General features: G+C 39.3%; 5 protein-coding genes and 1 long non-coding RNA gene across 7 annotated transcripts in view; 2 read left to right on the top strand and 4 right to left on the bottom strand.

Annotated features, from left to right (window-relative positions):
* eif3eb (eukaryotic translation initiation factor 3, subunit E, b) overlaps positions 1 to 6,412 on the bottom strand; it is a 9,955-nt gene extending 3,543 nt beyond the window's left edge. The window contains exons 1-9 of the mRNA XM_003447204.5: positions 6,255 to 6,412; positions 5,661 to 5,778; positions 4,851 to 4,968; positions 4,663 to 4,705; positions 3,534 to 3,638; positions 3,280 to 3,405; positions 1,903 to 2,027; positions 1,449 to 1,575; positions 1,257 to 1,358 (exon numbers count right to left, since the gene is read on the bottom strand). Of these exons, the coding sequence (XP_003447252.1) occupies positions 1,257 to 1,358; positions 1,449 to 1,575; positions 1,903 to 2,027; positions 3,280 to 3,405; positions 3,534 to 3,638; positions 4,663 to 4,705; positions 4,851 to 4,968; positions 5,661 to 5,778; positions 6,255 to 6,344 (954 nt within the window). The 5' untranslated portion in view covers positions 6,345 to 6,412. The remainder of the gene's footprint in view (positions 1 to 1,256; positions 1,359 to 1,448; positions 1,576 to 1,902; positions 2,028 to 3,279; positions 3,406 to 3,533; positions 3,639 to 4,662; positions 4,706 to 4,850; positions 4,969 to 5,660; positions 5,779 to 6,254) is intronic.
* Positions 6,413 to 16,491: 10,079 nt separating this feature from the next.
* Positions 16,492 to 20,926, bottom strand: LOC109196470 (uncharacterized). The gene is made up of 3 exons (XR_003215760.1): positions 20,870 to 20,926; positions 16,774 to 17,002; positions 16,492 to 16,662 (listed from the first exon to the last, which is right to left on the bottom strand). It is a non-coding gene; the product is annotated as an uncharacterized LOC109196470 (long non-coding RNA).
* Positions 20,927 to 29,196: 8,270 nt separating this feature from the next.
* Positions 29,197 to 33,488, bottom strand: LOC100690024 (transmembrane protein 74). 2 transcript variants are annotated; one of them, XM_005452826.3, is made up of 2 exons: positions 32,814 to 33,488; positions 29,197 to 32,603 (listed from the first exon to the last, which is right to left on the bottom strand). In XM_005452826.3, the coding sequence occupies exon 2, from the start codon at positions 32,555 to 32,557 to the stop codon at positions 31,772 to 31,774; it is 786 nt and encodes a 261-aa protein (XP_005452883.1). In that variant the 5' UTR covers positions 32,558 to 32,603; positions 32,814 to 33,488; the 3' UTR covers positions 29,197 to 31,771. The 2 variants fall into 2 exon arrangements, with proteins under 2 accessions (XP_005452883.1, XP_005452882.1); XM_005452825.3 differs by having other exon boundaries at positions 32,958 to 33,486.
* Positions 33,489 to 52,394: 18,906 nt separating this feature from the next.
* trhrb (thyrotropin-releasing hormone receptor b) lies at positions 52,395 to 59,897 on the top strand. The gene is made up of 2 exons (XM_003447272.5): positions 52,395 to 53,974; positions 56,499 to 59,897. The coding sequence occupies exons 1-2, from the start codon at positions 53,192 to 53,194 to the stop codon at positions 56,922 to 56,924; spliced, it is 1,209 nt and encodes a 402-aa protein (XP_003447320.1). The 5' UTR covers positions 52,395 to 53,191; the 3' UTR covers positions 56,925 to 59,897.
* A 14,278-nt stretch (positions 59,898 to 74,175) lies between these two features.
* Positions 74,176 to 127,752, bottom strand: nudcd1 (NudC domain containing 1). Its single transcript, XM_003447273.5, has 10 exons — positions 127,504 to 127,752; positions 126,208 to 126,362; positions 123,163 to 123,348; positions 118,610 to 118,793; positions 116,600 to 116,788; positions 105,233 to 105,440; positions 96,679 to 96,823; positions 93,802 to 93,927; positions 82,496 to 82,655; positions 74,176 to 75,303 (listed from the first exon to the last, which is right to left on the bottom strand). Exons 1-10 carry the CDS (start codon positions 127,616 to 127,618, stop codon positions 75,014 to 75,016), a joined length of 1,758 nt encoding a protein of 585 aa, XP_003447321.1. The 5' UTR covers positions 127,619 to 127,752; the 3' UTR covers positions 74,176 to 75,013.
* A 159-nt stretch (positions 127,753 to 127,911) lies between these two features.
* Positions 127,912 to 129,584, top strand: LOC100694417 (transcription and mRNA export factor ENY2-2). The gene is made up of 5 exons (XM_005452827.4): positions 127,912 to 128,042; positions 128,146 to 128,220; positions 128,324 to 128,394; positions 128,489 to 128,563; positions 129,319 to 129,584. Exons 2-5 carry the CDS (start codon positions 128,153 to 128,155, stop codon positions 129,393 to 129,395), a joined length of 291 nt encoding a protein of 96 aa, XP_005452884.1. The 5' UTR covers positions 127,912 to 128,042; positions 128,146 to 128,152; the 3' UTR covers positions 129,396 to 129,584.
* The last annotated feature ends 1,502 nt before the right edge of the window (positions 129,585 to 131,086 follow it).

Below are 131,086 nucleotides of genomic sequence, written 5' to 3'. Positions count from 1 at the left end.
TTTGGGAAATTCTGTCAAGCATTTCTTTGACTTGAGGTTACGACAGCAATGCATCAGAGCTGGTAAAGCAGCGTCTTTACTAAAAACTAACCACTCACAACAACACCGGTTAAGATTTATAGACTCTCATACTTGCAGCTACGTATGGTACACAGTATTTAACTCCATCGTCATGACTAAATTTAACCCACATGGACATTCAGCCCTTTTAACCATCACTGGAGAGCACAAAACTGTTTTTTAAAACCTACCAACATCACTCAAATCCCTAATGATTAGAAATCTGTCACTAAACACAGAGTACTACTAGGCTGATACGGGTCTGCATTTCTACAAAAATAAAAGCGGCAGCGCAGAAGAAGGATGTTTGAGCGATCCCAAACCTCCAAGAGTTTAGATTTATGAACACACCGATGACAGGAAGATGAGATTGTGGTTTCATTTCGCAAACAGCTGTTGTGTAAGACATTAAGTCACTCACCACTTCAGCCTTCAGTTTATTTACCAAACTGAAGCAGCTTGCTAGCTCACTGATTGTTTTCATATGTCATAGAGGACACAAAGCAGGGCCGTACAGACATAAACTACTTCCTGTCAATCAAAAAAAGTTCTCAACAAGACTTTAATCCTCAAACTGCACACCGCAAAACAAAAGCAATCATGTTTATACAGCAATTAAGACAAGTTTTTGATCTCTAGAGAAAGAAAAATTAAAAATGTAAATTTATATCCTCCTGAGTGTTACAAACCAACAGAATCCATGACAACAGACTTTCTTAATGAACTATCTTCATTCTTCCATCATTGCGCTCACTCTGCGTATCTGACAGGATAGTTGAAGGCTTTGCGAGCGCTGCATAATTTATACAAGAGGGGTTAAAAGCGAATTGATGAGAGTGCTTCGAGAACGTGCAAAGTGGTCCCCGAGCACAACTGCAAAATAGAAGTCAAGGGTTTTTAAAGAGAAGGCAACCGAGTCCGAAATCTGACAGCTGTTCCGCTTTGAAAATCAAACTGAATAAAAGTAAGAGCCAGCAAATCAGGCCAGACATGGATTTGCTTGGGTTGAATAGCTGCAAAGTTAAATGCCTGGGACTCAGGAGATCACAGCACCAAGGCTGAGGGGGGCTTCATATCACCCCTCAGTCCCAGCTGACAGCCAACTTTTGTGGGGCGATTTAGGCCTGTGCACAATGACAAAAGCGCACCGTCAAAGACGAAAAACCGAACGAGGACGTTCAGGATGCTTTTCTTACCGACTCACACTCCCTCAGCTTCTTCTGTGCGCTGTCGAAGTCGAAGTTAACGTAGAGACACTCCACAAACTCCGTGATTGGGTCCTTGTATGTGTATGACTCCTTCAGGCGTGAGAGAGAAGCCATCATGTTGATTAAGTCCTCAAGGCACATTTGAAATAATTACTATAATCAACAGTTTCTTGGTCTTACCTGTTGGATGACTTTCACCAAGTCCTTGAGCACTTGCCTGCGCTTTCGTACATCTTTGTTGGTGATGACTGCGGTTGTAAGATATCGCAGGATATGCGGGCACATTGTCTGGATGGCATTCAGGTATCTGAAAAGCACAGAGCCGGACAAAAGTTATTCTTCAAAATTAATTTGGTAGTATCAGCAGTCATTTTATTTCAAAGAAAGAACCAAGAAAACACATTCACATAAAGAGAAACTGATAATACAACAGTAAGGTGGCCGTCAAACAGTAATATCTTCAATAATGTTCAAAGGTTTAAAAAGTAAAAAGCCAAACGTTCCTCAGCCATATGTCCTTGAGGATGGAAAATCCAACATAAGCAGATGACCGCATCAGTGGCCTGAGCACAAGCCTGGTGTTATATTAGAAAGATGACTGTTCTGTGATATAACTGATTATACAGTGACTCACTGAGGCTGGTAGAGGAAGAGCTCGATAATGTTGTCCCTGCCTTTGGGATGGTTGAAGAACACAAAGAGGGACCAGTGAATGAGCCAGGTCCTCTGCTGGAGTGACTGGAGAGGAGAGCTCACAGACTGAAAGGAAACACAAGGAAAAACATGAGAAAATGTGACATCAGGCCGGGGTTTCCCGCAGCATACGGCAAACACAACCACACGCCAGGCATCAGCATCAGCTAAAGCACAGCTTGGTCTGTATACCAGGGATTATTTCTTACTTTTTGCCACTATAAACCTAAAAACAACTACATAGGAGTTTAAAAAGAAGAAGATGAAAGAACCTCCTAGAAGATGCACATATGGTATACACGTGAAAATCCCTGGGGACTTCCTTCTGGAGTTATCAAATTTACAAGATTTTCAGAAAGGTTGACCTCTGACCCCAACCTTGAGGTCTAGGTCACTGAAATTCGACTCTTCTAAGATTAGTAGATGCACCTACGGTATCAATTTTAAAATCCCGCATGGCCTTATTGTCAAGTTATCGCATTCACAAACTTCTCCCATCTGCGTTTTACGGCTGAGAGATAAAAAGCTGAAAACAGGCAAATGCTCCGACTTCACACGGTTTTATCTGTCTGCCAATACCCATCAAGTAGTGTGCACTAATGAATGTGGGAAAAAGCATTCATTGCTGCCTGCGACCAGCATTAAATGTGACTCAGTAGGTTAGTTTCTATTCATGTTGAAAGTGAGAAATCAGGTGTACTGTCCTTCCTTCTAAAGCTGGGCTACAGTAGGCAAAGGCCTGGATTTTACTCTGTTGTGGACACGAAAAGCTGGAGACCCGACGGCTGAGTAGTCATTCCTGTTATACTTCTTTAAAGTTGCCTGCCTGGCCACATGCATGGTTGGTGTACTGTAATATGAACAAGTTGGGCCAGTCACAAATAACAGGCAGACACACAGACATCCGTGTGGACCCTCACGCTCACTGTCAGATGCTGAAATTTACGTCACAGGGACCCAAGCAAAACCTAGCAGACTCTGAAAGTGTAAAACACACTTTAATCATGCTTAACTTGGATTTGGTGCTTTCTTATTTTGTATTCACATAAAAATGGAAAATAAGCCACCATTGAACTCTTTCTATGGTCTCTCATGAACAGCAGGGTTGGCCAAAGCTTTTAAGCTTTGCTGCCAGTGAGACTCAAGATTTACAAAACTGAGGCCTCGATCACACTACAGCCCCTTTTCCATTAGTACCTACTTGGATCGACTCACCACGGTTCGCCATCGTTTTCAGGGTTTTCCATTATGCAACTTGTTTGAGCACACCACAGAAGTGGATGTGCACCTCAAACAATCTTTTTAATTATTTTCTTACATTGTTGTCGATAGTTTCCCTTAGACGAGTGAGATCCTCCATGGCTGCTTCCCAGTTCTGCATCAGGATCTCAGAAGCTAATTTTCCCCACAGGGAGCTCAGTGCATTCCTGTCTGTTGAGGGGACCTGAGCAGATAGCAACAAGTTATCAAAATCAAACCACACCAAGTGCTGTTTAAGAAAAATTAAAGGCATCTAACTTCATATTGACTACACAGTGTATATTTTTTCTGTTCATATGTGGCGTTTCTTACCAAGACGCGGAAGAAGTAGAGGTACTCTGCAGCCCCAGAGTAGTTACCGCATTCATACTGGAATTTGGCGTACTTGTAAAGAGTATCCAGGTATTCTTGACGAAACTAGGAAGTAAAATATAGACGATTAGCTTCTGTTAACCTGCGTTTTCACTCATTTCAAACTAACGTCTTCAGTCTCAGATGACTGCAGATTTCCAACAGCCTTATAAACAATGTTGCTGAATAATGACAGAAACCAGCACCACTGCTCGTTAGCGGAGACCAAAGAAGTCTCTTGCATGAGCGATGAAATCCAAATGAACAAAATCAACTTTTTGGGATAAAACTGTCATTTTTAAAAAGGTATAACATATCAAGTGGGGATGTGCACAAGTAGTCAATTAAATACTTTAATGCTGAGTAATGGTTCAAATTGCCCTTAAATACAGACACAATATTCATAATGTTTAACATTGTCTCATTTATACTGACTGTTTTCAGACTACTAGAGCTATCATCTGTTCTTGTTTATCTCCTGTTTAGTCGATTATACATCCTCTTGATTCAGGCTAAAATGAAAATTATATTAAGTCTACAGCTGTGCAGTACAGTGAAATCAATGCTGCATGTTTAAAACTGCTACCATCAATTTCCTCTCTAAGAAATCTAACAGGGAGAGGCTGGAAAGCTGACAGCAAGTGGCTGATTAGTGAATGTGCCAGCATCTTTCATCTTTTTTACTAAAACAAAGCCCTCCCCTCCCTGCTTTCCCCCCCACACTGACAACAAGCCCCTTTTCTAATGCACACGATGTGGACAATGCTGGCATGCACTGACTAGTCGGCAATAAGAACTGTAATTTATCTGTACATTAGATTAAAAGACTAAAATTAAGGAAAGAAAATAATTAAAAAGCAACAAGTATTTGCTCTGATTTTTGAATTAGTAATGAGCACACTGGTGCATCATGTTTGATGTTTAAGGATTCACAGATTTGGATAACAGTCCTGCTGGCTCACCGTGACAGCTGGTTGTTATGGAAACTAAAGCACACATCTAGCTCCCAACTTCCAAGATTAAAATGCAGTGCACCTTTTACCAAATATGAAACACATTGTGCATACACAGCTAACATTTAAATACTCACATTGTGCTTTTCTGACAGATAGTCAAACAGCATCCTCCCATCCCTGGTGAAGATTAAACAAACAGATGAGATGATGTCAAACAGCCAGACGACTTTCACAGATCACATAAATAAAATCACAAGAGTAATCTGATCAGAGCTGCAGTGAAGAATGAACAAGGCTTCTGAGAGAGATGAATTTTTCTGACCTCGTGGACTGCATCTGTCGAGTGGTCTCCGGGTCTTCAAACATCTTGACGATTGGCTCCGTCTCTGACTGGAGCTGCTTCAGCTGGGCCACTACAGTACTTCTCTTCTCCCTCAAGGCTGAAGCAGAGCAGTAAAACACATCAAAGACAAGTCAGCAGCAGGTCAACAGATTTACTTTGGCTGAAAACAAATAAATGAATGCAGGACACTACAAAACCAAAGCAAAACGCTCCCTTTAAACGTAACTTAAAAATAACTTTAACCACCTAAGTTTATATTATGTTACTAATATTTCATGATCTCTTAACTCTAAACTGTCCAAGTACGATTTATCAGTAGTTGGACAGTAATTAAAGTTACAATACGAAGGTCTGGCTTCTATTTGGCTTTCTATGCTAAATTTTGCTTAACTTAAAGATTAAGGAAACAATACATAAGATAAGAGGGTTTTCTCCTAGATCAAAAGGGGCCTTTGGGGTTAACCAAACACATAACAATGGTTGGTTCCCATATAATTAAGGTAAAGAGTTTGTGTTACCATAAAGCACATTACTGTGACCCATTTAAATAACTAAAATGCATTTAAGCTTTACTAAATTAAACCCAACTCAATTATTTAAGTGGATGATCAAGATCTCTTCGTTTTTAATCACAAGAAAACCCTGTAAACTCAGAAAAACCATTGCTAGCTTAAAGAGTCTGTAACGCATCTGTGGTGAGAGGCATTGTGAACAAATCAAATGTGTATGTGGTACAACATTTCTTACTGTGTTGCAACAACAAAGCAAACTGTTGAGCTGTTTTCTTACAGTGTGGGATTTCCTTGTCCGGATACAGATTTTTGTACACATCCATGGCGAAATCCACCATGTTTGTGTCGCTGAGTAGGTCCAGCTTTCCCTGGAGGAGTTCCTTCTCATTGTAGATCTGTTACAACAACACATATATTCACAGGACTGGTTCTCTTTGAAACGCGAATTCAAATAATGAAACACCGGCATGAACGCTATTTGATTGCGCCAGGATTATCACAGTAAACACGTGAATGGGGTTCCTCCCATTCAGTCAGCTGTGTGTTCACTATAGTCGCTAAGCTATAAGCTCACACGCGGGTTAACAATCATAAGCTAGTTACCTACTGCATGCCTGTTTTACACGTTTTCTAACCACTTATGCTGTCTACAACTAGCATTAAAACAATAATCTGGTTATAAAGGACTGACGTGTATACCCAGTTGCAAACTAGCTGTTAGCTGCTAGATGACCGGCTATCTAACGTGACTGTTAGCCAGTTAGCTGGCTAGGATGCATCGCTGCCGGCCACAATCATATTTTACCCTATAAACCTCGCCAATAAACACCTGCATTTTACTTTTACACATATCATGCAAAAACCTCCATACCTCTTTCACAGACAAGAACTCCAGCAAAGGGAAAACCAAATGCCGGTCCAGAAAATGTGCTATCTTGGTGGTGAGATCGTACTCTGCCATCTTGACTGGCTTCAAAAGGAAACTTTATTGACAAAAGAGGGACAACAAGGATCTGCTACAGAAACTCAGAGCCCCGCCCCGACCTAGAGACCGCTAAAGCGACGTCATCACATTTCCGGTGAGCGCTTCATTCATTTTGGCTCCTGAGTCCAGCTATCTATCTATCCATCTATCCTAGCTTGTCTTCATTTAGTTAACCATTAATTAAATAGCCATTAATTAATTTATATAAAAATAATTTAATGTTGACTTTTAAGCCCGCTCTGTGCTCGCAACAAAATATATTTGAGATTTTCTGCCACTGTGCGTCCCCGGTTGTGGCCTGAGGTCCACGGCAAAGCCTCTGCTGGTCATCCCACAGTCTGGGCTGAGAACCAAGCAGGCTTTTCCTGTCAGGACACCCACTCTCTGCAACAACATCCCTGAGGAGATCAACAAGCTCACTATCAACTTTTAAATCCATAACCCGACTTACTCTTCTGCTAGTGAGCTTTTAAAATTTCTTAATTTTATTTGTTTTTAATTTTTGTCTTTGTTTCCCACCTTTATTTCCTTCTGTTTCAGCATTTCCAGTCCTAATGTTGTTTAACTTTTATCTCTTATTAAATATTTTATTTTGTTGTTTGCTTAAGCACTTTATAACTTTGTTTAGATTTTTTTTTATTTTAATTGGCAAGAGAAATGCATGAAAGACATTAGCAAAGTTGTAAGTGCACATACTGTAAAAATTAGGTAAAAGGGAGATTAGAGGTTAAAAAATAAAAGAAGTAAAAAATAAACTCTTTATCCATACACAAATGGCAACAGGTAAAAACAAACAAACAAAATTGGTCTACTCTTCCTTTTCATTATCTAACTAAGATCAAATTATTCTCATATTTGGCTAATTAATACTCCAAATCAGCCTAAGCAGTGAAACCATTGGCAGGTCAAAAGATAATTCCAGTCAGTGATAATTAGATGTTCTGCTTAAGATCATTGGGCGCTTGCATTCTTAAATCTGAAACATATTACCTACCTAAATATTGCTGTACACCAAATGCTCCCTAGTGAGATGTAATATGCAGTCAAATATTTAATCAGTAGTCTTCCCAGCGGCTCACAGTTTATTACAAGATAGATATCTAGAGTCCCTGCTGATCCTGTCTACTCAGTTCAGTTTTTAGTTTGTATTCTGAGGTTGCATAATGTTTTCTGGAGAAAGAAATATCAAAGAATCCACCTCATATAGCTCTGATAATGTCACCGTGTCTCTGAAAGTAATCCAACCACATGAATGCACGATTGGTTTCAGAGCTCAAGCTGTGTGCTGGTCTATGTTATTACAGATTCAGATGGTTATCCCCTGTAGCTGTTAGGCAAACTCCAGACAACCTGAAACATGATGCACTAAATGTTTCTGACTTGGAACAAGGTAAAGAGACCTTTCAAATAAGTAAAACTACAAGAAAAAACCCAACTTTTTTATTGTTGAATTGTTGAGTGTGTTTTTCACATTTTTAGAGAAGCACCGGGCTTAATCTGAAAGGGTGTTCATTTATTGTATAATAAAACATTGTGGAGTCTTTGTGCTCCGTGTACATGCAGCCAACCAGAATGAGTCTCTGCTGTTTTACTGACCCCCCCGAGGTCAGAAAAGGGGCCGGTTAGGCAGGTAGCAGCTGTCACCACAGCCGGGACTGTGATATCAGAAATGTGGGTCATTGAGTTCATCAGCATCAGTTAATGAGCAGGAAAAAAAAGCACTCCTCAGCCCGCCGGGGTTGTTACCAGCTCGAACCAGCTCTCATCAAGTCAATACTCATGGAGGAAGATCCGTTCTCTTTAGGGAGGAAGTATTGGTTGTATCCTGAGTCAGATGTTTTGTAGGAGCAGAGGAGGTTTGATTGCACACCTCTGAGCCTCTGAGGCTGCCAGAAAACCAATGATGAGGGAAAGATGGCTTAGTCTGAAGCCAACTTGAGTTCATTTACCTCAATACAAGAGATCAAAGAGCATAAAAAAGGTCTTAGAAATCAAAAATGCTGAAATCCAGCTATTACTATGTCATGATCCCTGGCAGGACAATAAGGCAACCTATAGAGGATGTATATAAATAGTAGAAAAACTATAGCTGATGACAGAAAATGCGCAAATCGAACAAAATAAAACTCAAATCAAATCAGAGGAAAGAGTGTGTTTTTTGGTCTGTCTTTGTTAGCATGTGATGGACTGGCGGCCTGTTGCTGCTGATAAGATAACACTTCTGACACACCTACCAAAGAAGAGCAAATGTACTTTAAGTCTTGTTGCCCTCCAGAGCACCGTTTCAAGAAAATGTGTCCTTCAACCCATAAAATAGAGACAAAATGTTGTGCATCATCAGGTTTTCAGGTTTAAACTTCCTCCCACCTGGGCTTGACTACTCGCACACTCACAATAACAGTAAAAACATCTTCACGTTTATGTGTTTAATTATCGCTGTTTAATATCTGGTAGTAAACCAAACAGTAGGCTGGACATGTTTTACTTTCTGGTGCAATAGAAGAAAAATCAGATAATCATAATCAAGTCTGAACTCATCAACTGTAAAGCAGGGACATCCTTAACAATTTTTATGAAAATTCATAGAGCATTTATTCCAGTATGGCATCTAAGCCTCAGAGGAGGAGGGTTCTGGGCTTAAACCCAGGCAGGGCTCACCTGTGTGTCCATGTTTGCCACTGAAACGTATGCTTTACTAATGCTGCCTTGGTCCAGGACTCCTGTGAAAGACAGAGATTAAAATCTTAATTTCAAGAGATTCACTTCCTGGTAACAAATTTATTGAGCCATTTTATCCTCGACTGAAGTGCTGAAATGATCAACAGACTAAAACCAGCAAACATATTTTTTTTATGTTGGAGGCAAACATTCACAGTTTGGCTTTTGGAGCTTCTTGGAGAGCCTCACTTTTTTCTGTTATATGCTATCTAAAGCTCATTTTGCTATTCGAGGTAGTGAAACTCTTTTCTTGGTGTGTCTGCACAGATACAGTTAAGAGTTAAATGGAGACAGAAAAAGCTGCATATGTAGAACTTTCAAAAAGTGCTCTCTCATCACTTTGCAGCTCTGTCTATTTTCTCAGAGGCCACAGTTCAGCAAAGACATTTTCATTGGTTTTTGACTACCAAGGCAATGAATTCCCACATGAGATCTTCATGGAAGAGGCTATGCATGCCTTACTGGCATACATAAAAAGCCTAGACTAAAGGAAACCACTTTCTTGATGGCAAGCATCCCCACCCCTCAATGCTGTCCCCCCCCTTCTTTCTCTCTGTCCGTCTTAGAGGCCAAGACATATCCCAGATTCGATCTCAGTGGCTGGCTGCCTTCCACTTCCACTTCTTTTTATGAGAACAAGAGCCAGCTGGCTGTGGTGCACTTCGCAGAAGAAGCCAAGGATTTAATAAAGACATAAGAGACACAAATTAAACTGATTAATGAGAGACAAAAGTAGCTTTCTATAAAAGATGTAATATTGCATGTCATATCCGCCCTTGGATGGCAATTCAAATTCAGTGGTGCCCTCCTATGAGATTTACTGTGTCCTCTACCAGGTGGCACACTGCATCACTGCTCTAAGGAGCCCCTCAGGTCCACAAGCATTACAGAATAGAATAGAATTTCCATGCTCTGATATCAAAGTAGTGGAAATAAAATAGCAGGATGAACAGTCTGTCACGGGGATGCCTGCCTCCCCCTGAACATCAACTTCCAATTCAGTTTCCACACAGTTTCACTGCTAACACAGTCTGCTGGGTGATGTTTACTCGTGCATTGGTAAGAAACAAGCCCAGTGATGGCTTGTGGCTTGTTAGGTGCACTTGCTGTGCTGCAGTCACCAGGCAACAGTGGTGAGACACTTCCTCACACTGCCCAGCCCTGTAAATACAAGATTTAAGTGACACTAAAGACAAAATGGAGAGAGCTGCTTGATTATTATCATTTAAAATCACGCTACTCCCTCATTTTAAGCAATTCTACCAAGAAAAACAAGCTAATATGTGGTTAGGGTCCCTCAGTTTTTTCCCCCCTGTGCCTTTGTTGCTGGAAGTCGACAATAATAGAAGAAAATGAGCAGTTATCTCTGAAAAGTGGCCTGAAAGACAACAACCCGATGCTCAACAAACTGTGCAATAAATATGAATATGTCATTTTAAACTATCAAAAATTCAAGGGGCACATACAAGCCAGCTTAGAACCTCGTGAAGCATCTATCGGCTGTAGACGACGCTTATAGTTTCGAGTGAGGGAGTCTATAGCTACAGCTTTAAATGACGCATTGATTAGCAAAACAGTGACGGGGGTGGTAACTCTCTACTTACAAAAAAAAAAGCAATTTAAATCTAAAAGCTCACTTTAATGGTGGCACATGTTCCAGCTGGTGGGCTGGAACATGTGCCTCTCTGGTTACAGGAGTGCACACACAGGAAAAAGTCCCGCAGACTTCTAACACACTAAAAATAATTTACTATTAGCTTCTCCCCTCTGGAAGGAGTCATAGAGCCCAGCTCAGTGTGCCAAAATGTTCCATATACAGGCAAACTTATGAAGATTTTAATCAGCAAAGAGACGGTGCGGAGCAATTTCAGTAAAATAACACTGCAACAATTATTGATGTCTGGTGTATTGGAGGTGGGTAAAAGTCACTTTTATTATTCCTTACAAAATAATAACAATGATTACGATACATTTCAGTCTACGCTTGTATGTTGTGTTACATTTTGAAACGATTAGGCTCGCCTTGGTACGCTTGGCTTCTTACAATCTCTTGGCACAGCAAAACACGTCTCCGTTCTTCATACAGAGTGCAGCTGGTAGTTGTTGATATCACACTATATCTGTTCAGAAAATGTTAAGCTGATTTTAAATTTAGAGGTTTGGACAAATATCAATTCACCTCAATTTAAAATATTAAAGTTAAGAAGAAAAATCAGGTTGAATGTGACTCATGTTAAATCATATATTTAGTTTTGAAACATAGTGTAAGTGCTGTACAGTCCTCCCAGTGTGGTCTAAGGGCTGGTAGGCAATCAACTCATATTAGATGAGAACCTTTAATTTAACGTGCTCTATTCTCCAAAACAGAAGGTTAGGGTTAACATAGCTAGGGTTATACCTCAAAAATTTTTAAATACAGGCACATAAAAGCAGCTCTGTATATATCGAAGACACTCTCATACAATATTAATTCCAGTATTCTTGGCAGTGTCATGGATACAGCCTTTGCTCTCTGTGTCTGAGTTCACTTCCAGCTATGTATCTCTATCCATCCTGTCAGTCTGTCCTCTTCAGTGTTTGTTTATAGAAAGCTTTTAAGATCTAGAGTCAAATATCTCATGTCAGCATCTATAGGCGATGCAGTTTATTGTCCTATATGTGTTATATGGGTTACATTAAATCTTCATGTTATCAAGTTAAATCTAATATGGATGTAAGGCACACAAGGTAAACCCATTCCACAAAAGTAAGACCCATTTTTGCTTTTTTCACCTGTCATGAAGATGCTTTTGTTAGTTGTTGTCAACGCTTGTCATCCCAAACAAAGAGCTGTTGTTTTCTCCTTTTCTTTATTTTTTCACTGAAGAAGAAAACAGTGGTGAAAGTGAATCCTCCTCCAAGAACCTCACAAACTCTGAAAGCTTCGCCTCCAATTGTGTTGGGAGAAAAATTTTAATCTCTTTTAGTTCTTGCAAAATGTCACTCAGACAAAGTAGACAAAGCAGACCAGAGGCCTTGAAAGGGTGCCAGTGATGGGCTGTTCGTTAATTACTTTGATATGTAACCTCAGTATAGTAATGCTAATTTACTGCATGAAGACATTTGCTGCAGGTCCTGCAGGAATTCTTTCATTACCATTCAGCTTACATGAATATTGTATGTTTAAAAAGGTGGGATCAAGGACATTAAACCGTAGATGGCTGGTGCACTCAGCCATAGTGATACATTCTCACCAGCAGAGCAAAAAAGACAGAACGAGCACAACGGGGATCAGAAAGTGGCAAATGTGTGGCAAGAACACACACACACACAAAGACAAAGTAAGGCAAACAAAATCTAAAACCATTACTCTGTCTGACTCTGCCCGAATGGGGTGCAGTTAGGAATTTATGAAGTTATAAAATGGCAAGACATTCAAGTTAGTCTGGAAGCTTGTTTTTAAGAGCAAACACAAATAGGTCACAATTGTACAAAGTGAATATTGCATATTTGTTTCACATAAGCAGCTCAGTAATGTATTTACAGTTATGCAGTAAACTAAATCTTTCACATTAAAATGCTCACATGCACAATTTTTACATGTTACATGTTAGCAGTGTTGGGGAGTAACGGAATACATGCATGCATACATACATACATACCGGTGTTAGGTATTTAAAGTGCAAAATGTGAGTAGCTGTATTCTGTTACAGTTACAGTTTAAAAAGGTGATAATTAGAATACAGTTACTTTGTTGAAATAAATGGATTACACGGCGGTCCTTTCCTGTTTCATATGTTAGGCTGTCCCCTCTTTATCCCCTCTTTAATTTTGGTAATTAAAGGCATTGCCGGAAACCCAAACAAAACACAAAAGAGAATAAGAGGCTCTAATGTAAGCGCCCTGTTAATGTTGGTGGTGTCAGTTACACAATGGACCCGGAGCCAGCACAACAGAGCCAGCAGTGCATGGGCAAGAATGCATTTCTTACTTTGCAGTTTCTCAAGCGGCCACTTGAGACTGACTGCAATGAGAGAGTTAAGTGGCCAGATAAACAGCAATAAAGGAAAAAATTGCCTTAAAGGTATGTTTTTACAGCAACTTTATATAAATAATTTCCCACTTCATAAAAATATATACGGTGGCTGAATGTGTTTGTAATATATCCATTCGAAGACACATTGTGATTGACAGGTATGCTAACAAGCAGAGCTCACTTTGACTCATTACATACGCTTAACTGGACATCTTGCACTCTCTCTATAAGGCTTCACAAACCAATGGGTAGCATGGTCACTATGTCCATCTTTTATTTACAGTTTATTCCTATGCATTGGATTTAGAGCATGCTGTGCATATTGTGACAGTGAGTCAGATTTAAGGACATAAAAACCAAAACAACAAAAGTATTGATTTAAAAAAGGGCAAAAACAGGGGGTGACGTTATAGTGGCTGCTTCCATCTTTTATATACAGTCTATTTTTTCACCATAAAGGTATATTTAGTTAAATTTAATTTATCCTGAGAGAAATCTTTAAAAAAAAATTTCATAGCACCACTTAAAAAAATGTGAAGCTATTTCAGGCGGAATGAGAGGGCCACGGCTGGAGTGGACTGAGATCTGAACACTGGTTTTGTCTGTGTTGCTGTGTTAAGTGCAGGATTCATGTTGCATGCATTGCTTTTTCAGGTTTTATAAGGAAAACTGTCCAGAATCAGCAAACAGCCGCTCAGGAAGAAGCAAAGAAGATGACATGTTTTTATTTGCCTCCAACTGAGACATTTCACCCTCACATATTGTAAGCTGAATAAAATGAACTGAGCTCCTTGAGCTGTCTGCACAGCACACGCTCACAGTGTGAAGTGAGACCGGAGGTCAGACATTTTGTCGTCTTCTTAGTAATTTATCTGTAATATTGAGAGTTTCTGGAGAGGGAAAGTAAGCGCTCAGCGCTTTGATCCTACCAGCCTGATGACTTTGCCCCCCCACTGTCAGAACACATACATACACAACTGTAGACTACCATGTGTGCTGTCTGATCAAAAAAAGAGCAAGCTGTAAGGTAAGGCTGTGTTTAAGTAGAAGAAAAAGAAAAAGAACAAAGAAAATTCAGTTAGAATGGAAAAACGCATTGATCTTGTCTGTGAATGAACTGCACTCACTAAAAGTAGCAGCTCTGCAATATACTGCAGTGCAGAAACAGCACACCAGCTATAAAAAGATTTGCTTGATAGTAATTTCGTTCTTGCAAATACAGTTTAGAAAAACATTCCCCATTTTTATTCATCGGCCTATTGTGCTGTCAGTCGCGCCACAGTTTTCTGCAGGATGTGAACATGGCAGGTGTATTGTGGTAGCCTGAGGGCCATTTTGTGCTAGACCCAAGAATGGGAATGGAATTGTTTCTGCTTTATGTCTTTGATAGTAAACACATAGCTCAACTCAGCAGGAAGAATAACAGTGGTACTTTTATTTAGACCACAGCTACATGCTCAGAGTACTATTTGGCTTTGATGGCTTTAAAGCAGCATTAACTGATTATTTTCTGCATATAAAGCTGTGAATACCTTGGCAGATGATATAGCAAGCCTGTTCACAAATATACTTACTCTGAGAACATAGCAGCATTAGCATTCATTTATACTCAGTCAGCAATGTAACTATGTGTCGGTTTGTGCAATGTGCTCCTAAAAGCCACGGGTGCAGCTTGCTAACCAAACTTACTGGTGTTAGCTGATAACTTAGCACCCCCAACAGCTTGTCTAGACACAGTCAGTTATCTAGAATGTTAACTTTAAGGACACCATTATCACTGCCATACAGGTGATGTCACCCACTCCCGCAAGTTGCCATGTCTGCAGGGCAAGCACCTCGTGATTTCTGCAACCTGGCGCTGCAGCTGGGATGAAGACATGAGTGTATTATCATGTCAGCTTTTACTGCCATGCCAGTGATATATCAGAAGCTCAGAGATTCGCAGATTATACAGAGGGAGATGATGCAACAGTTTGTAAAGATAAGATATGTTAAAAAAAAAAAAAACCCTTGACAATTTCTTTGCTTTCATTTTTTTCACTTACAAAGTCACTAAATTTTTTTGGTCTATTCATTTTAAAGGAGAGACACAGAATATCAACCAAAAACCCAGAAAAAAAAATCCAAACAGATTACACAAAGGTTGTAGATTGATTTCCATGTCATTGAGTGAAAAAGTAGTTAAATAATTAATACATTTTATATAATGTAGTTTTTATCTGGATTTTTCTTTTTAACATTTTGTCTTTCTTCATTAAAATGAAACTACCGTAAAACATTGAAGTTATCGATCTTAAAATCAAAACAACAAAACACTGTAATATGTTATGTAACCCATTTTTAATAAATAAACATTTTGGACACATTTGTTTGCAAAAATCTCTGATCCAAGTTATTATTTCAAGTTTGGAAAGAACAGATGTGTCTGGATCCAAGCATTTAATGAAGCTTTAAATGAAGGTATCAGTAAATGTTTTCTTCAGTGCTTTTAAGCGTAAATGCTTACATATCAAATTCCACGCCTGCAGTGTGATACAGGACTTTTGCCCAAATCTCAAAGCCACCTGGGGTTTTCAGAATTATCACTCATTATCACTCGCCTTTGTATGAATCCATCAAACCACACAGGGCTTTACACTCATTATTGAAATGACGTCAGTATACGGACATAAATTTAAAGCCCCTATGAGTTGTTTTTTCGGCCTGCAATTTTACAAAAGCAAAGACGGTTTTCTGACTCACTTTACAGCATTTACTGGAAAAACTGGCCGTGCTATTGTCAGTGAAGAGGAAAAAATAACAACCTAAAATTAATCTTTCACTGAGATTTTCTATTTCTCCTTTTGAGCAAGACCAGGAGGCTGCAAGACTCAAAATACAGCTCAACATCCCTAAAATAAAATAGTTTCTCTAATCAGCTAATAGCTAATTATGCAGATAAACTTGAAAGAAACCATCATGGAGAGTGCTTAATGAATCCAGAAACTGCTAAAATTAAATATCAAATCTTGGGCCAACATAGTAAACACTTTAGGTAAAACGAGGTAGTCTTCAACACAAAGCCCATTGCTTACTTTATATAAAGAGAGAAAATCCAAACCAGTAGCACACCACGATGGCACGGTACTGTATATATCGCAGTTATGCTGCCAGAGGATAAAAATCAGACAGAAGAGGAGCTCAGTGTTGTTATCTGCATTACAAGAGATTTGAAGGAGGGAACCTGGGATTGAATGAAGTCTGTGAAGTTTCCCGCTCGGTATGCAGGCTCATTATTTTCCTGCGTAAGGAACCAGAAACAAAGTGCTTGTAAGTACATGCATTGTTTTGCATCAGTTGCCTCGTGTTTGTTCAAGATGCAGATGTGAATCACCTCAGTTTGATCTGGTTTGAATGACAGACGGCATAATTCACCCTGGAGAACAGATGGGGTCTGGTGTTCAAGCCGACCGAGAACAAAGAGATGTTGTTTTTGTGTTTCTAGATTTGAAACCTGAAATGTTTCATCAGGACTTCTTTTCAAACGCACAAGTTGACATTAAGGAGCACTGCCATCTCCTCCTGCATATAACCACAGTAAAGCAAAAAATATATTTTCAAAGACGAGCAGTATTTTAGGTATTGCATTACATTGTGTAATTAATCTTTTTTTTATTCGCTTCAGGTTATTACCTTTGCAGCACCAGAGAGATTACTGTGTGTGTTTCCTGTGCAATGAAACCATTTACATTTCGCATGCTTTATTTTGGCTCGGGCACAGTGATGGATATGTTGTCACGACGAGTCACTCACATGCTCGTGAGTCAGCTGGCACATCTTGAACTCTACAGATCTGCACTGTTCAGCAAACATCTGCCAGCCTGTGAAGGAATATTTTGGGAGTACTGCTCGTTAGGTTCACCTGAATAGCAACCAAAAAAAGAGAGAGAGGAAGAGAGAGAATGCATATTTTTCTCCGACTTCTGCAGATTCAGTTTCAGTTTTACAAGGTGGGTGAAAGGAATTTCATTTGCATTAATCACAGCCCTGAAAAATCATGTTGGAAAAACTCAACCTCTTCTTTCAGCATCAAAGTTTTACCTGTATGAAAATTGTTCACACTGAGGTTTGCAGCTGGGAAAAAAACAGGATGTTGGTGGCAAATCACCATTATTTATTTATTTATTTATTTATTTATTTATGTATTTGTGTCACTGATAAAATGGAAAATTCCCTGTTTGGAAGAGGGCTTTTTCCTGATACGACTGTGATGTCCTGAAGTCTCTGCTTGTTGCCTTTCAGTGGCTCCAAATAAAGAAATAGTGAATTTTGCTGTGAAGCTCAAGCTCAGTTGGATTATGCAGTAAGAAACATCTGAAACATGCCTGTACGTCCACCTCTAAAGGGCTGAACCCCCCCAAGAAAACAAAATGAAGATTATGGAGAGGCCTGAATTGAGATGCTCCTCATGACCTTAAACGTTCGTGCCGTTTATGCTCGAAAACCCTCCAATGTGGCTGAATTAAAAGAACAAAAGTGGGCCAAAATTCGTCCACAGTGATGTGAAAGACTTATCATAATTACTTGTTTGTGGTTCTTGCAGCCAAGAGTGGCACAACCAGTTATTAGTTTTAGGGGTCAATTAATTGTAATTAAAATTTGCAGTTTAATTGGAATGACTTAAATGATCATCTAAAAACGGGCTTTTCGAGATACTCGGGTTATCTTTGTCTAGTATTAACATTTGTTTGATGAAACATATAAATGTGACAAATATAAAAAAAAGCGGGGGGGGATTCTTTTTCACGGCACTGAATGTAATCCCATTTCCCAGCACACAGAGTAAAGCAGGCTGTAGTCACTATAGGGGAAATATTTTTATTCGAAATATGAGAATCACTCATCCAAGCAACATCAAATTCAACACTGCACTTACTTGGATCCCCAGAAATACACCTAACAAATATGAAACCAGTCAAATGAGCACTTAATATCAATGAGACTTTGTGGTCTGGGTGTAAAAATTGTAGTATTAGCTTAATGTCTTCCTAAGCCCAACCACACTCTTCCTCAAGGGCTGAAGCCCCAATATGTCCCCTGTGCCAGGGAATATTCAGGGAATAACATCCTTGGAACACATCTTCAGCTGCCGCCCAAAGGCCCTGGGAGATGGGCGTTATTGGTGGCATCACAACCAGGTTCTGGGGATTATCGCAGAGGCCATCTGTGCAGCGATCTCTTTCATCAGACAGCAAAACAAACAGCAAAGTGCTTTATTGCTTTTGTCAAAGCTGGAGAGAAGCAGCAACAGCTCACAAACTCAACAGGGTAGTTTCTGGCAGTAACCTGGGACTGGCAGCTGAAGGTCAACCTGGAGAGATGGCTCAAATTCCCAGACACCATAGCCGTGACTACACCCAGACCTGACATGGTTCCAGTGTCAGAATCGTTGAAGCAATTGGTCCTGCTGGAACTGACTGTGCCTCGAGAAGACCGGCTGGAAGAGGCATTCAAAAGGAAGAGAGCCAAGTACAAGGAGCTCATAAAAATTTGCCAAAACAGGGTGTTGAGGGGCCATTGCTTGGCCAAGTGCCAAGGTTTAGCCAGACATTCACTCCATGGGGCCACCGAGCTGCTCAAGAGAGTCATCGGGAACATGTTGCTGCTGCTGAGAAGCACTGAAAGTACTAAAATTGCTGTGGAGCAAAAGGAACAACTCGATGGACAGCAAGAGTTCTCAAGACACAACCTGAGGACTGATCACCCAGGGGAGGGTGTATGATGTTGAAAATCCTGAAACACCCACTGATGTTCCCCAGTAAGGTGTGTTAAAACCATAAAAGCCATCCTTGGTCTAGTAGGTATCTTCATCATGCCCAAACTTAGAGTCTGCTCACAGGCACCTAGGTTTATGTGTGTTGAGCTAATGCTAACCATAGTTTGTCTTTTCAACCAAGCCTAACATGTTCTCTGGCACAATTAACAGTACGTGCTGGCATTCATAATGAAGCTAAAAAGTATACGTTTTCCAGGATAAATGAGTTGCTATAAATGAGAGTTGGTGGCTGGTTGTTTTCCCCTGAGGAATATTAATGAAAGCTGAAGTGTAAATGAAATGCTCTTTAATTCATTGTTGATTTTTTTTCTATTATGGAGACTCACATCTGTGTATTCAAGGCATAGACCTACAGCCCTGCAGCTGCTCATGCTATGTAGACTTAAATTTCAGGTGTTTACAGAACAGATGTGACATTTCTTTATCGTTATAGTGTATTTACTCTATGTCCTCTTTGTTCTTTGAATTCCAGTCAACCAGTGATTATTTTCCACTTGGGTTTTAGCTTTTTATAATTATAATGTTTCTGTCCTGTGGTGCTGTAGATACTGGAACATTAACACATTAACAGTTTTCCCGCGGGGCTTATTGGTGGGGTCAATTTGGGCAGTCTGGTTTGTGGCAGCACCTGGCTGCTAGAGGAGAGCTGTGCAGGAGTGCGATTGCTAATTGTGACTGCAAAATCTATTATATTGTCTCACACTGCAAACTTTGACTGTCTCCTCATTTCTTACCCTGTTGTTTTGTGTTATAACCACTGAGTTAATTTTATTGCAGTCATTTAGCAGCAAAGATTTACAGTTATGTAAATATATGTTCACTTGCACTGGACGTCTTTGCTGCTGTGTTTACTTAAATGAAATATTGCGTTTTTCTTGAGTTGTAGCACTTGTACACATATTATAGTAGGTGCCATGCAGAACTTTGCAGACTTACACCTAAATAAGTTGAGTTTTGTCGCTTAGAGGGAGTGTGAAGAAAAGGTGGAATGTTAGTGCTGCTGTTGGTCCTTTAGCTCAGCCCGTGCCATGGTGATTACAGTCAGACAAAGATTATTTGTAGTGAAGTGATGAAAAACAATGAATAGTCTCCACTGCTGCTATTGTCTGTTTCATATGCAAGCTTTCTGATTTTTTATCCTTCCTTTCTTAAGTGTACTCAGCTGTTACTCCCTTTCATATTCAAGCCAACCGTTCAAACAATCAGCATTCTTTTGGAGGACTCCACACAAGTGTGTCTCAGTAGCCTCTGCGGAGGATGAATTCCCCATTATCCCACTCTGAGTGTGGTCAGCGAGTGCAGTGCAGGACCATAAAACCCACATTAGGCTGCATTAAATTAAGATGACCAACTGCTCGCTTTAGCTTTAGCTTACCATAGAAGGGAGCATGAACCTTCTCTCCTTGAGAAAGCAATTAAGCTTCGTTTATGAAATGCCAAGGTCTTCCTAAAAGTAGAGCCATAATACTTTTCCTTACTTTCTCTTATGCATATATTGTTACAGGGGTATGGGGTATGTGAAAGTAATCCCTGAGACAGTTTTTGTAGTCATGGATCTGCATGATGTCACAGAGAGGATTTCTCTAACATGGTCATCTCTTGCACACAACTCTGGCTTTGTAAGTCCTACCACTCTTGTGGTTCAAACCTTCTGTTTAGGAGGGACTGCCAATCAGTTCCCTTTAAGTTTGTTTAAAGGTAAAGTAGTGTTAAAGGGGGAGGAGCTAAAGAGACTTCATTCAAACAGGATGTCAAGTCTGCCATGGAGAGAGCGTGGTCCCAAATGTAGACTTTTTTTAAACTGAAATGTGCCTTAATAAAAGGCACATTTCACATTAGGCTGCATTAAACTAAGATGAACAAAACACAAACAAAAGCGCAGGAAGAAAATGACTAAACTGACAAAACTTAAACAGGAAGGAAACTACAAACAAGTATAAAGAAACTAAAAACCTGAGACCTGGAACATGGAAACCTGAGACGTGGGAAAAACAGTGAGTGAAGCACAAACGATCCAGCAACAAACAGAGGAAGGCAAAGTGCTTAAATACACAGAGGGATAACGAGGAAATGAGACACAGGAGGAGAGCACAGCTGGGAGAAATCCCACACAACGAGACCGGGGAAGCAAAACTGACAACACTAACATAGCACACGAGACTGTCAAAGTAAAACAGGAAAGACAAGACAGGCACAGAGACACGGAAAGTAGGAGAAGCACAGACATGAAAACATAACTAGATCAGACATGACATAAGGAACACAGGGGAAGCACTGAGACAGAAATCAAGAGACTAGAAACTAAATAACAATGAAATCAAAGACTATTAATAATTCAAAAACACAAAACGCTGGACAGACCCAGGACCACCAAGTCCAAGTATAAAATAAATGAGGGTTAGGCTAAACTGTAAATGATGCAAAGTGAGTCCAAAAACAAAAACATCAAGTTGCATTTCAATATTGCCTTTCAGCATCATGATTACAGTTTCTTTTCACTCCCACTGGTGTTTGGAGGAGGTAAAAACTCAGAGATGGATATCAAATTCTGGACAAATACAACCAAAACAATACCAACAACACGTGGGTGAAGTGACATTTAAAATTTCGGTGTGCATCTTGTTACAAGATATTTCTGCAACAAAATAAACTCTTCCGGGCACAAACTTAAACTGTCAAATAACAAAAACATTCCAGTAGATTATTTATTTTAGCTATGTAGCTTCCTGACACTTAAAAGTAAATAAAGAACTCCACTGAAATAGTTTTCTTTCACACTTCCCGGATATTCTACATAGTTGCGGTGGATGACAAGAAAAGCCACAGCTCGGAGACTGTAGCCTTCCTCAGTCGCAAATATAAAATATTGATTTGGATAGAGCAGCACAAAAAGAATAGACATAATCAATGTTACAAAAAACCCCACTCTTGCAGTGTTTGATACTGTAAGATTGCACTCAATTGATTTCTCCAAATAAAGCCCTCTAAGGCTTTTGTCTGTGGTTCTTTCTCAGCAAACCTCCACTGAGTCAGTAAACATCTGGGATAAGGACGTCAGATGCACTTAAAGATTTAGATTCACCCTAAATAGCAACTTAAAAGGAATTAGTATTCTGTAGAAATCCTTTATGTTCTTGCTCAGGTATGCTCTGTGTGTTCGGATTTGAAAACCTGGCAAGTGGGATAAATTGCAACATAAATCAAAGACAAGGTAAGCAAAACTGTCCTGCTGTGAGTTTAATTTACCCTCCTCCCTTCACTCCACCACCACCCAAAGTGTTGAAATATCTGTTCAGTGAAATTGCAGACAGAGTTTACATAATTTATTTCTTAGACAGAGATGCTTCCAATGCTCCCATGTTGATGCATATGGATTTGATAGATCAGATTTTTTTCTTAAGACCAAAACATCCAGCGTAAACTGTGGCTGGAAACCTCAGAAACATGTGAATTATAATCGTCCCTGCACAAACATTCACAACTGACGCTTTCAGTCATTTTGATAACTTATTTTAGTACTGCAATCAAGCATTTTATACTTTTTATAGCACATTTATTTCACAGTCATGAATAGTCCATCAGCTGCACCCCTGAGGATCTATAGACATTTCTGAGGTTTTTATATGTGGCGCCTTTAAGAAAAAAAGCACACTCTGGCTAATAGATGTAATTTTAAGACTATAAAAAGCCATCACCTAGGAAATTTGTCACGGGTTTCATGAATGCTGTAGCACTGTACTGTGTATGTAATGCAGGGGTGACTGTGCCATTTATCTCTGCAATGTATAAAATCACCTTTAAATGTAAAACTAAGATAACAAACTTCTTACATTATAAATATGTCATTTCTCAACTCTGTGAAAACACTACAGAGATAGGATGTCGTGTCCGTATATCAATTGTTTTTAAATGCTTATGAATATATTATGACCACACCTACGAACCAGTGTGAATAAAGGAAGGAAAAAAAAGAAAAGAGTTTAATACATGATTTTTTTTTACTACTTTTAAGGCTAATCTATCTCCCAGCCTTGACCAGGAAAAAGGTTGGGAGTTGCAAGAGACGTACAGCAATACAGGTGTGTATATTTTTATAATGCAGAGTATAATGTTTAGTGTATTCCTAATAGAAATACTACAATAGCACCTTTCATACTCTGACTGCTTTCAGATCTCCCAAAATACTAAATTAAAACAGCTAACAGACATGAGGTTCAGTGTGAGGTCTGATGTTACAGTGTTATATCTAAAGAAAAAAAGAAGTGAAGCATGGGATAAGATTTTGTCTGCTATACACAAACATACATCTATACACATACATCTTTATGAATATAATTGTTTGTATTATTTGAACATTTTTTTTTAACAAATTATTATTTCGTCTCACTACACACATGTATTTGTGTGTCAGAGACAAGCAGTAACTGTTACAAGTAACGTGTTACTTTTTTTAAGTAACAAGTACAGCAACGAATAACTATTGCAAAAAAGTAATTAGATTACTGTGACTTTTGCGTAAGCATGCTGCGTTACTGCATTACTAAACCGTGATTTTGTTTGTGAGAGTGTCTCATGGCAGTGATGTAAGTGCGTGCGACATCCGTGGTAACAGATGTGTGTAGATCAACAGTGGATAATATGGAGTGCGGGAGAGAGTTTGACCATGAAGCGTTTAAAGTGTGGAAGTACTGACATCACTTTGAGTTTGATTCCATAAAAAGTGACAAAAACATTAGTGTCAGCTGTTCACTCTGCATGGGAAGAAAACGTCTTTTTACAGCAAAAAATTAAACTTCAGATCTAAGCAACCACTTAGCACGCTGCCACGGGAATGTGAAATTCACAGAGAAACCCCCGGATCCCCCCACTGACATGACCGCTGTGGCACCGGGCAAACCTCCACCCGCCCCACTCCTGCTAAACAGGTGACAATAGATTTAAGAGCGACAGGACTTGGTGCTGCTGAATCTTTGATTTTATTCATTGTTTGCTGTGTTTTACTTGCATCTATTTGAAAGAGTGAGTCTAAACACAAAACATTTTATTTTATATGCTGGAATATGCAGAAAATAGGTTTAAATGTTAAAAAAAATTCTTCCAGTCAGAGAATGTTCCATGTAGTTTAATTTTTGCTTGATGCAATGTGCATAAAATTAAAAGATTAAAAATAATGAAACAATTTTTAAAAAGAGACTTTCTTATTTGATTCAATTTTAAATGATGGATTATGCAGAACAAAATGGAATTGGGCTGAACGGTCTTTTGCTTTATTACCTATTCAGGTTGTTTATCATGTTTTTAAAAAGTAACTAAGTAATTAAGTAATTACTTTTGAAATTAAGTAATCAGCAAAGTAATTGGGATTACTTTCTTTGGGAAGTAATCAGTAATTAATAACTAATTACTATTTTCAAGTAACTTGACCAACACTGGTGGCTGTTATTTGTGTCTCCCACAGTTAAGTTCCATGCAACATATAACAAATAGCTCAAAAAGGTCAGTAAAATTAAGTACAATGTAACAACATCTTAAAAAGGTAACAAGTAATTTGAAATAAAAACAATTACAAATATTAAGTAATAATATTTAACAAAGTTTCAGAATCAACAAAATTATGATGTAATTTACAATGTGTCATTATTATTGTAAAAAAAAAAAATTCACTAATCAAATAAAGCTTGGGCTAATTGTTTGGCTCCATGGTGACAAACCTGAAAAAAATGTATACACACCCATATGTAATAATATAACACAAGGACAGGCAGTAATTCTTCTGTACAGCCTAGAAATTTGGTTCAGATGAGACCGACACAACTGAGCGACTTAACTGTAAAAGCTCTCAATGAGCACAGAAAAAACTGAACTAGATTAGTCTTGATCAAAGGTGTGTTATATGTGTGATCAGATATCTATATGTAAGGTACCCTACTTCAGTAAGAACCAGCTGTAACCCCAGCTCTATGTTTGATCTGTTCAGGTTTGCAGACAGAAGAAGTATTTTTGGTCTTTTTCTTGCATTCGTGCAGAGGTGGATGTTCAACAGGAGACGTATGATGACAGCACCTGACACGTCTCCTCAAATGAAGTTTGCAGTTCAAAAAGTGTCTTTATACCAGGCATAATAGAGGAAATGTGCCAGTTTTCACACATGCCACAGCTGCCATTAGAAGTGGAAAATCAAGAGAAGAGCATCTTTAGCTCTCTTACACTGAGCCATCGTGGCACACAGGCATTTCTCCGTAGCAACAGGCTGACCTCGTTTCTATGGTTATGGTGTCCCTTCTGCATTTCTTCCAGGACAACGATAAGCAAAAGAAAAAAAAAAGGGACATGAGTATGTGGGCGCTGCTCAACCTACAGCAGGTGGTTCACTTAATCACCACAAACAAAGGAAAGGAAGATGCAGCCAGTTTATAAATGTAAGTTTGGAGTGAGATCAGTAGATGTCTTTCAGAGCTGTCAGACTGCTTAAATTGCAATAGTTATCCTTTAACTAAAAAAACATAAATATGAGCACTCATTAGTGATGCAACTGATATATTTTCATTCATATCTAATAATGTTACTACATTTTTATTAAATGATTTAAGCTCTTTTAGGCATTTATTTCTCTCCATCACCTCTGACCTAACTTCATAAAATGTGCTTTTTAGAAGTCAGGAAGTGCAAGAAACTTTTCTTTTTCATATAACAAATGAATTATTTTACACAGAAAGATATTTATGAACCCCCATGTTTTTTTAAGTGCAATTTTAATTATATATTTAGTGAACCATGTCTATTTTGGGTGGCACAGCTGTGCACTGTTTGAAGGATAAATAGTAAGTTTCTTAGTTTAAACCTGTTGGGTCATTCTGTGCATAGTTTGCATGTTCTCACTGCGCATGGATGGGTTTTTGTTGTCCAATTTTCTGACTGAATGCAAAAACATTCAGTGCAATCACCGGGAAACCACTGATTTTTTTTTCCCTTGTAGCAAGCAAGTTGCTGCCTTATTGCCACCTAAGTTGCCAGTGTAGTCTACCTAAAAACGCTAGTTATAGCAACAGCTATACTTACTTAAGTTGTTTCTTCTCATTTTTTAGCAATAACCTAAAGAAAAACCTGGTATAAATTTAAGGTTATGGAATACTTTATAGAACATTATAATCCCATTTGAGGTTGCATGGGGAAGGTCACCCAGCAAAAATGTCTGGCAAATCCTCTTGTGGTGACTTCTTGTGGCAAGGAAGCAGCAAAAAGTAGCACACACAATGCTTCACAATATTTCATTGGTTCAAAATTTTGGTTGAGATGAAACACGAGTAAAAGAGTTGCAGCAAGTTCAGAGAAAGCTGATTCAGCCTTTAAAGTGAAACTGATCAGTAAATACTTGCAGATAGCTGACGCTTCCCTGCGTCCCCGCAGAATGCCAAGTTAAGATGCAGCCTACAGGTATATATCCGCCTCAATGGCTTTCAGCTCTGAAAACCTCCTGAAAGACAGCTTGAAAGAGGAGGCTGTCAGTTTGTGCAGGATTTGGTTTTTAAAGCCTCTGAGTTGACTGAATAAAGCAGATAAATGATGTGGACGCTGATTTTATTTCCAACTTGTTATTTTTACTCCTTTTTTTTTTTTAAGAATTTCCTCCTTTGTCCCTTCTTCACTCTCTGAGCTGCGACTGAGGCTGCCTGCCGTTGCTATGCAACAATGGGAGTAACGAGAATCATTATTGAATAAGTCATTAAGTTAAGGCAATAGTTCAAGAGAAGCATTTCAGACCAGGAGACATGATCTTACTCCTAATTTATCACATCAGCAGAACAAAGTAGGTGAGACTGTGCGATGTCCAGCGAGATTTCCTGCGCAGTGCAGTCGGTGCTCTGTCACTCACTGAGATGAGTGGCTGTGACAGCTGATGATAAGTGACTGCCAGACGCTGATGTAAAGCACAGCCACAAAGGCTTTCCTTCCTCCTGATCCCCAGTGTCCAACAGCCACGCCCAAGCTCTTGACCCCGAGTGACCTCCTCAGCAATCCAATTCCATTTCCTGCTGCCAGCTGCCCTGAATGATTACTCTGACTAACTCCATTCATGAAAAATAGGGGGACGAGGACCAGGGGCTATGAATGTGCGTGCATGAATGTGCATGCACTGCATGAGAGTGTTTGTCCGTCCATCTGCTGGGGAGTCCTTAGGGGTGCACGTTTTACACGCAAGCCCAGCTCCTGGTGGTGTTTGCGGGATCCTTTCCAGTGTGTGTGTGAATACGTGTGATGTTTTTTGTTTGCTTTTTTTATTGCAGGTTTGATTTTGTGTCTGGAGAGTCCCCTGGCAAAAAAAAAGAGAGCGAGAGAAATAAATAAATAAACAAACACAGACACCAATTAAAGCTGTTGCAGTGTCCCAGCTCCTTTACATCAGTAATAATGTGCCTGTGGAAGAAACAAGGCGCTTTAACCCTTCTCGTGCACACCTCAGCTATTTTCAACATGAGCAGGCTGTAATTTCATATGAGCCTGAGTTAAAACCAGAGTGGTTATTTCACACGAGAGACGTCTGTGTTTGTGTTTTCTCTCAGCCTTTCTTGATGGCTTGAAATGAGCTGGAAAAATTAAAACGCCAATACGAATTCACAAGTGCAGCTTGCGTCATAGTTAACAAATATTTAGATATTTATCTGTTGATTAAAATGATTCATTATCCAACGTAAGAGTAATTTGCTATAAATGCCGTGTAAAATAAGCTGGCTGACCCAACACCCACATCAAACCGATCAGCTCCCATCACCTCAGGTTAGACTTGTCTGCTTGAAAGTTTTGACAGTTAAAAGAAAGTTTCACTGGAAAGGTCTGGTGAAGAGTAACCCCTCTTCCTCCCCCTATTCACCCCCATGAAAGAACGAAATAGATCAAAGTCAGTTGGGGGTTGCTGCATCCGAAAAAAATCCTCTCTTATTGCCAGTCTTACAAAACAAAGCCATGCACATTTTCCACAGAGACTGTAAATAAAGATGTCTGCATCCATCAAAAAATATTCTTTGCCTTCAACAGAACAAAGTAGGTGACACTTGCACCCAGGCCCCTGCGGCCCTTCAGCATAAGGTTCACCAACTCAAGCAGCACAAATTGAGACATTTTAATATGGGAGTCTATTGTGAGCGTCTGAGTTGAGCCAGCTTCAAGTGGCCGTTAGAGGAACTGCAGTTTTTGGCACTTATTTGGATGTTACTTGGCTGTAAGTTAGCCTGGACTGCTCACAACAGCTCAAACATGAAACAAAGCTTTCATTTGGGACAGTTACATAAACACATGTGAAATTATGCAAGTTCACATGGATGCATATAGAGGTCAGTAAGTGACTGCAAGAACAGAAAAAAAAATTTGCATAATGCTCTGTGGTGAACGCCTAATACAACAGACGATCAGAAATGCAGGATAGCATTATCGTCTGCACACAGTTTACAGGGTATTTGAGTTGTAGTTAATGCAATTTTTTATGATTCTCACTCAGCTTTCTGCTTTAGTGGTGGTGCGCTGTGTGTAACTTAAGTCATTTGGGTTGAACTAAACTTTATTAAATCGGGTGTTACCAGTTGACATAATATAATTAAATTGTTTCAGCAGTTATTAAGAAATGTAACTTTTATATGACTGTAAAATATGATAAAAATGAGGAGGAGGACTTGGAGAAAAGTAGGTAAAATAAAAGGTCTTCTGGATCAGTTCTGAAAATATGTTGCTGTAAGTTTGTTCCAGCTCCCGGTTGTACTCCCGTTAGTTATTGGGGGTAAACTCTGGGTTGTGAAATAATTGTCTTTGCTTGACTGAACATATCATAACCTTATAAACGCCTCTACAATGTCATGAAATCCTTAACAATCACTAGATTGTTGTGTTATCTAGAAAACACCAATGGCAGTCACACCCCGATCAAACCACGTCCACGCAGCTGTACATAAGTGTTCACTAAGTGTTGTGCGTTTGCATGTCATCATTGCATTACACAAATGAGTTCTTTCATGGAAGCAGTTAATTGTGAAGGTGGGTGTGGATGACCAGGAGTGGAATTTAGCTGAATGACTATAATTATGTCTTTCTCAGGAAATGCAAACATGCTGGAAATGACACAACGTTTCATGGATTTATGAATAGTTTGTGGGTTTCCATTAACAATGAATTTGACTGTTTTTGTTGCACTTAGAGTCACAAATATTACACAGTGTATTAAAGACTTTTTAAAGGTAAGCGCGAGTCTTTAGTCTTGGCCTTGGAGGCAGTGGAATTAAATAAACTATGACTAATGTGGACCTTCTATTACCAGGTTTTCAAATACTTTAAAGGAAAAAAAATAACTCAAAGCTACTTAAAGCTGGAAAAAAACATAACTTTATTACTGGTGGGACATTTTATTGTCTCTAATTCCCACATACATAGATAATTTGATGTTAAAATTAGACATTTTCTGCATGCTCGTAGACAAATCTCAAAATAAGTATACCAACTGGGAGAATTTCTAATGAACAAGGGCTGGAAAGACTAATATCTCTGCAGACGCCAGCCCCAATAGGGCTGAGTGCTTTGCAGGTTGCGTTGTTGATTTAGGAGCCTGACTTTCATGTTTCCACAGCTGTGAATACTGACTCTCTTACTATGCAATACCACTCTCTCCCACACACTTAATGCAACAAGCTCACAGCTGTTCTATGAAGGCTATGGAAAAAGGCAATCCGGGGAAAACGTAAGAAATAGTCAGCTGCTGCAGATAAGAGAAGCTTGGGAAGAGTAAGAGATTCTCAACACTTCATCCCAAAATAAAAGCATCTAAGAAAAGCATTTCTCTCCCTTCTAAATACAAGAAAGCTTCATCCAACTGTAAAAACTACTCCTCGGGATGTTACATTAAATAAGGGCAGATTAGCATCAGAAATCGACTTAATATTTCATACAGAGGTCAGCGAACTATTTAACTACATTAACGAGGTGAGAAAATGAAGGTCATGTGGAGGATAATGTAATCCTGCCAGCCATAAGCACTTCCAATTATTGCACAGCACACATGTCTGCACACCCCAAGCAGGGGATAAAACTGTTTGTTCGCAGCTTCTTTTGTGAGAGCGGGCGATTCTTCGCTTCCTCCCCTTTCAATGCAATGTGACATTTCACTCTAATATTGCAGCTGGAATGGTTTGGTTCTTTTGATAAGCGGCTTGATTGAGATAGCTGTTGAAATGCTCTGGGGTTGTTTTATTTTTCACTGATTCACAGGCCTCCCATGAGCAATTAAGTAACTCCAATTACCAGGAGAGCTTTTCCCCAGGGGTTTGTTGATTCTCTTTCTGTCTTTTTGTGTCAGCGTTTGAACATCTGCAGTCAAAACCCCCAAGTGTATCCGGCGTACACTGAGCTTCCCCGACATCGGTGCTCAACCACAAAATCTAATTACACCTCCTGTGGTATTACTATTTGCGTCTCAACAAATCTGAGCAAATACAAGCATCGCTTCACCAAGCCACATTTATGTCAAACAGAATTTCCAACATGGACTCGTGCTATTGTTATTTTTCTAAGCCTGCTCTGCACAGCTTTGTTAGTTGTAATTCAGCGGGGTTCTGTTGCTGACAAGGTGGAAACTGAAGGCTACAGATCTTTACGGCACGGCACCACTCCTGGTTCAGGTTTGCAGCTACAGCATAGAGGCCTTTCAACACACAAGTCTGTGCTGGCATTTAAAGTGTTTCCTGAAGTTGCAGCATCATTAGCAGGAGAGGATGCAGTGGTAAACAACAAGTTAGGTCAGAGATCCTCACAAGGAAAACCACCTATGGTACCTCCAATGTAAACAAAATATTTATTTCAGGAAAGAATACATCGTGGTTTTAGCCTCAGAAGTCTCAGTGTTTATATGGCACATCACCATCTATGCATACCCAAAGAATAGATTGACATTTGCTCGAGTCTATCTTAACACAACACTAGCATGCACACACAGTGGGTGCAAGAAAAGATGTCTTTGTTTGCTGTAACTGTTCCTAATCTGAGTGATGGTGGACTAAAACCACAATCCCTTTTCACACATGAGTAATGGAAGCTGACATCAGGCTTCAGCAGTCTAAACTGGCCATAACAAAAATCAAGTTTCCCTCATTGTGTTTTCGCTTCAGTGGATGGATAAAAACACAAAGAGCGATGCTTGTTTTGACTGGGGTAACATATTAGTGTTCACAGTAGCATTCAAGAAAACTGAGCAGGCCCATTTCATTAAATCGAATGCTCACTTGTGATGTGACCACTTATTTTTTTGGTATTTCCTCCACAACTGAAAACACAAATGAGAAAATGATAGCCACCATTATAGCTTTCCAGCTTTCAGTGTTTTAGAAACCTGCTGTGCAGTGTTTTGGCACATTCAGTGCATCTGTTGCACAGCCTGGGCTTCCTGACTGTATTTCATGCTTCACCGTACCTAAAGCAACACACTGCTATCAAATAGCCCTGTGAGTTCTTGAATAGCTCTGTGCTTTTGCACTATATTCATGCAAATCAAACTACTATATTTAGCCTTATTTTTATATATATATTTCTGCAACTACCCAGAAAGAGGATTGTGGATTTTGGCCCCTATCACCTCTACTGAGATTGGATGAGCTGAAGGGACAATAACAGCAACCAATAACTCCCATATGGGGAGGACTGTATTACAACAGACATGAAAAAATGCGAGCCTATCCTTTCAAAAGAAGTCTATCTATTAACCGAAATACTAGCATTAGCTGTTAGAAATGAAAAAGGCATTAAACCTGCCGATTATAGGACAGCTCTGACAGGATTTTCTAAGCACTTTCTGAGTCTTTTCTGCTTGTCCTGTCCATAATTTCAGCTGAGCACTTCTAAATCCTCATCAGCCACTGACAAATGTGAGCAGGATTCCCGAGTGGGGCTGGAGCCAGCTCTCAAACTGATGGAGCCGTACAACTTTGCTGCGTGTTTGGAATAGGCGAAGGCTTTCCTCCTCATCATCTCCCCTTTCCACATGGAGATCATGAGCAGCGTGGACAGCAGCACGCCCCCGAGGGTGAGCAGACACAGTCCCGCTATGACACACCGGTCCAGATGGGCTCCCACTCTGGCTTTCTCCCTCTCTAGACGCTCCATCTCCCGGGCGGTCACAGTGTCCGGGTCCACCCGGACGTCCCTGGGGACCGTGTAAGCTATGGCGACCAGAGAGATGCCAGTTACCAGACAAGTCACGGCGATGATGAAGCCGTAATCCACAGACTTCCCCGAGTCCTCAGAGGAGAGGTCGTCGTCGGACAGCAAGTAAAGTTCCGGGATGTCCTCCTCCTCTTCCTCCATTACCTCCTCCTCCTCCTCGTATAGTTCACTCGAGGAGCGCCGACTCAGTCTGCAGGTTTGTGGACTCGCACCTATCAGCTGGACATCATCAGCATCTTCATCATGTTGGTGTTTGCAAGTAAAAGATGTTTCCGTTTCCTCCTCCGGACGCGGAGCTCCCCTGATCTCTGTCCATGGTGCTGAACACTCTCCTCCGCCGGGATGAAGTGACTTTTCACCGCTGTCGCCGATACTTTCTTCATCTAAAACCAGGGAGACGTCTCTGGGATCCGGCTGATCAAAGTAAAACAGTTCCAGATCAGCCATTTGGGCATGGGCTGGGTTTCCCGTTTTATCGAGCCCATGCGTCCGTCTGTGGAAGTGAAACACACACGCACACGCAAAAGAAAACAGTAAGATGTTTAAACTCGCTGAACTTTCATTCTTTACGAGGAAAATCTATAGGTTTCGCTTCTCTCACCCGTGCGCATGCACACATTTTAAAGTGCAGCGAAGCAAGTCTAAAGAATAATTCAGCGCCAGACAGTAAAATTACAGGCAATAAAATAGCTACACTGCTTACCAACACTTAAGCTTTTGCTTTTTTCTGGCTTTCAAATCGCTTTTCCAAAACACTTAGTAACCATGCGACGCCTAATAAATCTAATTCCAGGTAATGTGTTCCAATTATACGCTATTAAGCACCAACATGCGGTCTGCTGAGTACCTCTCTCTCCGTCTGTGGCCGCTCGCTTCCCCCGACTGATTCTGCTCCCTGGTCAATTAGAGGGAAAGGTTTGGCAGACCCCTCCCACAGCCAGACTGGGCTCCGGCAGACCGCCTTATAATGCTTATTACCGAGCCAACTTCAGTGTTCCCCGACACATACAGACCACTAATCAGATGAGAGGCAGGAGGCGGCGGACTGTGCGCTGTGGGCAAGTAAAGAGCTGAAACACTTCAAATTAAGGTACGCTTTCTCCAGGCGCTTGTCAAAGTTGCTAAAATTTTTCATCCATGAATGTCAGAAGCAGATTTTAATGCAATCCGGTTAACAGCTGAGAGACATTTTAATCCAAAACACACAGGGTGGCGCTGGAGGAAAAGAGAGAGAATCACCAGCCGGAGATCACGAATGTTTACGCTTCATTACAATTCATCCAGCAGTTGAGATGTGACCAACAACTCCGTGATACTTGGCCTTTACTGCGATCCATGGGGTCTGCAGTAAATGCAATACATCGATAGTGGTTGAGATGTCCTGCAACCCTTTATTGGAGGTCAGAGGTCAAATAGCCTTGTTCTGCTGTAAGGTTTCTACAGTCATATAAAAAACCCCCACTAAAAATGAATAACGAAGATTGTTACATGCTGTAAGCGCTTTATAAAGGCTGCCTTGTGTGTGTGGCTTTTTTTCTTTTCTTTTTTTTTGCAAAGCAGAAATCTTGGGTGAGTGATAGATGCTATATTGACTGCTGAAGAGAAAGTGGTTTTCCAGGTTTGGCCCCTTTTTAGGTAGTTGGAGGGTCATGTGGAGGGCAGAGATCCTGCAGCTGATGGAACAAGCCCTCTAAACAAAAATAGTCTTGGACAATCAGGGCTGAGGTTGAGTTTTCAGAAATAATAAAGTCATGGGCCCGAGTTCCCCCTCTTTTATATATAAAACTCATTTTATTTCAGTTTTTTTTTTTTTAAATCCTATTTAACAACCTAAGGGTAGCTGCAGCTTCAAAGCCCTGCCGAGGAGTCTGGAATAAACTCTTGAATTTTTTTCTTCCTAGTTTTCTTTCTTTTGAAGGTTAAAAAAAAAAGGCTCATCACAAACCTTGGAAACAGGCAGAGCCTGGCTATGTCACAAAAATTCACAAATCAGGACCTCTAAAACTTTCAAATGAATAAAGTCTTAATTTATTCAAACAAAACAGACAGAAAGCTGGAGATGGAAATTCAGCTGTGAAGGTGAGAGCTAAAAGCTGCAGTACCCCTAATGACCACTTGAGGCTGGCTCAAAAAAACGAGTCAGTGACGACTGACGTTAAAATGTCCAACTGCACGGCAGGAATAAACATTTTTACAGTCTGCTATAAGAACAATAGCAGAGAAGTGTGATTTCTTTAGGAAAGGGTGGAGACTAGAAGGACCTACTCAAATTGCATTAAGATTTGCACAGGTGTTATTTTAATGTCCACTTTTGTGACCATTGCACACTTAACTACAGTGCAACAGCTACACATACACTCTTCAGGTGACCTAGAGAGAGAGAAAAAAGTATAACAGGAAAAGCTACTTGGCCATGTTTTTTTTGTAGCTGTCCTTATCCATAGCTAAGTATAAAGTTATCCATCCACAGGGTCAGGACAACTTTAGTACATGCATGCGGACTAGGTGACCAGGCATAATCTCTGTTAGTCACTGAAATGGACCTCTCTACTGTGTTTGTGTTGTTAGTGTGTTCTGGAACATTTTAATGAAATTATCTGCTTGCTGTGCAGAAAGAAATCCATGATAAACACACTTTGGTGCTTCGCCCTGAACATCTTCAACAGCAGCTACAGTCTTGTCCTCCATAGAAGTCTTGAGCGTGTCTGATTTATTGCTCCAGCATCCAACATATATAACATCATTATCTGTATTAGGAGTTCCCACAATATAACTGTGACAAAGGCACATATAAAAATATCAATGAGTAATTTAAAAAAAAGATTCAGATAGTTACCAATAATTTGAAATGCTTTTCCTTTTTTGAGAAGCCACAAGATGACTTTGATTTTCAGTGTAAACTGTGTCAGATCCCTTATAGTCAATGCTGGGTGATGACCTCCAAACTGGCAGCTTTTCAGGAACTAATAAGCTTCCCTATCACATCATGTGTTTAAAAGTTAGCATGCCATTCCCAATATATTTAAATGACAGCTGGATTAAGGATACTCCCTTAGGGGAACTTGTCCAAATAAACAGAACAGTCTTTTCTGCACTGAAGCATATATAGGTTATACTGAAGGCATCCAGAGGTCCTGATTAGAAAATGCTCCATTGCTCTGCTATTGAAGTTCATTTACTAGGATCCACCATGTTGATGCTTCTGGATACTCATTGTATGCTGTATCACTATACATACAGAAGTTACAGCCTTTTACAGGGAGAGGGAGCAAAAGTAACACCCAAGGGTGGGTTTAACATTCCTGACATTTAAAAGAGGAACTGTGTTTAAAGCAAAAATATTTCACAGTTTTGCAACAGAGAATACAGAGTAGATGTGTAGTCTGCAGGCACGCTGGAAATGTTCAACCTCTGCACTACAACCTCCTGTGGAACTGTAGCCCCTTTAATCATTTAATCCCTTTGTGATATGTGCTTTAAACCAAATTAGCTCTTCATTGCAGAGAATTAAAGTGACTCCCGTGGTTGCAATAAAAGGATATTTGGCTACCTCAAAGCCTCACTCAAAACAACATTAATAAACTAATAGGAGATTATGAAAAGTCATCTCACAAGTGACAAAAACAGAAGAAAATGATTAAGAATGAAGTGCAACATTTGTATTTACACATATATCGAATGTAGTCTGTGCCAAAATGATAAACTACAAAAAACTAAATATGTAAGTGAGCAAATAAAAAGAGAAAAGAGGAATAATAATCAATAAGAGAGTAGTAATGGAGTGACTTAGATCAGTGGGTGTGATTAAAGTGAGAAGAAGATCTCAACAAAGGCATGTGGACATCACTGCACTTGTTGGTTTCTCTAAAAGCAAATGCTGCACCCTACAGTAAAATGTGAAACAGCAGCTGTGGTGTAAGAATCAACAACTCGTGGCTTCAGCACAGAAAACCCAAAACTGCTTTTCAGGTTCAGACTTTGTTTACATCTGTCCACATGTAACATTTTTAAGACAGCCATCCTGCTGCTGAGCCCAGCTCGGGGGACGCTCTCTGTTCTCTACTCACTCCGGCTTTTCCCAGTCAGTTCTCCATGTGTGAAACTGCTTGGAAAAATGTCTCCAGCCATTCACACAACTGAAATGGAGATACAGTGATTAGACAGACACAACAGATGTGTGGGTTAGCACTGTTGCCTCACAGCAAGAGGGTCCTGTGTTTGAATCCACCATCTGGAGTGTGGAGTTTACATGTTCGTGTGGGGTCTCTCTGTCTTCTCCGGCTTCCTCCCTCAGTTCAGATTCTGCAGTTAGTGGGGTTCGGTTACTTGGTGACTCTAAATTGCCTGTAGGTTTGAACGTGAGTGCCACTGGTTGTCGATCTCTATGTGTTATCCATAGGTGTAATTTTCAGGGTGTCCATTACAGTGCTTAGCAAATTTATTAGACCAGCTGTCACACAATGAAAGAAAACACAAATATTTAAAAAAAATCTTCCAAGACCTTGTTTAAAGCTAAAAATTATGTTTTTATTTTACAATCAAATTACAAACTGATTTCACATTTTTATATCCAAATTTGGGGGAAAAGTAATCAAGTATAACATTTAGCTACAAAACTATTTTTTTCTGTTTGGAGATGCAAGTAAGTAACTGTAATTTAGCATCTTTATCAAGAAATAATTATGTCATTTATCATTTTTCTTGTTTGTTTTTTTTTTGAAAACTAATGGAAATTAATGGATAACAACAATATTTCAGCATTAAAAACATAATTTGGAATAAAGCGCTTGCATGTGCTGGTGAATTAACCACTGTAGAAACATAAAAATGATTTTGACAATTACCAATACTATTAATTTGTGGCAACATAAACCTGAGCTCATAAATTTATTAAGCACTGCACTTTTGCACATATTCATTTATATATTTAAGCACGTAAGTAATGTTTGGGATACTTATTATTTTATACTTACACAGTACAGTTCGATGTCTTACTCTCCCATGTTTAGTAGTTAAAGTTTTATTTAAACAGTGTATGAGTATATTATTATGAATATTATGTTTTATAGTGAATTTCAAGCATTTTGCATTATTTGATTAGAGTATTCTTCATTTCCATTTACCATGTATTTTATATTTATTTTTAATTTGTTAATTTACATCTACAGCATTCATTTAATCTTCTTTAACTGAATTATTTAATTAATTATTGTTAAATTATTTTCTGTATCATTTTTATTTAGTAATTAAACAGAGTTTTATTTATTTATTTACTTGTTTATTGATCTATTTATTGTTACTTCCACAGTAAGATGTCCTGTTTTTTATTCCACAAAAGGAAATATTTTCATTTTAAACTTTTGAGGCATTTAGACAACACTCTGACACTCAGTAAGAAAGATCACTTTAGTATTTCAGCAACAAGCAATGACTTTATGAAATCACCTATAGCAGCTTCACACAGCTTGTGACCCTTCAGATTTATCTTGTTGCACTTTCAGGGTCAGAATTTACAGTTCTTTATCTCCGGCTCCACTTACCAAAGGACAGATCGTTTCAGCACAGTGATGGAAAGTGTACGACCAGCATCTTCATGCACTCTTGTCTCTTCCTCTGGCAATTAAGTAGAGGTGGCCGAGCTGATGTGGGCGATAACCAAGGTTAGATATGTTACTTTAGGCAATATTTGATTGATGCAAAGTTTCTCTCTTTCTTTGCTTTACTGTACACGCTGCCCACAGTCTGTTAGTTTTGTGTTTGTGCACTTTTGTCCTACAGCTCTATTTTCTACAGTATGTGAAGCAAAGTACACAACTTGGAAAAATAAACTCTGTTTTACAACTTTCAGCAGTAAAACATCAATATTTTTAGCAAAGTTTTCTGCATACTGGAAAGTGTGGTGTGTGTGTATATATATATATATATACACTTTAATAGTACTGGGTAGGAACCTCTTTTGCTGTCAGAACTGCCTTACTTAGTGGCATAGATTCAACAAGGTGCTGGAAGCATTGCTCAGTGATTTTGGTCCATGTTGACATGACAGCATTGCACACTTGCTGCAGATTTTTCGGCTGCACATACGACTGTCATTTTCAGTTTGAGAAGATTTGAGCTTTGTGCCATGGTGGGTACACTGTGGTCATGGTCAGCAACAATACTTAGGCAGACTTTGGCATTTAAATGATGCTCAGTTGGTACTAAAAGTGTGCCAAGAAAATATCCCCCATACCATTATACCACCAGCAGCAGCCGGCACTGTTGATCTGAGGCAGGGTGGATCTCCGCCTCCATGCCATATTTGTCTAATTCTGATCCAAATGTTGCAGCAGAAATTGAGGATCATCAGACAAACTAAGATTTTTTATTTAATCTTGAGTTGTCTAATTATGGTGAGCCTGTGCCAATTGCAGCCTTACTTTCATTTTCTCACCTGACAGGAGCGGCACCCAGTGTGCTCTTCTGCTGCTCTGCTTCAAGGTTTGACATATTGTGCATTCAGAGATGTTCTTCTGCCTGCCTTGGTTGTAACAAGTGGCTATTTGAGTTTCTGTTGCCATCGTATCAGTGCAAAACACTGTGGCTTACAAGAAACTTTCTTTTGTTTTTTGGACCATTCTCTGTAAATCATAGAAACAGTTGTTTTGGAAAATCCCAGTAGATCAGCTGTTTCTGAAAAACTCAGACGAGCCTCTGTAGTACCAACAGCCATGACGCATTCAAAGCCACTTAAATCACCTTTCTTACCCATTCTGATGTTCACTTTGAACTTCAGAGGCTGCTGACCCACCTATGGCAGCAGAAATACATAACCATGACTGTGTTATGTCACGAGGAGTCATGCATAGTTTTATAACACATGCACACACAAACACACACAAACACACACACACACACGGCCTGAGGGGGCAGCTGGCATCGGTCCAGCATGGAACGTGCCACACGGCATGGTTCACATACCAAAATGCAACTGGAGGATGCTGATGAATTTTGTGTAACCAAAAAATTTCATGAATTTAAATATTGAGCTGTGTGAAAAGACACATCTTTGAATATTTTTCAAAAATGTTATAGTTATCTTTTTAAAAAAGACAAACAGGAAATGAAGACGTAGCTCTTCACCACCACCTCCCCCCTCCACCTGCAATGCAATCAGTTCCTTTGAGCAAAGCATCAAACGGTTATTCAGCTGCAGCCTCTCGGTGTCTGACAGCACGGTGCTTTAGTAGTGATGTGTTCTCCTGGGGTTTTAGTGTGTCTAACCTAATCTCCCCCTGCAACCACATCCCCTCGGCAGTAAACAGAAAAAGGGAAAATTCATCTGTCTAAATACGACTTTAAGTGCAGAGCTGCAGCAAAAGGAAAGCCAACCGCTGAGAGATGTATTGAGAGGACGGCCTGCAAATATTTTGCTCCATCACAGCCAGACAGAAAACCACCAGACTATTCCCCATGAGATGTTTTTCTAGTAACACCGCTGCTCTGTTGTTTATGATCTAAAGTGATTTGTCATTTCCTCCAGAGATGCTCCCAACCAGCAGGCCCATTTTATTTACACCATCCGGTGAAGTGTGGCATTTTACACTGACGGATCTGCTGTGAAGCCAGAGCACAAGTGAAGCTAAGAATAGCTGATGGGAAGCCAGCAGCAGCAGAGGCAAAGACGCTGGTCCAAGGTTAGGCTAGGACACAAAAGAAGTCAGATGGCCTTGCAGCAGGGCTGGGAGGATGACTGACTGGACAGAGCGGTGATGGTGGATGCACAGAGACTCACACTGTATGTCTGCAGACTGATTTGTGTGCTGTGGTCACCACTCAGAGGCAGGGTGCATACAGTAAGAGCTGAGCAAAGCTGCGATTTAAAGCTGAGCTCTCTTTGCTCTCACTCAGCACTACTTAAAGGATGTTTTCATTGAAGTTCATATAGGGAAATGATAAAAAGAAAAAAAATCCCGCAGATATCAAAGCACATTTGCCCCGAGATCAGGAGTGCAGCAGAACTGCCAGCAGCAGTGCATAAGCTGGGAGTTTGAGCCCTTTTCTATTCCATCTGTGTTTCCGCACCCACAAACAAACATGTGAGTTTACACATGAGTTATTGGACGTGATCCTGACTGAAAGTCTGGTTTTTGAGGCTGATGTAGATGAACTTTCAGCTGAACCCGCTTCTGTCTCGGGAGGACCGTTTTTTGTTGTTGTTTTGCAGCAGATTGTCTGAACAGTTGCTGCGTCATATTTCTGAGACTTTTTTCCCCCTGTTGTAGATTTCACGCAAACCCAGAACAGTGTGAACATAAACTGCAGGTACAGATTAACGATCATGACTACAGAACACACAAAAACATGAAAAATTTGCAAAATTGTTAGGAGAACACACTTTTACTATTTACAAGTGAGTTTTATGTTAGCAAAAACACGTTTTAAACTGCACACAACATCAGCTTTGGGCCATCTGTTTATTTCCAGACAGAAAATATTCAGGCCTGTTTCCAGGATAACACGACAGAAGAATCTGAAATGAGTCCAAATACATAAAATATGTCAGCAGATGCTTTAATCATTATCAAACAAAGTGCCTTATCTTTATGCTAACTGCATAAGTATGTCTCTGGGAAACTAACACTTCGTGTACCTGAATTCTCAAAACCAAAGGCAGGTTTATGATGTAATGAACGAGGAATTTAATGTATGTTTCCCATGTACATTTAGGGCACTTGTATTTTGATATGCATAACATAATATACATGTTGATTTATTATTTTATTTATTTACTTTCTTTAAACAATAAAGGAATGCAACATATTCAGAATAATGACATAGACTTACAAGAACAACAAGATGAGCAATCACTGGGATAGTAGGGACATAATAATGTTTGTAGTGCATATGAGTAGGTTTCACTATATTCTGTCATCTATCAAATAAAACGGGACAAAATAAATGATAATAAGAACAATAATAACAGTAATAATAATGCTATAAAGTAATAATAATAATAATAATAATAATAATAATAATAATAATAGAGTAAAAAAGTAAAAGAGAAGATATATACATACACTGATGTAATAAAATTGATAACAAGTAGAAGTACACAGGCAAAAAAGGCGGGCGTTTGTCAGAGTGAGACAATCCAGAGCACGGCCACCACCAAAAATAACAAAAAAACTCAACAAAAAAAGGCCCTGAGGGTAAAGCCTATTAATTAAATGGCCATCGGTCAATTACTTTTCAGTGTTTTATATAACAAAGATAACTGTTCCCCATATATAACTCTTCCCCAGTTACACTCACTTGTGGAATACCTCAGGGCTCTATTCTGGGCCCGGTCTTATTCTCCTTGTACATGCTCCCATTAGGCTCCATTTTTCAGAAACACCAGATCTCTTACCACTCTTATGCAGACGATACACAGTTCTACCTCTCTCTAAAACCAGGTGCTGATAGTACACTGCAGAAAGTCTCAGAGTGTCTTAGCGACATATATTGTTGGATGTCTCTGAGCCGTCTTAAGCTAAATCATGACAAAACCGATATTATAATCTTCGGTAAGCAGGACTCTATTAGTCTCATAAGAAACAATTTGGGTCCATTATCAGCTAATGTACATCCCCATGTAAAAAATCTTGGTTTCATTTTTGATTCCACTCTCAAGCTGGACAAACAAATAAATTCAGTCGTTCGTGGCAGTTTTTTCCAACTCAGGAGCATTTCTAAGCTCAAAAATATCCTGTCATCCAAAGACCTGGAAACTGTGATCCATGCTTTTATATCATCACGCCTCGACTATTGTAACTCTCTCTATTTAGGCATTTGTCACTCAAGCCTGTCACGCCTGCAACTTGTTCAAAATGCAGCCGCAAGGCTTCTGACGGGTACTAGAAAGAGAGAGAACATTACTCCAGTACTCGCATCTCTACATTGGCTACCGGTTAAACATAGAATCGATTTTAAGGTTTTACTATTTGTTTTTAAAGCTCTCCATGGTTTGGCTCCAGGGTACATTTCAGATCTTCTTAGCTTGCACTTACCCACTCGATCTCTGCGCTCCTCTAGTCAGTTGGTTTTATCAGTTCCACGCTCACAGCTCAAATCTAGAGGTGACAGGGCTTTCTCCATTGCCGCCCCGAGACTCTGGAATAGTCTTCCCCCCTTTATAAAATTCTCTTCATCCTTGGAAGTCTTTAAATCGAATCTTAAGACCTACTTATTTTCCAAGGCTTTCGGATCTCTTTAATATCCTTTTTAATTTGTCTACCTGGTTTCTTAGTTTACTGGATGGTGGTGTATGTGTATATATGCTTGTTCACATATGTGTGCCTGTGTGTGAATGCGTACAGTTTTGTATATGTATGTGCATATTTGCACTTACATTATATGCTATATACCTTTACATGTTTTACAATTCTTTTTTAAAAAATGTTTTCTTTCTATTTTAATTCTTTCATTATATTATTCCCTGTTCAGCACTTTGGCCGACACATGATGTCCTTTAAATGTGCTATATAAATAAAGATGACTTGACTTGACTTGACAAAGATAAAGTCAGTAGTCTGTCGACCTGCCCATGGTGCCTAATCCTGCCTCTCCACCTACGGGGTATTCACTAATCTAATCTGAATATGGTCCTCATCAAGGTTAACGAGTTACATTTAATGTACATGTGAAATGAAATAAAACTGGCAGTGTTGCAAGTTGCACCTGAGTATATAATACATACATTAGCAATAATTTAGAACAGGAGCTGAAGTTGTGGACATCCATGGCACTCAAATGATGTAAAATGATGAACCAGAAACTGTTGCTTTGTCTGTCTTTGTTTATGACAAAGAATAGTGACCATCAAGCTTAGCTGCACTTAATGCTAGTTAGCAAATGATAGCATGCTGACCTCAGACAGAAAACAATTTTTATGCCTGCTGAGAATTAGCATGATGTCACTGTTATTGTGAGCTTGTTAGCATATCTAAAGTTGGGATTATCAAAGGATGTAGACTCACCTTATTCAGTTCAGGTTTAATTACGCAGTGTCAGATTACAACAATGGCCATCTTACAGTGTTAAAGAGAAAAGACTAACAATCCACATACTCAGTGTAGAGGACAAAAATAGTCTGCAAGGCACCTTAGCTTGCAAACTGCAAATATGATGAAATGCAGGAGGACATCCAGGGATTTTTGGCATAATGCATTTGGTACTGAGAGATATTATACTTTTCTGACATACTAAATGCAGCAGTATAAGTACTGGATCATTCCTTTGCTCTCTTGCTGCACTAGAGATAGTGGAGCAATCATTTCTATAAGACACTGTCAATCAAACAGGTAAATTAAATGTCAGGACAGTCTATTATTGTGTTTTCTTCGCTGAAAATGACAACCAGGACAGATTTAATCTGATAACTTGACCCACTTTTGTCACCAGCAGAGTGCAGAGAGTGTCTCAGACATCTCAGACATCAGACATGTGCCAGAAATCCAGAAATGTTTTGCTGTTTTTGACCATCCCAGAGGAATAAAAGAACCACAGTAAAATGGATTTCAGCTGAACTGTCCTTTCAGGAGACTATTCTGATTTTTAAAAATTCACCTGTTTGGAACAACTAACTGCAAAGGAAAGGTCTTTCTTTTCACAGGACATAAAAAGAAAACCAAATTTTGTTTAAGCTTTGGAAATTGGGAAAAAGAAGAAGACCAAATTTTGCTGTGAATAATGTTTTTTAAACTGAGAAATGTAGCCCTGGCCACAGAATGTACTCAAATATCATGGTTCACCCAAATGCAGACCTATACACTCAAACCAAAAGGTGAGCTTTATTTAAAAGCTGTTTCATTATTTGTGGTGTGCAGGATCCAGGAAACATACTGATGTTAACAAAAGGCAAGCCAGTTATTAGACTAATGCAGTAGTCCAAAATACAAATCTAAAGAATCACAGGAGTACATGGAGGGAAAGACATCGGTAAGATTAATACAAAGAGACATCATGACAGAGAGTGATGGGAAGACAGGACTAATTATACACAAATGGTGATTGTGGAAGAAGGAAAGAGAAAAGAAGAAGAAACAGGTGCAGTCGAACTAAAGACAAGATAAGAGTTACTGACAAAGTAACACAAAAAGATAACTAAGCACAAAATCACTCTGAACAAGACACAAAAAGAAACATTAGGGAGGCCGAAAAATAAGAAAACAAAATGAATAAAAACACAAAACACAAAGATCTGAACTATTATTACTGGAAAGCTAAACTAATAAAGAACTCCAAATAGAAAACAAGGATTGACTTAATGGATCCAGCTGATAGCCAAAGCCCAAATAAACAACAAAAGGTTGGAGAAAATGGGACTATGTATACACTGAGGCCTAACCGGTGATTAGAAACAAGAGAGGAATGAAACACAGGTTAAATTAAGCAAGTGACACAGTCACACAGTCAGGAATAAAACAAACACTCAATCTTACTATAATGCTCATAATATAGGTACATATGTCTGCTGCCTAACTCCTCCTACGCATTAATCAATTAACTGTTACACTACAAGTACTTAGGATATTGGGACTATATCTATATAGCTTTTGGGAACTACTTTTACAACACTCATATCCTCACAGATTATATATATTATGTACAGTAGCTGATCTTGAAGCAAACGGCAACATTAGAGCTGCATTGTTGACATTATGTATACGCTGCAAAACAATTTTTAGTGCAGTGGCACTGTGAGGTCACTGGGTGTCATGCATATCTATATTAGTGATGCTAATAGTGTATGCACTTAATTATTTGGTCTATACTGTGAATATGTAACCTGCAAAGAACAATAAATATGAGTGAAATGAACAAGCACAGCAAGGCCTGGTTTTTGCTAGTAATATTAAACAAGAAGTACCAGGAAGCCCTAGGATCATGACACCACATGCTGTTCAAGTTTGTTTCATTTGTGTGTTTGTTCTTTCATTTTTAATTCCAAATTAAAGATATTTAAATCAAGCATCCCACGTCCTTAGGCATATCATTTTCTCTCAGTTCTATCCCTGTTCTAACACATGTACAAAAACCCAGGAGTATCGTTGGGAATTAGCTGGCTGATTGCCGCTTGAGGTATGTGATGAAAGCTGCTCGTTTGATTTTTTTGTCAGCAAAATTACACAAAAACTACAAAAATTAATTTCATGAAAGTTTATGGAAAGTGGGCAAAGAAAAAACCTCAAATTAAGTGTGAATACAACACGTCTTTAATATAGAGCTGTGAAATACAGCCCTGGCTTCGGTGGTGGATCCACTCTCGAAATGTCCATGTAGCCCATTATTTTTACTTATGTAATGTCTTGAGCTAACATAAAAAATATCTGTCTTTTAAGTGTCTTTATTACTATACTACATATTACCATATCTAGCAAATAAAATGTTTAATCTTTCTGAAAAGCACCATTAAGACGTGATGGTGAACTTGATTCTTGTTCTGTAACAGTGCGCTGAGAGTGTGATGGGAAAAAAGAATAACATTCACATCTTTGAGTTTAACGCTGTGTTTGGAGACCTTGGGTTACATCTCAATGAGCACATTCATAACTTAATGAATTATGAATGTGATTTTTTTCACACCCACATACCTCCACACTGTCACACCTGAATGCTGCCCAGAACAAATGCAGCCTTCTGCTGTTGTGATGAGCACAATCAGGCTCCCTCTGTGTTTATCGTGCAGCTGTGTGTGTGTGTGTGTGTGTGTGTGTGTGTATGTGTGTGTGTGTGTGTGTGTCGTACTGAGGAACGGACTATCAGGGCGATGAAGAAAACAAGAGAGCTGCCTTAGTAGGAGTGAAGCTTTCTGTCAGTGGACGTTATAGACTGGACCCCACAGTGTACTTACCATTAATTGAAGGAGGTCAGGGTCAGAGCGGCGGGTAGCTTGTTTATGACTAGACGTGAGTCATGAGTCTTTAGCGTGTGTGTGCGTGCAAAGTTGACAGCCATATGGGTCTCGGCTGGCTTGGACTAAGTTCCTTTAAAATGACCTGCCAGCGTCTCGGTAAATCAGAGTGGTCAAAGGTCATTTTACATTTTAAAATGCTCTTATGCACTGAGGGATTTATGGAATATGCAGTGTATGTGTGATGAATTACAAAAGCAAGCCTGATACCCCACCCAGCCCCGCCCCCAAACACACACACAGCCGACAAATGCACATTTTTTTATTTACTGTGCACTATATGAGTGAGCCTGTGTTGGATTGCTGCGCACATTGTGAAGCTGTAATATAACTCAAGCAGAACGGCCACTTTTATGTTTATAGCGCTTTGAGAAGAGACACAGACACACTGATAAATACATATGTTACAGGCTTACGATACATCCATATTCATCAGACTCCTGCAGAGGATGCAATCTTTCTCTCGCTGTCATCTTTTATAGTATTTTGTCAAACCTAAGCAGCACTTGTGTTTGTAGTTAGTGATTCACTTACTGTGGGAAATACGCTAGCTAAATGTTTTCGAGCTCAGACGCCATCAAGCCCTCCAGCTCGGCTTAATCTGTTGAATTTCTGCAGATTTGTCTCCTTTGCTTCTTTTTTCTTTCTATACACCTTTCTAAATATAAATGGGACAAAAATAAAATTATGCGGCTCCTGTTACTTCCTGGGTGACGTACAGAAGTTCAGCAGGTTTTACTCTACGCGTTTTCTTTCAAGGAACACTTCAGTGGTTTCACACAGGAGATCTCGTTTTCTCATCTTTGCGGCTGCAGTTGGCCCATGAAGACAGTTTTATGTCCTCTGAGGTTTTTTAGGAGCTTCGTGAAGCGAGAGAAATTAACCACATTGGGGTTTTTTGTTTTGACATGAGTTTCTACTTCTGTTTAATCTTTAAATTGTTCGCACTGTTTCATCATTTAGCTTTACTTCCAGCCTGGGAGTATCCATCCATCTTCTTAAACACATATCAAGCTTACAGTCATGCATGTTATATTATAACATATATCTCAGTAGCAAGGAAGGACAAACATTTATTGATAATGAAGCAAAAAGCTAAGCCAGAGGCTGCAATTTTGAGGAAGGCATCAGAGGATCGCTGGCAGCTCCGGGCTTCACAGATCCTCCTGATAACTTTGAGAGAGGCTGACAGCCAGAAATGAAACCAAATGGGTGTGTGGCGTAAGCAGGCATTTACAGATGTATGCCAGAGAGAGGAGGTTTTTCAGGAGTGGCCTAGCTCTTGAAATCGTCTGTACTTCCAGACAGTATTTGAACTTTTGGAAGTTTTCTCATGTTTCCCACTAATTCCTTTGTAATCTCTTTGACCTTATTAATTTTCTTAGTTTTTGTTTTCTAGTGTACTCGTTGGTCACTTCATTGTCTACCTTTATATATTTAATTCTGGCATTGAAGATTTGAAGATTCAGAGTTTGGATTTTACGCTGCCTCTGGTGTTATGCGTCTCTTCCTGTAAACATGGGTAAGCGCTGTCGTGTCATCATGAAATCATCGTCAAATTTAACACTGAAAATCTGGAATTTGACATTTTTATCTCACAAAAATGCTCCTGGTTTAAGCCTCCTCTCCGGCTGGGGCCTTTCTGTGTAGAGTTTCCATGTTCTCCCTCTGCCAGTTTGGGTATTCTCTGCCTTTCTCCCACAGTCCAAACACGTGCATGTTAGGTGATTAACTGCTGATTCACAAGTGACATAGATGTAAATATGTCAACCAGTCCAGGATGCACCTGAAATCTCTCCCCATGACAGCTGGAATACAGCAATCCCACCTGGACAAGCAGTTAGGAAAACGGTTGGGAATGCTGTGATTAATCTCTGCTGTATCAGTTGTGGCCAGTCTTTTATAAGCAGTGGCCTGAGCTTCCCCCAGCAGTACAATAACTTATTGGAATATGTTTTTAAAATCATTGTTTAATAGCTTTGCAGCAGTAGACAGCAGGGAGCAGCAGAAGTTTTATCTGCAAAGCACATAATACAATAAAAGCTGGCCAAAGTGCTCCACAGAGTTGAACTAATGGTTGGATAAGAATACAGGAGTTGCGAATAAATCATGAACAAAACAGCACTGCACCGAGAACAAGTAAACATAAAGCAAAGAGGGTAAACAATGACTATTAAAATGCTACAGAAAGGATACAGCTCATAAATACATTAATTAAAGAGAAATATTTGATTATTTAACCTAGAATTTTCTACTTAATTACAGACAGAGTCACTGGATTTTGCATTAGAAGTTCTCAAAATATCTGTAGAGAAACATATTGTTAATGGCGTTAATTCTGTTGGGAGTGGACTACAGAGAGCACTGAAATGCAACTTGTGCAAACAAAGTAACAAAAAAATGAAACTTTGATTAGACCAGTGCAAAAGTCCAAAACAAGTAGAAATTCCAGGAGATCAGAGACAAACAAAGATCATTAGAAGGGGAAAGACAACATGTGCGCAGAGGAGAAATAGACAGGAAAAAGATACATGTGAACGCAATCAAACACAGGTGAGACTAATGAACGCAAAGCAGATAATCACACTGAAGGAGAAAAGGAAGTAAAACTGCAACAGGACACAACCATCAAAACAAAACAGGCCAAGAGACAAATAACAGTGAGACATGAAGATTAACTTGAACATGACAAAGGCAGAATAACACATGACAAAGGTTTTGTTACTCTGAGGGTGTAATTCAGGCTTCTCTGAACAGACAGGCCCCATCATACCTTAAAAACCTCATCAGAGCTTCCAAAGGTAGAATGGGAGGCAGTGGAGTCTCCTCCACTGCCAATGGATTCAGGAGACAGAAACCCTCTCAGCTTTTAGACTTGTGATAATCTGAGTGAACTATCCCTAAGTTAGTCAAACAAATTTGTTTACAAGGACACTTAAACACATGAGATGTGGAACAAAGTACTATACAACTAAAATAATAAAATCAACATTTGAAAACATGGAATAAATCATAAAATAAACAATTAAACAGTAACAAGAAAAAGCCATTAGAATTGAGTCTGAAAATGGGTTTTCAGATCATTTACAGTAGCCACTCCTACTGCGAGATCTCCGCTGTGTTTTAAACTGAAGCATCTGTTAAGCAGACTTCTAGTGGGAGTAAGTTCAAGTTCAGAGCAGTAAGAAGATGCCAACCTGTGCATTAATTTGAAAGTAAACAATAAAAAGGTGGGCTGCTGCAGAATGAGGCTGCCTCTGTGTAATACCAATGTGCTTGTATGCCAGTACTGCAGGTCTGTAGTTTATGTTTTGTCCTGTTTGTTTGTGTTTTTCTCTTCTCTTTCCTCTCACACGCCAAACCGAGCAGCTGCCCCACCCTGAGCCTGATTCTCCTGGAAATCTCTCTTCATTAGAAAGTCTTCCTTCCCAACATCACCAAGTGTTCGGGTTCTTTCTCTATTATTTTTTGGTCTTCATATCACAATATAACATCCCTTGAGAAATGTGTAGGGCTCTATATGCTCCTTGAGCTAAATTCAGCACTACAGCTAAAATAAATGGTGCAACTTTAAATGTACAAACATTTTTTTAAATTTTATTAAAGCCAGTGCAGATGGGTTAAACCTGCTAAAATGACTTAAGAGCACCACAGTGCCTGCAGAGCAGCTCTACAATGCTACAGAATGGCAATCAAACACTTCTTCTGACTGAGAGAAAGGAACGATCGTGTGTCACTTGTGATGAACTGTTTGCTCTTGCCACACATTTGGTACTGCCCAGCTATGTCCTTTAGGGGGCAGTAAAACTCTTTCCTTTAATTTCTACGTATTACTTTTCTCTGTGGCACGAGCTCCTGTGATTTGAATAATGTAATCAAGTGAAGATGTTTAAACAGGAACTGAATACAAAGCAATGATATCTCTCAGATAATCAAGTTAATTTATGTATGAATATATAAAGTAATTCGGAGACAGGAGAGGTTGCTGCAATGATAAGGCAGAGGTTTTTCTTGTAACTGATTAAAGGCTCAAAAATTCTTATTTTAGTATTTATTAATTAGCAGATAAATCATTTTAAATCTATTTTAATATCCTTTCAATGTAGACTTGGCTTCCACTCTAAAGTAAAGACAGTTAACTCTTAATTTAGGAAAAAAGATAAAGAAACTAGTTTACAGTCTTGGAAACTGAGTCACTGACAGCAGGTTAGTTTCTACTAATATCATCCAAAACCAAGAAGGAGAAGGAGGAAAAAAAGCTGAGCTAAAGATGACGGGAATCATGGGAGAAAAGGGGGCGTCATCATTATGTAATTCCCACCCGTCCCGGTCCACCTGTTGCTCGGGATGGACGGCTGGCAGCTTCAGGCCTCGAAGCACAATCGTGTGAAAAGTGTGAGTGTTGGCGTGATCGTCACCATTTTCCGCTCAGTTCCTGGAGAATATGCACAGTTGGTGTGGAGGAGAGTTTGCCACCTCCACAGTATTGTGCTGAGAACAGGCAGCCACAGATTGTTGGACAGCATGGCAGTTAATACAGGTCACTGCTGATCTGTCTTTTTGTGCATTTCACATCTTCTTCCAACTTTAATCGTTTTCTATAATGAAATTTACCGCATCAGCACGAAGTGAGCTGATTAAATCTGCAGGGTGGAACGTGGTGCTGATAAATCACTGCACTACATGATACGTTCATTGACCAAAAATATTAGTATTATACTCTTAAACTATGATGTATGGGCTCAGATTTCAGTAGCAGATGTTTAATCCACTGTGGGAATATACAGAAAGAAATATACGAACATTTCCTCTATGAAAACAAATCAAATTTGCCATTTTAGAATAAATAGACGTAGCTTTTGGTACGGTAGCAAAATTTGGACACAAGCTGATTATCCATCTTTATAAGATAGAGTATATATGCATGAACTTCTTGCACTGACTATAAATTACCATTAAAAGGCTTCTTCAAAAGCAACTGGAATTATAAAGATAAGTGCAGGAAAGATTGCACTCCTCTTTAATTGGTTTTGTAGTTTAAACATAACAATGACAAAAAATACAAGATTTGTAACTGAGTGCAAGCAGAACCAGAAACACTTGATGCATATTGGACTGTAAAATATGACTAAAATAAAGAAAAACAGACAAGAGTGATTAACTTGAATTGACTCAGAGATCAATGAACGTTTCTATAATACAGCACAGTTCATAAGTCATCTGAAATACAATCAGCTCAAGAGGGAGAGCTATATGGTGGAAAGCATTCATAAGAATAAGACAGCAAGGACTATTTCTGTGAAAGAACAAGCGCAGAAGGACTGAAGCTTCAGAAGATTTTTTTCTGAATAAGAAAATTAAAGGTTTAATTAAACAAATTAAATCTTTGTGAATCTGATAGCAAAAGGTTTGAGATGCACTGAAGCTACAATAAGCACAGAGGTAGGAACGGTAAAGTGATGTATTTATGCTGGAAATCATGCAGAAGACACAGAGTAGGATAATCCAAAGCAAAGAGGCTACCTGTCGAATGAAAATAAAAAGGGGAAAATAAAAGTTGTAGTGTGACCCTCCCAGAGCAAAATCCACTGGAGCCCTGGTGGAGGACCTGAGGAGCACCAGTGTGTGGGGAGGTTAAAAGAAGCATGTCTGCGGAAGGGTACAGAAAAAGCGGGGTGTACTTTAACAGAAGTGTTCATCTCTTAAATCTTTCCATTACAATTCATTCACTGATCCATCCATCTTCAGCTACTTCACTTCAGAGCTCCTCTGGCGCCTATCCAATCTGTGATAGGACAAAAAGCAAGCTACACCCTGAACAGGTCACCAATCTGTTGTAGGGCTGAGAGACAGACAACCATTCACGCCTACAGCCAATTTAGTGTCACCAATTAACCCAGCATGGATGCCTTTGGACTGAGGGAGGAAGAGATCCCTAAGAGAACCCATGATCAAACAGGGAGAATATGCAAACTTCACATGGAGAGGTCGAAGGATTCAATACCAGGACAACTGTGATGACCACTGCACAAACATATGTCCATTATAAACAGACAACAATGGATATAATTTATATATTTTTCTGCTCAGCTGACTTGACATTTATTTTTGAGTAACTGTAAACCTGGTCACACCCATATTTATATACCACAAAAGATTTCACGCACAGAGTTTTCAGGCTGCAGCTGTGATATTGCTGATAAAACAAGTGGAGTTTTGTTTAACGATTAAAATTAATTAAAATTAATTAAAAGAAAATATATATATATATATATATAAAAAATAGGGCTGAATAATTTACCACGACCAGAGATTTGGTGTCAAAGCAAAACATTTTAAGATGGAAGTTAAAGGGGCTTTCATGGGGACTCAAACGAAGGACTCATTTTTCAATGACGCCTTCTTTTTGCACATGAATCACGGGAATTGTTTTCTGAATATGTTCGGCCATACTCCAAAACAGCATGCACTTTTGCTACCTCCGCCTTCAGCTTCACCTGGAAGCGTGTACATGCTGATTAGCGCTATCGTAAAAAAGAGCGCCGTTCCTTAAGTTTAAGTGGCAGGCTGTTGCGCAAGACAGCAAATCAACGAACTGTGACAAATTAGTACATGTTTTATTCATCTTTATGAGCAGCACCACTAACACTGATTCATGCAGTGGTAATAATAAAATATCTGATAAACAGGAAAACATTTATGTTCTAACACTTTGCCGCTTGGCCAGCTGGTTTTGTTGATGGGGGAGGTCTGGTTTGGAAAATGTAATCATGGGCTAATCCCTCGCATGCGTATGAGAACTCGTGCCAAAAGGAAGGCTCAAAAAGCAAACCTCCATCTGTCCGCCAGGCACAGTTGTTCCGACGAGAATAAGGTAGCGCGTCGCCTTTTACGCACAGCACTGCGGCGGAATTAAAGCAGAGTCCGAGCAGCTCTTTGTCACTTCGTCGTTTTTCAACCTGCACCGCAAGCTTTCGTTTGTCCTTTACTTTTTTGTGTGCGTTTCATATTGACTTTCCAGACCTGTAAAGTTTTTGGACTTCTAACTTCTATCGCGCGTAAAACCAGGCTGGTGCGCGAGAACACTGCAAAGCCTCTTTTTTAAAAAAAACAAATTCCTTATTTATTTGAGCCTTTTAAACGAGATGGAAAACTTCACATCAGCTCCATTGGAGAACAATACTTTACCGACATGGGTGGACCACAGCATTCAGTACAAAGTGATAAGCAGTTGTCTGCTCTTCATGATTTGTGCTCTAGGAATTGTTGGCAATGTTATGGTGATCCTGGTGGTGCTCACTACCAAACACATGAGGACTCCCACCAACTGCTACCTGGTGAGTCTGGCTGTGGCTGACCTGATGGTGCTCACAACGGCTGGTTTGCCAGCTATACCGGAAAGTATCTTTGTATCTTGGGTGTTTGGCCGCTATGGGTGCCTTTGCATCACCTACTTTCAGTACCTCGGGATCAACGCCTCCTCTTGCTCCATAACAGCTTTCACTATCGAGAGATACATCGCCATCTGCCACCCGATTAAAGCCCAGTTTCTGTGCACGCTGTCCAGAGCAAAAAAGATCATTTTGTTCGTCTGGGCTTTCACTTCCATTTACTGCTTGATGTGGTTTTACCTGTCAAACATCCAGGAAACGGTGTACAAAAACATCACTATCGTCACCTGCGCCTACAGAGTTGCCAGGAAGTTTTATTTACCCATTTACTTTTTTGATTTCGGCGTCTTTTTCGTGCTGCCGCTGCTGCTCTCCGCGGTTCTGTACGGCCTCATCGCCAGGATCCTCTTCCTCAACCCGCTCCCCTCCGACCCTAAAGACAAGAAGAAGAACGGACACAACAACCACGCCATCAACAAGAGCACCAGTTGTAAAAACTCTCGACACTCCAGCTCCACCGCGACCTCCCGCAGACAGGTGGGTGGTGTGTGAGAGCGTGGGGAGGATGAGAGCCAGGATGTTTTTACTCTGCTCATTCAGCGAGAAGTTGCAATTTATTCGCACGGGGTCGTAAAATTATTAAATTATAAATGAATGAATAAACCTAGTCACATTCTACAATCATTTTAATGCCACTTATTAAAAGACAAAGTGAATATTTTAAAGTAATTAGGAGTGGAATTAGTTGTCATTGTCAGTATAAAAAAGCGTTTTTAACATTTCTTCATTAAAAATAACTATAATTATAGTGATTGTTTTGTCAGTTCATTTGATATAAGCTCTACAACATGTCAAAACTGAAGGTTTCTTGGGAGTGCAATCAAAAACCCAAAGATGGACTTCTTATTCTAGGATTGCAAAGAAATAAAATGAAACAACTTAACGTTCTCATGAAAAATAGCAAAAGATAAAAACAATGACCTCATCACAATTACAAATTTTGAATGTTTTCCACACCATAAAGATAGCCTCTCGTGTGTTAGAAGTACCTCTGCAACATCATTTAGTATGCACAGGAAATGAATATGCAAATTGAACCACACCTCCCACCTTAGCCTCTGCTGCTGCAAGCCTCACTCAGAAGTGCTCTGGAGAGAATAGAAAAGCACCGTCCCTCATGGAAGTGTGTGTCAAGTGTGAGAGGAAAACCCAGCCCTTCATTTAAAAATCAGTAGGTTAGGAACACAGAGTGGGTACTCGTTCCACGAGTGACAAGAAAAAAAACAAAAACTGAATAAATAAAATCCACAAAGAATGAAGGAAAGCATTTAAACTGATTAACACTTGCAACAAAGCTTTTATTTCACTCACTGAGTTCTCACCAAGTGATGTTACCTTCACTTCACCTGTGTCGTCTCTCGTCTTCTCCCTGTTTGACAGTTTCACTGAGACACACACACACAAATTATGAAACAACGGGCAGCAAAACAGCAGTAGAGACTCCCACAGTGAGCTGAAATGAACCAAGTGCACATGCACAACATGAACTTTTGGCTTGTTACATAAATCTTATTCTGTACTGCCAGCTTTCATAAGCCAGCTCCATCCCACAATCTAAAGGGACTGGTTGGTTGTCTGAATCTGTTATTTTGAAGCTGTTATTCATATACTGTAATTACAATGTGATTTAAAACTTGTTTTATATATTTATTATAATGTGTATATTAAAGAGGTATTGAACGCTGGGGTCAGATTACACAATTTTTGCCTAATTCTGGACAACATGTCTGTAATGGGGTTACCACAAAGGAAGAGATTGGCAATGATTCAACAATCAGAAACCCTGCAAAGTCAATAAAAATCAGCAAATGTATTGACAACAGAGGGAACAGCCAATAGCAACAAATACTGGGCATATTGGTCAACTTAAAAGCAAGCGATTGAAGCGACTACCCACTGGACTGAAGGATACTGTTGAATGACATATGGCAGGGTTTACCTGTGCAGCAGGAGCCTAGAATGACTTAGGACAGAGCCAGCTACAAAGTGATGCATTTTAGATCATGTTATATATGAACAGGGTGATTATAGACATTGCACATATCAAAATGTTATCTTGTATCGGGTGTCATAACGGATGAAAACTGATGCCCTGTCGCATCGCCCTAGCTGAGAAAGGCTAGCTCATTTTTGATGATGGGGCGGGAAAATGAAAAAGCCAGTAATGTATAGTCTGCTTCGGAATTTTGTGTTCATTTTCTTTTCTGGAAATCACTCACTCGGCCCAGAGCGTATTGAAGGGAGCCAATCCACTTCCCACAAATTCCTTTCTACAGAATCTGACTACAGTTCAGCCACAGGTGCAGCAGAGGGCGCTTATTCAATAAACATGAGTGGAGAGGAGCTGAGATTTTAAAAAAAAAGCCTAAATAATATTTTAGTTGTTGCAAAATAAAATAATACAATTACAGTTAACAAGTCAGACTCATAATCATTGTGCTAATGCAGTTCTGGTCCGTGATGATTTAGGAAAGGATACGCTCCCTTGGCTTTGCTCACTTACAAGCATTTCTCAGTACATGTTAGAAATGTAGTTAAACCGTGTGTGTATATGAAGTGTCATGTTGTGGTGGTTGAAGGTTATGTTACCAGGAGGCTGCTGCTAGAAATACTCTACTTCTGCTGCTGGCTTCATGCCTGAAATCAACAAAGCGTAGGCTGAAAGTAGCTCCCAGAGTGTGACAGGCAAAAGGCTCGTGGAAAGGTTTTTAATTAAAATCAAAATGGAGCTACATTTATTATCACAACCTCTTCTATCTCAAGCAGAAGTTCAGAGAGTGGGAGTTCTTGAGTGCTTAGAAGTTTTCTTTCCTTTCACATCATCCTCAATGTTAAAGACAGCAAGCACGACGGGTTGGTTACCAATGAGTAGTCCGTCATATCCCTTGGTTGAGGTGACACTGAACATCATAACACACAAGAAATATTGTGTGATCACAAGCCAGCATTAATAAATAAAAGCAGGAGCAGTTCTCATATTTCTCCTTCTTCCCCACTGCAGGTGACGAAGATGCTGGCAGTGGTGGTAATCCTCTTCGCCCTGCTCTGGATGCCGTACCGCACTCTGGTGGTGGTCAACTCCTTCCTGGACAAGGCCTACTTGGACACCTGGTTCGTACTTTTCTGCAAAATCTGCATCTACCTCAACAGCGCCATCAACCCAGTCATCTACAATGCCATGTCTCAGAAGTTTCGTGCCGCTTTCCGCAAGATCTGCCGCTGTGGGAGGAAAGGCTCGGATAAACCCGCCACCTACAGCGTGGCCCTCACCTACAGCGCTGTCAAGGATACATCAATGGTGGAAAGCACTGATCACTTCACGACCGAGCTGGAGGAGCTCACTGTCACTGACGAACTGCTGTCTGATCAGAAAATGATGTTTCCAGACCCCTGTGTCTACGGAAAGGTGAACTTCAGTGACAAGTGAGGTTTTCTTTGAGGCCAGAGAGAGTTTTTTTGGGGGGGGGGAAAGGGTCAATTGAGAATTAAAGACTTTGAAAATGTTGCTTAATGGAGTCTGTCAAGTGGAAGTATTGTTTTCTGAGTGCTTGCTTACCTTTCAAAGCGAGGCTGCTGAAGCTAGAGATGTAAACACAGATTGCAGCCAGTGATGCGTAACAGCAGGCTTTGGAGCGCAAAGCCAAACATACTCTTCATGAGGCGTGATCCCGGACATTGTAAAGCCACCAACACTGACAGATAAGCACTCTCATCACTCAGCTGTTATCTTATCTTTCCCACATAATATCAGGTATATGAGTCAACAACCCATGAATGCGAACGACAACACTGTTCCCACTTCAAATACACAGTGTTGCGTTATAGCTCCGATCAGCACCGACTCAATTCTGATCTTTAAGCCTGAATGACGCAACAAGGCACGTCAAGAGGAAATAAACTGAACTTGAATGCTCAGAGATCCTGTGAAGAGGTGCTGTCAATAAACTGGCCTTGACGCATTTATTTTCACCCACAAAGCCGGCGATCGGTACGTTGTACCAAAGAATACCAAAGGCAGAACAGAATTCTTCGAGCGGAATTTAGTCTTTATCATTTGATTCCCCCCACTGTTTTTTTTTAAACTCATTGTGCTACTGAACATAAAATTTAGGATGAGTTATTATTATCAGCTTCACTCACACTTTCAGTTATTCTGAGAAATAAGGTGAATTATCATACCTGCCCACCCTCCAAAAAAATCTTCACCCTATGGAGCTTTAATAACTGCATGCCTGCCTCCCTGATGTTTTCAAGGCAGGTGGTCCATTAAAGGGTGAGTCACACATGAACCTTCACTGACAAAACAGGCCCTATTTTTGCTGTGAAGGACACGTACAGTGTGCAGCCTCGAGCACAATGTAAAACCAAGACAGATTTGGCTGTGAGTGCTCTGCAGGAAGGGAATTTGCTGGGAGTTTTTTTTTTCTCCAAGGACAAGCATTCACCGACAGACAGGGGCTGCAGAACTATATAAAGCACTTAGTAACTTGAATTCAAAAAGTGCCATAATGCCATTTATGTGTTATCATGTTTCTAAAAAGGCATATATCATAAAGAGTTTATAAGTTCTAACTAAAGACTTTACTTAGAGGCAAGACGTTTTTATACAGCTTTTAATTTTAAGAACTTTTGGGCTACCTTATCTATAGCTCTAAAGTCTTGTTAGTTTTTTTTTTTTTTAAATTAAACCCCATGTTTGATTCTACTGATGGTCAGCATTTATGTTTGCTTTCTGTTATTATTGTTCTTTGACATATTTTTGCTTTTTGGTGGTAGTCTAGCATCGCTGTGGAAGATTTCAGATGGGTGCAGGAAAGAAAGCATTGCAGGTAACTTTACAGTTCGGATTGTAATTACATTATATGGACAAAAGAAATGGAGTACACACCTCTTGATCTTTGAATTCAGGTGTTTTCAGTCTCATTGCCACAAGTGTCGAGATCAAGCACCTAGTCATGTAATGTGCCTTTACAAACACCTGTGAAAGAAGGTTGTTCTACAGTGTGCCACCATTGCAGCATGTCAGTATGTGAAAGAAAGCACAGAAACCTGGCCATGAAGTGTCAGACCAGTTACAGAGCAGGCTTTCTTAGTACCAAGGTTCATAGTTTTTAAATGGGATCGTGAGATTGGTTTCCATGGCCTAGCTGTTGGTGGAGGTGTAATGTGTAAGTGGTCCGGTACTTTTGTTCATATAATGTATATCTGCAATCTTAGCCTAAAAAACTAACCAGGCAAAATCAAAGCACTTCTAAGAATGGAAAGTATTTTGATCAGTGAGCCAAGCATACCTGGGACAAAGTTGTGAACCACCGACAGGCTGAATATTTGATATTACAGAAGCCAGCAAACATATAACTGCATAACATTAGTGACAGTTATAATGGTGATAAATATACTGAAAATAAAAGTGGGCCCAGGATACAGCCTTGAGGAACACCACAATTAAAATGTATAAATGTTCATTTTCTATGGCCAAACAGAAGGTTCTGTGGAAGAGAAGGAAACTTCAAAGATGAATTCCCTGAAAATGTAACACACACTTAACATACCCTTTTTATATGCCTTACGGACTTTTCCTAAATGATTACTTTATTTTACTTTTTCCATGCATTAGAAACTGCTTTGAATTTTTCTTTGAGCAGCAGCAGTGGTGGTTCTAAACCTCAGTGTTAGATACTGTATATGTACAGTGCCACAGAGATTTGGTGTAACATATACGATGTGGTGATATAGTTTAGCTGCAGCATGGTGATTTCAGGCTGAGGCAAAGTGAATTCAGTGTTTTGTTCTGTGTTATGTATCCTGTGAACTGTGGATTTAACAAACCGTCGCTTTGCTCATCCCGCTTCTGGTTGTGAGAGCCGTCAGTGAGCCGGTGAACACTGCTGGATGGACGTACTGAATACTGAAGATGTGCTGATGTTGTGTGGCATTTTCTGCCAGATCAGTGACTGTTGACTATTTTCAGTCTGAGCACTGTCTGCCACACAGGGAAATATAATTGGGTAGACACAGCAGAGGAAGAGCGGGTTTCATCACTGCTGAATGTGGAAGATAGCAGCTAGTTTTAATATTGCATATGCATCATGTATCAGTGGATTAATGCATTTGTGTGTGTTTATGTCCCACGTGTTTTTAAAGTGCTTGTTATTTAGGGCAACTCGTTTGCATATCTTTATGATACTCTTGCGTTCACTATTGCACATTCAAAGTTTATTAATATTACTTTGTGATGTACTATTTGGAAGCTGCTGCTTTGATCTTGCTTCTAATATTATTGTGGTCCTGTGAATATGTTTGATGGCTCTCTAGAAATAGTTCATTTGTAATTTTTTTTTCCTTGTGTCAAAATAAAGTTATTTCTGGAAATAAAGTAGTGTATTTTCCATGTGTCAAAGAGGCATTCTAGCTTTATTTTCCCCAGAGAAATTGTGCAGGTTTCTGAGAAAATCCTAAACAGAAGGTGAACAGAGGACGATTTAATTTTGGGGGGGCGGGGGTCACATAATGGGTTGTTTGTTTCTGTGTCATGTATAGCAATATATAATACACACATATATATATATCTATATATATATATAGATATATATATAGATATGTATATAATATAAATTTAGATAACTCTATAAAAGTAGAACAAAAAAAATCGTGATTTCAAATGAAATGATGAGAAATTAATTCAAACATCTCCATTAGTGTAGCTAAAACTGATTAATTTTAGTTCTCTTTAGCTGATTTAGGCCACTGAGTCAGTTTGTTAGCTTTGTGACTGATCAGCATTTGCACATTTATTTCACAGGCACTGGCCATTGATGACAAAAAAATACATCAGTGTCCAGTGGTTCTGTTTTAAAAAAAAAAAAAAAGAAGTAAAGTAAATTATTAATAAATATTCCCATGTTACCAGCAAGCTAGTAAATGTCCACTGTGAAAGTAACAGAAAATAATCCCCTTACCTTTTCAGACTATTTTAGCTCCTATTTTTCAGCCCACAATTTTACTATTTTGGTCTCTAATATCATCAGCCTCATTTCTAGCTAATGAACATAGTGGTTTGTGTAGCAGCTAATGATCCGAAATTAGGGTCAATATTGAGCTTACATTTAGAAAGTGCCCCAAAAAAACAACTTCTAATGAGTGCTATTATCTGCTAGATGTGTACCCGTGATACCGCGACCCATGAATACATTAAGAAAAAACTGATACCAAAAATCACAGTCATTTCATTCAAAGCTGCTAAGCTGCACATACACTGCTTACAAAAGGTACACAGATGTTCCACATGCTTCCCAGTTTTGGGCCCATTCAGCATGCTTGTATTTTTCCAAGTCAAACCTATAGAAAGCAAGCAAAAGATTCCTAACTGACAACGTCCTTTTGGCTCCCTGCACACATGAATTAACTTCAATAAAGCAACAGTGCAACCTTAGACTACTTACAAAAGTAGCCATAGTCACATCATTAGTTTCTTTCCACTTTAAAGCTTTAAACGTAACATTTTAATCACCTCTATGTTGGTTTTTTGGAGCCAAAAGTTACCATATTTGGACAAGAAGCTGGAGTGCTATGTTAACAGCTAAAGCTAGCATTTTTTGTTAGCAAGATGAATTCATTCATTGTGTGGCTGCAGCACAAAGACACAACTGTAACAGTCACAATGGTGTGGTGTCTCTTTAAGACAATGTAAGGTAAGGGTTAGTGATGTCAGTATGCACCACTGCCCTCTTTGGAGTAAGAGAGCAACGAGCTTGCACATGAGTGTATAGACAGAGACGGGCCTTACATCTTTTACGTCTCTAACAATTTGCAACGTTATGGGTTGTAGGAACACTGTGCTTCATGTATGGTAAGCAGCAGCCGTTCAACCGGGCCTTGTAAGGTTGATGAAGAGAGTGTGCATTAAAGGACAAGCACTGTGGGATTCCCAGTACCAGTGTAGTCATGAGTTTTTCTGACTGTCCTCCTAAGTGTTTCTACTGCTCCTCTCAACCACTGAGCACGACCCACATTACAACTTGCTAACCAGTGACAAGTTCAAGCTCAAGTTTTACTCACCAAAATGAAGCAAATAGTTCCTGGACTGTCCGTATGGTACACTACTCCACATTATTATTTTTCAAACTACAGACATCACAAACACAGTCAAGAAATCTCAGCCAGCAACTCAAATTACTGGTTGTGAAAGGTTGTCAAAGTCAATATTGAAATTGCCGACATTACTCTAGTCTAATATTTTTTTTTCCTGGCTTCTGTCAACCAATCAGTTTTCATCACTGACCTTTTTTTTCTGATGAAAACAAGACAATAGCTAAATAAAAACTAAAAAACATTAATGTACAAAGACAAAAACTATGATGAAACTATGATGACATGTACTGATACTTTCATCAACACATACAAATCAGATAAAATATTCTTGATAGATGAGATCCAATCAGAACTAATTAGGCTGTGCAAAAAGGCGGAACAAGTTTAGAGGTGGTCAGTACAGAAGTAAACTCTGCAGTGAGGTTTTGTTTTGTTTTTCTCAAAAATGCTATAACTTGCTCCCATGCTCCCTGTTTCCCATGAAAACATGACAAAATATCAGCATCCTGGGAGAGAAGAGTAGATATGGGCACATTTCTCATTTTATGTCAAGGAAAACAAGATGCTATGTAAACTCTCATCGGTAAAAATACGATAAACTTTAACATTTTATATTTCAGAAAAATTTGATACCTAAATTGTGGCTAAAACTAAGTGATGTTTTAGTCAAAAGACTATGACTGCAGCCTATCAGCCTCTCTTCTGTGTGCTTTAAATCTCAGGGCTCTTCTGTCATTATGAAGTCATCAGTCATCTGTCTGCTTTCCTCAGTGTTAGTCTGCTTTTCTGTTCTCTACATCACTACCGCTTTCCCACGCTGTCAGTCTCGATACTGTCATCATTATTGTAGTCCAATCATTTTCTTGCCCGCCTTCTTTGGGCCAATCAGCTTGCTCTTTGTGTATTTTAAATACGTGGTCCCCATCATTTTGCCTTTCAGACTCTCATTCATGCAACCCACCTCCTCCCCATTTTCACCTCTCAGGCACCTCGGTTAGAGCTCCATCCAAGCATCAGTTTTTATCTTCACCACCAGCATCTAGACTCCCGACGGTCCTGTCCTAAATCCTATCCCAACTGGGATTCCACTCTGCCATGATGGGTCATCGGAGCCTAATCGCCAAATACATTAATTTCTCTATCTTAATAAATCATGTTAAATTGTTCCAAGTGATCTCTCCTTATTGAACTACCTTTCAGACTTTCAATCCTGCATCCTGCTTCACACTATTCATTCAGAGCTCCACCACTAACATCTTGACTCAGACGCTCATGCTCTAATTCCAGTCGTCGCTTTGACTCTGTTCTGCTGTGATATTTTATTGGAGTCTAATTGCCAAATAGCATCAATCAAATTCTGTATCTGAATAAATCACATTCATTTCTTCTAAATGGTCTCTCCTTATTTAAATATAGAGCAGACTGTACATTTTTTATTTCTACTGTAAGTTCATTTAACATGTTAGTGTATGGGCACTGACTGCAGTTTTCAGCACTTTGCATTTGCATCATTTTTCAGGCTCTACAGTATAAATTGTCAAGGCTTTCCAGAAGTTATTGGACTAGATGAATCAAGTTCTGATCAATCCATCTCATTTGCTGAGTTTTAATGCACAGAAAAAAATGTACAGACAGTTATTTTCCGGTGATTGCATATGTAGAATAAATAGTTTTTGGCCAGTGGGCTGTAATAACACCGTTTCGTAAATACACTGATACATATGCTGTTCCTGGATGCTGGTTTCTTCCAGGTTATCTACAACAACTTTTGAAAGTCAGTGTTGAGATTACAGCTTTTTGTGACGTGCCCAAGTGTATACATAAAAAGGCGCTACATATATTCCTGCTGTATTAAAGGTGCTTGTGAATAGTGCACATGATTTATTTCACATAGTGTTTTGACTTTCACACACAGCTCAATCAATAGTAGAAATAAATGAGCTGCTCAGTATGTTAATGTGTCAAACCACAGCGCTTACCCAACTCATCATACAACAGACATCATAACGACACTAATTTACATTCTCTTTGGCAGCATTTGGACATGAGATATACCTCGAGAGCATACATGAGAAGATAAACACAGCACTTCTCTCCAGTAAATTTAGGGTCTGTCATCATGTCAAGCATCTCCGCAGTCTGGGAGACATTTCACGTACACGCTAATTTAACGCCATTGCCAAGAATAAACTGCATGAGGCGAATTTCAAAAAGGCTCCATACAGTTTCTCTGGAGTGTAAATAATGTTTTGATGTGAGCCTAGCCTCCTGTGATCAGATGATCCAGATCTGCCATCAGCTCCAGACTCGGAGGTGAGAATGGCTATAAAACACCTCAGAAAGAAGACATTAACCTTTGGCCAGTTCCCTGATGAAGCCCTGTCTACAACCACGAAGGTACAATGGCTTTTTCCCAGGATGACTCATTTTAAGGATTAGTTCACCAAACTCACAAAAAAAATGAACCTCAGTATTTACCACTAATAGATCTATGTACTTTTATACTTCAGACAGCCTTAGCTCTCACGTGTTTTACTAGATATACAATAGAAACTGTCATCACCCCATCACAATGGAGGTACACCAATCAGCTCCTGTGGCCCCTTTATTGAGCTCTGGGGAGTTTGGATGACAGGTCGACACCTTTGGCTTTTTCTCATATTTCTTGAGATGTTGCTGAGCAGTTATTGAGGTGTGACAGGGCCAACTGTCCAACTGCCATGGAGACTGTTATCATAGGTGGGTGTTACGTGTCAAAGAAACAGCAGAAAACTTCCCTGCAAGAAGGTGATCATTTCATTTTACCTGTCAGTCAACCAAATTTGTGTGTCGTGCTTAAAGCATTGCAGGTTGATTTTAATAAGTCCTGCTAACTTCAAAGCAAACATTAGCAGTGCTAAATCTGGCATTTCTGTTGAGAGGCTGGTTTAGCTTTCAGTCACACAGACCTAGTGATCAGTTGGTGATCCCCGCCCCAAGGCTTGGCCGGTGGCTGCTGCAGGTTCGTGGCTGTTTCCAAGTGACAACACTCACAAAAACATCCGACTTTTAAAATTTGAATCAAACTGCTGCAACCAATATGTTTCCAAAACGTACGACTGGAATTTTAAAAGAAAATCGTCTCTGTTTACTGGTTTTTGGCTTTGCACTTTTAACAGTTTCACTACCACTCCACAGGAAATTAGCAAGTGCTCGCAGACAAATTGGCATCTTGGGTAACCATGAAAATCACGCTAGAGGAAAGGACAAAGGATTAACCATTAAGTCTCATTATCCCACTATCTCATACTTTAAAAAAAAAATTCATGGAGGAAACATTGAACATTACTGGTTCCCAAAAGAAATGTTGTTAGAAGCAAGACTGCAGGGTAGATACTGACAGCAGTAGATGAAAAATATCCTAGAATTTGGATTTTCTGACCTTCTAAGGAACCAGACCAGCACATAAATAAGATCTTGTGTACATACATCCACTGGATTCAGAAATCTGAGACATGGTAAGCCGACTGTAAGGACTGACCTGCACGAAACAGGTTTTCTGTTTTTTCCTGTAACCTGGCTCAAAGTAAAAGCCCCCATCTGTGCATCTGCAATCAATATCAGTGTGTTTACCAAGTAGCTTTTACATCACCTGTAATGATCTGACATGTTTTGTGCGACTGTGGAATTGATCGGTATGCTGCGTAGGGTTAGAAGGAAAACCATACTGCAATTTACTTGAAGTAGAAAAGAAAAAACGAGCAGTCTTTACCCTCTACATTTAAACAAAAGCGACAGAAGCCAATGTTTCCTCCAGTGTGAGCATTCTTACAATAGACGTTTTCCACGTCACTATCATCCTGTGCTTTCAGCCACTAACTGTGTGCAGCCATTTTTGAGATGTAAACTTTACCTCAAGAAGTAAATTTTTTTGAAACTTCATCCTGTAATCAGTCAAAAAGACATTACTTTGCCACCAACTGACAGGTGATTTCTGAGAACCGCAGAGGCAAATCTCCACAGCAATTACCCATTAGCAACAAGGACACAATCAAAAACTGTAGATTACCACTTAAATCACGCTCCTTGTGTGACAGGATATAATTATCAGGCAGGCAGCGGGATGCAGGCCGGGAATTAGATGAATCACATTAGTGTCCCTCTGGAAGCTACATAGCAGCGTATAGGCTGGATTTAGCTTAATCAAGAGTCAAAACAGACAAGGTGCTGGGAGAGTAAAGTTATTAGACAGAATGATACAAAAAAAATGCACTGAAATACATGATACAGTTAGAGCAAATGAAAATAAGAAAAAACGGGCAGTGAAGGAACATATGCAGGTAAATGCAGTGATAAGAAACTTTATGGCTCATTAACTCTGAAATGAATGTGTTTATGCACAATAAAACGAGGTCGTTCTGTGATAATGGGACTGTAAGGTACATTATAACACCGCGGACTGAGACAGCAACAAAGACAAGGGGTGGTGTAATTGCAGCTCTCTTGCTGCAAGCGTGCAGCCTTCAGCTTTTATGAATAATTGCATGTAGAAGAAAACGAACTTCACAGAACGCCTGTTCAAAGAGAAATCGCTTATTTTCTGAAAAGACTGAAAAGACAAAAATATTTTGTGTTAAACAGCTTCGGTGTTGAAACCATGCGTTGTAAAAACTGGACAGTGAAAGGACCGAAACCTTTAATGAATTTGCCACCAAGTATTGCTTACTGGTCAACCATCCAAAGCAACAGACAGTAAATAAGGGAGGTGAGGAAGAGAGTGTGGGCTGGGTGGAGACAGGTAACGAGGGTGATTTGTGACAGGAGTGAAGGTGAAGGTTTAAAATATTGCAGTGAGACCTTCAGTGGGATTGACTGAGATGGACACGATTAGAAATGAGTACATCAGAGGTACAGCTCAGGCTGAGCAGTTTGGAGACGAAGGTAGAGAAGCATGGCTGAGGTGGTTTGGACATGTGCAGAGGAGGGACAGACTGGATATACTGGAGAGATGATGTTGAATATGAAGCTGCAAGGCAGGAGGAAAAGAGGAAAATCACAGAGGAGATAGTGGATTTTTATTCAATAATGTGAAATAAGACCTGCAGAGGGTTGGTGTGAAGCACATGATAGCAACAGTGTGAGATGGAGGCAGATGATCCAATGTAAAAATCCCTAAAGGGAGCAACTACAAGAAGAAGAATACTAATATACTGTGTACACATCAGTGAGTCACAAAAAAGACATATTTCTTTATTACAATAAGTGTGAGCTCCCAGTCATGGAAACAAACACCATCTGGAAGCCTGAAAAAACATAAAGAGATGTATTTAAATGATGGATGTAGCCATCACAACATCACCCAGTGGTTTCGGGAATCTGCATTTTGATGCCTCGGTGTCAGTTTTTTGGCTGCCACCATGTTGTTATTGTTTTATTGTTTTGATTATTTTTTTGTTTCTTGCTTTTTTTTGTTTAGTTTGAACTAGAAGTTACTACATTTGAACACAAATGTTATGCAGGCTCAGAAATACACATACCTACTAATTAGTAACAGATTAATAAAATACCATAATTCCACTCACAAAAACTGAAGCACAAACCTCATGCATGATCTATATGCACACTGCAAGCCATAGTATATGTCTGACAATTACACTAAAACAGCACAAACACAGTTCAGTGACTCAAATTAGTGCAGATGCGGACTTGCAGATAGCAATCAGCTACACAGCCTTTTTTTTTAGCACACTTGCCATGTCTAAGGATTTTGGGACTGAAGAGTAAAGAAGACATAAAGCTGTCCTTGCATCTTGTTTTCTGTTCTTTTTTGATATGTTGTCTTTAAAGATGCTTTAGTCAGCACTGTGGAACAATCAAATTACTATGCAACCCCCATACGTCTGCATATGAGTATGCAACTCTGCAAGCAAGATCTTAGCTATCAGAAGCTTTCCCTTTTCTGTTTGTAGTCTGTGTTACATTGCTCAATCGCATTTGAGCAGGCTTTATATTGTAGATTAAAAAAGTTCCCTTGAAAAGCAAAAGGATGAGAGTATTTGAAGAAATTCAATCTCAAAGCCTTCAGTTCTCATCTGAAGACAATTTCCCTTTTTATTTCCTGTTTGTAAATTTATCTACATTCACAAACACTGACGGGAACAGAAAACAGGAAGTCTTAGCCTGGATATCTACCGGCTTCACTGACAGATTATCAAGATGGTAGTTGGAGAATTTCCAGATTGATTATTTTGTGCAGTGTCAACGAGGCAGAAAATCATCACTTTACTGTGCAGCTCTCTTAACCTCCTAAGACTCTTTATCCCCATATAGGTTTTTCTCCATCTTATATTTCTACTTTGTTGAGCAGTGCTGGCTTTATTGTGTTATTCTGTAAAACAAACCCATTGTCTCCATATGCAAACACACTGTTAAAAAAAGAAGTGCGTAACAACATAATGAAGTAAAACCTTCCTGTTCAAAGATGAAGCAGAGGTTTTCATGTAGCAGGTTCAGCTAATCTCACACAGCTTGGAGAGATTGAAACTGCGCCCCAAACATGAGGTCAGGTCACAGGAGGGTCAAGCTTTACAGAGCTCCAAACAATCAGTCAGCTGTCATTCATTTACAGCTAGCTCATAAACACATCAATTGCTGGTGGAGAATGAATACTGAAATGTCCTTAGATGGCCAGAGAGATAGATAGAAATGACTGTTAATGCTGCTCTGTAAATACTGGACTTGTAAATAAGTAACATTTGATCCTGATAAGTTGGTATGTTATTGCTGTCTTTACAGTCTATTCCAACCAGCAGTGGAAATAGCTCCAGGTACAAAAACCTACTGTGAACATGCATTTCAACTCAAAATGCACTCAGAAATGATTTGCAATGACAAACTAACAATACTCAGTTTTTCCTGTCCATTCCAGTCTATGTGTGAGAAACTGGCAAAAGGTCAAAAATACAGCCTTTTTTTCTCAACACAAAACATAAGTTCATTCAGCGTACATGATTATTACATTTTTATCCAGGATCCTCTAAAACTCTGACTGTTGACCACAGAGGCTATGCCATTACAAGAAGAAGCATTTGGCTCCCTAAATATATTTGTAAAATATAAAATACTAAAAACAGAGAGCTAACGGGGTTAGCTTGGCTTAAAAAACAAAAACATTTTAAGGCGTTGCTTCCAGTTGTTATGCTAAATTAAGCTTGCTGACCTCTGCATTTCAGTGCTATTGACCTTCTCATTCACTTTTTTTTTAGACTGCATTGTTGTATGTAATGAGCATCCATGCTCTCCTGGTCATCGGGGCAGAAGTCCAAGTAGAGATGCCCAGACTGTCGCCTCCTTGGCCGCTTCCTGCAGCTTTTCTCTGGGGACAGCAAGATGTTCACAAGCCAACCCAAGACGCTGAACAAACCACTGAACTACTTCTTAAATGTTAGTCTGCAAAATGATTACAATGAAACTGATTGGGTCTTTGATAGAGTCTACAGGCTATAATTTTCTGTGATTAAATCAATAATTTCACTTAGAAAAACTGGTTTGTAAAAACTCTTTCAATGAAATTTGAGATCCATTAATTAAAAACCGAGTAATCTGCCTCATTTCAAGTTGATGGCACTTTCTGTGGTGATGTAGCATTCACCGTCCGTAGACAGACGATCATGCAGGTATGACATCAGCGACTCCCTAATTATTTTCATCCATGGATTGATGCCATCCGGGTGGAGCTCCATTCATTACCAAAGAATGTGCAATCAACTCAGGACTAATTTACCTACACAAATCTCCTGCCGGGGAAGTATGTGGGTTTGTTTGTTTTAATTGTTTAATCATTTAAAAAGGTGCCAATTACACCTGCAGAGAAGTGCGTTTCCATCACGAGGAGCTGAGCTTTAATCACAACCCAATTGTTTTTGTTTTTTCAAAACCTCTCAGATCTAAAACTGACAAATTAATGCTGTTACCATATACACCAGCGCTCTATTTGAAAGAGATAAGCCTGTATTTAACTGAAACTTGATCTTTTTAACTTACTTTAATCTACAGGGATTAGAGTAAGTCACTAACACGCTGAATGTATTTTATGTATTGTATGTTGTGTATCCACCCTCTGCAAATCGCTACCTTACCATGGTGGAGTAGTTTGTGTATCCCTGGGATCCCAGGGGCTATGTTCTCTGGGGGCTTTTGCCCCCCAGTAGGGACTCCCATGGCAAACTGGTCCTGGGGGAGGGACCAGACAAAGAGTGATTCAGAAGACCCCTATGAGCAGGGGTCCACATAAGTGGTCCGCAGGTGCGCATTCGCTGTCAAAATAAAAGACGCGCATAAGAAGTTGCAACTTCTTATCTGGTGCACGTCTTTTATTTTGACAGCGAATGCGCACCTGCGGACCAGTTATGTGCACCCCTGGCTATGATTATAAAAACAAGGGAACAGTTCAGCCTGCCCGGGAAATGTTTTGCCTTTGTTCTGCAAGAAGCTGATCGTTATACAAGGGCACAAAACCCTAAAAAGGATAAGGGGCTAAGCTGCTGGGTGATTACCTGTCTGTACAATAAAGATGGATGTAGCTTCTTGGAATGGAGAGTATAAAACATGGACGTGACCACCATTTTCATTTCTTGGAGCCAGAACATACCTTATATGGGTGAAGAGCTGGTACATCAAATTGCCAGCTAAAGCTAGCAGGCTTGGTTTGCACGAAACATTCATAAACTGTACTGTTACACATGTTGGTCAACTAGAACTAACATATGCTCTAAAAGCCATCAAAAGAAAGAACACATCAAAGTCCCTGATTTTGACATGGGAGTCTCAGTTTGAGGCGTCATGACCAGTGGGTTATGTCACACTGGCTATGTCCATCTTTTATATACAGTTCGTGACGATAGACCATAACGCATAGACACAGCCACTGTGACGCCATTGGCCAAAGCCATCTTGGTTTTCTGGAGTCTAATGTCATATTTGAATGAGTTTTTCATCATATTTAGATGAGAGAGGGAGCACTAAGACTAAGACACAGACACAGATATTGGCTAATTAAACTTCAACACACAGCACACCATATTATTTGGCTGATCACTGCATTAATAAGTTTTCTGTCACGCCAATGTGATGCTGTGTATTGTTTAGTACCTCTGTTTCTGCATTTTTGCTGTGATGTGCTATACTGTACGTCTTGGTCATCCACAATAAAAAAATACAGCTCTCATAATGCAGTGTGTTAATGTGCCAACATATTTCTGCACTGCAGAGCAAAGCACAGATTCATCTAATTGTGCAAACTCCTCACAATGACCCTGTATCTACTTCTTGTGCTTTTCTTCTGCAGTGAGTTACATTTTAATCAGTTAACCTTGAAGAGCAATTTCATAAAGCAAATTATTTTAACCGAGCGTTATAAAAAGTTATTTGAACTGAAACGCTATACGTCTCTGTAGCCTGCCACCACTGCACCCCCCTTATTGTCTTTCCTATTTCATTATGATTGTATCCGTCTCTATATATGAATGAGTGTGCTCTGGTGGCGAAATATGAGTCAGATGCATGTCGCCGTCTCAGGAAACTTGATTTTAATTTAGAGCCAGACTGACCCTGCAGCGAGTGAAACTCATTCAGAGGAACTGATTAGATTTTTACCAAATTTATTGCTGTTAGTCACGGAAATGCTCTTTTAATAACACTCCCCAAAATCTCAGTTTATAAACTCAGGTGGTGTTTACCTGAAGACGGCAATATTAAGGTTTGGGAAATGTAGACTTTGAGCAGTTACAGTTTCTCATTCTCTAATTCTCTGCGGCTAGATGGCTTGACAACATGTTTTTTTTCTTTCTTTGTGTCTGAGTAAACACACAGCCCATCCTCAGAGACATTAGCAGCTTTGACAGGCTGCCTTCAAGTAATCTCGGGATGCTGGTACAGCTAATAAAAACAAGCGGTGCGTCCTAATGCAATTGCACACAAATAATTAAATAAAAACAGAGTGAAACTGGATTTTCCGGAGCAAAACAATTATATAGAAACGAGAAAAAGTTGATTACCCACAGCCTATTGTGAGTCTTTGTAGAGTCAAGGCAAATGGCTCAAAAGCGTCAGAACTCAAGGGAACCGAGGGCAGAAATTGTGGATAGTCTTTATAAAACTGCCCATTGTGAGAAACAAGCTAAATTGCTCAGGCAAACTGCTTTAACTCTGTAGCTTCATTAAGACGTGCGGCGTTCATCAGTCGTTCCACTTCATGCAACACTGGCAATCTCAAGGCATCAATATAGGTAATACCACGACTGGTTAGAGCTATTCTCCTATAATTTGTGAAAATTCACAAGTTTTACCAGACAACAAGCAATGACTGGCTGATTTCTGATTATTGTTACGTTCAGTTGAACATGAAGAGACACTGATATAGATCCATTTCTCACAGAGGCTAAAGGTAATGTTGTGTTTAAGCTTTTTGCTTTTTCAGAGGCAGTCCTTTATAAACCTTCATTCTAAAGCTTGTGCATCTCTCTCTCTGCTTTTTCTTGTGTTACAATCACAAAAACAGCAAGCAGACCATCCCATTCTTTTTACAGAAAAGTCCATTAGTGTCTCTCTTGAACCTTTGCGTATTTCTTGGTCGATTGTATGAGTGGCCTTCTTCAAGGTTTCTTAAAGAGGAGGAAGAAAAGGTTACTGCTGAACAAGCAGCGAGGCAAGACTCTAGCTTTGCCATAAAGATGTGAAAAATTTACAGCTAATGCAAACGGCAGCTTTTCTTGTGTTTGATGCTGGAGAAAATGCACAAAAGTTTCCATAACTCCATTATCCTGCTCAGATTTCTACAGTTTAATACATCAGAGGAAAAATATATCAGATACAAAATATAGTCGAGGCTTGTATGACAAGAACAGCATTTCCATTTAAATGTTGCCCAGCTTAAAAAAAACGATGAGAAAAAAAAGTCCCTTTCGAATACGACATGATTGCATTTTTAGGCCTCTTGAGATTTTAGGCTTCAAGAATAACCACTCTGTTCAAGATTGAGGCTGATGCAACAGAAGCCAGTGTGATGTGTGAAACATGTTTATGGAAATTTATGGAAATGAATAACAGCCTCTTTCATTTTTCTGATGATTGCAAACGAGCCAAAGAGAGGGATTTCCTCACCGTTCACATCCTCACTGACCATCTGACACAATACTACAACCAAGCAGCCTCCAATGAATCACTTTTTCATTATGAGAAATTTACACCATCCTGTTAAAAGAATGTATTTCATGGATTAAAAAAAGTCAGTAGAAATGCAGAAATATATGTTTTTAAGTCGTCAAATATAAGATCTGATTTTTTCAGGGTAGATGCAACTGGTAAAGCTCAGGATAACTAATGGCTCAATCGCACTAGAGTAAAATTAGGATAGCAACCTCTTGAGGTTTTTTGCTGTCAGGCACTGATTACAAGTAGTTATAGCATACAAAGGTGGATGGTGTTCAATCATCAACCTCTTGGAAAACAATTTTGATTGCAAACCAGTTGCACAGGTTGCCTAGTGGGAGGCAACTTGTCTCCAAACAATCGCGGTCCGACTCGGACTGACTGCAATACGTCTCAGACAGACTAGCGAAGATTTACAAATAGTTGCAGGGTCTGCCTGCACCAATGGGAACAACTCATCTGTGAAGTCTCTTTGCAATAGGAGACTCAATTATACTGGTTCAAATCTGGCGATATTCGTACATAAAAGTCTCCATGTCATTTTGCAATCTTAGCCTTGATCTGCAGCAAATACAAATCTATTTGTGGAGGAATTTCTGTTTCAAATCTATGAGTCTGTATATATTTAATATGAATTTCTGTGCATGCAGATGGCAACAGATTTGCAATTTTTTGCAAATCACAGTTAACAGTGCTCGCTGCATTATCACAGATTCCATGTAAATGCCAGCCTAACCCCATTCAACTGACAGCAGAACGACTCCATCTTATTCCTGTATTTAGTGCAACAGACCTAGCCAAGGCCTTCGAAGCAGCGATTTCAAAGGCAGCAAAATCACAAGTTCATTGCACACGGTAACAATGATTTTGGTTGTGCTGCGCTCTCAAACCGTTAAGATTAATGGTTTATGTCTTAGTGAAATTTTGTATTACATTATTACCTTAAATGTTACACAACATAATATAATAAATGAAATATCTTTATTGGATAAAGCGAGGTTCAAAATTTGTATTTGATTTGATAGATTTAAATCAAAGTTTTCTCAGAGGGGAGTAGATCTTTTTTTAATCACCTCATAAATCAGAAAATACTGACAGGAGAAACACATCTATATTCGCCATGGTCTAAGGAAAAAATGTGCAATTCACACTTTGTAAAAACCTTCAGGACAGAGACAGGACAGGAAGTAGAAAGTTTTCTGAATGTAGATGAAGTGTAACGTTCCATCAGTTTTACTGGAAATGAGAATTCAAATTTTAAGTAACAGAAAGGACAATTCCTCTTATTATGTGACAGAGTGAGCCGTGTAGGAGTATGTTGTGCGACATAAGTTAGCACAACATGTAACGAGCAAAGACTTAAATACGCCAGTGTGGACCAACATCCTTGTTTTTGTTTGTTTTTTAGAATTGTTGTCGGTCAGTTAATGAACTACAAACACAGTGACAGACCGCACCTAAAGCTGTAACGCTGCATGAGCTCGACATGTGTGGAGAAAGGAGACCCGAAGAACTGAAGCAGAGCATTGATACAATAATACACTGAATTTTATCACATGAGACTGAACTGATCCAGTATCGCTGCACTGTTTAGCTGATGTTTAGGCAGATGTCCGACACATTATGGTACTCATGGTGCCGTGTTTCTCTACGTCTCTACACTAATAATAATTTACTAAAACTATTTCCTAACACTAAACAATTTGCAGAATGCATGAGTGCCTTTAATACTTGCTTAGATTAAATGTTAGGTTACATGTTTATTCATATGTTATATATATGTCATTATGCAAATAAAGAATTTTACTGCAAATAGGTAAATCGCATGAATGTCCTAAAGAACATAAAAATAAACACCTACATGTACGTTTTGGATTTATTCGCAGAGTGGCTTGAAAGAAGTCGAGTTATGGAAGCCAAACAGTCCAAATATGTTTCTCCCTGTAATATCTGCCTCATTTACATTCATGTCAGTAATCCAGTCACAGAGGGGAAAAATCAATTCAACAAACATTTATTTTCCACTTTTTTCTGTAAGAACATGATTTTTCACTTTTTGATCATGTAGACATTTTGTAACACACAGAAGACATCTGAAAAGGGAAACACGAGGAGGGGTTCATCCCGAACAAAAAGCACAAAGGATCATTTTTCAGCTCAAGCAGATAATCAGCCTTCAGTGTGGAATGATGGAGCTCTCAGGGGGTAGTGAGATGAAAATCTAACAGAGTCCTAAATCTAATTATTATTGACCTTTAGAACAAAGAGATTACTGGAGGTCAGGATGTACAGTCTCTCATTGGTCGCTCTGAAGCCCAGGATTGGTTTGTCGGAGTCGAGGCTGGCCACCTGTTGCTTGGCAACCTGTCCTACCTGACGGCCCTGCTTCCTGTTGAAGAGGACGGTCTCCACCGGCGAAGGCTGGCGGTAGATGAATGCACGGCGGAGACATTCGCACAGTGAAGCGTAGGAAAAGTTTGGAGCGCAGGTGGCAAACTTCTTATCTCGTTTGGATGCCTGGACATAACCTGCAAAAATAAATAAATAAATAAATAAGATCAGAGACATGCAGGGACAGTTTCTAACCTTCACTTTATACTGTCTCACTGAGATAAGGACACAGAGTGTTACTCCAGATAAGCTTGATTTACAGTCCTGTGTTCTGTGACAGCAGTACTCATAGCTGCTTGGCAGCTAATTTGGTTTCCACAAGGATGAGCAGCATTTTTAGGACAGAAAGACTCTAAAAGACACTTTAAACTCACCAGTCCAGAAACATTAAGACTAAAAGCCCACCACTTTAAAGTGTGGCAGGCCACATAGTGCAGCGTCTATGTGCGGGACAAAAGATGCCATAGGGGAGCTGACCGATGTGCTGACATTAGCTTAAAGTGATCTGATGGCATCTAACAGGAACCTCTGGAGCTGGAGCAAAATGCAGAATGGCTCTTTGAGGCTCTTTGATGCTGGCTCCAAACACAAGTTGGCAAAAATATGAAAACTCATCTTTATAGCAAATTGTTCTGTGCAAGAAGGATTTTTTAAATAACTTACTTATTAAATTTTATAAAAGTCTCAGGTTGCAGGCACTAGCTGTCTCTTCACCTCAATTAATTCAAGTTACTGAAGTGGACATGTCGGCCATATCCATCCAATAAGTCTGTGCTTCAGATTAAGTGAAATTCTATTATTTAATTTATCTGTTAGTCAGTTCTGTGATCTACAGAACTACATTAGACAACAGCTGCCTAAATGGGAGGGTTGCCAGCTGGTGTAGCTCACGTGGGTCTTACAGGTTATAAAAACTGGCTCAGATGAACTGTTCAGGGCTGTCTTCCAGTCCACCTGGCATCATTTGTTAGTTCATGTTTAACATGCTCCATTTTATTTAAGTAAACATCCTGTGTCGACTTCCAAGTATAAACAGAAAGGTGTGTCTGTGCTGGACTTGTCTGATATGTAAGGTACAGTTACGGGTACACTGGTACAGTTTATAAGCAGTTTATAAGCTAGATTTAGCTGATAACGGCCACGCTTTCATCTAAATATAGTCACGAGAAAAAGATGGCAGAAGTCATAAAGTAATAGTGGAGGCTTAAAAAGCCACAAGCCAGAGGGTGATGTCAGAGTGGATATATCCTCCTTCTCTCTGTGGTGGAAACCAACTCCTTAAACTCTAAGACAATATCTTTGTGATGGCATGATTGTTTCTGATTGTTGGAGTATTTCTCTACCTCAACAGCTACTATCTGAAGAAGCGAGGAGATGGAGCTGCTAGTGAGAGGAAAAGAAATCTTTTTTTTGGTCTTTCAGGCCTGGAAATAGCACAGGCGTGAAGTGCTGTAGAGTGCTGTGGCATGGTGTGTCGATATGTGGTTGGCCTAGCTGCTGCTGGCGTGGGCTTGAACATAGAAAATAACACACACACTGTTCCACAGTCGTGTTTCTGACTTAATGCAACATTCTCAGTAAGAGGCACTTACATTTTGAAATAACTGAAATAGTTCAGAACTACAAAGGTTGTGAATAATCTGTACCGTTAATCATCTTATCTTTGAATCTCACAAATGGAAATATTTCCCTTATGAGCCACACTCCCCAAACTACAGATAAACAAAGATCACATATGGCATCTGAGATTGTTTTGAGTTTCTACACAGTACGCTTTTTTCCTGTATTCAATGTAATTAGGGTTAGGACACACAGGAGGGAAATGCAGCTCTTTTCTGTACCTGCTGGCCCAGGACTTGAAACTAACTTGTTACTGGATCAATCTACCTGCTACTACCCTTAACCCTATTGTCTCCATCTAACAGCCAAGCGTAAAAAGGTTTTTGTTTTTCCTATGGCAAAGTTTTGCTGCACAAAGCTCCAGGTGCAGATCCAAATCACAGTATTGGGTGAGGAGAGGTTTAAAAATCTACCCTGGTGTTGCAATGACACAAACACAGCTGAGGAAAAAAGCTAATTGCAGGACGAATAAGAACTCAAGCGAAGCTAAAACATTTCAGTCCCCCCAAACATTCCTCAGAGATCCATGTTTTTAGAAGGGTGTTCAATTCAGAAAGCAGACGTGTGATCAATGAGCCAGCGAATTCAATTAGCTAGAAAGAGAACGCACCACGGCAGCAAAGACATGTTCAGTTAATAGTTGCAGATACTGAAAAGGTCTAAATAGATGTAACAGAAAGAGAAGAAATACTCACCGATTCATTCATTATTTAAGTAATTTATCAAATTACTGTAAATACAAAGAATTTTCCAGTTTCAGCCTCTTGAATATAAAATCAGAGACAATTAAATTCCTTTAAAGATGCCACCTTTGATATTTGGACAATTAATCAATAAGTCAGTTAGTTTGGCAGTGATGCTTTAAATCATGTTAAAAGCTGAAACACTGACAAAGCTTTTCTATTTTATGCGTCACTCCTCCAATAAACTGGCAGCCTGTCCAGGACAACAGCAAGGACAGGCTCCAAAATCCTGAACTGCATAAGTAGTTAAGAAAATGGATGGATGGACAGTTCACTCCTCTGATCATTTGCTTTCACTGAACTGGAAATTGCATATTTGCCAAGGTCACTTCAAGAACACCAAAGAGCTGGGCCAAAAGCATAAAACAGTCATTCTTACTCATCTGATTTATAAAGATGTTTATAAATGTCAAGTCATTTTCATACTGGGAGATGTGCACAGGCCTGATTTGCACTCCCACACTTTGCATTCTTCCTTGTAGCTGCACCAGCGCTTATTACATCTGTCAGTGTGAAGCGCTGCAAAGACAAACAGCCATTTCAGCTGTGTCAATGAGTTTCTGCACCTGCAGCAAACCGGCTTTCATTAGCCATGCAAACCTGTAAAATCATCAATAGTAGTGACATCCTAACAATCAGAATCAAATACAGAAAATGGTAAATTCTTCATTGGAAAACACTTTACCTATATAAACTACATAAAGTAAAAAGACCACCCCACAGAAAGAAACGGTTGGATGTTAATGAGAGTTCATGATTATTCGTAAATAATTGAGTTACTAAATGCCCCTCTAATTGCACCTAAGGCTTCCATCCACCATCGTTTATTTTATCGTCTCATCACATCAGCCACAGATGACTCTAGAAATGTTAGACAGTGCTGTAAAGTTGATTTAGGTGAGTGCGTCTTATCGCTTATAAATGCCAGGTTGCTCCAGTACGCCTTCTCATATGTACACACCGTACACACATCTGCTCCCTGATATTAGTGACAGTGAGACTTTATTGTTCCTCTGCTGCTGAAAAACAAATTATCTTTCACTCTTGCAATCTGATGAGCCACTTCCTGCATGCCTAAGGTTTCCCATCTGACACCACGGCAATTCAAAAACGCAAAACCAGCAATTTCTCTCCTGCAGCTCAACTTTTGTCCTTAATAAAATTAGCTTGTGTAGTTGTGTTGTGTAGCAGAGCCTTAAGCAGCCCAATCAATACTAAACACACTACAGGTTTATAGATTTTAAATCTCTTAATTACTCTGAAAAGTATTATCTAAGGATACATATCAAACACACACAGATATATGCAAGTTAAACAGAAGACGTTTTAAGAGTTTCAAAACACCAATCATGGATTGGAAGCACACATTAACCACACTGTGGTTTCCTTATTGTGAAAATAAAAACAAAAACAGCTCCGTTGCCCTCACAGATATACCACTGTCCCAAGTTTAAATCACCTTCTACATGACCAACAAGCATTTAGGGACACCAGCTTTAAACCAACAGGAGTGTCTCTTATTTTCGAGCTATTTGACAAAACCATTATCCATCTGCCCAAACAAAAGCAGCCTGAACAGGTGGGTCACAGTATAAAGCAAGGCCATAACAATGCAGTGGTACTGCCTCATTTACATGAATAGAGGGGCCATAAACTCCATCACTGCGTGCCGGAAATTCTTGTGGTGTTTTCATTTATAAAGACTATAAGACCCACATAGTTATAGCAACAGAGCCTGTGCCACCTTACTTAATTGACAGTCAAATCATCTCTTTACTTTGCAGGAAAACCACAGCCTCTGCAAACTGAAGTATTTAAGACATTAAAAAACTTTTTAAGGACTCTTTCACGTGTATACATTTAATGGTGGTCTGGCACAGTCATTTCGAGTGTTACAAGGATGATCTCTGGTGCTCAAGCATCCACATTTTGAGTCCAGTTTCTCTCTGGGCCTTGTTGCGACCCATTGAGGTAATTTCTGAAAATATCACCAGGGATCCATCTGCAGTCCAAAATTGGATGATATCCAAACAGAAATGTGCTGTTTGGTAAGTGCGCCTTCTTAACAAAAGAGAAATGAAGAAGTCACGGCTGTCAAAGTGCTCCAGGTGTCTGTTGTTTTAAGATGAGAAGAGACAGGTGAGGAGATAAATTACACAGACTAAGAGACTGAAAGAGACGCAGCTCTGGAAACAGGCGCAGTCTCAGCACGTCGGTGAGTGTCTGAGCTAACAGACACGATACGATGCAGCCCTCACACTCAGATATATTACCCAGAGCAGTTTAAAATGTTTAAGTGCAAAGCAGATAATCAGTCATGTCCCTAAATGATTTTCATAGACATTTTTGTGTCCCCGTTATCATTAACTACACTTTTAAAGCAGTCATTTAGTTGTCCATCCTCTGAAGTTGTGAAGCAGCAGGAGCAGCAGCAGCGTGATACTGGACTTAAATGTAAAAGTTATCAGTGCTTGAAATTAATTATTCATCTTATGCTGTCCTTTTTTTAATCATAAAGATAGAGTTTTACATCAATTTGACATTTACTGTGACTCATACATCTTGGGATAAACTTTGCACTACAGACATAGTGGCGTAGCTTCTATGCTAATACAGGTGATTTTTCACAGAATAAAAGCAACTCTTTCTGCAAAAAGATATTTCTCTTTGGATTTGAAACAATAATATTTCCTCTAAGCCCTGACTGTAGTATCATTTCCTTTATTAAGTATAAAGCCGAAGCTACTGGCTAGCCGTCGACCCAGTTTCTGCCTCTCACACACAGCTGGAGGTTGTTTTAATGTTAACAGGCCAGAGAAGCGCCTGGGAAACAACATTTATTCCTCTCGAGTGGCAAATGGCTGCAAGCAGTGTTGGTTTGACAACATAACCATATTTGTTAGGCTTAAAAGGCGCTGTAGTGTGTTATCATGAAAGATGTGTAGAAAACTGGAAACTCAGCAACTGTTAAAGATTCACTGCAGCGCTATTGTATGAAAATTTAATATAAAAACTAAAAATGCAGGGACCTTTTATGCCTTCTGTGTCAAAGAATTTGTCTTTTTTCTGCTTTAAAACCAGGTTCTATTTGTACTTCCTCTCTATCAACACCACTTTGTGTAAACTGAATAGTAAACAATTTATTAGGACCCAGCAAAGAATTTTATTTTGAAAAACTTATCAGTTGTTGGTTTTTTTCAGTGTCTGATCAAGGTAGAAAAATAGTTCCAAAACAACAGTTCAAGGTTTCACTTCTTAAATGTAGCTGGGGCACTGTTGTTAGACTTTCTAGTAAGAGAAAGTCTGAGTTTAAAACTTGTTTCTGTTATCTCTTTATCGATTTGAAAAAAATTAAATGAACCAAACCTTCATAAAAGAAAAAAAAACACTTCATTGATGACTCAAACTTGTGACCTCCAGCTTTCGGGCCCACACTTTTCCTATAGAGCTGTCTGGGTTTAAGATGCTGACACTCAGGATGAAATAAATGATAAAAAATGTAGATGTATATAAACATAAATACTTAGTTTGTAAGAGTCTGACTGGACTTCTGTTCTGTGTGGAAACGTCAGCTTCCGCCCATCTGTGGTTTCATATTTGTGACCAGTTCTGATCCTGGAGATGATCTCAGGGTTTCAACCATGTCTGCTGGAGATCTTCACTAATGCTGGAAGCCCACTGGGGGAAGCTGCTGGACCAAACTGTGACTACAGCACATTTCAGAGGCAGATCTTTGCTCCACTAACAAATGCTCCAAGACTTATTTTTCTTTTTTCAGCAGATGAGGCAGGCAGAAAGTCAAACAGAGGAAAAAGCTTTGAATATCCAGTCAATTCTCAAACTACAAACACTCTTAAATGGTTAAAAAGGATGGGCACCAGTACAGTTTACTGATTGACCAGGTGCCCGTATGCCTTACAGCCCCAAAGCAGAGGCTGAAGTTCGAGTTCGACCTGCTGTCCCTTGCTGCATGTCTTCACCTGCTCTCTTTGCCCAAAATTAAACCTTTAAAAAAAAAGGTTAAAAAGGAAACTTTGTAGCAGATGCAATGTAACAGACCTCAGTCCAGCGGGGCATAAATTAGGTTTCACTTTTGACAGAGACTCTGCAGATTTGTACACTGGCAGCTAAAAGCCTCAAATCCTACCACATCTTATTGGATTCTTTTCCAGTGACTGGGGAATCCATGACAGATCTCAGAACTCATTTTTAGCCAATTTGCTTTATGACGTTGTTTATTGTCATGCTGGAAGCCCCCAGACTGGGGCCATAAAAGGATGCAGCTGGTTAGCGACAGCACTCAGATAGCTGTGGCTGGTGTTCAGCGTGACAAGAAAAGTTTCCCCCACCATCACAGAACTACTGACACCAGCAGTCTGGACTGCTGAGACAAGGCAGGTTGGTTCAGAAAGGATTCATGCTGGCGAGGGGAAGTGACTACCATCTGCAGTCTGGGACAGAAATTCAGAATTACCAGATCAGGATGCGTTCTCTCCAGTATTTGTACAGTTTCTATGAGTCTGTGCTTCCTGTGGCCACAAATTTCTATTGTTTGCCAACAAGAATTGAGGTCTTCTTCTGCTTGCTCGGCCCATCTGTCTCCAGGCTTCAGTTCAGCACAGATGAAGAGTTTTCCTCTCATCTTCTCGTCAACAAAGCATTCCTTTCAGCAGAACTGCCCCTTATATAATCCCACGTTAGCCCTACAGACTGTTGTGGCAAACAACAAATGAGCATTTTGGATCAGACCAGCCTGTCTTCTACCAACAACCATGAGAGAACAGATGAGATTTACCTCCACTCAGATGTCTGATGTGAACATTAACCCCTGACCTTCATCTGCATTTTATGCATTACACTGTAGCCTCATAGGATAATTGTACAGGTGTTCCTTACGTGTTTGGGTTTAGTGGGTCTATAATTGAGGGAAATTCACAGAGTAAGTGTTGTGACTTTAAACTCTTACCCAGAGCATTGAACGTGGCGATGTGCTCCCACATGTTACCGGGTTGATCAGGGCGAGGCTGCCAAACGAGAGCGTCCACGTCATGTCGGAGGCAGAGGCACGGCATTTCGGATGGGTTTGCATCAACCGTGAACAGGTACTGGTGACTCCCTAGATTCACCTGGAGACACACAAACATGAGGGTTTTATGTTGATGTCCCAAGAAAAACTAGTGTGTTGATCCTTGAGGTTGTAGAGGTTCAGCAGCAAAGACACGAAGCAGGTAAAACAAAACATGTAATGCTATTCCCTGTATTTTGTATTTTAACCTGAGTTCAGCAGGTTTGTTTGTATTTGCCTCATATTGAATTCTGATAAATGTGCTTGTCGTAACTCTGTGCGGTTTGCTGCTATTCTAGTCCGACTCCATTTGTTCTGGAAAGAAAACGACTGTTGTTATGACATAATCACTTTTCGGCATCTGACTGTTCACACTGATTCCTCACTTGGCGAAAACTGCCAACTTGTCTCAGAGGCTGTCAGGCGGCGTTGTCCTCCCCATCTCAATACACTTTTGACAAGCATTCAAAACGCTGCATAAACCAGCTCATAAGCTGGTGGATGATTGTAGCAAACAATGACGAGCCATTTAGGAAGCCGTCATCTCTCCTCTCTAAAACTCATTTTCTTGCCACTTGTGCTTGACTTGGAGTGTGAGGCTTTGGTACAGCCTCTGTGTGTGTTTATGTGGGGGAGGTGACTGATAACGATGCCACTGCCTGCCCTGTGACATGACCAGTGAATACGAAACAAACAGTGGAAATACAAATAAGTGTACCAAATTAAATTGACTTAAATCACAAGTTACAAAGGCTACTGCATGTGATCTCATCCCTTAGTTTTCCCTCTTCACATTGCCCATCAGTAAGTAAGATCAGGTGTTCCCGTAATGTCAGCTCCTCCAAAGATAAAACCAGATTTCTGATATTCTTTGGACAGCTTTAGTTATAAGTGCAACAACTGATTTTTAAAGCTAATCTCTTTTGTCATTGTGATGGTACCTTGTTGTTAGCAGGCAGAATTGTGTACCTCAATTATCAGAGAGAGCAAAGTCAGGAGGGGCTTTATCACCACCAAGCTAGGGCTTATCGAACAGGTTGGAGGTTGGTTGGTTGGGCATGGGGCCGGCAACCCCATCCTATAAACCACTGAATGTTACTACCATGGATCTTGCAGTAAGTGTAAGCCGTCTGCATGACTACTTCTGACAAAAGCCTTCAGCAGGGAGTCAGAGGAACAAAGACCTATTCAGGCCTAGACATATAAAAAAGAAAGCCTGTAATAAGATACTGAGTAATCTCTGCTATAAAACAAATCCATGGCATACCAATACATGCCTCACGTTTGAAAACTTCAGCATTAAACACTGTTTCAGCTGTATTAAACTATAAAAGTGACAATTAGCACTACATTGGCTCAATATTGGAATCTCATGATACTGGCTCTGCTGACTAATATGGGCATACCAACGTCCAGGGTTTCTGCATGGAAATTACATGCCTGGTAGGATCACTACCACCTGTGGTCTTTAATATATGAATCAAAGAAACATTTTTTAGACCAGAGTTGGAAGTTAGCTAATGGTCAGTCTTTAAAAAATTCATTAGATAACCACACATTGTAAGGTATCAGCTGCCCTACACTGCAAAAACTCAAAATCTTACCAAGAGTATTTGTCTTATTTCTAGTCAAAATCATCTCATTACACTTAAAATAAGACAGAATCAGCTAAAGGGCAACATTTCAGTAAGCTAAAGGAACTTGTTTCAAGACAGTAAATCTTAAAACTAGAAAAAAACTAGACAATTTTTACTTGTTTCATTGGCAGATTTTTTCTCTTATTTCAAGCTAAAATATCTTGTATGTATCTTGTAATGAGATAATTTTGACTAGAAATAAGACAAATACTCGGTAAGATTTTGAGTTTTTGCAGTGTAAATTAACAGTATTGGTAATGATCAAAAATAAAGTTTTGTTACTGTAACAGCTAAGCTCTTTGATCGAAATTACTTTTTTATAACTAAAATATAATTATTGTTATTATTCAGGATTTTTAAAATAACACATTTTTTTCATTCAGATGCCAAATTACAGATATTTACTTGCATCCCAGAACATAAAAATTAGTCCCAGTTTTTTAACATGCTTGATTGATTTCTAGGGACCCGAATAAAATTTGGGTTTAAAAATGTGAATTCAGTTTGCTATTTGCCTAATAAATAGCATAATTTTTAAAAAGATTTTTAAAATGTGTTTTCTTGTTTTCTATTACATGTGGTCTCATATAATTGTTAAGCACTGTGGGCAAAGCTGTTTTTGCCTGTTCTCTGTTCTTAGCGTGATTATTGTACATAAAACGACCTATGTGTGGCTGAGGAAAATAAAACCATTTCCAGAATACTAATATTCTGCTGCTTGTTTCCAGGAAAGGAAAAAAAACAAAAAACAATCATAAGCCTTTTATTGCATTATTTTCACAAACACCTTTCTCTGCAGGGGGTTCAGGTCTCACCTTACAAGCTGTGGCAATTTAAACCCGGGCAAAAAGTAAACAGAGTGACACTAAAAAGATTATAGAAATAGTGATTGTATTAGTATTGTATTGTATTTTGTATTGTATTCTACTTTAGCTTCTTCACAAAGCCTTTATTGAATAAGAAGGATTTAACTGAAGGGAGCAGTGGATTATCCTTCTGAATCCAGAATCACAATTCCTGCTAATTCCTGTATTAGCTTCAACATGGAGATATAATATTCACAACTGAGAGTGATTAAAAAAAATAGTAAAAGAACAGGCGGAGCTCTTAAACAGGACTTTTGTCTGTCAGCAGGAAAGGTTCAATCTAATGCAGCAACAGTATAGGACAGAATAAGGTGAATGTCTCACTGTCTCATCTTTTCTTCCTTCATCTTACGTCAGTTTTCCTGCATCTCTACAGAACGTGCACATAATAAAACGCATAAAAATGGCACTGAATATGATTAAGAACCGAGAGTCGGTTAAGTTGCCACAATACATACTGCTTAAATGGACCTAAAGAGAAGTGCTTTATGCATTCAGATCGTTTTTGTTTGAGATGCTCTTTGGAAAGGAGAAGTTTATATAGAATATATACAAGTATTCCAAGGCACTTACTTTCAAACAACATTTAAAATGCATTAGTTTTCATGTGTAATCTAAAAGAAACAACCTCCCTGATGAAGGCTTATAAACTGAACTTGGCATTTTTTAAGTTAAACATAACTTTTTTAAAAACTGCCTGTATATTGCTACAGTGGAAATTACTCAAAAAGACAGACTCTCCATTTTTATTGTTCTGATCAGTTTGAAGTGAGCAGGGTTCAGCTGATGTCATGCATGTATGCACCAGTCAGGATCTTATGAATGAAAACACAATACAAAATGTGTCTTTCAATAAAATAAATTAATAAAAAACCAGCAGGAATGACTTGTTTAATCCTTTGTTATTTCTTTGATTTTATCATGATGTCACCATAGCTCTGTGAAAAGCCTTTAGTTGATCCAAAACTAAAGGGACAACAAAGACAAATCATATTTCTCCATTTAAGCTTCTTTTCACTAACTTCTTGTAAAATCCAGAATGCAATATAAAACCCTTCTCCCTTAATGACCAAGCTCCATCATATCTTAAATATCTCATAGTACCATATTATGGCAACAGAGCAGAACTAAGCCTTCAGCTATCGGGCTCCTCCTCTGTAGAATCAGCTAGTTCGCCTTCCTGCAATGTCAATAAATGCCATTTTTGTCACGTCTGCAAGCATAACTCAGTTACACAGCAGGCCTCCTTTTGTGTCACTCCAAATTCTTGCCTGTCAATCCCAACTTTCTAATAGGAGACATGATTTTACTCCAAATCATGATCTTTTCCTTATCCAAGTAGTCACTGCCTACATTTAGTGTGAAACAAAACAAATGAAGAAGAAGCGAAAAAGCAAACCACGGTCTCCTGCTCGATTTACACGCTACTTAAGATTAAAATGTTATCTCTTATAAGCAAATACCGCTGCTGCCAGTGCATCAAAGGCACTGATCCCAAAGGAAACCTTGTGCATAATGGGGAGATGCAGGTGGCATCTGAAAACATTACATTATATTATGTACCAGGATTAGAACATGTTGGTGGAAGCACTATTTAGTATTAACATTTGGTCTTCTCTTTACAGCACCTCGTACTTTTTCCTCTTTGTTCTTTTTTACCTGAACCATAACTGTACATAGAGGTAGTGCAGGTACTGTATCTTTTGGATGCAGAGCAACATGTTTTTGTTCTGCAGTCACTCGCGCCTACAACCTGCCCAGTGTGGGTTTGTCATTGCACAATACTCATCTATTCATTCTGCTCTCTTTTCACTCCAAATAGTCGACAGCCACCCACCCTGTGGTTGGTTCTGTCAGAGATTTCATCCAGAAACCAATCCAGACCTTTTTCCTCACACATACTGCTGCTTCCTTAACCCTTTGAGGTGTCAGTTGTCACGGTGATGACATCAACCCTAAACATAAGCGATCAAAATATGTAATTTTAGTTTTAATTTAATTGCTCTCCCAAGTTTTGACAATCAGGGAAGAAATTAAATTGGCATATCAGATCTCACACACTGAGGAGGAGCTTGGGGGTTTTTCTCTATAATTCTCAAGAGTTTTGACCGTACTGATTAAATTTAATATTGATTATAAATGTTTCACATTTTAAAGGAAATATTTCACAACTGAAAGCAAACTTGAAAGGCTTTAAATGATATAAAGCAAAATGTCTTTAAATATTATTTTAATTTATTTGTAAAATAGTATTCATGTAAGCTGCTTCCTTTTTGCCTTGACATATTTACCCTGAAGGTTTATTCTTAAGGTTGAAAACATCCAGTTCAGAGACCTTTGATCTGTATCTCAGTGCTCAATCGCTGCTTTTAACTTCAAGACAAAGACCATGACATGTTTAAAAAGTCGCATAAATAAGCCAGTCTGTGAGTTAAGACATTTTTAGGTATATTATATAGGGATTGCATAATAAATGCACAACACAAGGTACTGCCACTGAAGCCTGTATAGAAAAGTACTTAATAATTACTCATACCTGCTAACATCTTCAAAAAAAACTGTCAGTAAAAGCTGTTTTATTTTTAATCAAATGGTTTATAGATGATGACAGGAAGTGGGAAAAAATGCATCTGTATGCAGAGGCCAGATGTCTGTTATAACAGCTGAAATGCCAACTCCCTTTCATCACTGCTGCCGTCACGCTCTTAGAAGGCTGCTGCTCACTCGCCTTTCCAGAGAGAGGACAAAGCATTGTTTACTTACACTCTAATCTGCCCGAGACGCTCAATTTTATCTTTTAAAAACCATCCAAGTGTTTTGTTTGACAGCAAGGGAGCCAGCTGCACCAAAGGACAGTCAAATATGACCTTCAGTTATAACCAGAGTGTAAAATCAAAGTTTTTTTAGGAAATTGCATATCATAAATGTGTGACTCTACCGCCACCTGAGGAGGGATGGGATGTCTCTCCCAGTGATTGTGTGTGTTTGTGTTGTAATACCCATTGATCAAAAAAACCCAAAAAGCAAACTGCAGTTCAGGGAAGCTCTTTGTGCTCTGCAATTGTCAGATGACTAGTTTGTGGAATCACACCTGTCCTGGTGGACAATGCAACACCTGAACAGATGCCAGCTTCACACCACATTTGTATCTTCACACTGAAATTAAGCACTGCTACACTGCCTCTCGGGCCAATTGAAATAAAAAAAAGTTAAGTTTTGTAGCTGTTTCACAAGAGCTACAAAACAACTGGACTTTGAAACCAGTTCTTTATTTAAAGGATTTCTTCTTCTTTCAGCTGCTCCCTTTAGGGGTCACAACAGCAAATAATCTGCCACTAATCTCACCCCATCCTTAGTGTCCTCTTCAGCCACACCAGCCCTCTGCATGTCCTCCTTCACTACTTCAGTGAACCTCCTCTTTTCCTCCTGCCTGGCAGTTCCATCTTCAACATCCTTTGTCCAAGATATCGACTATCCCTCCTCTGCACATGACCAAACCATCGAAGCCTTCCCTCTTTAACTCTTTAACTGACCATACATTTACACTCCTACCTTTCCTTTTCTCTCCTACCTTCTAACATGCCTTCCCCTGCTCCACTTCCTTTGTCTTTGGCTAGCAGTAGCATAATTTCCACCTGCACCCTGTTGCCCTTTCTTACATAACTCTCCTAATTTATCCAGGGGCTATTGCTCCCCATCCCCTCCCCACAAAGGACAATAGACACAAAAAAGAAAGAGTAGCAAAGTTAAATAAAATATATCAGTCTTCTAGATAATCTGAATTAACAACTACATTCACATTTAAAAGAGCTAAGTTGCTAGTTGGACCATAAGGGATTTTTTTTGTAATTCTGTCTCTATGCTGCAATAGTGGAATTGAAGTAAAACAATCAATATGTGATTAAAGTGCAGACTTTCAGCTTCAATTCAAGGGGTTTAACAAAAGTATTGCTCTGCTGTTCACCAATTACAGTCTCACATTTTCAGAGGCTCACATGTAATTGGACAGACTAGTACTATTTTAAATATAAGGACTGTTTTTATTACTTGGATAAAAAAAACGTTTGCAGACAATGACTGGCTGAATTCTGGATCACCAAATGCCGTGCTTCCTTCCTTGATATGTTCTACTAGGTCTTGTTTGTGAGTCTCTCTGCATTTGGTGACCGGGATAGACAAAATTTAAAATGACTATATTATAAGGACAGCTCCAGTTGACTTGTTCAGAAATAAAGTGAGATGGTTTGGACATGTGCAGAGGAGGGACAGGCGATGTTAAATATGGAGCAGTCAAGTAAGCAGAAAAGAAAAAGACCACAAATGAGATTCATGGATGTAGTGAAGAAGGAAATGCAGAGCGCTGGTGTGACAGAGGAGGATGATGGAGATAGAGTGAGACGGAGGCCGATGATCTGCTGTGACAACCCTTAAAGAGTCCAACCATAAGAAGAAGAAATGAGGAGCATTTTCTATTGGGTTGAGAACAGGTGACTTACTTGGTCAGCGATTTCCCCGTTGCATGAAAATACAAGGTACACAATCATTCTTGATTGTAGACTTTGAGAATGACACACCTGTCTTTCTGAGAGAGTTCCTAACTTGATTAGATGTTGTGAAGGTCTTTTAATAAACCATGTAAATAATTTTATCATCATGCACTTTGGTTGATTTGGTCACTCCTAAAGTTTTTGCTCTCTATCTCATAGATTTAATTTTGGTTCATCAACCAAATGATGGCCTTCTTCACTTAAACTGGCATCTTTTTGGACCTTACATTAGGAGTTCCAGTGAACACCTACTATACACAAGTTCAACACTTGAAATCAGCAGAAGATATTTGCTAAATTTGTAACAAATAACAACTGTGACAGTGTTCAGAAGAAAGAATGTTTACAAGTCTAACAAATTATAAATTAAACTGCACAACCAGTACCAGTCTAAATGAAAGGATTAGAAGTTCAGAACAATGTGAATTTCCCATTGTGTCTTAGATAAGACAGGCCATCTTATCATAGATCTCTCCTTTAATTATTTATTTATTGTTTGTAAATTATGAGTCATAACGGTTCTGGCAGAATTTGCTTAAAATTATTAAATTTAAGTTGCCTTTGATGTAATAGCTGAGGAACCAAGATAATATATAATAAATAGCAGTGCGGTAGTCTGTTTCACAATGTCATCGTTGTTTTATCTCATCATAAATGCAGTACACGCCCTTTCTAATGAGAACGGGCTCTGACTCTACTTAAAAGCCCAAATTTGCCCTCAGTGACTGTGATGTTGACTAAAATAGGATTTTTTCTAAGATTTGACCGCATGACCTGGCAGTCATGGCCAGGATGTTAACATATAGAAATTTGCTCATTTCTGAACATTTTAGCAGTCTTATGCTAACCCCAACAGGGTTAAACTGAGTTCCCTTCCAGACATAAAATCATAACAGTATGACATTCAAAGGTCGGACTGTTAGTAATAACTCTACCTCATCCAAGCAGGAAATTGCTGGCAAATTTAACAGCAACAAAGAGCGTAGAAGAGCGTAGAAGAGCTCTGAACAGGCGAAGCGCTGACAGACTGCCATCAACAAACAGAAAACTTTTTCACAAGAAAAAAATCAGTGTTTTTGTTTTGTCTGAGCAAATATAACATGCATATTATAAAGCTCTGTCTGCAAAACACCCATTCTTAGAACATTCAAATGTATCTAATAACTTAAATGTCTGAAAACGTTTCAATCCAATTATCATTTTCTGGTAACAAATTATATCATAAAAAAGGTTCTGATCCTGCTGCACAGCCTACATGATGCTGAGATAAGCACGGCTGTAAAATCCATTACAGGTGTCCTAAGTAGATGTGACTCACAGCCTCCCTCTGAGGAAAGCACACAAAAACCATTCTTCATCTTTTTCAGGTGGGATCAGAACCGCAGACAAACACACAGCCAAAGGTGGCAAATTAATAGGAGGAGCCCAAATTTTAAGCTAAAAGGCTTTTTGAAAAAGGTCAGGTATCCTAGTGGGCAGGCAGGCGGCTGAAGCATTAAGGTGGATAAAATGAGGTACGGAGCCAAAGAATGGAAAAGTAAGGCTTCCTGGATGAAATCCTGTACACAGACACGCTCACGCATCCATGTACACACACACACACACACACACACACACACACACAGATTTAGCCTTCCTTCAAAAGCCTGATGGAACAGAAACAACTACAATCAAACTTATTTAAGAGCTGCAGGTTGCCTGGTTGTACTATTTGCAGAGTAAATGAAGGGAGACACATTAAAGGGCTTTTATTCCTATTTAGCCCTTCATCACAGTCTGAGCAGAAACACTGTACTGTACACTCAATAGTTGTTATTAGGCTTTCATTAAATAATGAAAGGCTTCGTTTTTTACCGAGTTTTTGTGATGGGGAATTTTTCATTATGAACACAGGAATTATTTTGCCCAAACGAAGCACAGAAAAGTGAAAAGGGAACATCTGTGGCGGATGTACTGTGGTCTAATATTCACACATGAATAGAGCTTTTGCAGTCGGCTATATACAGTATCCGGGCTGGTGGAAGACAAACATCCAGTTATGCTCCTTCAGAAGTGAGGTTGAAACTGTTGCTTTTACAAACACGTCATTGAGTGGAGTGTGCAATAGGATGTTTTTTTTTTTTTATAAATGTGAAAGCATACTTGGCATGTCCTTAAAATACAAATGCAAAACCCATTAAATCCTTGCTTTCCTTATCAACTGTGAGCCTCTTTTTTACAAACTAAAATAGATGTTGTTCTAAAGAACTGCAAACTGTGACGTCCGATTTTCACCTTCGGGCGAATAATGGACAACAAAGACAAAGTTGCTAATTTCTCCTCATGCAAACTGAACGCATTCAAGAAGCGAAAAAACTGCAAATAATATAGGGATGATATTTCAGTGTGCAGCTTTGGAAACCTTCTGTTGGAAGAGTGCAGTAAAAACATTATTAACACTTTGTATTTTTGCTTGTTTGGTGTGAGAGGAAATAAAAAGTCTCTTATTTGTTACATTTTGAAAATGTTTAAAAAGAGCTACAAATATCCAAACAAGACCAAATTTATTCTGGATAAAAAGTAGCCACAAAACTCGATGACCCATGTGACTCATTTGCAACTGGTTGCTGGTAGTCCCAAGGCGAAATAAGTCCTAAAAAAAGGATGTACGGAAGGCCTCCTTACATTTGTTTTGGTTGCTAGCAGATTCCCACGGATGACAATAGTTTGCATGAAAGACACCAACTCATCTGGAAACATCTACTCTCCAAGTGCTGGTAAAACTTTAAAAATGCGATGCAAACCGTAAAGAGTGACCGTTCACTTTCAAAGTAAAAAACTGTGCATTTCAAAATATGGTGACTGCAGCCAGTGAGGCACAACTTTTAATTTTAAGATCAACATTTGGTTTCTGGTTTGTTTTATACTTTTTCAGCTTTTAAAAAGGTCAATTTTTAAATGAACTGGATCTTTCTTATATTCTACTCTGCTTGAGCACTCAAAGCATTCCATATGTCAAGTAGTATAGAGCGCTTTCTATAGATGGATGAAAAGAATTTCATCTCTTTTGTTTAACCATTATATACACAATCACACTTTCTAACTTTGTAAATATGAAGACACGTAGCAGCCGCCTCACTCAAGGTTAAAAAACATGAAACAGCAAGAAAAGAAAGACTTTTCTGGCATACACCATTATCCTTAAAAAACACCTTACTAATATGCATTTTCCTGTTTGGGTCCCATATGCTCGCTCCCTAAATTGGTACTAAGTGCTAATTAGTCAACACATCAACATACCACAGTGAGCATGGTAAACACTGCACCTGCTAAGTATACAGATTTTAGCCTTTAACTCAGTGTGCTTAAGTACAGCCAATAGCGAGACTGCGCTTTGCAGCTTGGTGATTATATGAAAGTGTAATTCTAACTAATATTATATATCCAGTCTGGCTTTTTGCTTAAAATGCTAATGTTAAAATTGATTCTCCCTAAAGACTGTCTGGGTTTTGACAAAAGGCGTCCTACTGATCCAAAGTGTTTTATATTCAGTGGACAGATACCATCAATCTCTCTGGTGACAAGTCCACATCGTTGTCCATACAAAAGGAAAAAGTCAATATATGACTCTGGATCTGAACAACAATATAAAATCCCCTGAAACAACCCGAAAAAAAATGACAGGAAATGAAAGCAAAGATCTCAGACATCAGAAAGCAAATCTGCACTTTGATGCAGCACATGAGATCAGATCCATTTGTCAGCGATGCACAGTGCCTCTAACCACTTGACCACCCAACGTGGAGCCATGTTGCTCCTTGATGAATATATTGTGCACATATAAAAATAGCCATCAGGTACAACGTTTCATCTTCTTACTATTCATGTCACGAGGACGAGTGATGAAGTAGGTGTGCCTGTTCTTCTTCAGTGGGCCTTTGTGGAGCTCTCTGATCAAGTGGCTTGTTAAAGGGCAATGCCAACAACAGCTCATTCACCGGGGCAGACGCTGAATACAAACATGCTCACACAAAGCATCAGGTAGCTAACAGTGTGCTTGAGGGAAATAACGGATGGACAGAGGTGACAGCTGTCTGAAAATGTTAAATCTGAGGGCTCAGAATTGAAGAGCTGGAGACTCAAAGTGTTTACCGGTGAAGAAGAGAAAGGATACTCACCACCTGAGTGGGCTTGAGTGACTGCTCATCAAAGTGTGTGAGGCTAAAGCTGTCTTCAGGAAACCCATCGCAGTCCTCCAGCTCCTGAGAGTTACAAGGGGGCTTGTCCCTGTCAGGGTTTCCATTCTGGACAAAAAAAGAAAACAAGACAGAGGCCATGGTTACACTTGCTTTGCATTTATTAACATGTAAAAGGCAAGGCTAGCACCAAGAGTCTCAAGTGGACCCAGACGATACTAACGAAGGGCGAGGATTAGGGAGGGGCTGCCTAAAAATGCAACTGAACAGGCAACTGTGAGCGACTCTTGAAAACTAGAGAGCTACGATGTGTACAAGTCGTCCAGAGGAAGAGGGCTCAGAGCAGCTGAAGAGGAAGGGAGCAGAGATGGGAGACCTTAGAGGAGGAGGGGATGTTAAAGAAAGAAGAAATGTAAGAGAGGTCATGAGAAAACCTCCAAAGAAAGCAAAGCCATGACTACGCTTCGTGAAAGCTTTATATGTGAGTAATATTTCAAACACATACTGCTGAGTGATTCAGCCACACAGAGGGTCGGGTGATATGAATGGTATACGCAGTGAATATAAACTGCTAAAAGATTTTTCCACACCTTCTATACTAAGAAACCCTCTCTACCCATCTATTTTAATACGTATGTGCTATACATATATAAAACACAAGTATATTAAATCATTAAAATTTAATGTGACAAATCAGAGAAAAAGACAGCTTTAAGGGAAATTGATGTTTACAAGACTATTCTTGTAACACGAGGAATAACTTACTTATCAGGAACATTAAAAAAAACACATCTCATGATAACTTCCCAGTTATCCTTGAATAAGTCTAAGTTGTCATGAAACTACACTTTTACCATTATGATGGTTAGAAAAAAACTATAATATCTTTATACTTCAATCATATAGTATAGCAGTAAAACCATTTTTGTATTTCTGTAATCTGCCAGTATAGTACAGATTTTTAATGCCTAAAATATAATAATGTAATTAATAATTAAATTTTGCACAGCCTCCATCTTGGATCATGCCAGCTGTGGTGAACTTCTGCCTCTATGGATCTGGTAAATGTGCTGCCGTGATTAGAGCCTCTTTGCTGTCTTTTAACCCGGCCTTTTCTAGCCACTGGAAGAATTTCTTCATGTCAGCCACCTCCTCCACCTGTGGATGGTAAATCATCGTGAATTGTGGCTCCAACACTCACTAACCCTCACCATCCCTCTTTCCGTTGCCATAGAACCTCGGGGTACTGGACTTAGGATGGAGCCATCCAGGCATTGTGAGGAGTTTTCCTGTCTTAACATCAGTATTACTCCAGCTGGGTTTCTGATGACCAATAGTGTGCATGCACTGACAGTTTGGATCTTATTCCTGCCAACTGGCTTTTCAGCGCCTGTTTTAACTTCTGAAATGTATTTGGCTGTATCGTCATCATGGTGCCTGTTGGTCTGTGGAATACCCAGGGACTTGTAGCAGTCCTTGTACTCTGGTATTTTGCCTTCTGGCAACTCTACCCCTTCGATCCTGATCACCTTCACTCTCTTTGCAGCCATTCGGACGCACCTATCTGGTCTGAATGTCATTCTGATGTCCTTAACCTGTAGATCTTGGTGAGGTGGTTCAGTGAGTTGAGGTCTCACTCACTCTTAGGAGTTGAACAGCAATGAGAACAGTGCAACACCTCGGTTTATTCTGCACTTGATGGGGACTTGTTCAACTGTCTTGGAATCAGCCTCTAGTGCTGTCTTCCAGTCTTACTGAGCTCCTGATGAACATTATTACCAATCTATTAGTGTTGTATAGCACACCAGTATCCATGTGTGGGGCAATTAGGCATAGACTTTCTTGTAGACAATCCAGGCATTCTGGTGTAGCTCTCTATCAACCAGGAGCTAGTGCTTTGACCCTGTGGTATTATTTCCATTGCCTTTCTGAGCTGTGCTCATCTACTGACTCATGTGTCTACTCAGCTTGGTTGCTGTAGCGCCTGAGGGGAGCTTACACATGGAGAGGCAGGTAATTGGCTGGTAGTTCGGTGGTGCTGTACCCTTGTGGGAATCCCTCATGATCAGGATTGTGTGAGACGCCCTGTGTGACAGTCCAGATGAATGCCTGCTGTTAGCAGCCCATTTATTTCTGTTGCCAGGTGTTCACAGAGTGTTGTTAGCTTCTTTAGCCACCACAAGTAATTATTCATTATAACTATAATAAATGATCCATTTCCCATCTCATGAAATCAAGGAGAGGCTTCAGATTTTCTCTTGACAATGAGTTCACTGTACTCAACTGACCTCCACAGTAACCAGATCCCAATCCAATAGAGAATAAAACAACTGTGTGACGCTATCATGTCAACATGAACCAAAATCTCTAAAGAATATTTCCAGCAGCTTAATAAATCTATGGCTCTTTAATAATATCATATCCAATAAGCTCTATGTCACAGATATTTTAAGTCTAATTCTTCTTGCTCGTGGGATGGAGGGATTTTGTTTTACTTCAATGCAATCCTGCAATGTCAACTTTGAATTAAAGTATATAAAAATACAAAGTTTCTTTATACATATGTATTCTAAGGAGCTTGGAAAGAAAAATGACTGGATTTCTTTAATTTTTTTGAGGATGTTTCACCTCTCTTCGGAGAAGCTTCTTCAGTTCATTATTCCATTTTCATACGTATGTGTTTCATACCACCACTCCAGTTTAATTTAAATGTGCTGTTATTAAAATACACAGAATAAAACTACAGAAACTGGACAGGATGGGGCTAGTCATTTAGAATATTGGTTGTACAGATAAAAGATGTTTCTCATTATATTTAGCACTGGATTTAATCAGTGTAATGTGAAGAGTGAGCCTCACCAAGTCTTCAGAGGTAAGGTGAGTCAGTCTTTCATGAATGAGGGCGGCCTGCTCATCACTCATCACATACTCCCCTCTCTTGTCGCCCATCACCAGCTCCGGCCACATGGGCCCCTCACCACGCTTCTGCAGGGTCACTTCCAGGCTGGGGACAGAGTCGGAGATTACAAAATTACAAATCATACATGTATTACTCATTAGCAAAAGGGCTGTTGATGAAATAGCATTACATTTAAGCACATAATGCGCAAACAGGTAGCTTCATTTTCTAAATTACACAAGATGGTTTAAGCTGTAAAAAGTTCTCCTTCCACAATTTCAGAAACTATCTGAGAGCCTGCAGAGTATTTATAGTACTTTGGATGAAAATGATGCAATCAATGAGTAAACATCCAATCAGTAGCAGCTTAATAGGCTAAGATCCAGTGATGATGACAAAGGTCATAGAAAGGCTTGGAAAGATTGAGACAGGCAGAAACAGTTTTGACATGAATCGTCTTTCTATGAAGCAAGAAGCGTCTGAGGCTGTGCTGCAGAATACATCAAGAAGAAAAACTGGAATGTTACCAACTCCTATCCTAATATCATTAAGAAGCTGCAGTATTACTTCTGGTAAAAGGATCGTCTCTGTCCTCTCAATGGAATGACTGAAATTAAGACTAAATTTACAGTAAATCAAAATAACTGCATTATCATAAAGCCTTAGTTTGAGGTGTATTTTGAGTTTTAATAAAAGAGTGATATAATTAATTCTATCTTGTCTTTTATAGTGAAGTTTGTTTTGATTTGTTTTGAGCTGCAAATAGAAATGTTTGTAAAGAATCTGCCCACAACTAATTTGATTATTCATAAACTGTTTTTCATTTTTAATTTAAAAAAAAAAAATCCCAAAACATGAGTATTACTATTATTACTATTATTATTATTATTATTATTATTATTATTATTATTACTACCTCTGTTGAGCAGGTTTTGTCTGTTAAAAAAAATATTATTCAAAATCCTCTGTCATTAGATTTGTTTTGAAATTGGGTTGATGTTGAAGCGATTAACTTTTGGAGCCAATTTTTCTGTCAATTCTTCACAAATACATACCAAAGTGTAAGTTTAAAAATCGTAAACGTCACCTTCGTGTTCTCCAGATCTTCTTCTGGATCCAGGAACTCAATTAATGCAATTTAATTCATGTGGTGGGAATTTCCAGCTTTGGGTGAGTTGTCAGGCTGCTCTCATTTGCTACTTTGCTTACACGATTTCAAGATTAATACTTTAGAGATTTATTTCAAACTTTTGACTAGACTAGATAATAAAGAAAAAGAAAATGAGTGGCAGATCAGCATCAATAATAAATAATAGCTGGGCCACTTCTCCAATACGTTTGACAAAGCTTTAAAAAAAAGCTTGTAACTCTAGCTGCTAATGTATTAAAACCAAATGCAGCACAAATTGTTTCTGAATACTTATTTATTGCTAAGAATAAAATGAACATTTCAGTTTCAGTTTTGTCCATCTACACTTAAAATCTATAATAAACACCTTTATCATATATGGCATGTCTTTGCTTAAATAAGGGTCAGTCTTTATAAATCACAACTGAATCAGAACAAAACAATAATATTATCCTCTTGATCTTGGTCCTTAATAAAGGAAATCATTATTTAAAAATCGGGCAGCATCGTGGAGCGGTGATTAGCACTGTTGCCTCACAGCAAGAAGGTCCTGAGTTCGACTTCACCACCTGGCCGGAGCCTTTCTGTGTGGAGTTTGCATGTTCTCCCCATATTTGCGTTGGTTCTCTCTGGGTACTCCGGCTTCCTCCCACAGTCCAATGACATGCAATTAGTGGGTTTAGGTTAACTGATCATTCTAAATTGCCCATAGTCGTGAATGGTTGTCGGTCTCTATTTTTTAGCCCTGTGATAGACTGGCAGCCTGTCCAGGGTGCATCCTGCAGAAGATAATAGACGGATGGCTCTTTTCAAAACTGCATTTATATTTACTTGTGTTATCTGGGGTGGCTGTAGCTCAGGAGGCAGAGCAGATCATCTACTGGTTGGAGGTTTGTGGTTCAATCCCTGGCTCCTCCAGTCTGCATGTTAAGTATCCTTGGGCAAGATACTAACCCCAAGTTGCTCTCCGATGATTGGGTGAATGTGGTATGTTGTATAGGGCGCTTTGAGTACTCTGGGAGAGTAGAAAAGCGCTATATAAGAATCAGTCCATTTACCATTTATCTCTGCCTAATATTTACATTTTTCTAAAGTATGAAAAATATGAAAAAATAATAATAACTATGAAGGGGGAAAATGCTTTTTCACAGCACCGAGGCTCCACAGTCACTGCAAAGTACTACGTGCTTTTTTCTTTTAAGCAAATGCAGCATAATGAACTACGTTGGTGTGTAATCGTGTTTCCTTGTAATGAAATTACCACTGTTAACTGGTATGAATGGTGCACAGAGTGATTGTAAAGTTTCACATTTATAGAACATGCAGCTTAACAGTGTCAAAACACAGTGATGATCATCAGTTCAATGAGCACGTCAAGCAAATCGTTTTCAGTCAGCAACAACATTACGCAATGTTAATTAAATGTATCAGAGACAGTGAAGTAACAGAAGCTGGCAATTAGGCTGTAAGCATCCGATATCATGACATTCACATACGTTTAGCTGACTGATTCTATTAAATTGAATCTGTTACAGTCAGTTGTTACAGCCCACTTTGTGAGCGGCAATATAAAAGGCAGACTGACAGCAGAGTTTACAAAATAAGAGTTTTATCTAAATAAACTTTCAGTCATTTGAGTACAGAGGGGTGGAGGGTGGGGAAGCTGTGATTACAGTTTCCCAGACTGGGCCTATAACCATTTATTCTCCTTCTGCAGTCTAATGGTTTTCAGTAAAATGTTTTCCTCCTGTTGCAGTTATATCTCACGGTGTCATTTGGGGATGACGCTGGAGCGATATGTAAAAGAGAGGCTGACTTGCTGGCATACTGCCTCCACACTGGTCTTGCTGTGCGCACCACGTTATAGAAACTCAGGAGGTGTCATACAATCTGACACTACAAAGCAGCCATGACATTAGTTTTGGCAAATGGCCCCACGCTCAAGGACGGCAGCGGCAACATGAAACTTTGTTGCTTTAGGTGTACACACCTAAAGAAAGCTCCAGTCGATTCAGGAGAGAAGGACAACCGCTGCCCAAGCGAAAACCTGTAGTGATCCCGTATGTGTCAGGAGTATCGGAACAGTTGAGACGCATTTTTTCTAAACACCGGGTCTCTGTGGCTTTTAAACCCCAAAACACGCTGCGCTAAAAACTGGTCCACCCCAAGGATCGGGTCCCCCGACACAAACAGAGTAACATAGTGTACGCTGTTAAGTGCCAGGAGGATTGCCAGGATTTATACATCGGGGAAACCAAACAACCTCTAGCGAAGCAGATGGCACAACACAGAAGAGCTACCTCATCAGGGCAGGACTCTGCAGTCTATTTACACCTACAGGCCAGTGGACACTCTTTCAAGGATGAGGATGTACACATCCTGGACAGGGAAGAACGCTGGTTTAAGCGCGGAGTCAAGGAGGCCATTTACGTGAAAAGGGAAAGACCATCTCTGAATCGAGGAGGGGGCCTAAGGGTACATCTTTCGCCATCTTACAATGCTGTGATTGCAGCCATTCCCCAACTCTCTGTGAATGGTACTCATGGCCATTGATCAGTGGTCTTTGATCAGTGGGCTTTGGTCAGTGATTGTTGATCAATGGTCATGAGAATTTGCATAATTATGATTAAGGAACTGACCTCCCAGCCCATTGTTCCTTCAGTGGGCTGGTTTCAGTCATTATGCAAATGTGCTGTTTATAAGATTGGGGAAACCTGCAGTCAGCTGAGACTGAAGAAGTCACTTGGATGAGTGACGAAACGTTTCTCCCACAAAACGCTACGTCCAGATGAACAGATTCAACTTTTGGAGATGAAACTTTATGTTAATAAAATTATCCCAATGCACAACCCAAAGACTTGCACTGCCTGGGTACAGCCAGCAGGGGGCTGCACTTGGATATAAGGATCTCTAAAGACAAGTTTGAAGCTGTTTAGTTGAAAAGCAAGAAGACGATCTGCTCACAGCTGATGTCACCACTGCTGTCACCGCAGCCAAGTGAAGGTTAATTTTAATCTGATGAGGCAGGCAAGGCAGAAACCAGACAGAAGGCAAAACATGGACGCAGAGGGAAGAGAATGGGGATGCAAAAAGGGTATAAAAAAACCTCCCATTAACTTAATGCACAGATAACCAGAACATAATGATAAAAAAAAGACCAGAATCTCAACAATACAGAATACAGAACTATAATGCAAAGATAATCAAAACAAGAAAACCCATGAACATCCACATAACTCAAAACCATGGGCCAACAACATTGGCCTTTTACCAGCAATACATGAAAAGCCTGCAAACGAAATGCTTTCTGTATGTAACAGACCAAGGTTTCAGTAAGGTATTGCTAACCATGGTCCACTTTATCATTGCTCACTCACTGAATCCAAGCGTAATATATCACGATGTACCTCATGAAGAGATCTGCCTCGGTTTTCTGAATGACATCACTCCCTCTATTCTGATTTTACTGATAAAAATAGTGAACTTTCTACAGCGTTCATCTGTGTGCGCACACTGCAGCTTCTCTCTGGCCTTCAGACTCCGGTCTCATTCTTACTCTATTGTATTGCTGAATGTTATGAAACCAGTCTATATTTGGGCAACGATGAGAAGATTTAAAAGAGACAAAAAAGGCAGCTTCTTAATTCACTTCAGGGCACATGGAAGAAAAATGGTGCTCAGCTGTCTGTCTATGAAGCCTATAACACACTAGTACTGAGAAAATGTTCAATCGAAACAATGGAAGAACAATTGGGGTGTTTCAGGTATTTGCATTAAATACAATAATTCAATTCAGTCTGCAAAGAAACACAAATACAATTTTACATTTTTTTAAGCAGGAAACAGATAAACTGTGTATTTTGTTGTCTACCATAAAGTGTTACGGACAACAGTCAGCACTGCCGACAGAGGTGCGATTTCTGTAAGATATTCCGAGCTCAGAAGAACTTCCGGATATGAACTTCATCCCAACAGCACACACACAGAATAAAAGAAAGGGCCACTGATGGTAAAATGTATCTCTGAGAGATAATCAGGCTTAGGGAATACAAAATAAAATGATAGCTTCTCACATCCACCTCCATGATTTTGTTTTGTTTTTTTCTCTGGACACAACAAAGACAGAGACAGACAAATGCATTCATACTCCCTGCCTCTCAGATACAAGAGCCTTTAAAGTTATCAAGGATTATCGGAAATAGACTGTGTAACGTGGTTTCACACTGAATGGAGCACTGGAGGACTTGTATTGAAGGAACAGGAAGCAAAGATGGTAATAAAAATAAAAGGTTTTATACCAGAGGATGTGACTCAACTCATATTGAGTACTGGATCAGCAGAGCCAATTTATATGAAAAGTCTGATTTCTGAGAAAAGCTCCGTAAAGCCTTTTGTGGCTTCAAAATAACAAATGTTTTCCAGCTCGCTGGTTGAGGATGACAATTAAAGTTTAAAGAAAACAAGACAACATGTGGACATCGTGTACTCCTGCACTGATAGGAGTCCCTTTTCTGTTTTTTTACTGTCAGTCATAACTCAAACAGTAACACACGAGTGGAAGAATATTTTGCTGCAAGAGAGATGCGAAAGCTTGGCCCCAGGTCTTCACTGACCAACAATACATCAAGTGAGTGTGAGCATTTCTCTACTTCCAGCCTGAGTTTAGTCCTGCTTTCTTTATCCAACACTTTTGTGAAAGCTCTGCTTACAGGTCTGCATGCAGAAGTTTGTCCAATTCAAGGTGCCTCTTTCCCAGCGGTGCCGATTTATTAATAAATAAATATTCTTGAATAACTCAAAGCCAGGCTCGTTACCTAGAAGCAATTTGCCTTGAAACACATAAGCAGGAGCTGCTGACCCTGAAAGCACAGCTAGCGGGGTCACTGAAGATACAACAACACTCAGTGAGTCTGCTAAACACTGTCAAAAAAAATCCCACATAATGTGATTCAGTGTTGTATAAAGAAAACTGAAAATAAAGCCCAAAAAGCAACTGGGTGTCATTTCTATGCAATACATGGATTAGATCATGCTTATGTTACATTTGTTATATATTTTATACCCCAGGATCTCAAAGTGGTGCTTTTGGGCCAATGGCAGCCCCAGAAGTGTGAGAAAGAAGAAAATTGCATTACCGTACATTTCACTCATCTGAGCTGGTGTCACACTATGATACTGCAGAGCAGTTTATGACAAAGGGAGTGTTTCTCTTTAGTTTCATCTGTTCACTTGTAGCCTTCAAAGCAGACTGAACTTAGGTAACACTGAGAGATTCAGTTGGTTTCATAACATCTTACTCTTCTTTAAAATATATATAAAAAAGCACAAAAATGAAACATCATACACTGAATTGAGACTTATAACCAAAATATATGATGTTTCCAGACATCATCATGACAAATAACTTTTCCAGTCCTGAATATCTTTATTGTGTACTACACCACCGGTCCCCAACCCCCGGGCCACGGACCGGGTTTGGTACCGGGCCACGAGAGTTGAGGCTCGGGTGTGAAATTTATGGTTTTCAAGGTTTTTATCGTTAACTCAGTTTCCCTGGGTCCTTTCCCGTGTTGTAGTTGTGTGTCTTATTTTGAAAGAAATATTTACACATTACCATAGCGACCAGAGAGCATTAAGGTGCAGAGAGGAGGATGTTATGCTCAATGTTGTTGGCGCATTTCAGGAGGACGCTGCTAGTGAAGTTACAATTACACAGTGAATTCACATTTATTATTATATTTACAAAATACCACAGTTTTTGTCTTGGTCGTGTTCATTTTTTTTTGTTGTATTTATCCGCGACACCTTAAAGGCCAGTCCGTGAAAATATTATCTGACATTAAACCGGTCCGTGGCGCAAGAAAGGTTGGGGACCGCTGTACTACACCATGCTGCTCAGTAGATTAAGTATATTCTCCACTAATAGCTAATATCAAAATATATAATATGCATGCTGGGCCTGACCCTAGGATTAAAAAATGGAAACCCAGACAATGTTTTTCCTTCTTCTATCAAATTTTGGTGAAATGTGTGTGGTCTTCTGCTGTTGCAGCCTATCTGCTTCAAGGCCCAATGTGCTGTCAGTTCAGCCATGTTCTCTGCACACTTTGGTTGTAACGGGCAGTTATATGAGTTACTGTTGCTTTCCTGTCAACTTGAGGCAGTCTGGCCATTTTCCTCTGACCTCTGGCATAAATAAGGCATTTTCTCCCAGTGAACTGCTGCTCACTGGCTATTTTTTATTCTCTGTAAACCCTGGAGATGGTCGTGCAGCAAAATCCAATCTCGGCAGTGTCTGAAATATGCAGGCAAGCCCCTCTGGCACCATGCCCTGCTCAGAGTCACTTAACTCACCTTTCTTCCCCACCCTGATGCTCAGTTTGAACTTAAGCAAGTTGTCTTGACGATTTCTACAAGCCTAAATGTAATGAGTGCTGTCATTCTATTGGCTGATTAGTCATTTACATTAAATGAGCAGTTGAACAAGTATACCTAATAAGTTGGTAAGTGTATAGTGTGGTGTTAGTGTGCTTTAAAAACATATACATATGCTGAAGTGCTAAATATAAAAACCCATAATGAATCAATCCTGTTATAAATATATTGACTCTCAAGACAACACGAAAACTCACCAGTGAAATACCTGCTGCCTCTCTCTCTGATGTTTGTATTGGCACATAAACACATTTGATTTAAACACATTTAATATTAAATAAGTGGCAGGAACAATTTAAGGAATTTAATGCTTTTTTTCTAAAGCAAAAAACATTAAATCAATCAATTTTTAAAGGCTTAATTCATTCATTCTTAATTCACTGATCCCTGGATGATTAGAGTTTCTGACTCAACATCCAAACTCATAACATGTTTCAGGCTTCTCAAATCCCCAGAGTGGTGCATTAATCTTGTACACATTCAATATTTCATTCATGAAGATGACGACTGTGCAGAGATTTATTGTGTGCAGGTTATATATAGTATGTGAGATATTTCTGTAATCTACTGCAGAGGTGGGAAAAGTATTGATGCCACTATATATTGTAATAATATTTTTTTATTATTATTATTAAAGCATGTAGGTATTCTAACCTTTTTCCTTGCCAAGTGACAGCTTCATGAGTCGTGTGGTAGTTTTTAACTGAATGATGGTGAAGTGAACAGAAGTTAACTAACATGTTGTAGAGAGGCGGGGAAATGGCGAGCAGAGGAACAACGATGGAAATAGCGCTGTAATTGACGCTGGTATTGAAAAATTGCTGTGTTATGGTACAGTTTTTATCGTAACCTATAATGAATCAATCTTTTCCTACGATTTCAACTCCAAAACATAATGAAGACAAATAATAATCCAACTTCATCAACACTCCACATTTCAGACTGCAAACCTTTTGTGATCTTTGATGATCCAGGCGCTGGCCTCGGGGTCTACAGATGCAAACAGCTGGCCTTCCAGCAGTGGAGGGAAACCCTGAACTCCGATGGTCACGTTGTCTGCCGTCAGCCTGAATTGCACCCCCTCTTTGGTGATACCCTCGGGCATGCGCACACACAGCGTGATGTCCTCGGTCGTCTGCTGCCAAAAGTAAATGGGATCTGAATTCAAAGGGTAGAGAAATGTGTGGTCCTGAAGTTAATGATCGTCCTGAGCCAGCTGTCTCTGAGTCATACATAAAAGATCTGATAGAGTGCAGACACTGAAGGAAATTACTTTTGAATATTCAGTCAACTGCAGATAGGAGACCATTAAAATAAATGGATCATCATAGCGCAAGTGGGGATGACCACGAATGAGCTCACAGCGAAGCTATTAAAGCAATTCGCATGCTGAATTTTAATGTATTGAATTATTTAAACCTACAAATATGAAGTGAGATGAGTAAACCAAACAAGCATCTATTCATTTTCTAATTATTTCAATGTTTGGTTTATGCAACAACAACAACAACAAAAAACCCTGCAACTTTTGCATTATTAACAGGAAAACAAAATTATACTACAACAAAAAAGTTGTTTTGCATATTACGTTCTGCTATGTTGGCACAAAATATTGTCCACAAACAAAATAATGTAAATGAATCAACTGGTGGATCAACAGAAAGTTTTGAACGATCATTTCTTATAATGAACTAGCAGGTTATTGATAGTTAAAAATAATAAATCTTTTAAAAAAACATTTTAATCATTGCTGTCCATCGTTGTTCAAAGTTTTGTTTAGATTGATCCACCTGTTAAGGATGAGACAGAGTATATATGGACAGATATACATACGTATTCTATGATCGTTTAGATCAATAAAATAGAAAAGATATCATTTGGTCCAAATTGGGTCATGCAACATGACAATGAGCTCAAGCACAACAGCAAATTCACACCATGATGGCTAAAAAACAAAAGAATGAAGCCGCTGAATTGGCTGGCGTCCATGCGACTGCTGTGGCTGAACCGTGTGTAAAATGAATGTTTGAAAACCTCAATGAACTGAAGCAATGTTGTAAAGAAGAGTGGACCAAAATTCCTCAGCAACAAAGCTTACAGGAACAATTACTTTAAGTTAGTAGGACTCCCTTTAGCAGCACTAACTACTGAATAGTGGGGTGTACTCAGTTTATTACAGAGCTGTTAAGACTTTTCACATGACTGTATGCATCCCTTATTAGATTCTTTAGTTATAAAAGCAGACATTTTTGGCATTATTTTAACATTATGATCTAGCAGAAAATCAAAAGGAGCCTCTTTAAATAACAAGTCATAATTAACAAGACCGAATCGGTTACACAGAAGTCCACACTCCTGTGTTACAGTTCAATTTTGCCAAACGTCTGCCCTATCACCCCTAAAATTACAAAATAAGAGTATAAACCAGTATGTGGCTTTGGAGAATCAACACAGAAAACGTAGTATTTATGATAAGTTTTCTTTCCTCTGTATGTGTAGTGTTTTAACAGAACAGCTACCCTCGACAGCCTCAGAGTGATTTTACATAAATGGATCACATGAAGGAAAGAATTTTACCATATTTATCATAAATGATGGAGGAAGCACTAAATTACAGCGACATTCTTGCGACTGTCATCCGTAAAATAGGCCTCATATTTATCTCTTTGCCGTGTAATCTTTGGCCTGCCTCTTTTGCTCCTCCTCCCTTGCAGATTCCAAATAACCACATCTGTATCCTCACCGTATCTCTTATCCATCACCATCTTCTTATCTCTTCTTCTACAGATACTTGCTTTGCTTTTCCCCCCTAGTCTTGACTGAAGATGTTGTTATGCCAGTAGATCTTTAACCTCCTAAGACCCAAACTCTTTCATGGCATGCATTTTTAATTTCTCTTTGCTATTTGGGCTGATTGGAACCTGATGAATGTAAAAACAAAGAATTACGTGAATTTTTTTTCTTTCTGAGAAAAATAAGAACAAGTGGATTTCAGGCCCTTGTAGAGCAAAATTTAGTATTTTGGTCTAGACAACCCAAAATGTGATGTCCACATATGTGGACCCAGGTCCTAGGAGGTTAAAATTTTCCTTAGGCAGTTGTTGATAAAAGTATCTTATCTTTACATACCCTCCTGATTCCACGTTGGAATTACTGAGTTCCAGATGTTCTCCAGCTGTAAGAATGCAGCTCTTGGTTTGCCCATTCTCACTTTTACATCCGTGTCTGTTCCTCCCTGCTTGTAACCAAAAGAATCGACTTCTTCACGCCTGGATTCTACGAGGGTTACTCCTTCTATGTTGGATGCATTTATTTTCCAGTGACAATGAAATGCAATGAAGTATTTCACTTAAATTTAGTGCAATGGTCACTTGCCAAGCTAGCAGTTTTGATATGGATTCAAGCCAGATGCTGACTCATGATTTCTTTAATGCCTCAGTATTGCTATGCTAATACAAGCTTTTATTAATGAAGCGCTGCTCTTCCTCCAATGAAAGAGCTTGCCACATAAATCAAATGATTATCCATTAGCACTAATAGCGTATTTTGATACAGATCCAGATTTATTTTTCAATTTCAATTAGAGTATTTACGCATACAGTAACAAGTAAAAGGAGTCAATTATAATTAGAGCGTAATGTACGTTATGGTAATATGAGGAAGCTGAGGCACCGAACTGCTTTCTTTGAAGGCTTTTTTCACAAACATGACGACCACGTTTCCGCTCCAGCCTGTTCTCACCATTCCCCACAAGCCAACTTTCTGCTGCCTCTGACTCAGCACACATTAAATCTTTGTATTTTTCCTTCAGCTATGACGACGCCTGTGTGGTATGCTATAATGAAACATAACATGAGTCGTCACGGGGAGCGTAACCAGCATCACCAGTAATGCTCAGAACAGATGTACTCTGAATAAAGTGTAAGTCATAAAGAGACAATGTTTGTTAAAAGCCTTGTTGGAGAATAGGTGAACAGCAGGCATCATGTTGTTCTTTAGATTCTCCTCTAAAAGTCCACAGATGCTTGATAAAATGACTTTGGCTTCCAAGAACATAATCATAAATGGCACAAACAATCCCGTCATAAATCTGTTTGCAGCCTTGTGCTTGAATGGCGTTTTCAAGACTTAGACAGAGGTTGTTCACTGATAAATATTTCTAAAATAAAGTCCCTTTGAGTCCTTTTCATCTGTTGCTGATCCAACAGGAGATTTACGCAATATTTTCTTTCAGGCTACAGCTTTTATCCTGTTTTGTCTGTTACCTCAGGTGAAAGGTTTCCACTTTTCTGTAATGCAGCTGCCAGGTATTTAAAAAGCAGCAAAGTACAGCAACCTGATCACTCAGGCAGTCCAACTCATTTCACTTACTGAGAAAACTAAGAAATTACCCAAATCCAATTTAATTTTGTGGCTATTACCACATTAGTTTGGCAAAATATCAATAAAAGTGAGAAAACTAAAGGAAATACTGCTTCTTGTCAAACTGATCATTGTTTATTGCAGGTATTTTTAGAGCACTTCTTGAAACAGCACCTCAAAAGTCTTTACAGAAACCACATGCTCTGCAAAAGACGAGGAAAGAAATATAAGTCCATAAAGGCAAGTTCTTAAAAACACTTTTTAAAATATGGTACAGGCAAAGCTGACCTGACAGTAATGGGCATGGCAGTAACTGAGCACAGGAGCTAAAACAGTAAAAGCCCTCTGGTACTGAACCTGGATGGCGGGACATTTAAGAGCAGCTGAGTGGTCCTGGTTCAGAAATATAAGAAGGTTTGATGCCTTAAAATACTTTCAATGTGCTCAGGAAAATGTTTGAATTCTGAAAGTACAGGCGGCCTCGGCAGGTCAAAAATAATCAGAGGGGAAAATGCTAAATATTGTCAAGTGCATGTCAAAAGCCTGACTCCTTCAAATTGATGTATGTTTTGTCTCTGATTTGACAAATGAGGTTGAGGTTAAAGTTAACCTCCTATCCTTAAACATCTATTTCCAAGGTAGAGAGTCTCCCTCTGATCTCTCCTCCAGCTACTTTCATACCTTTTATATGCAGAGAACATCTTTACCAGTGGTAAGAAATAATACCACTTCGAATTGTCAAGCAGCAAAGTACTGCTAATTGCACACACACACACAGAACACAGCTAAAACCTGAAATTTGTAAATCAATTTATTTAATTAAAGAAATCCAGCTTAGAAAACTCACAGAATATAGAAAAAAACTTTTGTAAATAAGGCTTTTTGTAAATAAGGCAAAACAAGAATGCTACAGACACATATTGTTGCACTGTTTACAGTCCAACATCAGCACCTGTCAGCTACTGAAGGCCGTTTCCATTATAATGATTCTCTCTGCCAGGCCTACAGGCCTACATTTAACATGCACGTGTATGAAAGACATTTTTATGCTTTTCTGATTAAAATGAACAAGCCACGCCTGTCCTATTAGTAATTACCTGCAGCTGAATATCATCTCTTACTCTGTGATTTGCACAGCTCTTAGCAGATTGAGCATGTCACATTGAAATGAACTGACTGCATGAGTTTAGAAAACAGTGCAGCTCTTGTAATTCACACCTATCAGCACTATTTAGGGACTGCACACACATACTTGTTGGTTCCCTTTAGTAAATCTCGCCCTTGCTATCTTGCTATGATTTTGAATGCAGCCCAAAAAAAGGTTGATAATACTTTTTTCCCCATAGACTGTCGTTTGTTGTCTTTCTAACTTCTTTGTCTTCTTCAGGGGTCACCACAGCCCATCATCTGCCTCCATCTCACCCTATAACAATAGCTTCTTTCCCATAGCATCATGGTATAGCTTCAACCCCCTGTAGTTACCACAGCTACCTTTTTCATGCCTTGTTCTTGGAAAATCAGCGCCAGTTCACTCCTTCTCCATTCCCAATGAATCCTCTCACTCACTCTACGAGATTGTGTTAAAACAATCTGGTTAAAAGGTCCACTGCTCTCTCAATTAGACATCTCCCTACCTCATCAGCACCAATCACCTTTTCCCTCTTCATCCTCTTCACAGGTGCTCTCACTTCCTCCTTACTCATCCTCTGCCCTTCTGAATCGCTAACAGTCCTCTATCTGTGCTCTTCTCTCTCGCTCATCATTTCATGCAGATCTTTTTGTTTTCAACCAAATTATTTTATTTTATTATTTTATCTTTCTTTCCTGCATGTATTATATCTCCACTTGATGTTGGTAAGAAATAATGCAGTTTTTAATCCACTAAATTTGCAGCTACACTTGCAAGTTACGTTTAATATTAAAGACTTCACTATGAAAAACATACAACACTCTTAATAATTCTGAATTGAGTTTACAAACAAGCATAGTGTACTTTGTGTCTCTCGTCACGTTTCAAATGAATTGTTGGGAGTTTCATTCATTACTGGCTTCATTCAACCATGTGATTAATCTGTTTGACTGACTGGAAAAAATTGAAATGATCCGATATTTACACAAAAGTAAAGATTAAAGTACGAACGAATGAATGAAAATATATGAAGCAGAACATCATTTTTTTTATCTTTCCTTTCCAGTAAACATTGGAGGCACCTGACATCTAGCTGCCACAAACAAATGCTTCGGAGAGTTAGTTTTAACGATGTCATACTGTTATTTTTTCCCCAGTACTGTTAACAATAAAGAATTTGAAGCCTCACACTTTTGCCTGTATAGTGTTTGTATTTAATTTTGTCTTGGTGCTTTAACACCTGTTCAAACTTTGGACTTTTATAAACTTGCACAGAAGATAAAAATTTGCTTTTGCTTCATAATGAGCACAATTTTAAGTGGGGGACCGTCTCTAACAATGAGGGTTGGGTACACACCCACGACCAGAAGTTTTCATTTGAAGCCTGTGTTTTAAGCTTCCACGCCTGAAGTTGAGAACTAAGTCCAGGGTTATGTGAGTCATTTACAGTGATGCACACTGTGAATCTATCCCCCACAATGACACTGCCAATGTAGAGCTGTCTATAATGCCTTGTGGAGTTCAATCAGATCCACAAAATATCAACAAATTTGCCTCCATGACATTTTACCTAATTTCCAAAACTGATAATCAAGTTAAAGAATCATCAGTTTGACAAGCTGAAGGAGATCCAGTCTGCATCACAGAGGCATAAATGTAAAAGGGACAGAACAAGACTTCCAGGCAGCGATCTAAAAGTCCAGAGGTGCACTGGAAGAAGATCTTGAAGGTGAGAGTGAGGTTTTCGACTATTCCCTTTAACCCCACTTTGTCCTTAATTTAATTACGATTAGAACCGCATGATTTTTCTCAAGCTGCAGTTTCCAAAACATGAGGTGGAAGTGTTTTATTATCATAACAATTAAATTAAAATATTCTTTGCTGTAAGCAACTCTTAGAACAACCAAATCACAATAAAACATGTTTAAATAAAACAGAAAAGCAAGACTAGCATGAGAGAAATCATGTAATTGATGCGCAAACATCTCTGTACCAACCTTCTCATCCATAACAACCATCATAAACAACACACGCTGATTATTGCCAAAGCCTGAGCAATTAAATTGTTCCAGCTATGCAGCATCAAACCAACAGACCTGCTCCATATTTGGCGTAGATGTGAGAAACTAAGAGGTGTTCATTATCACCTTTTGTTGTCAACTGCATCAACAAAGAAACTAATGAGGCAGGAGGAGAGCTGCCAAATCTTCCATTTCATTTTCCGAATCTTCTTTGCTCAGTGTTGATCTTTTTTGTTTATCTGTATTGGAACTGACTCAGCTGAAGTTTAAAATAATCCAGTTTTGTGCGCCTATGCATCACTATAAATGACTGAACTCGAGGTTTCTGGTGTCTTTGTATCGGAATAATCATTAAGTTTCCACCCACTTGTTTGGACATATTCTCTGTCATCTATATACTTTTTCTATATCCACATCTCGTCTCCTTAGCACAGCACCAAGTCACTTCTATCTTTTCTGCTCCCTCTCTCGTCACTTACAAGCCTCTTTGAACATGTCTCCTCTCTTGACATCTAATCCATTACCTTTTCTTCGAAAGGAGAAAGTAAGAGTGCTGATAAAAGGATTGCCTGAAAAGCTGCCATTACTCTGCTGCGGCACCATCAACATGCACTTTGCCCTCTCTGGGTCATGTTGTGGGTTTTTTTAATATATCTTTTGAAGGAGAAGGTAGCTGTTTGTCTGCTTGTTTAGAGGTTGTGAGTATAACGGAGTTTAAAAACAAGAAAAGGGCCCAGATGGATATGAATGTTTAGTTCAAAGTTTTTTTGCTGTAAAGTGGATCTATTATGAGTTTCCTTATTTTCTGTCTATATATGATGGATTCTCATACTAAAGATGGTCAAATTTTCAAATAATGTGTACAAATAATCCCTGTGAAGCAAAAGCTCTGACTTTAAACCGCTCTAAATACTTAAGTTTTAAGGTTTTCTCTATTCTTGGCTCTGTATGATGTCATATTAAAGGGATCGAATGTTGGGCTGACCTTATCCATCATCATAAAGTCCAGGCTCACCTCCATCTCGGCCTCCATCAGACGTTACATATTCAATAATCTCACTGCTCTCCTTGAATGTGTTTTTGTCTCTCTCCCCATTTCTCACCTGTAGGACCGTTGTCCTCTGTCTTTCTAAAGACACAGTCACAGACACGTTTACGATGCCTACGGTTCTTCTTGAAAACAGCCCAAGTTTTCCACGACATTTCCAGCAAATGATAGAGGGCTTTCAAACCAATACAGGAAATGTTCCTACGTTTCATGGCCAATTCAAGCTTTTCTAATAATATTAAAAGAACATTTTGCTGCCTTTTCATCTTCACTTGTTTAATTAATGATTTCGCTGAAAGGCAGAGAGCAGCATGTTCCTGAGCCGACGTCGAGAATCAATCACAACACTTTAAATATCAATATGACACCTTTGACCACTCGCCTTGTCTTAATTGGCTCCCTCACATGAAATATAGAAAAAGAAAATATTTTACTGATGATTGAATTTGAGCCACATTGTGCAAAATGCAGAAATTCCACAGTCAAGGACACTTTATTAGGTACACCTTGTGTTGGACCCTGTTTTCCCTTCTGAACTCTTTTAATTTGTGATGGCAAAGATTCAACAAGGCCACACTGACATGACAAGTTGCTTCAGATCTGGCTGCAAATCCATCCAAAGGTGCTTGTACTGGATTGAGATCTGGTGACAATGAGTCAAAATAGATCCATGCTTTTGTGTTTTTTACACTAAATTCTGACCCTACTGTGAAAATGTTGCAGCACAAATCAAGACTCAGACCAGAAGCACTGATGGTAAAGCTTCCAATGTCACTTTAGTAACCAGGATTAAAAATAAAATGCTGTACTGCCCCTTTAATCAATTAAAAATAACTAACAGGTAATTTTTATAATAATTTAAAAGTGAGTGGATCCTGTATACCAAATAACTTTTTTTCCACTGTCTAAAATGTGAGAACATGCAGCTCCTGAGTCAGAGTTACAGAGTCTGTAACTGTGGAGCAGTGTGCAGACAGGGTTTATTTTCGGCATTATTAATTAAGTCATTCCATTACTTAACTATCTAATAAAAGTATTCATGACTAGTATGCAGCAGGGCTACAGCAAGTCGTCCAAAAAAAAGAAAAAAAAAATCACTCTCGCTGCTGAATTAACTGAACATTTTAGTCAAAGCTCGTCAGCGAGACTGAGAGAATATGCTGAAGGCGTCTCACAGGTCCTGTGCAACAGGAATAAATGGCCTGGAAACACATCTGTGTACACAGACACAGATCACCTGACCTGACAGAGACCTCAGTCTGATTGGGAATATTCTGCTGCCCGCTCAGACGTTTCTATGGCGACAAGTGAACGAGTCGGTTTGCGCATTCAACCAGCAGCTCTGAAAGGTAATGAGCGAAAGAAGTCGACGTGACAAGCAAAAGCAAACGCGTAATGAATCTTAACCAGAAACTGTCCAATTACAGAAAAGGTGGGAAAAGGTGGGAGTGGTGGCAGTCGCACGTCTCATGGTGGGAGGCGGGAATGCCACTCGGATCTTTTATTTCACTTTCTGTCACCGTTTTAACAGATTCGCAGACAGCTTGACTTTCAGGTCAGGTTTCAGACAGAATTCTTGAGACAAAATATAATCATAATAAAAATACATCACTATAAATAGGATAAATGACAAGCCGTGTCAAATAATTTTTTAGTGTTTTCTCACAGTCTCAAGCCTGAGCAGCACCGAGTCAAATGTTCTGATAAGGACAACGTGACTTTTCCTATATTAGGTCTGCACTCTGCACAAATTCTGTTGACAGAGATCACCAGGGTCAGAAACGAGCGGCGGCACTGTGGTAAGGACCGAAAAAAACCCTGAAACAGGACTTCTGTTCCTTGCCAAGAGTTAAAGTTACGTGCACTTCTAAAGCACTCTATACACAACAGCTCCACACAGGTATGTACTATTACTGCTGATTTGGGTTTCTTGCATCTCAACACTCCTTGAAGAAGGTGGATAAAAGAACTTGTTTTTATTAATTAGGATTTATTTTGGAAAGTTAACTTCATGAGATAAAGTTTGTATTTTTCTTATTCTGACACCTCAAATGCAAACACTAAAAAACTAAAAAGGAGGATTGCACTTAGCTTTATTAGATACACAATGCAGTCTAAAGCAGAAACCTCTGAGGAATTAAAAAGGTGAATACAAAATGAAGCCAATACTGCAGTTAGGAGCAAAATACTGCAGTATTGAATTTCAGTTCTTTGAATGGCCAATTAAGCTGGCTGCAAATGTAAGTCCATTCTGATCAACTCTCAGGCCGTGGTGAGTCTGATCAGCAATAATGACGAATCAGTGTTCAGAGACGAGGTACGACAGCGAACGGACTGCTGGACAAAACAGAAGAGATGATTGTTGACTTTAGAAGATCAGGGGTATCCACTCTCTGCCGAAAATATTGTAAAGACCATGAAATTCCTCAGTGTTCACCCGTCAAAAACACCAGCTTAATAGCCAAGAAGGACCAAGAGCGTCTCTCCTGCAAAGGCTGAGCAAAGTCCGTCTCCTACGCCCCCAGGCCTGTCGAGAGGTTCCTGAGCAGCTGCATCACTAGTATGGAAACTGCACAGTAACAGATCTCAAAGCACCCTGCAGTGCACAGCGAGAACAGCTGAGAAGATCATCTGAGGCTCTCTTCCCTTCATCACACACGTTTATTTTTCACACAAACTGCATTCGAAAAACCCACCAGCATTGTGGATGACCCCACGTACCCCTCACATAAACTTTTACCCTCCTGCTATGTGTGGAGGTACCAAAATATTCAGGCCCTCACTGCCAGACTGTGTAACGGTTTGTTCCCTCAAGTCATCAGACAGCTCAATACTCAGGAAATGGACTGTGCATGTGTGTGTGCACAGACACACATACACACATAGACTTCACTAAGTATTTGTACTCTGTAATATATTTTAATTATATATTGGTATTTTTAATGTTCTGTGTAGCCTTATATATCGCACCGTGTGGTCCCGGAGGAATGTTTTTTAATTTCAAGAAGTACTGTATTATCTGTATGTTACCTATATAGTATACCTCGATTCAATAGTACAAATTCATGAATCAGTCTGACTGCATCTTGATTCACAATAAAGAAACAGACAGACAACATCACTATAGACCCATCACACCCCAGGCACAACCTGTTCCAGCTTTTTCCCTCTGGTAGGCACTACAGAGCACTGTGCACCAAAACAAGAAGATCTCTGTACCGCTTCTTTCCACAGGCCGTCACTCTGAGGAACACTTATATCACTCATACTTTGCCTTTACTAAAACATCCCCTATACCTGCTGCTGAACTAAAGCTGCTGTATATAGTCTTTGTTGTGCATACCTGTACAACTGTGAAGTTCCCATATATATGCTGTATATGTGGTATCCATCCCTTATTTATTCCATAATGTATTCCAACATCTTTGCACCATTCTGCACCATTGCACATATAAATATACTAAACATGTTGTTATTACCCTACTGTCTGTTGTCTCTTGTGTTAAGTACATTAAAAACAAAAGGAGAAAAAAGGGGCTTAATTCCTTGTGTGTGTATGCATACTTGCAACTAAGATGATTATTGCTATGATATTGTTGAAATGACACTCAAAGCTATTTTACTTGATTTTAAATAAGCACCTTTAGAGCCTGAAACAAAGGTTGCTACTTGTGCATTTAATGGTATAACAGCAGGCGCTGCGTAATATTACTCAAGCTGCTCGCTGGCAGACTTCCCAGCGCCACCTTTTACCCACCTGTCTTCTCCACCTCCATGGGCTCTGGCTCAGGCTGTTCCACAGGTCGGCCGTCCACATGTGTAAAAACGAATGGCTTCTCTGATGCCAGCATCAGTCCCTTCCCTTTGGGCTCCAACGCTGCATAGTGAGGAACCGACTTCCCCCTGAGGACCCTCCTCTTCTTCACCTCATACTTTTTCTCCTGACCTGCGTGTGGAAATCAAAGGACACAGTGACCCCTGTGTAAAGTAATCTTTTCTAAACTCAGACGGAGACCAGGAGGAGTAGAAAAACATCTCATGTCAAGAAGCACTGCATGTACAGAACTCCCAGCAGTCCTTACAGAGCGTGCTCAAACCACTTATATTAGAGGGGATTGTTTACTTCTGTAGGTATTTTGTGCAAGTTATTAGATTTTCAAAAGATAGAGAATGTGCCTGCAACCTGATAGTCAAGCAAAGCAACTGTATCATGGTTCCTTTCCCTATTGTTGGTTTGTTTTAATGGATAATGATGTCATCTTAAGGATAATGCACATTTCTCTGCTTTTCTCAGTTTTTTTCCATTTACTCAGTAACTGCATCTTGGTGCAAGGATAGAAGGATGTGTTGAAACTTTTAAGTGTAAGCTTTATGATCAGTCTGTAAGTTTATACTTGTATTTTTTAAGTTAAAAGTTCATTTCAAATGTAGCGTTTATTCTATATCATCTCAAAATTACCAGTTTGAATGACTAAATTGAAATCTCTCTTTCATGGACAACTGAGCTTCAGATTCAAAAAGCTGGAACCTGCAGCTGTTTATCTGCAGAATATAAAAAGGAGACCTTGTAACAAGAAGGCAGTCCATTTGCTAAGCCAACAGGAAAAAGAAATCTGTGTGGAAAGTGAAAAAGCAGCTCCTGGCTATTCTACATTAACATCATCCGCCACGCTGCCCTTCAGTAAGACCTTTCTGCTGCTCCAGTGGTTCTACTGGGCAGCTTCCAGGCTTGGGTTTGTGAATGTGAGCAGCACAGATTATCTCTCAGTGAAGAAATCATGAATAACTACTAAATGAAAAACATATACTCACTTTTATATTTTAGTATTTACATCTGGTGGCATTTTTATTAATACATGCATATATATGTTAATAAAGTATGTAACTGTCATAGTGAGAAGGTTTTAGCAGTTTTACCTGTTGGTTTTAATTCATGAATCTTTTATATTTCTAAAAATAAGCAATTTTTTTGTTAACTATGTATTTAGCGCTATTATATTTTAGCCTAAAATAGTTAGTTAATAGTTAGTTTGTGATATTACTTATTTTCTGGTTTTAAGTGGACAGCAACACTCTTGACTTTGGGAATGGCTGTTTTATTACATGAAAAGTGACACTTCACAAAAGGTGGCTTTTTCCTGTGCTTTTTCCCAGAAACTGATTTTTAGACTTCCCCTTTGGATTGGTGTTATTATTTTGTGGGCCACCAGTCATATGTTTGAGGGGCTGGTGCCACTCCAAGTCCCCATTTGGCCATGTTCCTAGCCCAGACCAGATAGCCTTGATTAGCATTAGCAAAATTAAGGTTTAGTCAAACAGTGAGATACTAAATAAGCAGTAAAATATTAAGCAAATATCAAAGGGATGCATCTTTAAATCCAACAAAATGAAGAAGGGACTCTCGAAAGGCTGTTGTTTTTTTCTACACAATATTTGACTCATTAGTCACGGTGGTTTTCTTTTTCGGCAAGCACCGAGGACTTTAATGAAAATCTTTCTTGCCAATGTTTGCTTCAGAGTGCACTAATCTCATCTGGGACATAATATTTAAAGTCCATTAAAGGAAGAACATGACTAATACGCTATTACGGTTTAATTAACAAGGGTTTCAGTTTTCTACTGAAACACTGTTAACAGAAAAAAAGGAGGAAAGGAAATTAAAATTAAATCACAGGCTTGAAACTGATATACTAATCATTCATGACACACTGGTCTTATCTTACTTCATGCTCGATTATCATACTCAGTCAATCATCGCACCACCCACCTTGTCCTGCAGTGTTGGCGACTGTGATCCACTCGAGAGACACTGAGTATCCACTTCCTTTGGTTTCCTCCGGGTCTTTCTGGACACGGAGCAGCAGAACCTCCATGCTGTGAACGCCAGCCTGGACGTGTGAGACGCTGTGGAGGATGGTGAAAGGTTCCCCCAGGTCTTCATTGAACAGTGGCTGCAGGCACAGTAACAGGATGATTTTTAGGAATCTAACAGGGTACTGCTGCCAGTATGGGAGAAAAAACTGTCACCAGAATTTTTAAAATGTAAAGATCCTCTTGTACAGATATGCTAAGATAAAACCAAGTGATTTAAAGTAAATGATCTGTAGTGCTACCAACACTCAGCCTCAAAATCCTACATCAAGTTGTTCTCAAGTTATCGTATTCACAAGATTTTCAGGTAACTTGAACTCTGACCTCTGAGGTTGAGGTCAAAGTTAAAGGGATTCAAGCTCATACAAGGTTTTTGGTTTTTAGTAGATACACCTATGGGACCAAAATCCTAGGGGACTTCCTTCTTAAGTTATTGCATTTACTCAGAAAACTTGACCTCTGACCTTGAGATCTAGGTAATTGAAATTCAAACTTGTCGTGGATTTTTAGTAAACACTCCTGTGGCATCAATTGGAAGCTCCTACACTGCCTTGTACTCAAGTTATCGCATTAACAAACTTGGTTGTCTACGCTGCCCACCTGCCTGATGGCGTGACATCAATACCGCACCAGGGTTTTATGGCTTGGAGTTAAAAAAAATAAGAGAATTAACCCATTTTTACACATAAACCCAGGAAAATCAGGTACAGACATTGTCCAACTTTGCTCTTTTTCACACGAATGTAGATCGTATACTTCACACGTTTCTCACTACTGAAACTTTTTGGTTTGGTTTTTGAAAGGAAGTTGTTAGGTTAGTGCCTGCAGTGCACAATACGTGTACAAGACCAATGCAAGGTTAGAATACATGTATGTTCCAATTCGACTGCACTGAGTATTTGTAATCTCTCATGCAACACTGTCGGCTGACTATTAGAAAACTCTACAAAAGCGAATTGGGACAAGAGCGGCTTATTACCTCAGCTAACAGTTTTATAAAGAACCACAAATGGCCAGCCATTCAGAGATGGATAAGTTTCTACAAAAACTCAAAGTTATTAACACAAAATTGTAAGTATGCCATACGAAAGGCAGCACAGATGATAAAAGTAAAGTTTGTGACCACTGCTCAAGGTTAGTCGGTGAAGCCTCAGGCACACAATCTTCGAGACCACCAATCCCGGCTGATTGGCGAGTGGTTGCTGAAGGTTGCTGGCAGTCATTATGTGAAATTGGTGGCTAAGAGATTATAGGGTGCTGCAGCAAAAACCTTCTCATGATAGCTCTGACTGCTAGTAGATTGCCACAGTCGCCCATAATTTAATGGAAGATACTGAGTGGTTTGTCAAAACTTCAAATAACCTTCAAATCACAGGCGATCAAAGAAGTCTGTTAGCAATCAAAGCAATCACGATGACATTTAGAGTTGTAGAGGTATTTGCAACCAATTTCATCTAGTGAGAGAAAGCAACCACTGGACTGCCAGGGATCACTGAATAGTCTCTATACCTGTGTCACCTACTTCCTAAAACTCCAACTACTGTATATTCACATTGAGCAAGTTAAAGAAATCAGTCGTGCAGCTACAAGCGAACAAACTATTTAATCTGCCACCCTGCTTTCATTGAGATTTATTTTGTTATTCAGTTCAAGCCTCTGTTACCTCTGCTTTATATAATCAATTCCTGTCCCAGACAGTCTGAATATTTGCCATCTACATTTAAATCTTCATCGCAATTTTTGTTAATCATTTGAAACAAGTTAAAATGCAACCGGAAATGTAACGCTTAAAAAGTCTAAGCAGAGCTGTATTGTCTCCTAAACATAAGACTAGAATAGCTTTTGAATGAATTGACCAAGCAGAGATTTATCCTTGCATTATCTTTTAAAATGGAAGAAATGATAAAACGCAAATAGTTATACATATTAGTAGCTATAGGCACATGAATATAGCTGTGAGATGTTTTAATGGACCATCAAGTGTTGCTAAATGGCTTTAAATGGTCTATGCTGCACTCGAAAACTGAGACATTTCTCTTTATTCTTCCAATAAAATGCTAATTCAAGCTAGTATTTCTAAATCAGGGTCTTCAGCTGTCTGGTTGAAGAAGATGATGTGATCCCAAGAAGCCCAAATTGAATGCATAAATATCTGGCTTATGAGACACTTTATTATTGTACATATGAAACACACACACACTAACACAGACTGAGAGATGCAGTGTGCTTTGGCTGGTATCCCTAAGTGCTGAATCTTAAAAATAGAACTCTAGACGTCGGTAACTCGAGGGTTTAAATCTTCATTATAAATTCCAGTCTTGAACTTTGCCTTCACAAATGCATCAAGTGTCCCTGTTCAGAGAGGGAACTCTCATTTGTAACCATTCCCCACTGCATGCTTGTTAACAGCATAAAGCGCACAAAGACTCATCAAAGACTTGCTTCCTTACAACTACAACTTCAATTTCCAAAGCCCGACCAAGCTTTTTAAACACACAAATTGGTGCGAACGCTTGAATTTCCATACCGGCTGAAAAATGCTTGCTCCAACAATATCCTGTGGGGAATAATTAGACATTTCATAATCCAAAAACACAATTATTGGCTATTAACTTATTAATAAACTTCTTGACTTGGATATTCAGTTTAATGAAGTCTGATACATTTAAATATTTTAACTTTAAAGAGTACCGACCCTTTAAAATCTGCTCTCAAAGTAAAATCTACCTGTATTTTTCAGTGGTCCTGAATGTAGAGCCCATAAAGAGGTAACAGAGTATGTTCACAATGGATGCAGAATTTTTAAAAGCGGTTCAATAACATCAGTGTAGCTGATCCACCATTATAAGGCTGTTATTTACTCTCTAAATTACAGTTTTGACTTGGTTTTTCAAATCTCACTCTGGCCAAAGGAGGATTTATTTTCATTTAAAAATTATCCCAGGTGTCTGTTCGTCATGGAGCCCAAGGCTGTCCTTTTTGGCCTTTGAGTTACTACTTACTGAATGTGAAATTTTTAGAGCACCATCTGCCATGCTCACAAAAAAAGACATTTTTATTACGAACAAATCGAGTGAAAAGATGGAGCCTTACAAAGTGTGACCATGTCTGAATACTCTCCAACTTGCCCATCTCGCTGTGATTTTCACCCAAAGCCTTTCGCTTCCTACTGAAGTCCACTCTTGCAAACATATAGTTTCAGTTCTAAACAGACTTCAAACAGCCATAGTTTTTTGTATAATTACTTTAACTCAATCAGGAATATAACATTCTTCTTTACTGACACAATCTTCTGTACACGTTCATTACTATACACGAAAGACTGATACAACCCAAAGGGACCACAAACCAAGTAAACACTACTAGGTAAGATGTGGCAGAAAGCTACAGCTATCTGTGTCTTCAACCATCAGCACTTTAAAGTAATATCTTTATATTATTTTAATATTCACCCTTGTGCGTTTGTCATTAAAGGTGAAATCAGCTGTAGAGGCGAGAAACTTTCATTATACCAGTCCAGGCTGTAAACTCAAGTTCACTGTACACTCAGCTGTACTGAGCAGGGCTGTTCCTGGTCACTTCATGTTTATTATAAGAGTTGCATGAAACTATTAATCACAGTCCTATAAATCAATCAGTTTTTAAGTGTCACCATAATGTTGCAAACAAACACAGTGTCAGATTAGTTTGCAAAGGATGGCTAAGCTTACCAAATTAGATTTTCTTTCCTTCGGCTGCTTGGTTGTACTGTATTCCAGTTTATTCTGACAAAGCTAAGAATAACACATTTAATCAAGCAGTATTTCTGGTACCGACTGTCCAGTCAACTAATACTTTATTTAACTGGAATCCTTTTTGAAAGGCCACCATCTGCTGACCAAGTTGGCTTTCCTTTTAGACCAAGAAGCTACGTCCATTTCTCTTATATAGTTTATTACCGTCACCAGCAGAAGTGTCTCAACCAGTGGCCGAAGCTATATTAATCCACTCATTTCCTTAACCAATTATTCAACTAGGACCACAGGTACATTAGAGCCCAGGAACAGGTCAAGTTATGCCCAATAATTAATGTCTAATTATCTTTTGACTGACTACTAACCCAGCTTCTCTTGTGCAGTACTGACAAAGATATTTAGTGACTCAAAATTACATCATCAGAGATATTTGGACATTCAAAACACCTCCAATCTCGCCCAGTTTTGACCTAATTTATGACAGCTGTGAACACGCCAATGAGCTAGTGACTAACTGACTGAACAACTGTCAGTTACAAATGCTAATAATTAGTGGTGTTAAGCCAAGAAAGCAGAAGAAAAAGCAGCACCAGTATTACAATAGTACACGGAGGGAATTCAGGTTTGTGTCTTTTTACCTTCACTTCCACGGCAAAAAATATCTCAAACACGTTTGTGCGTCACTTACAGCAGTAAACAGAACATCTATACTTACTTCCCACTTCATATGGGAGCTGTCTCCCCTCTTGCCGGTGCGGAGGAGGTACAGTCGACCGCTACCATCTGACAGAGCTGCCCAGGTCGCCGAGGTCAGGCTGAGGGAGGCGCAAAGACGATCCTCGCACTGGCTGGACTCGACGGTTACACGGTAGACCTCTCTCGGCTTCCCCAGGGCGGTGTCCTGAATTCAGAACACAACACACCCGTAAGCCAGTACTGCATTCATAAAAAAAAGATTAGGCCATTTAGATTCATTCATATCTGCAGAGGAAATCTCAGTGTGCTGGTGTATGAGAATGAAACAAAGAAACAACTGAAAAATGCCTATTTTAATATGTCAAAGTGCATGTTCTGTCCAGTTAAAACAAAAAAAATACATTTATAATATGTTAACACCAATTACTGTACTGCTTTGACTGTTAAGGGGAGGAAGGATGGATGAATGGAATAATGACTGGATATCAAGTAAGCTCATTTCAGTGCTATAGATGGAGAACAACATGGCAAAACTGATTTTGTCACCACTTCAGTTTAGCATAAGAAACTATTGTAGGATATTGGGAAATATGTGATGCATGCATTCTTACAGCTAACATCCAATCAAACAATAAGTAGTACAGTCATGAATCACAAAGACTCAAACACAAGACGTTTAATAGGCGGCTCAACTCCAGGTTGCTGCTTCCATCCCATAAGAGTTTTACAGTAAGTATCTGGGTGGAAGATATAAAGTCCAAATGATTTTGCATTAATTTCTTATTGTCTAAAGTCTTATAATCTAAAGAATGGTACAATGAGTAAGAGAAAACATGTACCCATCAGGGACAGTTAGCAGCTGTCATGTGGCCACTCGTGTGATTCAACAATCTGAAAGCCTTATTAGTAATAGATAGATATGCCACCACATGAGCATCACAAATTGAGTGAAGACACCGTTTTTCAAAAGGACTGTGGAGAAGCAACCCCGTTGTTGCCATGGAGCGTGGCACGGCACATTATATCGCTATCTAATGTACGATGCACCTTTGGTATCACTTTCTCCAGCATCCGTGTCGTTAATGCCCTGAAACGGAGTGTGAAACCTCTATGTGCAATGTGCCGAGCAACCGAGCACAAAAGGCTGAAGGATGATAATTATCATGTGATCACTGTAATTAGAATTTGAGCAACACTTTTCCATAAATTTCATTTAATGGTGCCACTGAAAGCCAGAAACACTGTCTCGCAGGATTACAGTGTGATGATCATCAAAGAAAAAAAACTCCAATGAGACACCAATTATGTCTAATTATGGTCAATGATGACTAAGACATAAAAGAAGGCTCGATTGAAAAGGTCATGAGAACGATTTTGCTCCTCATCTCAACATCTTGGTACGGGGTAACAATACCAATCAGAACCTTGAGTCAATTATATAATCGCTCCTGTGATTAACTGGAGACCTACAAGGGCTCATCCAAACTTTATGTGCTCGGGTGATTCATACGACAGACAAAAGACTGCACAGAAAGTTGTGTTTCAGACTAAATACTAAGAGCCACGTTTATTCTGACGTTTATTATTTTGCATCTTGACCAAGGAAAAAAAAGGTTAGAAATAATATTATATAATTTAACATAACTTTTAAAACTCTTGTGTTTCACAGACATCCTTTCTCTTCCCTCAACCTGCTGATGCTCAAGTGTTTGGTCACCACCTACTGGCACATCAGGCGCATAAAAATCCTTCATTGAATACACCATCACAACATCAGGCCCATAATATGAAACGTTATATAATGGTAACATAAAACAACACTGTAAAACAAAGAGCTCCTAAATTTGCCTAAAAACATTTGCAAAGACTCCAAACTTGTGATTTAGGAAACTCTCAGATTACGTAAATTCCCATGGTGAGAGTTAGATTTCAGGTTAAATCCATTTGCCATGATGGTAAATTTAATAATTGATCTAAATTATTATAATAAGTAAAATTGTTCAGATTCTATGATTTACTGCTATAATACGAGGGAGATCATCATGTCTGTGAACGCTCTAAGATGTGAAAAATAAAATAAACTGCTTCACAGCATGAGGCTGTGAAAGCTATCTGCGTGATTGCTCTGCTGATGAAGGTTGGGCAGACCCAACTTGCATTTTTCCAGCTCCAAAACACTTTAGTGATGATGATTTTGTCAATGCTGAGTTTATTATTAGATGTAACAGAATACTGACTACAGTCTTTACCCATGAAACATGTAACCTGCAGCTTTAATCACCTCACTGTTATTCTGAATTTGGAGCACAGACTAATGGCACTAATGTATGCACAAGACTGACCTGTGGCTTGTTTCTACAGCTGCCAAACCACTGTTATTATGCTGGCAAGTTAACTACCATTAGTCAGCTGTAATTAACCACACAGTGTAATGTTAGACTCTGTTTGTCTTAAGTGTTACATCAAATTGTATTCCTCTAACGCTTAAAAAGATAAATTAACCTTATTATGCAAAGCGCAAAGATTTTATTTAATCAACAGGGTGAAAAAAAAGTGGCAAAGCTTCTTCTTTCTGCCAGTTTCTCCTCTGCTTAAGGAACTCCTAAGTAAGTCCTTCTTTTCACTCCACACAGTTTTTTTTATCTTAGAAGCAAATGCTTTGTGAATAACTTTCACCTTTTCAAGATTTAGTTGTAACTTTAGCGAGAAATTCTTAGAAATTAAGAAAAATGTTGGCACTAGGAGCTAGTTTTATGAATATCAAAGATTTTTTATTAAGATCGGTGATTGCTCTCTTATGGTGTTTTCACCCTTGATGTTCTCTTCCAGATCACTTGATGACCTTACATACTTGTGTTTTTGTTTGTTTGGTGTCTTTTTGCATAGGAAAAACTGCAAGCACAATTACCATGTTCGTGTGTGGAACAATGTGCATCATCACATAGAAAATAGTGCAGGTGTGAAAACACCTTAGACATCAATGGAGGGGCAACAATCATAAACAGGCCGAGGAATATAGACTTCCAAAAATAACCCCAAAAAACAAGAGGATTTGCAAACTCACCAGAGTGACGGTGAGATTGAGGACCCGTCCTTTGCAGTCCACAAAGTAAACACTGTCCTCATACCAGGGGTCTAAATGCAGGTAATTATACATCCCAAAGGCACGCATATGTTCCAGGGTGTACTGAGTGTCCTTCAGCTTGACCTCCTCCACGGCTGCGGCAGATATGAAAAAGAAAAGATTAAATACGGCAGTAATCAAATTTCTGTTATTTATGTTGTTACTTAAAAAGCAGTTTACCCTTCTGCCTTTCCTACAGTTGCTTTGTGGAAAGTGTTACATATATCTTAACATATCTTAATATTTCAACATTTTACTCTAAGATGAACTATCGGTGACAAAAAACTGCAATTAACTATTTTTTACAGCTACTATTTGTCTGAATTGTTCCCACTAAATAAAGTATCGTGTTTTTTTTTTAAAGCACATTAATCACCTTGTAATATGCATGCCTGAATCTACTGTGAGTGGATGTCTGTGCAAAGTGTAAGCACCTTTTTATATCAGTAAGATTGTATCCAAACCAATGTTATAATGAATTCTCCTGTTAGGTACAAACTTCATAGATTGTTGATTTTCGACCCACACTAGCTGTTTTATAAACTGGATAAGAGACGTAGTAGAAAACACTTAGATGCAACTCTGGTGAGCTCAGCTGGCCTGAGTTTCGATTAAAAGGAATTAGCAAGCTTTGGTATATGATTATGCAAAATTTTAAAAATGCTGCTCTATTTCCATCCCTTATCGTTTTAATCACTAAAGTACATATCTGGATCAGCAGCCCCACTAATTTGGTATTGCTCAAACTGAAGTTAAGAGCTTGAAGTTAAAACATGTATTACAAAACTAACCTTATAACATCCCTATGATTGTTTTTAAGTTATTTAAGATTGGTGCACTTGACTTGTCCTGGCAATATAAATGAGTTATGTATGTGTATGAAGAACAAATTGTAGTAATTAGTCACTTCAGCGTTAATCTGTTAATTTTCAGTGGTTTAAACTATGCTAATGTTCAGATTTTTCTTAGTGATCGTGTGAAAGCTCATTAGGTTACAGTGGTGGACCTTAAGATCTCATTGTGAGCCACTGAGCTACAGATACAGCTGCCAAAATATTATGTAGCATCAACAGCTGACGTCGTGACGTAGTGACAGCCAATAAAATGTCTGAGATAATTTCAAATAACTTACATTGCTATTCCTATTTAGTGTTATACTGGACAGAAGTTATACTGGACCTTTCTCAGGGCTAGGCTAGCACACTTGCTAACTGCACTGCATTAAGTTTTTCTCACCAGCATCCAGCTCTATGTTGTACGTCGGTATGGCGTCCAAGGATAACCTGTAACTCTCAAAGTTTGGGTCCAACAGGTCTCTGTTGACCTTCAATGAGTAGTTAGACGCAGTCATGTCTTTTTCAATGAGACTGGCTTATTCACAAGTTGATGACAGCCTGTGTGCAGCAAGAGGAGGAGGGTGATGTGTAGCCAGCGTGATACACGTTTCCTGTGTTTTCGTCATTGTTTTCTCACACGGAGCTATTTTACGGCGGACAAAACCTCCCAGGGCGCAGGGGAAGTTGAGTCCTGAGCTAATCTCTCTTGAAATGCTTAAGTAACTGATTTAATTTAGTGTTTTCAGTTTAAATGTATTGTATTATATTTTTCGTCATTAAACAGGTATTTTGAACACTAATGAGACTATCATTGGTTATTCAGGTTGACGTTGAAAGATTAACCACTCCAAAGCCGGAACTTTTAAGCGTTAAACGTTTTTAGACGGTTCCGTTGTGTAAAGGGACCTTATGTTCCCCAGCTGATCCTTCTCGATAACGGTAGCGGCTACCTGATAGGGAGCTAAATTAGACATTATAATATATGTTTTTATTATACTCTTGCGTCCAAGCTGACTGTGTCGGTGTGTGTGTTTAATTTCAGGCGGATCATGAGCAAAGATTCCCAGATGAGGGCTGCAATAAACCAGAAGCTGATAGAGATGGGGGAACGGGAGCGGTAAGCGAGTCTTTCACTGCAGTGATTTGGTGCTGGATGGTTTGGCGTGGTTTTGAATTGCACATATTAAGTCACATAATGTGAATTAAATGTGTGGCCGCAGGTTGAAAGAGTTGCTCAGAGCGAAGCTGGTGGAGTGTGGGTGGAAGGATCAGCTGAAAGCACACTGCAAAGGTATTTGACTTGTGCTTATGTTAGTGTCCGGCGATGATGTCGTGGTGCTATAAAAACAAAAGTCACTAAAGTCATTACCTCCCGTTTGAGCCAGATGTGATCAGAGAAAAGGGCCTGGAGCATGTCACAGTGGAGGACCTGGTCACAGAGGTCACACCAAAAGGCAGAGGTACAGTACAGATGTTCAAACACAACAGCAGGGGGAGGAAGACTGTTAGAAGTGATGAGCATACTCATTTGCTTCGTTGATTTAGATGTACAAGTCAATTTATTTATTTAGCACTGCACATCATCTTTATCCCTAATACATCTTTGTGCATGCTAACTAACAAACTGCTAATGTTGTAGGTCAGCACTACTTATTGATTACAGCTCTTACGATTTCAGGTTTCCCTGATATACAGTCTTGAACCACCCCTCACTTCTTTATATTTTTCTTCCAAGGAGCCAGATGCTGTATTTTCTCTAAACTGTTTTAAACTGGTCTTCAGTAGTAGTTCTTCAGACCTTCTGAAGGTCTTTCAGAGTTTTTCTTTGGACATTTACTGCCCATTTGAAGAACACTTTCAGATGCCTCAGTCATTTTAAATGAGCTTTAGCCTAGAGAAGATGGCAGTGTTTCTGGATCATTTTCCATTATTCGTGCATATTGGATATTGGATATTAACCATTATTCGTGCATGGCATGGTGATTTCTGGAAATGTTTCTGAGCTTCGTAGGAAGTTGTAGAGGGAGCTGGTGCCTCTTAAAAGTCATATTTTATCTACCAGGCCAACATTATAACATACATAGAAAAAATATTAGAAACAGCTGACAGGATGACAACTTCTGACAATAAAAGTATCGTGTTGTGTGAGTATGTAAGTTTCTATTCTGTGTTCTGACTTAATCTCTCTTCATCTCTTCATCTCTTTCCTCTGCAGCACTCGTACCAGACAGTGTGAAGAAAGAACTCCTCCAGAGAATCAGAGCTTTTTTAGCTCAACATGCAACCTTGTGAATGACACAATTCCCTTTTTTGTTTGTTTGTTTGTTTTTACTCACTGTTGATCCACGAGTGAAATCCAAACTGTTGTTTATTGTGTTCATTTTAGTGCTAATTTTATTTTGTATTGTGTGTTTTCATATTGATTTTTAGTTTATGCTGCAGTTTTGGAGAAGAAAAATAAAGTCATGCCTATTTTGGTCATTCTTGTTGTAATTGCTACCTGTCTGGTTGATCCAAACCCAAAAGTGCAGACAGATTAAGTCTTAGTGAAAAAGGCAGTGGACACCCTCGACAGGTCCCCAGTCTGTCGCCCATGTCGAAAAACCAAAAACTTATAATTGCATCTCAAACTTTGAATTATTTACAGTTGTTGAGAAAATACACCCAGAAGTAATAATGTTGATTGGCAGTAGGTTTTACGGATCAGGAGTTAATAAAAAATGATCTGGTCTTAAACATGTCTTGAAATTAGATAAATATTATCTCAGATAAATAACAAAACAAAACTTGCTGCACAAAATACAAAAAGAGTGTGTGAAAAAAAGTACATCATTACTGCCTCCATAGGAATTAAGAGGCTAAGTAGCTGCTAATCAAATGCACTTGAATAGCTGATCATCAGCAAGTGTGAGCACCTCTATAAAAGTAGAAGTTTTGGCAGTTCCCTGCTCTGGAGCTTTCCGGTGTGTTAATGCAGTGCCAAGGTGGAAGGACATCAGCAATGATCTCGAAGAGCACTTGTTTCTGCCCATCAGTCTTGGAAGTTTGTAAAGGATATTTCTAAATAATTTGAAGCTCATCATTCTACAGTGAGAAAGATTAGTCAGTCACAAGTGGAAAACACGTAATGGAGACATCCCAGCAAATTTTGATATAAAACTTTGATATATGAGCTACATCTCAGACTCTACAGGCCTCATTTAGCTTGTTAAATGTTAAATTCTCAATTCTGCTGTTCATACTGCCGTAGTGCAGGCAAAATGAAAGGGTGTTTGTTCAGGGTCTTAAAAATATTAGAACACACACAAACATCATGCAACCACCCTGCCCTGCACAATCAGACACACATGCATCCCAGACGCATCACTGTAAAATAGTCTCTTTAAAAGAAAAAAAAGATAACTATATAAATAAAGAACTGAGTAAGAAAGATAACTAATTAAAACTAATTCTAAAGACTCCTGGGTATGATAGTGTACATAACCAAATCAACAGTTCAGCATTCTAACAGCTTGTGGGAGGAAGCTGTTGGAGGCTTTTATAACCGTTTGCCTGATGGCAACAGTTCAAAGAATTGAGGGGGGGTGAGGGGTCCTTTATGATTTTCAGTGCCCTGCTCCTGCTGTGGCTCTTGAAAAGGTCTTAGACAGAGGGGAGGGAAACTCCAAGGGCCTTCTGAGCTGCTCTAACTATCCTCTGCAGTGCTGTTTTGTCTGACATACTGCAGCTGGAACACCACGCTGATATACCGTAGAACATGCCTCTGTAAAAAGTCCTGAGGATGCTGGAGGGGACAGAGGCTTGTTTCATTCAGTCCCTGCTGGGCCCATTTTGTGATCACTGAGATGCTCTTGTCCCAGCTCAGGTCCTTCGAGATCTGAACATCCAAGAACCTGATGTCTTCCACTCTCTGGGCAGTCGCTGATACTGAGAGGAGTGTGCTGGATCTGTATCTTCCGGCCTGAGAACAAATCCTTGAGGAG

The sequence above is a fragment of the Oreochromis niloticus genome, linkage group LG22, assembly GCF_001858045.2.
Source record: "Oreochromis niloticus isolate F11D_XX linkage group LG22, O_niloticus_UMD_NMBU, whole genome shotgun sequence".
Classification (NCBI taxonomy): Eukaryota; Metazoa; Chordata; class Actinopteri; order Cichliformes; family Cichlidae; genus Oreochromis; species Oreochromis niloticus.
This window is presented reverse-complemented; position numbering and strand designations above follow the sequence as displayed.

Excerpts from the sequence above, each read along its gene's own strand:
- LOC100690024 (XM_005452826.3), bottom strand. The coding sequence starts at position 32,557 with ATGGCTGATCTGGAACTGTTTTACTTTGATCAGCCGGATCCCAGAGAC.
- trhrb (XM_003447272.5), top strand. The coding sequence starts at position 53,192 with ATGGAAAACTTCACATCAGCTCCATTGGAGAACAATACTTTACCGACA. Across the intron at positions 53,975-56,498 it reads CCGCGACCTCCCGCAGACAG|GTGACGAAGATGCTGGCAGT; the intron begins GTGGGTGGTGTG and ends TCCCCACTGCAG.
- nudcd1 (XM_003447273.5), bottom strand. The coding sequence starts at position 127,618 with ATGACTGCGTCTAACTACTCATTGAAGGTCAACAGAGACCTGTTGGAC. Across the intron at positions 123,349-126,207 it reads TCAATCTCACCGTCACTCTG|GACACCGCCCTGGGGAAGCC; the intron begins GTGAGTTTGCAA and ends TTCTGAATTCAG. Across the intron at positions 82,656-93,801 it reads CACTCAAGCCCACTCAGGTG|GTGAATCTAGGGAGTCACCA; the intron begins GTGAGTATCCTT and ends GTGTGTCTCCAG.
- LOC100694417 (XM_005452827.4), top strand. The coding sequence starts at position 128,153 with ATGAGCAAAGATTCCCAGATGAGGGCTGCAATAAACCAGAAGCTGATA. Across the intron at positions 128,221-128,323 it reads GAGATGGGGGAACGGGAGCG|GTTGAAAGAGTTGCTCAGAG; the intron begins GTAAGCGAGTCT and ends GTGTGGCCGCAG. Across the intron at positions 128,564-129,318 it reads GGTCACACCAAAAGGCAGAG|CACTCGTACCAGACAGTGTG; the intron begins GTACAGTACAGA and ends TTTCCTCTGCAG.